At 51.1% G+C, this 119,776-nt stretch overlaps 2 protein-coding genes across 2 annotated transcripts; both read right to left on the bottom strand.

Annotated features, from left to right (window-relative positions):
* Positions 1-21,915: 21,915 nt before the first annotated feature.
* LOC149436407 (phospholipid scramblase 3-like) lies at positions 21,916-49,250 on the bottom strand. The gene is made up of 7 exons (XM_089661643.1): positions 49,005-49,250; positions 44,670-44,723; positions 39,505-39,532; positions 38,999-39,189; positions 36,174-36,332; positions 35,219-35,362; positions 21,916-23,526 (listed from the first exon to the last, which is right to left on the bottom strand). The coding sequence occupies exons 2-7, from the start codon at positions 44,715-44,717 to the stop codon at positions 23,491-23,493; spliced, it is 606 nt and encodes a 201-aa protein (XP_089517769.1). The 5' UTR covers positions 44,718-44,723; positions 49,005-49,250; the 3' UTR covers positions 21,916-23,490.
* A 4,149-nt stretch (positions 49,251-53,399) lies between these two features.
* On the bottom strand, positions 53,400-98,852 carry AARS2 (alanyl-tRNA synthetase 2, mitochondrial). Its single transcript, XM_089661642.1, has 22 exons — positions 98,623-98,852; positions 93,330-93,518; positions 92,597-92,742; positions 91,058-91,249; positions 84,124-84,268; positions 82,976-83,121; positions 79,886-79,994; positions 79,033-79,071; positions 76,111-76,222; positions 74,548-74,675; positions 71,257-71,404; positions 70,181-70,350; positions 69,419-69,532; positions 69,205-69,345; positions 67,369-67,506; positions 59,022-59,131; positions 57,289-57,397; positions 56,957-57,082; positions 56,267-56,377; positions 55,016-55,099; positions 54,654-54,764; positions 53,400-54,559 (listed from the first exon to the last, which is right to left on the bottom strand). The coding sequence occupies exons 1-22, from the start codon at positions 98,833-98,835 to the stop codon at positions 54,356-54,358; spliced, it is 2,985 nt and encodes a 994-aa protein (XP_089517768.1). The 5' UTR covers positions 98,836-98,852; the 3' UTR covers positions 53,400-54,355.
* Between the last annotated feature and the right edge of the window lie 20,924 nt (positions 98,853-119,776).

The raw sequence follows: 119,776 nt of genomic DNA, 5'->3' as shown, positions 1-119,776 counted from the left end.
CTTTGTACAGCCCAGCAAGTTGTCTTCGGTGGTGACTTTAACACCGTCACTAGGACTAAGGACAGGAGAGGGACCGGAGTCAGGCTGGACTGTGACGCCTAGAGAGGCAGGTCTGGTTGATGTGCACATTCATTGCTGCCCAGACGACACGGGATTCACTTTTCAGCGAGGTTCTAGTCAGAGCAGAATAGATAGGTTTTTTTTAAAGGGGAACTCCGCCTTCTCGGCACCAGTGTGTCAGGCGGTGGAGTTTTCCGATCACTGTATTCTGTCTGTGACTCTGAGTGGCCCCGATACACCACCTAAGGGGAGGGGTACCTGGAAGCTGAATTCGGCACTCCTGGACGATGAGAAGGTGAGTCAATCCTTTGAGGATTTTTTTCAGGCACAGGTATCAATCATGGACGTTTGCAGCAGTAAGTCTGAGTGGTGGGAGCTTACAAAACGAAGGATCGTTGGGTTTTTCAAGGCCATAGGAAGGAATAAACAGCTTGATAAGTATGTCACCTACCAGCGTCTGCGGAGGAAGCTCGATCGGCTTGTCTCCAATAATGGAGATCCAGAAGCGATCTCTGAGGTTAAACTCTTGCTCAGGCAGTGTCAATATGACAGGCATGCCTCTTTGGTTCTGGAAAGGGATTATGGGAAATATCACTCGCCCGACCCTTACCAGAACTGCAAACAAGGTAGAGCAGTTAAGTCAGTTGTAGGCCTGGTTGACAGTACGGGTTCCCTGACAAAGTCCAAGTCAGGGATCCTGGAAACCTCCAGGTCATATTATGCTGACCTCCTGGGTAGGAGGGACCTCGATCGGGCGAGCATGTCGGGTTTTCTGGACTCTACTCCAGGACTGGGAAATGGCAGTTCTCTTGTGAGTTTGACAGAGGACATCACGGCAGATGAGGTGGTGAAAGCTATTGATCAGCTTGCCATGAAGAAGTCGCCTGGGCCAGACGGATTGACAGCCGAGTTTTATAAGCACTTTAAGGTGACTCTGGCCCCATATTTGGTGGAGGTGTTTAATGGCTGTCTGAGAGAGGGTTCGCTCTCTCCCTCCATGCGACAATCTGCAGTGATTCTTCTGTCAAAGGGTAAGGATTCCTCGAGAATTGAGAATTGGCGGCCCATTAGCCTTCCCAATGTTGATAGGAAGATATTGGCAAAAATTATTTTCTGGCGTTTATCGTCTGTTGCGGGCAATTTACTTTCTCGCCATCAGCACTGTTCGGTTCAGGGAAGAAGCACTTTTTCAGCAGTGTTAGCTGTCCGGGAGGCCCTGGAGTGGTGCAGAGCTGCAGACTGGGGAAAGTTCCTGCTGGCATTGGATCAGGCCAAAGCTTTTGATCGAGTCAATCATGAGTACCTATGGCTGCTTCTTGGCAAGTATGGCCTGGAGGGGGGCTTTATCGATTGGCTAAAGACCTTATACAGAGGGGCTGAAAGCTTCATGCTTGCAAATGGTTGGATTGGACGGCCCTTTGAGGTTGGCTCAGGTGTGCGTCAGGGGTGTCCTTTGAGTCCTCTGCTATATGCGTTTGTAATCGATCCCTTCATTCGAAGGTTAGAGAGCGGACCGTTGTGTGGAGTTCCTTTGGGCATTCCTGGGGAGCCCCCTCTGAGGGTTGTGGCCTATGCTGATGACGTGTCTGTTTTCATATCCGGGACGCAGGAGGCAGAGGAGGTGGTCTCGGTGATGGAACAGTATGCTGAGGCAGGAGGTGGAGGAGGTGGTCTCGGTGATGGAACAGTACGCTGAGGCAGGAGGCGGAGGAGGTGGTCTCGGTGATGGAACAGTATGCTGAGGCAGGAGGCGGAGGAGGTGGTCTCGGTGATGGAACAGTACGCTGAGGCAGGAGGTGGAGGAGGTGGTCTCGGTGATGGAACAGTATGCTGAGGCAGGAGGCGCAGGAGGTGGTCTCGGTGATGGAACAGTATGCTGAGGCAGGAGGCGGAGGAGGTGGTCTCGGTGATGGAACAGTACGCTGAGGCAGGAGGCAGAGGAGGTGGTCTCGGTGATGGAACAGTACGCTGAGGCATCTGGCTCAAAGATCAATCAGGATAAGAGTGAGGTTTTCTGGATGGGAGAGGAAGGCGAAGGCTTTACCCTTCCGGACGCCTTCCCAGAGCCCCAGCAGGAAATTAAAGTATTAGGCATCAGATTTGGTCCCGGTGATTACGGCCTTGCAAATTGGGTAAGCAGGCTACAAGATGCCGATGCCAAGGTGGCCAGCTGGAAGGATTGGAAACTCTCTTACAGGGAAAGGATTGACCTGATTAAAACTTACCTGATCCCGGTATTTCTGTATGTCAGCTTTGTCTGTGTTTTGCCAGTGTCTCTCTATGCGAGGATCTACAGTTGTTTCTTCCAGCTGTTATGGGGGCACAAACTGAACCTCATTAAGAGGTCTGTAACATACCTTCCCAGGCGGATGGGTGGCCTAGGTATGGTCAACCCGGTGGTTTTCTTTTCTCTGATGTTTTTGAAACATAATTTTGGTAGCATGCTGGCAGAGGAACCGCCTGGGTGGGTTGGTATTTTTCAGTCCTGGTTTAGGCCTTTTCTACGGAGCTGGGAGAATGGTGGGCCAGTGAAAAGCCTGAGGGTCCAACATGGTAAGCTCCCGGCTTATGTTGCCCCGTGTCTGAAAATGCTTCGGCAATGGCGAGTGACGGCGGAGGAAATTAAATCTCTTCCTAGGAAGGCCCTGGAGAGGAGGGTTGTTGAATCTGCCTTTAGCGAGCCATTGGCCTTGAGGGATTGCCCAGGCCCGGTTATGAGGGAGGGTCTGCGTTTGATGAATCTGGAGAGAATCCCTTTAAAGTTTCGGGATTTGGCCTGGCTCTCGTTCCATGGCAGACTCTATGTGAAGGGCAACCTGAAGCATCGCTCTGCGGAGAACCGTGGTTGTCCAAGAGTGGAGTGCGGTGGAGTGGAGGAGACGATGGACCATTTCTTGCTTCAGTGCCCCTTCAATATAGAAGTCTACAAGCGGGTGGGTGGGGCTCTGGGGATCCCTTTCCTTTCCCGCTTGAGTTACGCGGAGTGGTCTTACGGAGCCTTTCAGACTCACCGGGACTTTGATTTTGAGACACTTTTTCTAGTTAGCTTAGTAGTCCGTTACCACACGTGGAATGCACGGTGTCAGGTTTCCATTCGCAAAAAAGTCCTTCCTGTCGAGGTGGTGGTGAACAACATTCTGGGTGAGGTTGGGAAGATTTGGGGTCTTGAGAAGGACAGGTGGCGGCCGGGAGCCTGGACAAAGGCGTGGAGGAATGTCAGGTCCCTGTAGCTGCTGTCTGTCAGTCTCTGGGGGCGTGGCTTCTCTTTCTGTCCTTTCACGTCCCCTAGATTTTGTAACATCAGATTTTTGAAGAAAGGCTGCATGCATGGGATCAATGTATGGGATGAATGTGTGGGATGAATGTGTGGGATGAATGTGTGGGATGAATGTGTGGGATCGATGTATGGGATGAATGTGTGGGATGAATGTGTGGGATCAATGTGTGGGATGAATGTGTGGGATCAATGTATGGGATGAATGTGTGGGATCAGTGTGTGGGATGAATGTGTGGGATGAATGTGTGGGATCAGTGTGTGGGATGAATGTGTGGGATGAATGTGTGGGATGAATGTGTGGGATGAATGTGTGGGATGAATGTGTGGGATGAATGTGTGGGATGAATGTGTGGGATGAATGTGTGGGATGAATGTGTGGGACGAATGTGTGGGATCGATGTATGGGATGAATGTGTGGGATGAATGTGTGGGATCAATGTGTGGGATGAATGTGTGGGATCAATGTATGGGATGAATGTGTGGGATCAGTGTGTGGGATGAATGTGTGGGATGAATGTGTGGGATGAATGTGTGGGATGAATGTGTGGGATGAATGTATGGGATGAATGTGTGGGATCGATGTGTGGGATGAATGTGTGGGATGAATGTGTGGGATGAATGTGTGGGATGAATGTGTGGGATCAATGTATGGGATGAATGTGTGGGATCGATGTGTGGGATGAATGTGTGGGATGAATGTGTGGGATGAATGTGTGGGATGAATGTGTGGGATGAATGTGTGGGATGAATGTGTGGGATGAATGTGTGGGATGAATGTGTGGGATGAATGTGTGGGATGAATGTGTGGGATGAATGTGTGGGATGAATGTGTGGGATGAATGTGTGGGATCAATGTGTGGGATCAATGTGTGGGATCAATGTGTGGGATCAATGTGTGGGATGAATGTGTGGGATCAGTGTGTGGGATGAATGTGTGGGATCGATGTGTGGGATGGATGTGTGGGATGGATGTGTGGGATGAATGTGTGGGATGAATGTGTGGGATGAATGTGTGGGATGAATGTGTGGGATGAATGTGTGGGATGAATGTGTGGGATGAATGTTTAATCGTTTCTTAGCCTGAGGGGGTGTTTAGGTGACGGTCAGGATTTGTTATTTTGCTGAAGTAGCTGGTTTTGTTTAATTATACATATTTTATTCTGTATATATGTAAATATGATTTTTATGATGTTTTTTGTTTGCAAGATTTTAATAAACAAAAAATTTACACTCTAATGTCCCCTCCCCCGCAGTCACATCAGTCTCTGTACCAGAGGAGCTTACACTCTAATGTCCCCTCCCCCGCAGTCCCATCAGTCTCTGTACCAGAGGAGCTTACACTCTAATGTCCCCTCCCCCACAGTCCCATCAGTCTCTGTAGCAGAGGAGCTTACACTCTAATGTCCCCTCCCCCACAGTCCCACACTATTATTGTACACGGCTCCACCAATGAGAGGAAAACTCTGAGAACCCATCAGACCTCAATGGGGAGGAATCTCCTGCTGGCTCTCTATACTGACATGGACGGGGGATGGGTGAGGAACGTAAGGATTCCCCATCGTTTGATGGAAATGATGGACCTACAGAGGACTGAATTCACAGACATCCTGAAAATCAAAGTGAAGAAATGATGCAGCAGGGGAGTCCATGTTGATGAAATGTCATTGCAGCAACTCAGAATGGCCCTCAGTAGTCTGTGTGGCCCCCACGTGCTTGTATGCATGCCTGACAATGTCGGGGGAGGGTCCTAATGAGACCACAGATGGTGTCCTGGGGGATTTCCTCCCAGATCTGGACCAGGGCATCACTGAGCTCCTGGACAGTCTGAGGTGCAACCTGGTGGCGTCAGTTGGACCGAAACATGACATCCCAGAGAGGTTCTATTGGGTTTAGGTCAGGTGAGCGTGGGGGCCATTCAATGGTATTAATTCCTTCATCCTCCAGGAACTGCCTGCATACTCTCCCCACATGAGGCCAGGCATTGTCTGCACCAGGAGCAACCCAGGACCCACTGCACCAGGAGGAACCCAGCACCCACTGCACCAGGAGGAACCCAGCACCCACTGCACCAGGAGTAACCCAGGACCCACTGCACCAGGAGGAACCCAGGACCCACCGCACCAGAAGGAACCCAGGACCCACTGCACCAGCGTAGGATCTTACAATGGGTCCAAGGATTTCATCCCCATACCTAATGGCAGTCAGGGTGTCATTGTCTAGCCTTTAGAGGTCTGTGTCCCTCCATGAATATGCCTCCCCAGACCATCAATGACCCACCACCAAAACGGTCATGCTGAAGGATGTTGCAGGCAGCAGAACGTTCTCCACAGCTTCTCCAGACCCTTTCACGTCTGTCACATGTGCTCAGGGGGAACCTGCTCTCATCTGTGAGAAGCACAGGGCGCCAGTGGTGGACCCGCCAATTCTGGTGCTCAGTGGCAAATGCCAATCCAGCTCTATGGTGCCGGGCAGTGAGCACAGGGCCCACTAGAGGACGTCGGGACCTCAGGCCACCTTCATGAAGTCTGTTTCTGAATGTTTGGTCAGAGACATTCCCACCAGTGGTCTGCTGGAGGTCATTTTGTAGGGCTCTGGCAGGGCTCATCCTGTTCCTCCTCGCACAAAGGAGCAGATACCGGTCCTGCTGATGGGTTAAGAACCTTCTACGGCCCTGTCCAGCCCTCCTAGAGGAACTGCCTGTCTCCCGGAATCTCCTCCGTGCTCTTGTCTCCTGGAATCTCCTCCGTGCTCTTGTCTCCTGGAATCTCCTCCGTGCTCTCGTCTCCTGGAATCTCCTCCGTGCTCTCGTCTCCTGGAACCTCCTCCGTGCTCTCGTCTCCTGGAACCTCCTCCGTGCTCTCGTCTCCTGGAACCTCCTCTGTGCTCTCGTCTCCAGGAATCTCCTCCGTGCTCTCGTCTCCCGGAACCTCCTCCGTGCTCTCGTCTCCCGGAACCTCCTCCGTGCTCTCGTCTCCCGGAACCTCCTCCGTGCTCTCGTCTCCCGGAACCTCCTCCGTGCTCTCGTCTCCCGGAATATCCTCCGTGCTCTCGTCTCCCGGAATATCCTCCGTGCTCTCGTCTCCTGGAATCTCCTCCTTGCCCTCGTCTCCTGGAACCTCCTCCATGCTCTTGAGACTGTGCTGGTGAACCCAGCAAACCTTCTGGCAATGGCAGGTATTGATGGGCCATCTGTCATGGAAATTTTGTATTGTTGGTCGAACTTTAAATGTGTCATGTATTCGTGTTATTCATATGTCTCTCGTGTGGCTTAATTAAAGCTCTGAAGGCTGCAATTGGGCCATGCGCATGTACAATGTATGTATTACAGTACTCGGCTTGGTAATGGATGAGATGGCAGATCTGCGCTTATAGACCGGCGTGTATACCACCACGGCATTCCATGCGAATGCTGCTGTCAGTAGACCGTGGGCCTGTATCCACATATCAGCAGCATGGTACCACGTGGGCTTCATAACGCAATGCGCAAGCGGTGTGAACTCCACGTGTAGGCTTATGCATATCTTACAACCCATTACCAACTTGAAACTGTATCTTGGATGGATGTGTTTTAATAAAGATCGTATCGGGCCCATCCAGGTACAGACTGATATTTTTAGGGAGTGCTTGTGCAGAGAATTTTACATACCAATAGAAGCTAGTAGGACAGGAAATATGACCTCAGATGGCTCATAGGGGGGAAGGGGAGGAAGTCTGCTGACCTCAGAAGGTTCATGGGGGAGGACCAGTGATAGATAATAGCAAAGGCTATGCTCCAATTGGAATGTATATCCTCTGTATAGGCAATCCCCATTGTATTGTTCGGTGGGAGGGTTTGACTTTATTCATGTGGGGGGCATGTGTGTATTTTTAATAAAAACAGAGAGCTGAGCCTAAAGCCAGCCCTTATGTGGATTGCAACCAGCCTTAGAGTGTCGTGTGATCATTCTAGGGTAACGGAGCTCCAATCACCCACAAATTCAACAGAACCAAAGTATTTGGATGGGCAGGAATCGTGTAGTTTGGCTGCAGTCGTGGTAAGCGAGATTCGCACAGCTTTATGGGGGATTTCTGCGCATCCAACTGCGAGTACTCACGGTAAGGAGAAATTCGTTAAAGCGAATTTCCAAGACACATCCTGGTGGAGTTGGACTGCCTGTGCAACCTCTGTAGGGTCCAGGTATGGCCTCATGCTACCAGCAGTGACACTGACCCCGGCCAAATGCAGAATGAGGGAAAAACTGTCAGAAAAGATAAGTAGGTAAAAAAAATGTCAGTGGCTCCACCTGTAAAACCATTCCTGTTTTGGGGGTCATCTCATTGTTGCCCATCTAGTGCACCTGTTGTTAATTTCATGAACACCAAAGCAGCTGAAACTGATGAACAACCCCCTCTGCTACTTACCTGACCAGATCCTCTGCGACTTACCTGACCAGATCCTCTGCGACTTACCTGACCAGATCCTCTGCGACTTACCTGACCAGATCCATATCCCAGGAGTGCCATCGACTTGATGCGACTCGGATTACAAAGTGTAACTTTCATTTTTTTGAGAAGTGTACTTGTATAGCTCTGACATATACCACAGTGCTGTACAGAGGACACAGTTACCTCAGTCTATGACAGTTGGGGTGTCCGCACCAACCTGGGTCCTAGATGCCCCCTATGTAGGATGTATTGGGGGTCTCTGGGGCTCATCTTCTGCTGTTGGTGGTCTGGATGGAACATGCTGCTTATGTGACCCCAGGAAGTACAGACAGGACACGGTGAGACATTGTAGGGTCACCCCTGAAGTCTACACACCCCCGTCTCCCAGTGAGCAGGAAATGAGAGCGCTGAGATCTGTGGCACACACTGCGAATATCATTAGTAATAATAGACACGGGGAAAAGTGACCATTCCAGGGCAGGAAGATTGGGGAGCAGATCTCTAGAGTGGAGTGTGCAGGTGGAGGGGACAGAGGGATGTGCTTTGAGTGGAGAGGTGGGTGGGGGGAGGGATATGCTGTGAGTGGGGGGGTGGTGAGGTTGGTGGGGGAGGGATGTGCTGTGAGTGGGGGGGTGAGGTGAGTGGGGGAGGGATGTGCCATGAGTAGGGGGGTGAGATGAGCGGGGGAGGGATGGGCTGTGTGCGGGGGGGGGGGGGAGGTGAGTGGGGGAGGGATGTGCTGTGAGTGGGGGGGTGAGGTGAGCGGCGGGGGAGGAATTTGCTGTAAGTGGAGAGGGTGTGAGGTGAGCGGGGGAGGGATGTGCTGTGTGAGGTGAGCGGGGGACGGATGTGCTGTGAGTGGGGGGGGTAAGGTGAGCGGGGGAGGGATGTGCTGTGAGTGGAGGGGTAAGGTGAGCGGGGGAGGGATGTGCTGTGAGTGGGGGGGGGGTAAGGTGAACAGGGGAGGGATGTGCTGTGAGTGGAGGGGGGTAAGGTGAGCGGGGGAGGGATGTGCTGTGTGCGGGGGGGGTAAGGTGAGCGGGGGAGGGATGTGCTGTGTGCGGGGGGTGAGGTGAGCGGGGGAGGGATGTGCTGTGAGTGGGGGGGGGGAAGGTGAGCTGGGGAGGGATGTGCTGTGTGCGGGGGGTGAGGTGAGCGGGGGAAGGGATGTGCTGTGAGTGGGGGGGTGAGGTGAGCGGGGGAAGGGATGTGCTGTGAGTGGGGGGGTGAGGTGAGCGGGGGAGGGATGTGCTGTGAGTGGGGGGGGTAAGGTGAGCGGGGGAGGGATGTGCTGTGAGTGGGGGGGGTAAAGTGAGCGGGGGAGGGATGTGCTGTGAGTGGGGGAGGGATGTGTTGTGAGCGGGGGGGTTAAGGTGAGCGGGGGAGGGATGTGCTGTGAGTGGGGGGGTGAGGTGAGCGGGGGAGGGATGTGCTGTGAGTGGAGGGGGGTGAGGTGAGCGGGGGAGGGATGTGCTGTGAGTGGAGGGGGGTGAGGTGAGCGGGGGAGGGATGTGCTGTGAGTGGAGGGGGTGAGGTGAGCGGGGGAGGGATGTGCTGTGAGTGGAGGGGGGTGAGGTGAGCGGGGGAGGGATGTGCTGTGAGTGGGGGGGTGAGGTGAGCGGGGGAGGGATGTGCTGTGAGTGGAGAGTGTGTGAGGTGAGCGGGGGAGGGATGTGTTGTGAGTGGGGGGTGAGGTGAGCGGGGGAGGGATGTGTTGTGAGTGGGGGGGTAAGGTGAGCGGGGGAGGGATGTGCTGTGAGTGGAGGGGGGTGAGGTGAGCGGGGGAGGGATGTGCTGTGAGTGGAGGGGGGTGAGGTGAGCGGGGGAGGGATGTGCTGTGAGTGGAGGGGGGTGAGGTGAGCGGGGGAGGGATGTGCTGTGAGTGGGGGGGTGAGGTGAGCGGGGGAGGGATGTGCTGTGAGTGGAGAGTGTGTGAGGTGAGCGGGGGAGGGATGTGTTGTGAGTGGGGGGTGAGGTGAGCGGGGGAGGGATGTGCTGTGAGTGGGGGGGTGAGGTGAGCGGGGGAGGGATGTGCTGTGAGTGGAGAGTGTGTGAGGTGAGCGGGGGAGGGATGTGTTGTGAGTGGGGGATGAGGTGAGCGGGGGAGGGATGTGCTGTGAGTGGAGGGGGGTGAGGTGAGCGGGGGAGGGATGTGCTGTGAGTGGAGGGGGATGAGGTGAGCGGGGGAGGAATGTGCTGTGAGTAGAGGGGGATGAGGTGAGCGGGGGAGGAATGTGCTGTGAGTGGAGAGGGTGTGAGGTGAGCGGGGGAGGGATGTGCTGTGAGTGGGGGGGGGTGAGGTGAGCGGGGGAGGAATGTGCTGTGAGTGGAGGGGGATGAAGTGAGCGGGGGAGGGATGTGCTGTGAGTGGAGGGGGTGAGGTGAGCGGGGGAGGGATGTGCTGTGAGTGGAGGGGGGTGAGGTGAGCGGGGGAGGGATGTGCTGTTAGTGGAGGGGGGTGAGGTGAGCGGGGGAGGGATGTGCTGTGAGTGGAGGGGGGTGAGGTGAGCGGGGGAGGGATGTGCTGTGAGTGGAGGGGGGTGAGGTGAGCGGGGGAGGGATGTGCTGAGTGGAGGGGGGTGAGGTGAGCGGGGGAGAGATGTGCTGTGAGTGGAGGGGGGTAAGGTGAGCGGGGGAGGGATGTGCTGTGAGTGGAGGGGGGTGAGGTGAGCGGGGGAGGGATGTGCTGAGTGGAGGGGGGTGAGGTGAGCGGGGGAGAGATGTGCTGTGAGTGGAGGGGGGTGAGGTGAGCGGGGGAGGGATGTGCTGTGAGTGGAGGGGGGTGAGGTGAGCGGGGGAGGGATGTGCTGTGAGTGGAGGGGGGTGAGGTGAGCGGGGGAGGGATGTGCTGAGTGGAGGGGGGTGAGGTGAGCGGGGGAGGGATGTGCTGAGTGGAGGGGGGTGAGGTGAGCGGGGGAGGGATGTGCTGTGAGTGGAGGGGGGTGAGGTGAGCGGGGGAGGGATGTGCTGAGTGGAGGGGGGTGAGGTGAGCGGGGGAGGGATGTGCTGTGAGTGGAGGGGGGTGAGGTGAGCGGGGGAGGGATGTGCTGTGAGTGGAGGGGGGTGAGGTGAGCGGGGGAGGGATGTGCTGTGAGTGGCAGTGGAGGCGATATGTGATCTCTGCCCCTTAGTTGTCTCAAACAGGAAACTCCTGGGGACCCCATAGAAGAAATAGAAGGCGGAGTCAGCAATGTGTGAGGACCATATTGGTTCAGTGGTGTAGCGGTGCCAGGTGGGGGCGGTGCCAGGTGGGGACGGTGTCAGTCGGGGGGCGGTGCAGGGCGGGGGCGGTACCAGGCTGGAGATGAGGAAGGTTCCCTGACTATTCATACCATGTGTTCTCCCCAGACCGATCATCGCTGACACAGGGACAGAGATCACATGACCGGGACATTCAGACAAGAGCAGGAAACTGATGAAGGGGAATTCTTAGCCCCCGAAACGCGTTGTCACCTTTCGCCTTCCCCTGTTGTCATTTGTGGATTTAATAAAACACTTTTGGACTTCAACAACTTTAACTGCCAGAATAACGTACCACAGACAGCACTCAGCTGTTTTCCCAAGTCATCTTCTTCTGTAAGTGCCACTTACATTCACCTGCTGACTCGGCCCCATCCACAGGCAGCTTAACTCTTCAACAAGACACAGGCGCTGAATCCGACACAATTTTATTCGGATGATGGCAGTACAGAGATGTGTAAAGTGTAAGAAGACAAAGACTTTCCTGAGCCCTGACTCTGCAGAGAACGAACACTGACTCAGGGGACACGGAAGAGACAAGGAGGGTCTAGCTAAGGCTGAATTAACTAGCACTAAACAGGTGGGGAAGACAGAAGGAGATACAAAATCATGTAAAACCCATTGCAGTGGCCCTAACCCACCACTAGATGTCAGCATACATTAGAATGGCAACAACCTGATATCCTTCAAAACGGCAACAGAAAAAAACAATCCATCTCTTGGAGTATATCCCGGGACACAGAGCAGGCTCAGTAACCATGACCACAGGGTTATGTGCCACCTTCAGGTGAATGTCAATCAAAGACAGGAAGTACTCCTCTGTATAGCCCCGCCCCTGCCTCAGTAGTAAGAGACACCCCTAATTTAGGCCTGAAGATGGATCGCCCGAGGAAGTCCCTACACTCCTGGTGGAGCGAGCCGTCACACCAAATGGTGGATTCTTACCCATCAAGCCATAGACCTGAGCCCCCAGCTGCCGAATGTGATATAGTCGACTTAGTAGCCGGCTGACCCTTCCTAGAACCTTCCGGAAGGACAAACGAAGAGTCTGACTACCTCACCGCAGCAGAAGACCTCACACGCCCTTACGGCTCGTACCACGTCCAACGTGTGAGGAGCTCCGTCCTCCTGGAGACCATCTCACATAGACGGCTATACAATGTCCTGATGGAGAGGAAGAGACGAGACCACCCTTGGAGGAAACCACCGTGTCCTCATGGAGTACTAGAAATGGCGCTCTACTGGAACGAGCAGCGGGTTCCGGCACCCTCCATGCCGAGGTAACAGCGACCAGGAAGACCACTTTCCTGCTCAAAGTCACCAAAGGTGTGTCCTGAATTGGTTCAGAAGGAGCCCTCTACAGGGCTGAACTTAGATCCCATGGAGGCAACTGGGGTCCAAATGGAGGAACCATCCGGCTGACCCCTCGAAGGAATGTTCGTACCAATGAAGGTGAAGAAATCGGTTTCTGAAAATTCACAGCTAAAGCCGAGATTTGTCCTTTAACCCCTCACCTACCGGGCACTCCCCCCCCCCCCCCTTCCTGCCCAGGCCAATTTCCAGCTTTCAGTGCTGTTGCACTTTGAATGACAATTACGCGGTCATGCAACATTGTACCCATATGAATTTTTAATTATTTTTTTCACACACATAAAGTTTTTTTTTGGTGGTATTTAGTCGCCACTGGGGGGGCAGGAGAAGGGGGGGGGGGTTATTCTTTGCGCTATAAACAAAAAAAGAGCAAAACTTGAAAAAAAAAGTTTTTCTTTATGAGAAGCACTGATGAGGTGCACGGATAGACAGGACTGATGGGCACTGATGAGGTGCACGGATAGACAGGACTGATGGGCACTGATGAGGTGGCATGGATAGGCAGCACTGATGGGCACTGATGAGGTGCACGATAGACAGGACTGATGGGCACTGATGAGGTGCACGGATAGACAGGACTGATGGGCACTGATGAGGTGGCATGGATAGGCAGGACTGATGGGCACTGATGAGGTGGCATGGATAGGCAGCACTGATGGGCACTGATGAGGTGCACGATAGACAGGACTGATGGGCACTGATGAGGTGGCATGGATAGGCAGCACTGATGGGCACTGATGAGGTGCACGGATAGACAGGACTGATTGGCACTGATGAGGTGCACGGATAGACAGGACTGATGGGCACTGATGAGGTGGCATGGATAGGCAGCACTGATGAGGCGGCATGGATAGGCAGCACTGATGGGCACTGATGAGGTGCACGGATAGACAGGACTGATGGGCACTGATGAGGTGGCATGGATAGGCAGCACTGATGGGCACTGATGAGGTGCACGGATAGACAGGACTGATTGGCACTGATGAGGTGCACGGATAGACAGGACTGATGGGCACTGATGAGGTGGCATGGATAGGCAGCACTGATGAGGTGGCATGGATAGGCAGCACTGATGGGCACTGATGAGGTGCATGGATAGACAAGACTGATGGGCACTGATGAGGCGGTATGGATAGGCAGCACTGATGAGGCGGCACGGATAGACAGGACTGATGGGCACTGATGAGGCAGCACGGATAGGCAGCACTGATGGGCACTGATGAGGCGGCATGGATAGACAGGACTGATGGGCACTGATGAGGCGGCATGGATAGACAGGACTGATGGGCACTGATGAGGCGGCATGGATAGGCAGCACTGATGGGCACTGATGAGGTGGCACGGATAGGCAGCACTGATGGGCACTGATAGGCAGTGCTGATGGGCACTGATAGGCAGCGCTGATGGGCACTGATAGGCAGTACTGGTGGGCACTGATAGGCACTGATGAGGTGGCACGGATAGGCAGCACTGATTGGCACTGATAGGCAGCACTTATGGGCACCGATAGGCTGCACAGATGAGGTGGCACTGGTGGGCACTGATGATGATGCACTGATATGCAGCAATGATGGGCACTGATAGGCAGCACTCATGGGTGGTGCTGACTGGCAAAACTGACTGATGGCACTGCTGGGGAGCACTGCTGGGCACTGATGATCAGTGCAGATGTCCTCTGTGACAGTGCGAGGAAAGTGCAGCCGATAACTGTATTTACTCGGTGATCTGCTCTGTGATTGGACACGGCTGATCACGTGGTAAAGGTAAAGCTGTGTCCGTAGCACACGGAGATCGCCGGGTGCGTGGCGCTGGGGTCCCGCGGGAGGGCGTGTTCTAGGAGGACGTCATATGACACCCACCCAGGACTGGACAACTGAATGACGGCTGCAGTGCGGTTGGCAGGAGGCTAACTGTACTCAGGGCCGGATTCTGCACCTCCAGGCGGCCATATTGGATTGGAACAGGAAAGGGCGTGTTTAATGACGTTCATACATCTCTTGTGCCGTGATTGCAGATTATTATTATTATTGTTTTATTTGCCATTTCTTTTTTTCACAAAGGTGGAGTTACCCTTTAACTAGCAAGGCTTCAGGGACCAATCTAACAATTCCCACCGCAGGGTCCTGATTTCCTGGGCCCAATCTTCAGCCATCGTAGCCGCCCAAGTCTAGTCAGATCTTCAGGGACTCGATCCCCCCTTCCTGGGGGTCCACCACCCTGGACCTGTACGGCACCCTGCTGGGGTCAGTAATACCGCACAGGGTTCTGTATCTGCAGGGTCCAACACATTCCTGCAAGAATCGTCCATCTGCTGCCTCGGGGCCCCGAGTACCAATCATCTCAGCACAACAGCCGCCCGACTGGATCCGGAACACCAATTCCTTGGCCCCAACAGGGACCTTACTCGAGAGTCCGGTGATTTGTGCCGAGAACTTCGCATCAGTGACGATCACCTTCCACACTGCTGAAAAAAATGGAGGCCTTCCAGGGGGTGGGGCTATATAAAGGAGGACTTCCTGACTTTGAGCTTCTTGGGCGATCCGTGGTCAGATCTCAGTGGAAGAAGATAATTTAGGGGTATTCATTGCTACTGAGGGGTCCCGAGGGGGGTGGGGTTATATAGAGGAGGACTTCCTGTCTCTTCTTGGGCGATACGTGGTCAGTCCTCAGTGGAAGAAGCTAATCTAGGGGTATTGCTTGCTACTGAGGGGTCCCGAGGGGGGTGGGGTTATATAGAGGAGGACTTCCTGTCTCTTCTTGGGTGATCCGTGGTCAGTCCTCAGTGGAACAAGCTAATCTAGGGGTATTGCTTGCTACAGAGGGGTCCCAAGGGGGGCGGGGCTATATAGAGGAGGACTTCCTGACTTTGAGTTTCTTGGGCGATCCGTGGTCAGTCCTCAGTGGAACAGGCCAATCTAGGGGTATTGCTTGCTACTGAGGGGTCCCGAGGGGGGTGGGGTTATATAGAGGAGGACTTCCTGTCTCTTCTTGGGCGATACGTGGTCAGTCCTCAGTGGAAGAAGCTAATCTAGGGGTATTGCTTGCTACTGAGGGGTCCCGAGGGGGGTGGGGTTATATAGAGGAGGACTTCCTGTCTCTTCTTGGGCGATACGTGGTCAGGCCTCAGTGGAAGAAGCTAATTTAGGGGTATTGCTTGCTACAGAGGGGTCCCAAGGGGGGCGGGGCTATATAGAGGAGGACTTCCTGACTTTGAGTTTCTTGGGCGATTCGTGGTCAGTCCTCAGTGGAACAGGCCAATCTAGGGGTATTGCTTGCTACTGAGGGGTTCAGAGGGGGCGGGGTTATATAGAGGAGGACTTCCTGTCTCTTCTTGGGTGATCCGTGGTCAGGCCTCAATGGAAGAAGCTAATCTAGGGGTATTGCTTGTTACTGAGGGGTCCCGAGGGGGTGGGGTTATATAGAGGAGGACTTCCTGTCTCTTCTTGGGCGATACGTGGTCAGGCCTCAATGGAAGAAGCTAATCTGGGGGTATTGCTTGCTACTGAGGGGTTCAGAGGGGGCGGGGTTATATAGAGGAGGACTTCCTGTCTTTGTCAATGTTCACTCCCCTGAGGGTGGAGCATAGCCCGGTGGTCATGGTTAGTAGGCCGGCTCTGTGTCCCGGTATGTTGGATAGGTTTATGAATGCCAGCAATTAGTTAGAGGGGGGAGGGGCGTTAAAGGTGAATGTTGGGGGGTGGTTCCCAGAGATGGGCCTTCAGATCACCTGACTGTTCCTGTCTTGGCTTGATGTACCGGCTCTCCGATTCTTCCAGCCTTTGTTATTGGGTTGTCACCCATCCTCTGTGTGGCCCTAAGAGTGTCCATCATCCTCCCGGCCCCTGAGGAGGTCTCTGCTGCACATGACACCATTACCACCAATGCCAGGAACAGAGATCCCGGACATGCCCCAATGTACAGCAACCCGATCACTTCCACCTTTCATCATATAGCCATCCCTGAACTCCTGTCAGTGACTCTGCCTAGGCTGAGATGATGTCATCAGTCTGCTGCAGGCAGGAGGTAGCATATCCTCAGTCTCCCCTCTCCAGTGATCAGACTGTATATTGTAACTTAGCCTAGGCTAAGGAATTGTCATCAGTCTGTTGCAGGCATCAGGAATAGAGATGAGCGAATCGAAGTAGCCGAAGTGGAATTCGAGTCGAATATCGGAAAAATTTCGATTCGCGCCGAATCCGAAAAATAGCCTAATTCGGACGCGCGAATCGAAATTTTTCCGAAAATGGCGGCTGACATGTGCGGCGACGGAGCGGGGATGTCTGGGAAGGCGCGCAGACAAGGCGCGCTGACCCATAATGCATTCCTCAACGACATGTGATCGCATCAGCCAATCAGCAGCCAGCCAGCCAGCACTGTGTAATGGTCGAGCTATAAATAGCGGCCATTTTGGAATTCTTCATTTGCCTGCAGTCATTGAAGAGAGGCAGACCGCTCTGTATTAGGGACAGAGTTAGGGCCACAGAAACGGTACTTGGGGACAGAGAAACGATACTTAGGGACAGAGAACCATTACTCAGGGACACAGAATTGTTAATTAGGGCCACAGAATCGTTACTTAGGGACAAAGAAACGCTAGTTAGGGCCACAGAATTCATACTCAGGGACAGACAGAATTGTTACTGAGTGCCAGAGAATTGTTACTTAGGGCCACAGAAACGTTATTAGGGCCACAGAATTGTTACTCAGGGACAGACAGAATTGTTACTGAGTGCCAGAGAATTGTTACTTAGGGCCACATAAACTTTAGTTAGGGCCACAGAATTGTTACTAAGGGACAGACACAGAATTGTTACTCGCACAGACACAGAACTGTTACTGAGGGCCACAGAACTGTTACTTAGGGCCACAGAATTGTTACTCGCACAGACACAGAATTGTTACTCGCACAGACACAGAATTGTTACTGAGGGCCACAGAACTGTTACTTGGGGCCACAGAAACGTTAATCAGGGACACAGAATTGTTACTGAGGGCCACAGAACTGTTACTTAGGGCCACAGAATTGTTACTCGCACAGACACAGAATTGTTACTCAGGGACACATAATCGTTTAATTAAAGAGTATGTCAGACAACATGCAGAGGAGTGGCAGAGGAGGCAATGTTTTAGGAGCGAGCAGACGTGGCAGCAGAGGAAGGGGTCGAGGCAGCACTATTCGCAGCCAGAGGCCAGTGCTCCCGGTGTCATCCAGCGGTCGTGTCTCCACCGACAACCCTGCCGTCATCGATTGGTTGGCTCGGTCGTCTTCCTCTTCCCAGGTCACCTCTGACACCTACAGCCAACGGTCGGTGGGTACGTCAGACACAACCGTTAGTTGGCATGGCCCGGGACCAAGCCCACTGAAATCACATGTCCTCTACCTGCCCCTGTCCTTTGGTGTTCCGTCACCAAGCGAAGTATCGCATGCTGTGGGCTCAGCCCCACTGTACAGTGAGGAAGAGCTAACAGAGGGCGGTCAGGAACGGGGGGAGACATCCGCCTTTTCAGCAGCCAGGCGAAGAAGTACTGGCGAGGAGAGTGGCCCGGTAGCCGGTCTAGAGACAGGTCTGTCTCCTGACCCAGACGCAGCCGAGGGGGCTAGTAGTGAGGCGGAGACCCTACTTGATGATGAGGAGGTTGATCGCACTTGGCAGCCTCGTCGTCATCAGGCTATTGCTTCCGCATCATCAGGAGAAGAGGGTGGCAGCTTGGCAGTGAGCGAAACAGTCGGTGGGTTGCCCAGGAGGCAGCAGCAGGGTCGCAGCAGTGTCAGTGGAGCCAAACGGCCACGGAGTAGAGCACCAGCTCCACTGCAGCCTACCACCACGGCCAGTAGTGGTGCCGGTGTGCACGGAGGAAGTAGCAGTCAGCCAGTGAGGAGTATCGGGGGCAAAGTTTCCTACTCGGCGGTGTGGCAATTTTTCGTCAAGCCGCCCGAGGAAGTAAACGTAGCCGTATGTCGACTATGTGGCCAGAAAGTCAAGCGTGGCCAGGGGGCCCATGTTGGGACTACAGCGTTGCGGCAGCATATGCAGCGTCGCCATTTGGTGGCCTGGGAAAACCGTGATAAATATACGGCGGTTCTGCCTGACCCAGCCCCCGCTCCATCACCCGCTCCGTTACTTGCTCCGTCACCTGACGTCAATCGCCCTCCATCAGCCAGTCAAGGCTCCAACACCTCTGCTGAGGGGAGTTGTCGCTCGTTGGCATCTTCCGCTCGTTCAGATGCTCCTTCTCCTGCTACTCCTCTTCACGGATTCCGTCAGCAGTCTTTCTTGGAATCCGTTTCCAAGAGACAACAGTTTGCGAGCACGCACCCGACGGTGCAGAAGCTGAACGTCCTCCTGTCCAAGTTGCTGGTGCTGCAGTCCCTCCCTTTCCAACTGGTGGACTCAGCACCTTTCCGAGAAATGATGGCTTGTGCCGCGCCGCGGTGGAGAGTGCCAAGCCGGCATTTCTTCGCCAAAAAGGCAGTGCCAGCCCTGCATTCACATGTAGAAGACATGGTGGGCCAGTCTTTGAGCATGTCGGTCTCTGCCAAAGTGCACGGCAGCGCCGACGTGTGGAGCTGTAACTACGGTCAGGGACAGTACATGTCATTTACGGCCCACTGGGTGAACGTGGTGCCGGCACAGCCGCACCAGCAACTTGGACAGGTCACGCCGCTTTTGCCTCCACGTTTGCACGTCCTTGGTCCGGCAAAGATGTCCGCCTCTACCACCTCTTCTTCCTTCGTGTCCTCAGCCGCCACCCCCGTGCCAAGTCACATTACCCGACCGGCATATCACATGTGCAGGGCGCAACGGTGTCACGCTGTTCTGCACCTGGTATGCCTTGGCGAACGTAGTCACACAGGGGAGGAACTTCTGAGTGTAATGAACAGAGAAATTGACAGATGGCTGTCTCCGCGCAAACTGAAAATCGGAACCATGTTGACCGACAACGGAAAGAACATGGTGTCTGCTCTGCGTCAAGGAAGGTTGTGCCATGCGCCATGCATGGCTCACGTGTTCAATCTGGTTGTCAAGCGGTTCCTAAAATCCACCATCCCACTGCAAGACATCCTTAAAATGTCACGTAAACTTTGCATGCATTTCAGCCATTCCTACACCGCAAAGCACACCCTCCTTGAGCTGCAGCGGCAGAACGGAATTCCACAGCATCGCCTGATCTGCGACGTTGCAACAAGGTGGAATTCAACCCTACACATGTTAGACCGCCTTTACGAACAGCGAAAGGCCATCACCGATTTCCTGATGTTACAAGCGGATAAAGGTACTCCCCTGTGTAACTTCGATGTCAGCCATTGGCAGCTCATGCGTGACACCTGCCGCTTGCTCAGGCCCTTTGAGGAGGCCACGCTATTCGTGAGTCGGCAGGACTATGGGATGAACGACGTCATTCCTCTGTTGCACGTCCTTGAACAAATGCTGTTAACAATGGCTGGTCAGGGTGCGGTAGACGTGGCGCACAGATCTCAACGCCACATGACCCCTGTGGGGGCAGGACAGGAAGAAGAGGAGGAGGTAGAGGAGGACATTTGTGCTCAGGAATTATTGAGTGAAATGGGTGGTTTTTCCACTCAGCGGACAGGAGTGGAGGAGCAGGAGCATCTGGTAGAGGAGGAGGAGGAGACAGAGGACCCAGACGCACCGTGGCAGTATGCTGTGGAGATGGAGGCAGGGAGTCCCTCGCATTCCTTGGCACAAATGGCCCATAGCATGCTCGGTTGCTTGCGTAGCGACAGCCGAATAATAACCATCAGACAGAGGGATGACTTTTGGCTGTCCACCTTGTTGGACCCTCGCTACCGTTCAAAAATGGTGGCCTTTTTCACACCTGCTGAGAGGGAGGCCAAAATAACGTACTATAAAAACCACCTATGTAGTCAGTTGGTCTCTGCCTTTGTGCGCCAACGTCCATCCTCAGACACTGTGGGCCCTGTGCGCTCGCGTTCCGCTGCCATGGCAGCAGGGGAGGGGTGGGGTGGTAGGAGCAGTGGCAGCTCCACCAGCAGCGGCTGTCTCAGTCTGCAGTCGATGATGAGTAGCTTTCTTCACCAGCGCAGTGAGGAAACTACTAACCAGCCGCAGCAGCAGCAGCAGCATCAGGTGGACCTGGAGCAGGACCTCAAATAACAGGCTTAGGCCTACTTGGACAGCACCCTGCCAACCGAGGTAGACAATCCCCTTGACTACTGGGCAACGAAACTTGACCTTTGGCCCCAACTAGCTGAATTTGCCCTTGAAAGGCTGTCATGCCCGGCCAGTAGCGTGGCATCGGAGCGCGTGTTTAGTGCGGCAGGAGGTATTGTAACTCCGCGGAGGACACGACTGTCCACCCAAAGTGTGGAGAGACTCACGTTTGTGAAAATGAATCAGGCGTGGATTAGTCTGGATTTCAAACCACCAGTTCCTGACACAACTGACTAAATCCGCCATGAATCATGCCCCAAACATGTGCCACTTTCAGGTCTCCTCACACACTGCTGGTGTGTTGAATTTTTTGACATAGGGTGCTGGCAGATTACGGGCCTCCTATAGCTGCTGCCAGGCCCCTAATCTGCCATGGGCCCCTATATACCGCCTCCTCATGCTGCTGCCAAGTCCAGAGTCTCTCATGGGTCCCTGTACGGCCTCCCATTGCTGCTGTCTCCATCGCCACACTCTGCCATGTGCCACTTTCAGGTCTCCTCACACTGCTGGTGTGTAGAATTTTTTGACATAGGGTGCTGTCAGATTACGGGCCTCCCATAGCTGCTGCCAGGCCCCTAATCTGCCATAGGCCCCTATATACCGCCTCCTCATGCTGCTGCAAAGTCCAGAGTGTGTCATGGGTCCCTGTACGGCCTCCCATTGCTGCTGTCTCCATCGCCACACTCTGCCATGTGCCACTTTCAGGTCTCCTCACACTGCTGGTGTGTTGAATTTTTTGACATAGGGTGCTGGCAGATTACGGGCCTCCCATTGCTGCTGCCAGGCCCCTAATCTGCCATGGGCCCCTATACCGCCTCCTCATGCTGCTGCCAAGTCCAGAGTGTGTCATGGGTCCCTGTACGGCCTCCCATTGCTGCTGTCTCCATCGCCACACTCTGCCATGTGCCACTTTCAGGTCTCCTCACACACTGCTGGTGTGTTGAATTTTTTGACATAGGGTGCTGGCAGATTACGGGCCTCCCATTGCTGCTGCCAGGCACGTAATCTGCCATGGGCCCCTATATACCGACTCCTCATGCTGTGACGTTGCAACAAGGTGGAATTCAACCCTACACATGTTAGACCGCCTTTACGAACAGCGAAAGGCCATCACCGATTTCCTGATGTTACAAGCGGATAAAGGTACTCCCCTGTGTAACTTCGATGTCAGCCATTGGCAGCTCATGCGTGACACCTGCCGCTTGCTCAGGCCCTTTGAGGAGGCCACGCTATTCGTGAGTCGGCAGGACTATGGGATGAACGACGTCATTCCTCTGTTGCACGTCCTTGAACAAATGCTGTTAACAATGGCTGGTCAGGGTGCGGTAGACGTGGCGCACAGATCTCAACGCCACATGACCCCTGTGGGGGCAGGACAGGAAGAAGAGGAGGAGGTAGAGGAGGACATTGGTGCTCAGGAATTATTGAGTGAAATGGGTGGTTTTTCCACTCAGCGGACAGGAGTGGAGGAGCAGGAGCATCTGGTAGAGGAGGAGGAAGAGGAGACAGAGGACCCAGACGCACCGTGGCAGTATGCTGTGGAGATGGAGGCAGGGAGTTCCTCGCATTCCTTGGCACAAATGGCCCATAGCATGCTCGCTTGCAACTGACTAAATCCGCCATGAATCATGCCTCAAACATGTGCCACTTTCAGGTCTCCTCACACTGCTGGTGTGTTACATTTTTTGTCATAGGGTGCTGGCAGATTACAGGCCTCCCATAGGTGCTGCCAGGCCCCAAATCTGCCATGGGCCCCCGTACCGCCTGGTCACGCTGCTGCTGGGCCCACAGTGTGACCTGGGTCCCTGTACCGCCTCCCATTGCTCCCACTCTGCCTTGTGCCACTTTCAGGTCTCCTCACACTGCTGGTGGGTTCCATTTTGTCATAGGTTGCTGTATGGCCTCCCATTGCTGCTGCCTCCACCGCCACACTGTGGCTCCACACTCTGGTTTTGGCCCCGTGACTGCCCAAATGAGTGAAGTGTGCGGTGATTCTAAGATCGACGGCACTCATCTGCATGTCATACTGACTGACAGTATTATTTCTCTTCCCCAGCAGACTCCAAGGGCATATAAATTAAAGGTACAGTGTTCTGCACTAATATAAAGGCTCTCTGAAGCCTAGAAACACCCTTTTTTAAGTTAAATTCACAGCAAATTTATTCGACTCGAATCGAATATTGTCCACGAATTCGCCGAATCAGTCGAATCGAATTTTTCATTTCTTCGCTCATCTCTAATCAGGAAGCATATGCTCAGTCTCCCCTCTTCAGTGATTTTGACTAGGCTGAGATGACATCATTAATCCGCTGTAGGCAGTGGGAAGCATTTCCTCAGTCTGCCCTCCCACAGTGATTTTGACTAGGCTGAGATGATGTCATCAGTCTGCTGCAGACAGGAGGAAGCATTTCCTCAGTCTCCTCCCTCTTCAGTGATCAGACTGTATATTGTAACTTTGCCCAGGCTAAGGTGATATCATCAGTCTGTGACAGGCAGAAGAAAGCATTTCCTCAGTCTCCCCTCTCCCAGTTACTTTGCCTGGGCTCAGACTGCCCATTGTTACTTTGCCTAGGGTCAGAAGCTGTCATCAGTGTGCTGCAAGCAGGAGGAAGCATTTCCTCAGTCTCCCCTCCCCCAGTGATCGGATTGTACATTTTGTAGTAGAGGTTGCAGCAGGGGCTGATCTGTGTCAGACATTTGTGAACACTGCCAAGAACTGCACAGGCACCAGGATTTACGTGACTGGGTCATCTCTGAGCCGGCATCTCAGTCCAGGAAGTAGATGGTGACTCCGGATGATGTCTGAACAAAGATGGCGCCGCCCTTCTGGAGGGAAAAGCAGATGAAGGCACTGTATATTAGGAAGAGGTCTGGGCTGGATTTGGGCCTCTACATGTTCCAGGGAGATGGTCATCCTCCCCGTCAGCTCTCCCGCCTCTTCTCCTCCCTCAGAAGATCCTGGAAAAGAAGAAGAGCTCCGGTCAGCACACAGCAATGGCCGCTCCTCTGCAGTCTCAGGTGTGTTCACAACATTTACTCTTTGTGGTCATGTTTTTAGGATCACATTTCATATCCCGAAGGATCAGGCCCCTCCCTCTTAGATTGTAAGCTCCCAGGATCAGCCCCTCCCTCTTAGATTGTAAGCTCCCAGGATCAGCCCCTCCCTCCTAGATTGTAAGCTCCAAGGATCAGCCCCTCCCTCCTAGATTGTAAACTCCCAGGATAAGCCCCTCCCTCCTAGATTGTAAGCTCCAAAAATCAGCCCCCCCTCCTAGATTGTAAGCTCCCAGGATAAGCCCCTCCCTCCTAGATTGTAAACTCCCAGGATCAGCCCCTCCCTCCTAGATTGTAAGCTCCAAGGATCAGCCCTCCCTCCTAGATTGTAAACTCCCAGGATCAGGCCCTCCCTCCTAGATTGTAAGCTCCCAGGATCAGCTCCTCCCTCCTAGATTGTAAGCTCCCAGGATCAGCCCCTCCCTCCTAGATTGTAAGCTCCCAGGATCAGCCCCTCCCTCCTAGATTGTAAGCTCCAAGGATCAGTTCCTCCCTCCTAGATTGGAAACTCCAAGGATCAGGCCCTCCCTCTTAGATTGTAAGCTCCAAGGATCAGCCCCTCCCTCCTAGATTGTAAACTCCCAGGATAAGCCCCTCCCTCCTAGATTGTAAGCTCCAAGGATCAGCCCCTCCCTCCTAGATTGTAAACTCCCAGGATCAGCCCCTCCCTCCTAGATTGTAAGCTCCAAGGATCAGCCCCTCCCTCCTAGATTGTAAACTCCCGGGATCAGCCCCTCCCTCCTAGATTGTAAGCTCCCGGGATCAGCCCCTCCCTCCTAGATTGTAAGCTCCCGGGATCAGCCCCTCCCTCCTAGATTGTAAACTCCCAGGATCAGCCCCTCCCTCCTAGATTGTAAACTCCCAGGATCAGTGCCCCCCCTCCTAGATTGTAAACTCCCAGGATCAGCCCCTCCCTCTTAGATTGTAAACTCCCAGGATCAGCCCCTCTCTCCTTGATTGTAAACTCCCAGGATCAGGGCCCCCCCTCCTAGATTGTAAACTCCCAGGATCAGCCCCTCCCTCCTAGATTGTAAACTCCCAGGATCAGGGCCCCCCCTCCTAGATTGTAAACTCCCAGGATCAGCCCCTCCTTCCTAGATTGTAAGCTCCAAGGATCAGCCCTCCCTCCTAGATTGTAAACTCCCAGGATCAGCCCCTCCCTCCTAGATTGTAAACTCCCAGAATCAGGCCCCTCCCTCCTAGATTGTAAACTCCCAGGATCAGCCCCTCCCTCCTAGATTGTAAACTCCCAGGATCAGCCCCTCCCTCCTAGATTGTAAGCTCCAAGGATCAGCCCCTCCCTCTTAGATTGTAAGCTCCCAGGATCAGCCCCTCCCTCTTAGATTGTAAGTTCCAAGGATCAGCCCCCCCTCCTAGATTGTAAGCTCCAAGGATCAGCCCCTCCCTCCTAGATTGTAAGCTCCAAGGATCAGCCCCCCTCCTAGATTGTAAGCTCCCAGGATCAGCTCCTCCCTCCTAGATTGTAAGCTCCAAGGATCAGGGCCCCCCCTCCTAGATTGTAAGCTCCCAGGATCAGCCCCTCCCTCCTAGATTGTAAACTCCCAGGATCAGCCCCTCCCTCCTAGATTGTAAACTCCCAGGATCAGGCCCTCCCTCTTAGATTGTAAACTCCCAGGATCAGCCCTTCCTCCTAGATTGTAAACTCCCAGGATCAGCCCCCCCTCCTAGATTGTAAACTCCCAGGATCAGCTCCTCCCTCCTAGATTGTAAGCTCCCAAGATCAGCCCCTCCCTCCTAGATTGTAAGCTCCAAGGATCAGCCCCTCCCTCCTAGATTGTAAGCTCCCAGGATCAGCCCCTCCCTCCTAGATTGTAAACTCCAAGGATCAGCCCCTCCCTCCTAGATTGTAAGCTCCAAGGATCAGCCCTCCCTCCTAGATTGTAAACTCCCAGGATCAGCCCTCCCTCCTAGATTGTAAGCTCCCAGGATCAGCTCCTCCCTCCTAGATTGTAAGCTCCCAGGATCAGCCCCTCCCTCCTAGATTGTAAGCTCCCAGGATCAGCCCCTCCCTCCTAGATTGTAAACTCCAAGGATCAGGCCCTCCCTCTTAGATTGTAAGCTCCAAGGATCAGCCCCTCCCTCCTAGATTGTAAACTCCCAGGATAAGCCCCTCCCTCCTAGATTGTAAGCTCCAAGGATCAGCCCCTCCCTCCTAGATTGTAAACTCCCAGGATCAGCCCCTCCCTCCTAGATTGTAAGCTCCAAGGATCAGCCCCTCCCTCCTAGATTGTAAACTCCCGGGATCAGCCCCTCCCTCCTAGATTGTAAGCTCCCGGGATCAGCCCCTCCCTCCTAGATTGTAAGCTCCCGGGATCAGCCCCTCCCTCCTAGATTGTAAACTCCCAGGATCAGCCCCTCCCTCCTAGATTGTAAACTCCCAGGATCAGTGCCCCCCCTCCTAGATTGTAAACTCCCAGGATCAGCCCCTCCCTCTTAGATTGTAAACTCCCAGGATCAGCCCCTCTCTCCTTGATTGTAAACTCCCAGGATCAGGGCCCCCCCTCCTAGATTGTAAACTCCCAGGATCAGCCCCTCCCTCCTAGATTGTAAACTCCCAGGATCAGGGCCCCCCCTCCTAGATTGTAAACTCCCAGGATCAGCCCCTCCCTCCTAGATTGTAAGCTCCAAGGATCAGCCCTCCCTCCTAGATTGTAAACTCCCAGGATCAGCCCCTCCCTCCTAGATTGTAAACTCCCAGGATCAGCCCCTCCCTCCTAGATTGTAAGCTCCAAGGATCAGCCCCTCCCTCTTAGATTGTAAGCTCCCAGGATCAGCCCCTCCCTCTTAGATTGTAAGTTCCAAGGATCAGCCCCCCCTCCTAGATTGTAAGCTCCAAGGATCAGCCCCTCCCTCCTAGATTGTAAGCTCCAAGGATCAGCCCCCCTCCTAGATTGTAAGCTCCCAGGATCAGCTCCTCCCTCCTAGATTGTAAGCTCCAAGGATCAGGGCCCCCCCTCCTAGATTGTAAGCTCCCAGGATCAGCCCCTCCCTCCTAGATTGTAAACTCCCAGGATCAGCCCCTCCCTCCTAGATTGTAAACTCCCAGGATCAGGCCCCTCCCTCCTAGATTGTAAACTCCCAGGATCAGCCCCTCCCTCCTAGATTGTAAACTCCCAGGATCAGCCCTCCCTCCTAGATTGTAAACTCCCAGGATCAGCCCCCCCTCCTAGATTGTAAACTCCCAGGATCAGCTCCTCCCTCCTAGATTGTAAGCTCCCAAGATCAGCCCCTCCCTCCTAGATTGTAAGCTCCAAGGATCAGCCCCTCCCTCCTAGATTGTAAGCTCCCAGGATCAGCCCCTCCCTCCTAGATTGTAAACTCCAAGGATCAGCCCCTCCCTCCTAGATTGTAAGCTCCAAGGATCAGCCCCTCCCTCCTAGATTGTAAACTCCAAGGATCAGCCCCTCCCTCCTAGATTGTAAACTCCAAGGATCAGCCCCTCCCTCCTAGATTGTAAACTCAAGGATCAGCCCCTCCCTCCTAGATTGTAAGCTCCAAGGATCAGGCCCTCCCTCCTAGATTGTAAGCTCCCAGGATCAGCCCCTCCCTCCTAGATTGTAAGCTCCCAGGATCAGCCCCTCCCTCCTAGATTGTAAGCTCCCAGGATCAGCCCCTCCCTCCTAGATTGTAAGCTCCAAGGATCAGTTCCTCCCTCCTAGATTGTAAGCTCCCAGGATCAGGGCCCCCCCTCCTAGATTGTAAACTCCCAGGATCAGGGCCCTCCCTCCTAGATTGTAAGCTCCCAGGATCAGCTCCTCCCTCCTAGATTGTAAACTCCCAGGATCAGCTCCTCCCTCCTAGATTGTAAACTCCAAGGATCAGGGCCCTCCCTACTAGATTGTAAACTCCCAGGATCAGCCCCTCCCTCCTAGATTGTAAGCTCCAAGGATCAGCCCCTCCCTCCTAGATTGTAAACTCCAAGGATCAGCCCCTCCCTCCTAGATTGTAAACTCCAAGGATCAGCCCCTCCCTCCTAGATTGTAAACTCAAGGATCAGCCCCTCCCTCCTAGATTGTAAGCTCCAAGGATCAGGCCCTCCCTCCTAGATTGTAAGCTCCCAGGATCAGGCCCTCCCTCCTAGATTGTAAGCTCCCAGGATCAGCCCCTCCCTCCTAGATTGTAAGCTCCCAGGATCAGCCCCTCCCTCCTAGATTGTAAGCTCCCAGGATCAGCCCCTCCCTCCTAGATTGTAAGCTCCAAGGATCAGTTCCTCCCTCCTAGATTGTAAGCTCCAAGGATCAGGCCCTCCCTCCTAGATTGTAAGCTCCCAGGATCAGCCCCTCCCTCCTAGATTGTAAACTCCCAGGATCAGCCCCTCCCTCCTAGATTGTAAGCTCCCAGGATCAGCCCCTCCCTCCTAGATTGTAAGCTCCCAGGATCAGGGCCCCCCCTCCTAGATTGTAAGCTCCCAGGATCAGCTCCTCCCTCCTAGATTGTAAACTCCAAGGATCAGGGCCCTCCCTACTAGATTGTAAACTCCCAGGATCAGCCCCTCCCTCCTAGATTGTAAGCTCCCAGGATCAGCCCCTCCCTCTTAGATTGTAAGCTCCCAGGATCAGGCCCTCCCTCTTAGATTGTAAGCTCCCAGGATCAGCCCCTCCCTCTTAGATTGTAAGCTCCCAGGATCAGCCCCTTCCTCTTAGATTGTAAACTCCAAGGATCAGCCCCTCCCTCCTAGATTGTAAACTCCCAGGATCAGCCCCTCCCTCTTAGATTGTAAGCTCCCAGGATCAGGGCCCTCCCTCTTAGATTGTAAGCTCCCAGGATCAGGGCCTCCCTCCTAGATTGTAAGCTCCCAGGATCAGGGCCCTCCCTCTTAGATTGTAAACTCCCAGGATCAGCCCCTCCCTCCTAGATTGTAAGCTCCCAGGATCAGGGCCCTCCCTCTTAGATTGTAAACTCCCAGGATCAGCCCCTCCCTCCTAGATTGTAAGCTCCCAGGATCAGGGCCCTCCCTCTTAGATTGTAAACTCCCAGGATCAGCCCCTCCCTCCTAGATTGTAAACTCCCAGGATCAGCTCCTCCCTCCTAGATTGTAAGCTCCCAAGATCAGCCCCTCCCTCCTAGATTGTAAGCTCCAAGGATCAGCCCCTCCCTCCTAGATTGTAAGCTCCAAGGATCAGCCCCTCCCTCCTAGATTGTAAACTCCAAGGATCAGCCCCTCCCTCCTAGATTGTAAGCTCCAAGGATCAGCCCCTCCCTCCTAGATTGTAAACTCCAAGGATCAGCCCCTCCCTCCTAGATTGTAAACTCCAAGGATCAGCCCCTGCCTCCTAGATTGTAAACTCAAGGATCAGCCCCTCCCTCCTAGATTGTAAGCTACAAGGATCAGGCCCTCCCTCCTAGATTGTAAGCTCCCAGGATCAGCCCCTCCCTCCTAGATTGTAAGCTCCCAGGATCAGCCCCTCCCTCCTAGATTGTAAGCTCCCAGGATCAGCCCCTCCCTCCTAGATTGTAAGCTCCAAGGATCAGTTCCTCCCTCCTAGATTGTAAGCTCCAAGGATCAGGCCCTCCCTCCTAGATTGTAAGCTCCCAGGATCAGCCCCTCCCTCCTAGATTGTAAGCTCCCAGGATCAGCCCCTCCCTCCTAGATTGTAAGCTCCCAAGATCAGCCCCTCCCTCCTAGATTGTAAGCTCCCAGGATCAGGGCCCCCCCTCCTAGATTGTAAACTCCCAGGATCAGGGCCCTCCCTCCTAGATTGTAAGCTCCCAGGATCAGCTCCTCCCTCCTAGATTGTAAACTCCCAGGATCAGCTCCTCCCTCCTAGATTGTAAACTCCAAGGATCAGGGCCCTCCCTACTAGATTGTAAACTCCCAGGATCAGCCCCTCCCTCCTAGATTGTAAGCTCCAAGGATCAGCCCCTCCCTCCTAGATTGTAAACTCCAAGGATCAGCCCCTCCCTCCTAGATTGTAAACTCCAAGGATCAGCCCCTCCCTCCTAGATTGTAAACTCAAGGATCAGCCCCTCCCTCCTAGATTGTAAGCTCCAAGGATCAGGCCCTCCCTCCTAGATTGTAAGCTCCCAGGATCAGCCCCTCCCTCCTAGATTGTAAGATCCCAGGATCAGCCCCTCCCTCCTAGATTGTAAGCTCCCAGGATCAGCCCCTCCCTCCTAGATTGTAAGCTCCAAGGATCAGTTCCTCCCTCCTAGATTGTAAGCTCCAAGGATCAGGCCCTCCCTCCTAGATTGTAAGCTCCCAGGATCAGCCCCTCCCTCCTAGATTGTAAACTCCCAGGATCAGCCCCTCCCTCCTAGATTGTAAGCTCCCAGGATCAGCCCCTCCCTCCTAGATTGTAAGCTCCCAGGATCAGCTCCTCCCTCCTAGATTGTAAACTCCCAGGATCAGCTCCTCCCTCCTAGATTGTAAACTCCAAGGATCAGGGCCCTCCCTACTAGATTGTAAACTCCCAGGATCAGCCCCTCCCTCCTAGATTGTAAGCTCCCAGGATCAGCCCCTCCCTCTTAGATTGTAAGCTCCCAGGATCAGGCCCTCCCTCTTAGATTGTAAGCTCCCAGGATCAGCCCCTCCCTCTTAGATTGTAAGCTCCCAGGATCAGCCCCTTCCTCTTAGATTGTAAACTCCAAGGATCAGCCCCTCCCTCCTAGATTGTAAACTCCCAGGATCAGCCCCTCCCTCTTAGATTGTAAGCTCCCAGGATCAGGGCCCTCCCTCTTAGATTGTAAGCTCCCAGGATCAGGGCCTCCCTCCTAGATTGTAAGCTCCCAGGATCAGGGCCCTCCCTCTTAGATTGTAAACTCCCAGGATCAGCCCCTCCCTCCTAGATTGTAAGCTCCCAGGATCAGGGCCCTCCCTCTTAGATTGTAAACTCCCAGGATCAGCCCCTCCCTCCTAGATTGTAAGCTCCCAGGATCAGGGCCCTCCCTCTTAGATTGTAAACTCCCAGGATCAGCCCCTCCCTCCTAGATTGTAAGCTCCCAGGATCAGGGCCCCCCCTCCTAGATTGTAAACTCCCAGGATCAGGGCCCTCCCTCCTAGTTTGTAAGCTCCCAGGATCAGCTCCTCCCTCCTAGATTGTAAACTCCCAGGATCAGCTCCTCCCTCCTAGATTGTAAGCTCCAAGGATCAGGCCCTCCCTCCTAGATTGTAAGCTCCCAGGATCAGCCCCTCCCTCCTAGATTGTAAGATCCCAGGATCAGCCCCTCCCTCCTAGATTGTAAGCTCCCAGGATCAGCCCCTCCCTCCTAGATTGTAAGCTCCAAGGATCAGTTCCTCCCTCCTAGATTGTAAGCTCCAAGGATCAGGCCCTCCCTCCTAGATTGTAAGCTCCCAGGATCAGCCCCTCCCTCCTAGATTGTAAACTCCCAGGATCAGCCCCTCCCTCCTAGATTGTAAGCTCCCAGGATCAGCCCCTCCCTCCTAGATTGTAAGCTCCCAGGATCAGGGCCCCCCCTCCTAGATTGTAAGCTCCCAGGATCAGCTCCTCCCTCCTAGATTGTAAACTCCCAGGATCAGCTCCTCCCTCCTAGATTGTAAACTCCAAGGATCAGGGCCCTCCCTACTAGATTGTAAACTCCCAGGATCAGCCCCTCCCTCCTAGATTGTAAGCTCCCAGGATCAGCCCCTCCCTCTTAGATTGTAAGCTCCCAGGATCAGGCCCTCCCTCTTAGATTGTAAGCTCCCAGGATCAGCCCCTCCCTCTTAGATTGTAAGCTCCCAGGATCAGCCCCTTCCTCTTAGATTGTAAACTCCAAGGATCAGCCCCTCCCTCCTAGATTGTAAACTCCCAGGATCAGCCCCTCCCTCTTAGATTGTAAGCTCCCAGGATCAGGGCCCTCCCTCTTAGATTGTAAGCTCCCAGGATCAGGGCCTCCCTCCTAGATTGTAAACTCCCAGGATCAGGGCCCTCCCTCTTAGATTGTAAACTCCCAGGATCAGCCCCTCCCTCCTAGATTGTAAGCTCCCAGGATCAGGGCCCTCGCACCCCTCGTGTATTGTATTGTTCCTGTATTGTCACATGTTCTGTCCCCCCTATAATGTACAGCGCTGAGCACACCTTCTGCCGCTATATAAATCCTGTATAATAATAATATCCCGCCTCTGACCCCTAGGGGGCGCAGCAACAGGACAATCCCCCCCCCCCCCCCCCCCCCGGGATCCCACATGTCGGGGGTTAGTCTCCGGTCCGCCCGGCTCTTCACTATACAGAGATTGGATTGTACAGACGGCAAAGGTCTGGACCAATGACTGAGCCAGGATTGGTCACATGACCATGACATGTCTGTAATAATCTCCCATCAGGTCTGCTGGTCAGTGGGCGGAGTCTGTACTCCCAGTATGACTTCATGTCCATGGGAATGATATAGAATGAGGGATTGCGGGTCTGTATTAGTGTAATCCAAGATTCAGAAAGGGTCAGACTGACACCACATTACCCCCCCACACCAATCCCGACACTACCCCCCAACACTAATCCCGACACCAATCCCGATACTACTACCCCTGACACTAATCCCGGCACTAATCCCAACCCTACCCCCCGACACTAATCCCGACACTAATCCCAACCCTACCCCCCGACACTAATCCCGACACCAATCCCGACACTACCCCCCGACACTAATCCCGACACTACCCCCCAACACTAATCCCGACACAAATCCCGACACTACCCCCCAACACTAATCCCGACACCAATCCCGATACTACTACCCCTGACACTAATCCCGGCACTAATCCCAACCCTACCCCCCGACACTAATCCCGACACTAATCCCAACCTTACCCCCCGACACTAATCCCGACACTAATCCCAACCCTACCCCCCGACACTAATCCCGACACCAATCCCGACACTACCCCCCAACACTAATCCCGACACCAATCCCGATACTACTACCCCTGACACTAATCCCGACACTACCCCCCGACACTAATCCCGACACTAATCCCAACCCTACCCCCCGACACTAATCCCGACACCAATCCCGATACTACTACCCCTGACACTAATCCTGACACCAATCCCGACACTAATCCCAACACCAATCCCGACACTAATCCCAACCCTACCCCCTGACACTAATCCCGACACCATACAGGCCATCAGTTTAAGGAGAGTGGAGGCACTGTACAGGACATCAGACCACAGATGGTGGAGGCACCGTACAGGTCATCAGACCACAGATGGTGGAGGCACCGTACAGGTCATCAGACCACAGATGGTGGAGGCACCGTACAGGTCATCAGACCACAGATGGGGAAGGCACCGTACAGGACATCAGACCACAGATGGTGGAGGCACCGTACAGGTCATCAGACCACAGATGGTGGAGGCACCGTACAGGTCATCAGACCACAGATGGTGGAGGCACCGTACAGGTCATCAGACCACAGATGGTGAAGGCACCGTACAGGACATCAGACCACAGATGGTGGAGGCACCGTACAGGTCATCAGACCACAGATGGTGAAGGCACCGTACAGGACATCAGACCACAGATGGTGGAGGCACCGTACAGGTCATCAGACCACAGATGGTGAAGGCACCGTACAGGACATCAGACCACAGATGGTGGAGGCACCGTACAGGTCATCAGACCACAGATGGTGGAGGCACCGTACAGGTCATCAGACCACAGATGGTGAAGGCACCGTACAGGTCATCAGACCACAGATGGTGGAGGCACCGTACAGGACATCAGACCACAGATGGTGGAGGCACCGTACAGGTCATCAGACCACAGATGGTGAAGGCACCGTACAGGACATCAGACCACAGATGGTGGAGGCACCGTACAGGACATCATATCAGAGACTGAAGGCAATCAGACGGAGGATGGTGGAGGCACCATACATACACACATACACACATACATACATACACACATACATACATACATACATACATACATACATACATACATACACACCATACTACTCATTCACAAAATTAAAAGGTCTAATTCAGTAAAAACACAACAAAGTCGTTTATTAAAATAAATAAATAATTAAAACAGCCAACCTGACCTGAAAAAAACACGTTTCCTGCTGAACACAACTATTCCCATCCAGAAACACAGTCGAATGACAGGTAAACATAGAGGCGGGGTTACCTGGGTGACCCTGCCCCCCAGTCTCCTCCTTATTGGTTATCACCACATGACCCCCCCCCAATTTATCTGTTATTCGGGAGTGACACTAGCCCAATAACAGCTAGACATGGGGGCAGGGTCACCCGGCTGTGTCCCTGTGTTTACCTGTCACCCGGCTATGCCCCTGTGTTTACCTGTCACCCGGCTATGCCCCTGTGTTTACCTGTCACCCGGCTATGCCCCTGTGTTTACCTGTCACCCGGCTGTGTCCCTGTGTTTACCTGTCATCCGGCTATGCCCCTGTGTTTACCTGTCACCCGGCTGTGTCCCTGTGTTTACCTGTCACCCGGCTATGCCCCTGTGTTTACCTGTCACCCGGCTGTGTCCCTGGGTGGGAACAGTCATACTCTGCAGGTGGAAGGTTTTGTTTTTTTCATTCGAATCGGCTTTTTTATGTTTTTTTCTTAAAGGACAAAAATTGTTGTGGTTTTACTTACTTTGACCTTTTTTTGGTAAATGAGTAGAGGTATTAGATGTACCCCTACTCATTCACAAGGGGGGGCAGGATCTGGGGGCCTTGTTAAAGGGGGCTTTCAGATTCTAATAAGCCCCCCACCCGCAGACCCCCACAAACACCATCCAAGATGGTGGGGAAGAGGCCCTTGTCTCCATCAACTTGGGGACAAGGTGCTTTAGGAAGGAGCCCCCCCACCCCAAAGCACCCTCCCCCCAATGTTGAGGGGATGTGACTTGGTATGGTTTAGGAGGGGGAGGTGCTCGCACACCCCTCTTTCCTGACCTGCTGGGCTGCTGGCTCGGATAAGGGCTTGGAATGGATTGGAGGGGGGGGGGGGGGACACCACACTGTTTTCTTTCTTCATTATTTTTATTGCTGCCATTATTTTGTTTACATTCAGCTGCCAGTTGGGAAACCCGCTGGCCGCTGTTGGTGTGGCCCTCTCCCGAACAACCATCTATTCGTCAGACAGAATTCGGATCGGTCGATACATTTTCAACAGATTTGAATTTTAATTGTTCTGAAAACTTGGAATTCGTTAGAAAATGAATTAACGAAACGAATTCCAAAACAAATCCATGAAACGAAATGTGTAGCATAACGAATTTATCCGAAACAAAACCAACCAGATAGAGTCGAATAACATCAGGACCTGGAGCTCTCCTAGAAAGAGAACGTTTTGACTCACCACTGAAAGGGAGAGTACGAAACATCTTCTATCACATGGGGCGGGTTCTCTATAAGACAGGTTCTCTTTAAGAGAGTGTAGGAGCCATAGAGAGACATATTAAAGGGGCTCCAGGATCACCCACACACCACACACAAGTGGGGGTCCTCCCAGAATTATCAGTAAGGGCATCCATCCAGGACGGAGATACCACGTAGACAGATGTACAACAGATACAGAAAAATGTTTATCAAAAAAACAAGACCGAAATAAAGACATTAGATGAGTAAGAGATACAGAAGAAGACAAGACGGAATGACCATGTGCAGACTCACAATGAACAGGGTGCAGGACATCAACAAGGCCTTCGTGGTGACATGGAGGTCCTTCGGGAAACTGACGGTGTAGCTGTCCTTTTGGAAGCTTCGATGTTCACGCATGATGCTGCCAAGGTTCGTTTTTTTGTCAGCGGAGAGCACCTGTTGGGGAGAACACAGGGGGCACCTAGGGGGTCACCTAGAGGAGATACACAGCTTATAGACAGAGGTGGGGGTCACATCAATGCAGCTCAATGTTTTTGGGGTGTGGGGGAAAGGGGGGTTCTAGTTGAAATAGATGAATTCATAAACCTCCTACTGATAATGAGTCACAGGGAATTCCTTTGAGAGATGTCCATAACCTGCACATGAAGTTGTGGAACCGTATGATGTTGTCCTTTAAAAGTGACATTAAAAAATGGCGTAGGGTTCCAGATCCAAACCAGGCCACATGCCTTTTAACATTGGGGGGGGGGGTTTGGGGTAGCTTGCAAGGGGAGGGGGCATCAAATACTTCCCCACTTGCAAGGCACCTTGGCCCCATGTTGAGGGACAAAGACCTATTCCCACCTGGTGTCCCCCGAAATGGATGTGAGGGTCTGCAGAAAGGGGGTTATCAAAATCTTGAAGCCCCCCCTTATAATAATGGGGCCCCCAGATAGTACCCCGCACAGGGAAATGAGTAAAAAAAAACAGAAAAAGTCCTTTATTGCAAAAAACAAACAAAAAAAAATACCCCTCAATCTAAATCTAACTTCAATCATGTCACCCAGCTATGAAGATCCATCATTAATCATGAGGACCCGCTGCCGGATAATATTTCCTCAACGTCATGATGACCCATGAAGATGCTTCCCTGACCCACTATTGTTACTAAATGACAGATTCCCCGTCAATGATCCTATGTAAACAACAGTCCCAGGAATCCTCCTGGGTGACATTAATGAAATATGGTCATGACTATTAGACTGACCTGATAATAGGCATCAGACATGGATTCCCCCCATCCTGGTCCTTTCACCTTCAGGCAAATATCCCCCGATGGGTCCAAGATGTCAAAACGTGAAGAGAAACTTTTCCACTCTTTTTCTATGCATCCGAGGAGCTGCCCAGAGGAACTGGAGACCTGCAACTTTAAGAATAGTTTGTCACAAGAGGTCACGCAGCAGTTGGGTCACAATATCCATCAATTTGAGCTCTTGGATTATCCAGCAGGTCAGCAATCTGTTGGTAATGATCTAGGCTTTTTACACATGTCTTCTGACCCCATGGGGTTTATTTACTAAAGCTGGAGAGTCCAAAATCAGACTCCCTTCTGCATAGAAACCAATCAGCTTCTAACCTCAGCTTGTTCAATGAAGCTTTGGCAATGAAACCTGGAAGCTGATTGGTTTCTATGCAGAAGGGAGTCTGATTTTGGACTCTCCAGCTTTAGTAAATAAACCCCCATGTGTCCTAGAGGATTAAGACTTGTATCTCCCCAGTCATAGAGGTCTATGTCCTACATTTCCCCATTCATAGAGGTCTATGTCCTACATCTCCCCAGTCATAGAAGTCTATGTCCTACATCTCCCCAGTCATAGAGGTCTATATCCTACATCTCCCCAGTCATAGAGGTCTATATCCTACATCTCCCCAGTCATAGAGGTCCATGTCCTACATCTCCCCAGTCATAGAGGTCCATGTCCTACATCTCCCCAGTCATAAAGGTCCATGTCCTACATCTCCCCAGTCATAGAGGTCTATATCCTACATCTCCCCAGTCATAGAGGTCTATATCCTACATCTCCCCAGTCATAGAGGTCCATGTCCTACATCTCCCCAGTCATAGAGGTCCATGTCCTACATCTCCCCAGTCATAGAGGTCCATGTCCTACATCTCCCCAGTCATAAAGGTCCATGTCCTACATCTCCCCAGTCATAGAGGTCTATGTCCTACATCTCCCCAGTCAAAGAGGTCTAGGTCCTATATCTCCCCAGTCATAGAGGTCTATGTCCTACATCTCCCCAGTCATAGAGGTCTATATCCTACATCTCCCCAGTCATAGAGGTCTGTGTCCTGCATCTCCCCAGTCATAGAGGTCTGTGTCCTACATCTCCCCAGTCAAAGAGGTCTAGGTCCTACATCTCCCCAGTCATAGAGGTCTATGTCCTACATCTCCCCAGTCATAGAGGTCTGTCTCCTACATCTCCCCAGACATAGAAACCTATGTCCTGCATCTCCCTAGTCATAGAGGTCTATGTCCTGCATCTCCCCAGTCATAGAGGTCTATGTCCTATATCTCCCCAGTCATAGAGGTCTATGTCCTACATCTCCCCAGTCATAAAGGTCGGCATCTTACCTCTCCCCAGTCATAGAGGTTTATGTCCTATGACTCTCCAGCCATAGAGGTCCAGGTCTTACCTCTTCCCAGTCATAGAGTTCCATGTCCTAAAACTCTCCAGTCATAGAGATCCAGGTCTTACATCTCCCCAGTCATAGAGGTCTATGTCCTACATCTCCCCAGTCATAGAGGTCTGTCTCCTACATCTCCCCAGACATAGAAACCTATGTCCTGCATCTCCCTAGTCATAGAGGTCTATGTCCTGCATCTCCCCAGTCATAGAGGTCTATGTCCTATATCTCCCCAGTCATAGAGGTCTATGTCCTACATCTCCCCAGTCATAAAGGTCTGCATCTTACCTCTCCCCAGTCATAGAGGTTTATGTCCTATGACTCTCCAGCCATAGAGGTCCAGGTCTTACCTCTTCCCAGTCATAGAGTTCCATGTCCTAAAACTCTCCAGTCATAGAGATCCAGGTCTTACATCTCCCCAGTTGTACAGGTCAATAACTTGCATCATATGACTTCTACAGTTCCATGTCCTACATGTCCATTTCTTATATGGCATTAGACCTAAAGGTCTATGTCTTGATTTTCCAGTTCTGGAGGTCTGTGGTTTGTATACCACTAGTCTAGAGGTCCATGTCTTGTATCTCACCAGTCCTAGAGGTCCATGTCTTGCATTTCACTAATCCTGAAGGTCCATGTCTTGTATCTAACCAACCCTAGAGGTCCATTTCTTCAACCTAGCCAACACTAGCGGTCCATGTCTTCTATCTTTACAGTTCCAGAAGTCCAGACCTTGTATTTCTCCAGTTCCAAGCTCTGTACATAACCAGTTCCACAGAAACATGACATATATCACTCCAGTCCTAGACGTCTGTTTCTGGTATGACACCAGCCCTAAAAGCCTAAAGGTCCAGGTCTTGATCTCCCAATCCTAGAGGTCTGTGGCTTGCATCTCACCAGTTATAGAAGTCTATCTCTTACCGTATATCTCACCATTCCTAGAGGTTCAAGTCTTCTAGCTAGAAGTCCATATCTTATATCTGACCAGAGCTAGAAGTCTATATCTTGTATCTCACCAGTGCTTGAGGTCCATGTCTTGTATCTCACTAGTCCTAGACATCAATGTTTTGCACCTTTCAAGTCCTAGAGAACCGTGTTTTGTATTTCTCTAAGTCTTAAAGGACCATGTCTTGTAGCCAACCAGTCCTCCAGATACATGTCCTATATCACCCCAGTCTGTAGCGGCCAAGGTTTGTGTCTCCCCTACTTTGATTATGTTGGTCTTCCATTTTACTAGTCATAAAGGACCATATCATGTATCCCACCTGCCATAGAGAACTGTGTTTTTACCTCACTAGTGCGAGATGACCATGTGGTTTGGGTCCTGGTGGATTAATCTTGTGCCCCACCAGGATATCATGCTACTATTCATGTTAGTCATCATCTTATGTCTTCCATCTTCTTACCTTAGTGTCCCAGCTTTTGATCCTGGAGAGTACATGGAGATTCAGCACATTATTCTCCTGTGTGTTCTTAACCTTTAATTCCAGCCGGGGACCACCAAGTTCACGCTGCTCAATGCCTTGGAACATTAGATTGCCTGCAGGTCCGAGCAGGTCGTAGGTACAGCAGCGCTGAAATCCTCTGAGACTCTCTACTGAAATGACAGTGGTAAGAGGTGTTAGAGTGTAACAGTGAGTGAGGGGCACGTGACACGGCTACACGGATCTATAGATAGCCAAATATCACAACACCCATCCCCCCTCATCTCTTTATTCACACCACTTATGCCTCCATAGTATTAAATAATTGTAAACCCCCTCTCTGGTAATCCATACTGCTAGTGGCTGAAGAACAATGAAGCATATTGTGGTTGCTTGGTCAGGGGAGCAAATATTGGACAACATACAGACCTAAAACATCAAATAGTAAAATGTGGTTCGTGTTTCATCCACAGCAAAAAACAACTTACTTGTTGGCTTGACACGGAGTTCGCTGACCTGAAAATAACAGAAAATAAATATTGTTCATTGTTATTTTCATCATACATCTCTAAAACACCCGCATTGCCACCACAATTACTGGACCAAAACTGGGACATATGGAAATGGACGCGTACAAGGAGCAGAATACCCAACAGTGTGTCTTCCTCCATTGCATTGGACTTGCTGACCTAGGCCTTGCTTACCTAGGACTTGCTGAGGTCTGTCAGTGCTGCCTACACTGGTCTGTGGGCTGCCCTTCCAGTATTACAAGGGAATGTAGTGTTACATCACAGCACCAGCCTTAGTCATGACAAGCATTGGTAATAGAAGGTCTTGGGGTTGTCCATCCATGCATGCTGAGTCTCTGCTGCAGATCCTCGGTTGTATGTAGGCAATGTAGGGTGGGAAAGTGGCATCCATATTGTAGGGACACTGGCTTGAGCAGGAATGCCTATTTAAATTGCTGGGCTGTTAGCCTGAGCCGGATTGATAGTGTAGCTTTCTTTGGTGTCTCCAGGGCTCTGGTTATTGTGTATCTCTACCTGCTTCTGGGGGTGTCCCTGGCAATAGAGTAAGAGGATGCACTAACAGAATCATGAATATTTACTACAAGAAGGTTTATTGGCAGTGGTGCGTGATGAGAGAAGCTATAAATAGACAGATGTGGCCTTGAGTAAACTTCCCTTAGACCTCCAACCTAGGGGAGGGATTTTGGTGGCTGTTGGAACCTCTTAGGCTTGCTGCTTGAGGAGGGTGACCACGGGCCTGGAGAGAGATCTAGGTCTGAGGCCTGGTATTCTGATCAAGGTGATTGAAGCACTATGAAGGATCCTCAGCCTTATTGGAGAACCTGAGAAGCTGGGTGAAGCTTGGTCCTTGACTGAAGTGTTATGACCTCTCCCCTGAACCCGCTAATGTCTTGCATTCAGGAGTGGATTTCACAGAATGTGGGCTTGGCTTGAAGTGGGATTGGCTCTGTTTGTGAAGACTTTAAGCATCTTCTGTCCCTCATCTGGCGTCTGCCAAGTCCATGGTGTCCTGTGCCCCAAGCTGTTTTTTCCTCTCTTATACAGTGTTATTTGCCAGCCAGTTTTGAGATTTACGTATAATTCTATAATGGGGTAACTTTTCACATTCAACAGCTGTCCGGTCAGTGAGGAGGTTGTACCCAATCTGTTATGTAACACAACCTATTAAATATCTACAGCAACCTTCTAGAATGGTCCTTGGAGTTCTGGTATCCTGTTGTGGAGCCTATGCTAGCTGTAGGACCTTGAGAGCTTTGTATTCATGGCTATGGTGCTATGGATTTTGCTGCTTCTTAACCCTAACTCAAGCTGTTCATATGGCTTGGTCATGTAGTCCCAAACCTGGTACAGAGAGGAAACAACCCAACACTTCTTTGGGTCTCCTGTCCTCCCCCTTTCCCCACGTGTTTCTGCAATTAATCTGAAGGAAAGACAAATGAGGACTGGACCTCTATTCAAGGTAAAAAAAATGGAAGGGAGAAGGTGCAGGTTTCCAATTTGGATGTCCAACTTGAATTAATAAAGACTATTTGAGTGGTTTGAGGATTGGTTAACTTGTAGAGTTGGAAGAAAAAAGGGATTAGTAAAAAGAAAAAAAGGGTTTTGTTTGTAGGGTTGAAATTGGAAGCCCTAGTAGATCCAGTTTGGAAAGTTCTGTTGTTTTGGTGTTGGTTAGTATGGTTGAGGTTGGGGAGAGTTAAAGCTGTTGGTTTGTAGATTAGAGAGATGGGGTTAAATCTAGAAGTTTATACACTATATTGCTGGAAGTATTGGGCCCGCCCTCCAAATCATTGGATTCAGGTATTGCAATCCCCTCCATGGACACAGATGTATGCAATCAAGCCCCGAGACATGCAGACTGCTTCTACAAACATTGGTGAAAGAATGGGTCGCTCTCAGGAGCTCAGTGACTCCAAGCGTGGTCCCGTGATAGGTGGCCACCTGTGCAAAAAGTCCATCCGTGACATTTCCTGGCTACTAAATATTCCACGCTCAACTGTTAGTGGGATTATAACAAAGTGGAAGCAACTGGGAACAACAGCCTCTCAGCCACTCAGTGGTAGGCCACGTCACATGACAGGGCGGGGTCAGCGCATGCTGAAGCGCACAGTGCACAGAAGTCGCCAATTGTCTGTAGAGTCAGTAGCTAAAGACCTCCAAACTTGGTGTGGCCTTCAGATGAGCCCAACAACAGTGCGTAGAGAGCTTCATGGAATGGGTTTCCATGGCCGAGCAGCTGCATCCAAGCCTTCCATCACCAAGTGCAATGGAAAGCGTTGGATGCAGTGGTGTAAAGCACACCGCCACTGGACTCTAGAGCAGTGGAGACGTTTTCTCTGGAGTGGCCAATCATGCTTTTCTGTCTTGGGATCCAATGGACATGTCTGAGTTTGGCGGATGCCAGGAGAATGGTACCTGCCTGACTGCATTGTGCCAAGGGTAAAGTTTGGTGGAGAGGGGATTATGGTTTGGGGTTATTTTCAGGGGTTAGGCTTGGCCTCCTAGTTCCAGGGAAGGGAACTCTTAAGGCAACATTTTGGACAATTTCATGCTCCCAACTTTGTGGGAAGAGTTTGGGGATGGCCTCTTCCATACCAGTGCACAAATCAAGGTCCATAAAGACATGGATGTGTGAGTTTCAGGTGGAGGAACTTGACTGTCCTGCACAAAGTCCTGACCTCAACCCCATAGAACACCTTTGGGATGAATTAGAGCGGAGACTGCGAGCCAGGCCTCCTCCCCCGACATCAGTGCCTGACCTGACAAATGTGCTTCTAGAAGAATGGTCCAACCTTCCCATAGACACCCTCCTAAACCTTGTGGATGGCCTTCCCAGAAGAGTTGAAGCTGTTATAGCTGCAAAGGGCGGGGCCAACTCAATATTGAACCCTACGGACTAAGACTGGGGGGCCATTAAAGTTCATGTGCATGGAAAGGCAGGTGTCTCAATACTTTTGGCAATATAGTGTATGTTTGCAGCTAGTTGGTGGTGAGGCTGGAGTCTCTTGGTTAGTATGGTTGAGAAGTGTTGAGACTGGTTGTCCTGAATGTTTGAAGTGATAGGGTTGGATCTTCTTGGTTAGTGTTGCCGAGGTTGGGAAGTGTTGAGGCTGGTTGCCATGCAGGTTTGGTCTGACAGGCTTTTGAGTCTCTTGGTGAGAATGGTTAAGGATGAGGAGTGGTGAGACCTGTTACAACGTAGGTTTGTAGTGACAGGGTTGGATCTTCTTGGTTAGTATGGGTATGGTTGAGGAATATTGAGGCTGGTTATAATGTAGGTGTGGAATAACAGGGTTGAAGTCTCTTAGGTAGAGTGAATGAGGTTGGGCAGCATTGAAACTTGTAGTCATGTAGGTTTGGAGTGACAGGATTGAAGCCTCTTGGTTAGTGTGATTGAGGTTGCGCAGCATTGAAACTGGTTGCCATTTATTATTATTATTATTATTATACAGCATTTATATAACACCAACAGTTTGCTCAGCGCTGTACAATATAATGGGAGACAGTACAGGAGACAGCACAGTAACAATACAAAACAATACACCAGGGGTTTGAGGGCCCTGCTCCTTGAAGCTTACAATCTAGGAGGGAGGGGATAGTGGTACAGGAGGAAATAGCTGTGGGGGATGGAGTGGTAGGAAGAGTGGAGGTGATCGGCAATTAGGTGAGGGCGGGGTAGGCTTCCCTGAAGAGATGGGTTTTCAGGGTGTGCCTAAAGGTGAGGAGGGTAGGTGACAGTCTGGTGGATTTGGGTAGTGAGTTCCAGAGGATGGGGGAAGCCCTGGAGAAGTCCTGGAGACGGGCATGGGAGGAGGAGACCAGGGAGCTAGAAAGTAGGAGGTCTTGTGAGGAGAGTACGTTTTGGGTGGTAAATGGATATCAGGTCGGTGATGTAGTTTGGGGCAGTGTTATGAACAGCTTTGTATGTCAATGTTAGTCATTTGAATTTTATGCGTTGGGCAATTGGAAGCCAGTGGAAGGATTGGCAGAGAGGGGTGGCGGATACAGATATTTAGGTATGAGGTACATGGGTGGAGTCTGTAGCTTAGTATGGGTAAGGCTGGGGAGTGTTGAGGTTGGTTGACATGTAGGTTTGGAATGACAGGGTTGGAGTCTGTTGGTTAGTGTGGGTAAGGTTGATGAGTGTTGAGATTGGTTGACTGTAGGTTTGGAGTGACAAGGTTGGAGTCTGTTGGTTAGTGTAGGTAAGGTTGATGAATGTTGAGGTTGGTTGACTGTAGGTTTGGAGTGACAGGGTTGGAGTCTGTTGGTTAGTGTAGGTAAGGTTGAGGAGTGTTGAGGTTGGTTGACATGTAGGTTTGGAGTGACAGGGTTGGAGTCTGTAGGTTAGTGTCGGTAAGGTTGAGGAGTGTTGAGGTTGGTTGACATGTAGGTTTGGAGTGACAGGGTTGGAGTCTGTTGGTTAGTGTAGGTAAGGTTGATGAATGTTGAGGTTGGTTGACTGTAGGTTTGGAGTGACAGGGTTGGAGTCTGTTGGTTAGTGTAGGTAAGGTTGAGGAGTGTTGAGGTTGGTTGACATGTAGGTTTGGAGTGACAGGGTTGGAGTCTGTAGGTTAGTGTGGGTAAGGTTGAGGAGTGTTGAGGTTGGTTGACATGTAGGTTTGGAGTGACAGGGTTGGAGTCTGTAGGTTAGTGTGGGTAAGGTTGAGGAGTGTTGAGGTTGGTTGACATGTAGGTTTGGAGTGACAGGGTTGGAGTCTGTAGGTTAGTGTGGGTAAGGTTGATGAGTGTTGAGGTTGGTTGACATGTAGGTTTGGAGTGACAGGGTTGGAGTCTGTAGGTTAGTGTGGGTAAGGTTGATGAGTGTTGAGGTTGGTTGACATGTAGGTTTGGAGTGACAGGGTTGGAGTCTATAGGTTAGTGTGGGTAAGGTTGATGAGTGTTGAGGTTGGTTGACATGTAGGTTTGGAGTGACAGGGTTGGAGTCTGTAGGTTAGTATGGTTAAGACTGGGTAGTGTTGAGGCTGGCTGGTTGGCTGGCATGTAGGTTTGGAATGACAGTGACATGTTGGCAGCTGGGTAATATTGGAATTTCAAGAAGTCAGTCTTTGGTCATTTTTCAGACTTATTAAATATGTAAAAATCCATTTAAAATAACTCACCTGAAGCAGACATTCCAGTTCTGGGGGAACAGCAGGAGGTTCAGCCATAATGTACTGCAACATGAAACAAAGAGCAGCTCAGTCACTTCTGGTCAAAGGTTTTAGAACACCATTTTTAAAATTTTCTTTAAATTTTGAATCCTGGTGGCGTTTAAAAATGGCACCAGATTTGGCACTTCTTGTGGAACCCCTGCAGGAACTAGTGCTGTAGCCAACGGCTATGACAGGCACGACCCAATGCTAAGCCCAGGACCTGAAATGATCCACTCATAGTGTCCGGGCCAGGAACTGAACCTGGGACCTCAGCTGTGTCTGGCAATAACTCTTCTTGCTGAGCCACCTGAGATGCTGGACATCTCCCTCTCTAATTGTTTTGACTTCCTTGCCTTGTCTCTTGATTTTTGGTAAACCTTGAACTCTTTGGTCCTCCCATGAACTTCCTGATTTAAAACATGGCTTTGCATTTCCTGTCTGCTAGATTATTGTGCTTTCTCCAGCCAATATCTTGCTCTTGTCATGCCTGCTGACATCCGTATCCATCTACCACTCGTACTGACCTTTGGCTTGTTCATTGACTCGCTTCTGCTTGATCCCAACCTGCAACCTCTCATTACTGACCTTTGGCTTGTTCCTCAACTATACTTTAGCTTGACACCTACCTTAACCACTTCCCGACCGGCCGTTGTATATAAACGGCCGGAGGGTGGCACTGCAGGGTCGGGTGGCCGTCTATAAACGGCCTCCCTGCACCCTGCTTGTGCGCGCTCCCTGGGAGCGTGCAGCACTGCGATCCGGTGCCCGCTGTGTCCTCCGGACACAGTGAAACACCGATCGTCGGACGGGACCTCTGTACGAGGTCCCGATCATGTGATTACTGATTGGCCAATCAGTGATCACATGCAAAGTAGTAAGCAAGATGTCACTTCTGACATCATTGCTTACTATGTGTGAAATCTGTGAATGATCACAGAGGTCACATGGTACAAGGCTATTCACAAAAGCCTTGTACCATGTGACAAGCTGTGACCAATCACAGCTCACTCAGTTCTTCTCAATGAGTGCAAGAATGCAGACAGAGAGAAAGAGAAATGATTGCTTTTACATCCTATATGGGTGTAAAAGCAGTGTAAAAAAAAAAAAAAATCTTCATCACCCCTCAAAAGTAGTACAGTGTCACCATGGTGACACTGTACTGCTAGGGTGACAGTATGTAAAAAATAATAATAAAAAAAAAAAATAATAATATAAAAAAATAAAATAAAAATGTAAAAAAAAATGTTTAAAAATTATAATTTTTGCTTATAAACTAATTTGGATTTTTTTTTTTTTACTAAAAAGATAACGGAATAAATTTTGGCTAAGATTTATGATGAAATATTATTTATTTGCAAAATTTTATAAAAAAAACACTTTTTTTCAAAATTTTTGGACATTTCATTTACATAGCAAAAAAAATACATAGCAAAAAAAATACAAAATCCCAGTGGTGAATAAATACCACCAAAATAAAGCTTTATCTATCTCAAAAAAATGGTAAAAAATTCATTTGGATACAGTGTTGCATGACCGCGCAATTGTCATTCAAAGTGTGATAGCGCTAAAAGCTGAAAATTGCCCTGGACAGGAAGGGGGTAAAAGTGTCCGGACTGGAAGGGGTTAAACAACTTGTTAATGACGTTTGGCTTGTTCCTCGACTGTGCTTCTGCTTGATCCCAACCTTCAACCACGTGTTACCAACCTTTGGCTTGTTTACAGACTATGATTCTGCTTGATCCCAACCTGCTATATCTGCTACTGAACCCCGGCTTACTCACCTCCTGGTGACCGTGATCTAGTGCTAACACAAAAACTCATCTCCACCATCAGGAGCTCTGGTGAACACCAGTTAGTACTTTGACCCTGAACCTCAGGTGACCTGCTTGTTGGTGGGAGCCTCTCTAATGCTATAGCTACTGGCCTCCGAGCCCGACTCCTGATCATGACACATGGGCTTCAGATGCTTCCATAGATTGTTCCATTAGAGTACATTATCAATGAGAATGTCGGCACAATGATTCCACACAGTGCTCACTATTAGGAGTGTACTGGAGTCACGACTCATCTGCTGAGCATGAAGGCTCTGTCCAGCCTCTCCCTGCATCAGTAGATCACAGCTATGGTGATTTGTTGCTGGCTGATTGCAGCCAGTAATAGATCACTGTTAGAAGCGATCTGTTGCTGCAGAATTGCACAGGGTTTGGGGGAGGGGGGGTCTGGATCTGGTATCCACTAACAGACCCCATATACCATATATACACTGTTCAAAAAAAATGAAAGGAAGACTTTGAAAACCCATCAGACCCTAATGGGGAGGAATCTCCTGCTGGATCTCTATACTGACATGGACGGGGTGATGAACGTAAGGACGCCCCATCGATTGATGGAAATGATCGACCTACAGAGGACTGAATTCAAAGACACCCCAAAAATCAAAGTGAAGAAATGATGCAGCAGGCGAGTCCATGTTGGTGAAATGTCATTTCAGCAACTCAGAATGGCCCTCAGTAGTCTGTGTGGCCCCCACGTGCTTGTATGCATGCCTGACAATATCGGAGGAGGCTCCTAATGAGTCCACGGATGGTGTCCTGGGGGATTTCCTCCCAGATCTGGACCAGGGCATCACTGAGCTCCTGGACAGTCTGAGGTACAACCTGGCAGCATCGGTTGGACCGAAACATGACATCCCAGAGGGATGTGGGGGCCATTCAATGGTATCCATTCCTTCATCCTCCAGGAACTGCCTGCATACTCTCACCACATGAAGTCTATTTCTGATTGGTCAGAGACATTCACACCAGTGGCCTGCTGGAGGTCATTTTGTAGGGCTCTGGCAGGGCTCATCCTGTTCCTTGCACAAAGGAGCAGATACCGGTCCTGCTGATGGGTTAAGGACCTTCTACCACCCTGTCCAGCTCTCCTATAGTAACTGCCTGTATCCTGGAATCTCCTTCATGTTCTTGAGACTGTGCTGGGAGACTCAGCAAACCTTTTTGTATTGATGTCATCCTGGAGGAGTTGGACTGCCTGTGTCACCTCTGTAGGGTCCAGGTATGGCCTCATGCTACCAGTAGTGACACTGACCCGAGCCAAATGCAAAACTAGTGAGAAACAGTCAGAAAAGATGAGGAGGGAAAAAATGTCAGTGGCCCCCACCTGTAAAACCATTCCTGTTTTGGGGGCCGTCTCATTGTTGCCCATCTAGTGCACCTGTTGTTCATTTCATGAACACCAAAGCAGCTGAAACTGATGAACAACCCCCTCTGCTACTTACCTGACCAGATCCACATCCCAGGAGAGAGAATCGACTTGATGCTAGACTCAGATTACAAAGTCTTCCTTTCTTTTTTTGGAGCAGAGTATATAACTTTTTTCCTCCTGTGTGTCTAATTTGTTTACTTTTTATTCCTATTAAAAACCCGGGAAATACAAATATATATATCCATATAAAAGCCCCAACTGTCCCGATAAATATAACAATATAGAATTTGTCTGTTTAGGCCACTAGTGCTGAACATTGCCGAAATGAAGCACCATCTTCTGGGACTCGAGTGGTTAAACATTTCAAGTTCCGTAAAATATCTGAAATGGTACAAAGGTGAGCGGCAGCTGACCCTCTATGTGTGGGATGGGGGGGGATGCTGACCCTTTATATGTGGGAGGGGTGAGGTTGCTGACCCTTTATATGTAGGAGGGGTGAAAATGCTAACTCTCTATGCGTGGGAGGGGGGAGGTTGCCGACCCTCTATGTGTGGGAGGGGGGAGGTTGCCGACCCTCTATGTGTGGGAGGGGTGAGGTTGCCGACCCTCTATGTGTGGGAGGGGTGAGCCTGCTGACTCTCTGTGTGGGAGGGAGGAGGTTGCCGACCCTCTATGTGTGGGAGGGGGGAGGTTGCCGACCCTCTATGTGTGGGAGGGGTGAGGTTGCCGACCCTCTATGCGTGGGAGGGGGGAGGTTGCCGACCCTCTATGTGTGGGTTGGGGGAGGTTGCTGACCCTCTATGTGTATCGGAAGGGGGAATAGTTGCTGACCCTCTATGTGTATCAGAATGGGGGAGGTTGCTGACCCTCTATGTGTGGGATGGGGGAGGTTGCTGACCCTCTATGTGTATCGGAAGGGGGATACTTACTGATCCTCTGTGTATCAGAAGGGGGGAGGTAGGTGACCCTCTATGTGTATCGGAAGGGGGGAGGTTGCTGACCCTCTATGTGTATCAGAAGGGGGGAGGTTGCTGACCCTCTATGTGTGGGAGGGGGAGGTAGGTGACCCTCTATGTGTATCAGAAGGGGGATACTTACTGACCCTCTATGTGTATCAGTCCGGGAGGTTAAAGGTTTCTGCTGGTTAATATTTAGTCGCAATAAACAGGCCGGTTGATTTCCTGTAGGTGCTGACCAGTCCCTGTTCCTGGATTCCGGATTCTCCTCCCTACAAATCTGGATCAGTTCCAGACAGAAAATAATAAAATGCGTCCTGGCTGTTCCAGGGAAGGGAATGGATCCGACCTTCAATGTTCTGAATACAATCGTCCCTTCAGTCGGCTCTGCTGCTGGTATTTGGATCTACAGATCTTTATCAGGTCACATGATCCAAATTCCTCTGTGGATGGAAAAAGGCCAAATACCCGGAAAATGACTGATGTGACCGAGTCCCTCTGTGATTGTCTATGAGATGGAACAATATGCACCTCATATTCACAGATGGATGGATAGAAGAAACATCTGATGGAATGTATACAATGTAACATCTCAGGGGAATTGTACGATTGTCTCTTGTAGACTCTCGGAGACTTGTCTGTGGATTGTGTGCCGCTGTGGGGTCTTCCTGATCCAGGGGTGGGGGAAGTGCTCACCGACACCTCGCAATTCCCTGGAATAGAGGAAAGTCTTCCACTCATTATGGATATCATGGCCTCTCTTTCCTCTTCCTGCACTCGCTCTCCTCTCCTTGCGCTCTCTCTCTCCTCACTCTCTCTCCTAGCGCACTCTCTCCTCTCCCTGCACTCTCTCTCCTCTCCTTGCGCTCTCTCTCTCCTCACTCTCTCTCCTAGCGCACTCTCTCCTCTCCCTGCACTCTCTCTCCTTGCGCACTCTCTCCTCTCCTTGCGCACTCTCTCCTCTCCCTGCACTCTCTCTCCTCTCCTTGCGCTCGCTCTCCTCTACCTGCACTCTCTCTCCTCTCCCTGCACTCTCTCTTCTTGTACTCTCTCTCCTCTCCCTGCGCGCTCTCCTCTCCCTGCACTCTCTCTTATTGTACTCTCTCTCCTCTCCCTGCACTCTCTCTCCTCTCCCTGCGTTCTCTCCTCTCCCTGCGCTCTCTCCCCTCTCCCTGTATTCTCTCCTCTCCCTGCGCTCTCTCTCCTCTCCCTGCACTCTCTCTCCTCTCCCTGCACTCTCTCTTCTTGTACTCTCCTCTCCCTGCGTTCTCTCCTCTCCCTGTGCTCTCTCTCCTCTCCCTGCACTCTCTCTCCTCTCCCTGCACTCTCTCTTCTTGTACTCTCTCTCCTCTCCCTGCACTCTCTCTCCTCTCCCTGCGCTCTCTCCTCTCCCTGTATTCTCTCCTCTCCCTGCGCTCTCTCTCCTTTCCCTGCACTCTCTCTCCTCTCCCTGCACTCTCTTCTTCTACTCTCCTCTCCCTGCGTTCTCTCCTCTCCCTGCACTCTTTCCTCTCCCTGCACTCTCTCTTCTTGTACTCTCTCCTCTCCCTGCACTCTCTCTCCTCTCCCTGCGCTCTCTCCTCTCCCTGCACTCTCTCCTCTCCCTGCACTCTCTCTTCTTGTACTCTCTCTCCTCTCCCTGCACTCTCTCCATATTTACCACAGAATATGTTCATACTGTATGTAATATGACATATGTTGTGTGCCATGTAATGTATACACGTATACACGTGATATGTTCATGTTTCCTATACATTTGCTGCCATGTTAGATGCACAGAATGCAGGTGGCATATTGAGGACACCTAGTGGTGGGTGGAGAAATTACAGCCCAATTCAATCACCCTGCCTTGGGTAGATGCAGCCAGGAGCAGCAGGACTTTTCTGGGAAATCTGGTAAAGCACCTTCACCTTCTACTGAAATATGAGTCTGTCAGAGCTGCAGCCACAGCTACATCTGCTGTACGTAGGTATAGGGAAGAGATGTCTGTCCTATGGAACGTTGGCATAAGGGATCTCACAACAAGTCTGCCAGATATTACAGTGATGAGGTTATGGTGGTGGGTGAGCTTGGGTCTCCTCAGATGGAAAGGATGGTATTGGGTTAGCTTGGGTGTCCTCGGGTGGAGGGGATGGTGTTGGGTTAGCTTGGGTGTCCTCGGGTGGAGGGGATGGTGTTGGGTTAGCTTGGGTCTCCTCAGGTGGAGGGGATGGTGTTGGGTTAGCTTGGGTCTCCTCGGGTGGTGGGGATGATGTTGGGTGTGCTTTGGTCTGCTCGGATGGAGGAGATGGTATTGGGTGAGGTAGAGTCTCCTCGGATGGAGGAGATGGTATTGGGTGAGGTAGAGTCTCCTCGGGTGGAGGAGATGGTATTGGGTGAGGTGGGGTCTCCTCGGGTGGAGGGGATGGTGTTGGGTGAGGTAGGGTCTCCTCTGGGTGGAGAAGATGGTATTGGGTGAGCTTAGGTTTTCTTAGGTGGAGGGGATGGTAATGGGTGAGGTGGGGGGGACGGTATTGGGCGATATGGGGGTCTCCTCGGGCGGAGGGGATGGTAGTAGGCAGGGTGGGGTCTCCTCAGGAGGAGGGGACAGTATTGGGTGAGGTGGGGTCTCCTCGGGCAGAGGGGACGGTATTTGGCAAAATGAGATCTTCTCGAGTGGAGGGGATGGTAGTAAGCAGGGTGGGGTCTCCTCAGGCGGAGGGAATGGTATTGAGCGAGGTGGACTCTCCTCAGATGGAGGTATTGTATTGGGGGAGATGGGGTCTCTTCACCTCATGATGATGACTGATAAGCAACTGTATATAGCCAAAAGTAACAACCCTCCAAAGGATGGAGTTCTGGTTTCCTAGTAATACTCCATTATGCAGACATTGGAGACAATTGTGCTCTTAGTAACAGTTTGGTGAAGACTCTTTTCTGCTCCCCCATGTACAAAGCCAGCACCATAAAGACATGGATGACCAGTTTGGTGTGGAGGAACTCCAGTGTCCTGTACAGAGCCCTGACCTCAACCACAGTGAACAGCTTTGGGATGACTTGGAACGCTGATAGTGAGTCAGGTCTTCTCATCCAACATCAGTGCTTGACTTCATAAATAGTGGCCAGCTATAGACATGGATGACCAGTTTGGTGTTGCGGAACACCAGTGTCCTGCACAGAGCTCTGACTTCCAACATTATTTTTGGAAGACCTTTGGAATCAGGTCTTCTCATCCAACATCAATACCTGACGTCAACCCTACTGAACACTTTTGGGATCAGGTCTTCTCGTTCCAAAGGTGTTCAGGAAGTTTGTGGTCCTTGAGGAACTTGAGTGTCCTATACAAAGCCCTGACCACAACTCTACTGAGCACCTTTGGGATGAATTGGAACACCAATTGTGAGCCAGGTCTTTTATTTGGTACCCAACGTGAGGTCCGAAGTGTGACCCAGGTCTCTTTATCTAGCATCATTACCTGACCTCACATATGGGCAAAATTCCCACAGGCACCCTCCAAAATCTTGTTGAATGTCTTCCCAGAAGAGTGGAGGATGTTAGAGCCACAAAGGGGGCAACCCCATAAAAATGGCCATGGGGGAAAGGAGGGGGGGGGCCTCCATATAAATGGCCATGGGGGGAGGGGCAACTCTATAATAGCCATGGGGGGAGGGGTAACTCCATATTGATAGCCAGGGGGGGGGGGGGCAACTCCATATTAATAGTCATAGGGGGGAAAGAGCAACTCCATATTAATAGTCATAGGGGGGAAGGAGCAACTCCATATTAATAGCCATGGGGGGAAGTGGTAACTCCATATTAATAGCCATGGGGGGGGGGAAGGGACTACTCCATATTATTAGCCATGGGGGGGGGGGGGGAGACAGGGCAACTCCATATTAATAGAAATGTGGGGAGGGGGTAACTCCATATTAATAGCTATGGGGGGGAAGGGGTTACTCCATATTATTAGCCATGGGGGGGTAACACCATATTAATAGCCATGGGGGGGAGGGGCTGCTCCATATTATTAGCCATGGGGGAATGGGACAACTAAATAATAATGGCCATGGGGGGAGGGGGTAACTCCATATTAAAAAGCCATGGGGGGAGGGGGTAACTCCATATTAAAAAGCCATGGGGGGAGGGGGTAACTCCATATTAATAGCCATGGGAGGAAGGGGCTACTCCATCTTATTAGCCATGAGGGGGTAACACCATATTAATAGCCATGGGGGGGAAAGGGCTACTCCATATTATTAGCCATGGGGGGATGGGACAACTAAATAATAATGGCCATGGGGGGAGGGGGTAACTCCATTTTAATGGAAGGGGACATCCAACAAGCCCATATAGGGGTTGATGGTCCACAGAACTGGCCACTGAGTGTATTCCTTAATGGACAGGTTCTCCTTATTGCTACATTCCTTTCCTGTCATCCTGGGATGGTGATATTTGCAGCATGCCACCAGGCGACACACTTCTACCCCCTGCGACCCGATAGGTCTCCTGGACATAGGGTGACTCTTCACCGGTACAGAATGTCAGAACTCGGCCAGACTTTATCCCAAAATGCCTTTATTGTTATAAAAATAAACAGAGAAATGTGTCCGCCCCCCAGGACACTCCCACAAAACTAAGGCATGCTGGGAGTAGGAGGGGCTACACTGGGCCCACAGGTTTTGTGTTTTCCAGTGTCCATTCCTCCTGTGGGCGGCAGTATAACCCAACAGGCTCTGAACTCCTGGGCCCCTCAAAGTAGAAGAAATACAAATTTATTTTCCCTGACAGATGGTAACACACGGCAACATCATCACACCAGCTGGGGCCCCGGGAGAGATACAGCGTACCAGCTGGGGGCCCATCCAGAGCCAATGATACCACCTGCTGATAATGGGACACTGAAAGAGGACCTGTCACAAAGGGGCAGCTATGGTGTCAGCTGGACCAATATGGGGTTCTTATTGAGTCACTGGGATCTAGTCATTGGTGGACAGGAGAGGGGCCCCCGGTGCAGATCAGGGCCCTCCCCCTACATTCCACTCATAGACAGGTCCTCTTACCTTCACTATTCCTCAGCAGTGCCGCTGGCTGTCCTGGTTATAAATACAGAAAAGATGTATCTTCATAGGGAACACAAGCATGGAAATATGGAACAGCAAAGCACATTACACCCAACAGCAGGAAATTCACCGAGATTCCCCAGAGCTTCCCTGGAGTTGGAGGGCCCGGGGAGGAAGGCCAGCCTCCATCTTTGTCCTCCCACAATGCATTGTGACATGTGATCACACTGTATGGGGCTCCACGTGCACTGATAGGCTGGGTATGAATCCAACATGGCGGCACCGTACACAGGTGAGGTGTTCAGGGACGACTCCTCCCCTTCAATCCCGTGTTCAGCATTCCGATATACATGTATGATCTCCCGTGTGATGTCCATGCATGTCACGTGACCTCAATGTCTACCATCAGCGGCTGGGATTCCATGTAGTTCCACCAATTGGACACCTGGGGGGGTCAGTTCTCTCCCGCCCGCTGTGAGTCGTGTCCGGTGTCCCCGAGTTTTGTCTGTGCGAATTTCAGTGCCGCCTCCAGAACGTCGTCCAGGTTCTCGCAGCTTCCATTTCCATTGGCGGAACCCTCCGAACCGCCGGCTTTACCGCCCATCGCCGAGGAGACCGCCACAGCCCAATCCAGGGCAGACAGGCTGGGGGAGGGGCGCTGAGGGGGAGGAGAGAAGAGGTCAAATGAGCAGAATTCCTGGATACACATGGATCAGAATGCAATAAAAGCCCCTCCCCCATCCCCTTCTCACCTTGGGCACCTGACATGCATACAGCACCTTCCCCGAGCTCTGCCTGCTGAACAGCATCACCGCCGAGCCCGGGCACCGCTCACACAACAGGAAGACCGTCTTCATCAGGACCTGTAGGGGGCACCACACACCACCATTACTAATGGGGACAGACATTGCAGGAGTTCCCCAGCCTCTGATGGTGTCACTCCCACAGCTTTCACTGACACTCTATTGTCCTTCCATGCTCTTCCACATGGCTGTCTATCATCAGGCGGCTCTCCTGAGACTGGAGCAACAATCAGCCTGCTGATAGAGAGCGTGCCTGAGGAGCACAGAGGAGGAGGAGATTCTCTATACTAGAAGAAATGGTGAAATCTCACCGGAAGAGACTCCTCCTCCATACAATCCACGATGATGGGGCGCTGGCCGTACCTCTCCAGCAGACTCGGGACCCTCTCTGCAGCCTGGGGGGTGGGGAGAAAGAAGTATTAGAATCTGATTGGTGTCAGGAGGTCTCCCAGGACTCCAGTCTGCTCCATTCCTGGAGATTGTATAGCCCCGCCCTTCTTTATCGATCTCCCTATCCCCCATGTGTAAGATAGCCCCGCCCTTCTTTACCAGTCTCCCTATCCCCCATGTGTAAGATAGCCGCGCCCTTCTTTACCAGTCTCCCTATCCCCCCATGTGTAAGATAGCCCCCCTTACTTGTCTCCCTATCCCCCCATGTGTAAGATAGCCCCCCTTACTTGTCTCCCTATCCCCCATGTGTAAGATAGCCCCGCCCTTCTTTACCAGTCTCCCTATCCCCCCCATGTGTAAGATAGCCCCGCCCTTCTTTACCAGTCTCCCTATTCCCCCATGTGTAAGATAGCCCCCCTTACTCATCTCCTTATCCCCCATGTGTAAGATAGCCCCACCCATCCTTTACCAGCCTCCCTATCCCCCCCATGTGTAAGATAGCCCCGCCCTTCTTTACCAGTCTCCCTATTCCCCCATGTGTAAGATAGCCCCCCTTACTCATCTCCCTATCCCCCATGTGTAAGATAGCCCCACCCATCCTTTACCAGCCTCCCTATCCCCCATGTGCAAGATAGCCCCACCCCCCCTTACTTGTCTCCCTATCCCCCTTGTGTAAGATAACCCCACCATTCTTTACCTGTCTCTCTATCCCCATGTGTAAGATAGCCCCGCCTCTCCTTTACCTGTCTCCCAATCCCCTATATGTGAGATAGCCCCACCCATATTTTACCTGTCTCCCAATCCCCTATGTGTAAGATAACCCCACCCATCCTTTACCCATCTCCTTATCCCCCATATGTAAAATAGCCCCACCCCTCCTTTAACTGTCCCCCTATGCCCCATGCGTAAGATAGCCCCACCCCTCCTTTACCCATCTGCCTATCCCCCAAGTGTAAGATAGCCCCATCCATCCTTTACCTGTCCCCCTATCCCCCCCATGTGTAAGATAGTCCCCTCCCCTCCTTTACCTGTCTCCCTATCCTACTATGTGTAAGATAGCCCCACCCCTACTTTACCTGTCTCCCAATCCCCTGTGTGTAAGATAACCCCACCCATCCTTTACCTGTCTCCCAATCCCCCCATGTGTAAGATAGTCCCCGCCCCTCCTTTACCTTTCTTCCTATCGCCTTTCGCACAGTTGTGTTGGCTGACCGCTGTAAAGCTTTGAGAGATGCCTGTAGTTCCTTCCTCTGCCACTGAGGCATGGGGGCGATGTCCACACTCTGCAATGTAAAGGAACAATGAGATTGTCTACCTCAATCACAGTCCTCCCCATTAGGGATAGATAGTCTTCCTCAATCACAGTTCACCCCATTAGGGATAGATTGTCTTTCTCAATCACAGTTCTCCCCATTAGGGATAGATTGTCTTCCTCAATCACAGTTCTCCCCATTAGGGATAGATTGTCTTGCTCAATCACAGTCCTCCCCATTAGGGATGGATTGTCTTCCTCAATCAGTCCTCCCCATTAGGGATGGATTGTCTTCCTCAATCACAGTCCTCCCCATTAGGGATAGATTGTCTTCCTCAATCACAGTTCTCCCCAGTAGGGATAGGTTGTCTTCCTCAATCACAGTCCTCCCCATTAGGAATAGATTGTCTTCCTCAATCACAGTCCTCCCCATTGCTGTGAAATTCCTTATTTTTGTTTTGATGTTCATCTTTTTTCCATTGGTAGCCCTTCTATCTGGCCTAAGTCATGTGACCACATTTCTCCCCTCCCTCCCTCTGTAGGATCACATCACCTGTTTCCTAACATCCCCCCTCCCCCGTATGAATCCTGACCCTCGAACTCCACTCACATCTGACACATGTCCAATCTCCTTGGACAACCTCTGAGCATCATTCAGGGAAGGTGTCGTCGTTCTCTTCATCCGTTCCACGGTGGATTCCACTTCCCGGTGCAGAGCCTGTCCTGTCTCCCGGGCCTGGAGAGAAGATGAGGGAGATACCAGGGGATGAAGGTGACGGGACCCCGGGAGGTCTCTGATTTTACTGACAGTAAATGTTCACTGAATGGGATTATTCATTTATAATCATCAATAATTAAACAATTTATAATGAAATGTATTGATAACAGAGAAATGCAGACGATTGGATGGATGTGTTCTGGGTGTGGCCTCAGATATCTGACCTCTCGGGCTTCTTCTCCAGTAACGGCGATAAGGCGGACAATCCCTTTCAGCAGCGGTTTCTCTGAGGTGATCACCAAGTCCTCGATGGCTCCCGTCTTCTGTAGGTGTCTGTACATAAACAGAGAAGTTCAGGAGGAATCGGGGAGATCCAGGAGAATCCATTAGGAACTAAGAGTGGGGGGGCCAGGAATTCTCAGGAGGAATCGAGAGGTTTGGGGTTTAAAAAAAAAAATCAGGAGGAATTAGAGGGAATCCAGGAAATATCAGGAGGAATTGTGGGGTGGTTCATGAGAGATGGTGAAATGGAGGAGATGAAACCTCAGGAGGAATCACGGGGCCGATTGTGGGGTAGGGGATCCGGGAGAATCTGAGGAGGAATAAAGAAGGTGATCCAGAAGAATCTCAAGAGAAAATAGGGAGGGGGCATAAAAAAATCTGAGGACGAATCTGTTGGGGAGAAAGGAGGGATCCAGGAGAATCTCAGGAGGAATCGGGGAGGGGGAGGGCCCAGGAAACCTGAGGAGGAATCTGTTGGGGGAAAGGAGGGATCCAGGAGAATCTCAGGAGGAATCGGGGAGGGGGGCATACACAATCTGAGGAGGAATCTGTCTGGGAGAAAGGAGGAATACAGGAGAATTTCAGGAGCAATTGGTGGGCTGGCTGTGGGATAGTGAAGAATCTCAGGAGGAATCAGGAAGGAGGGAGGGGGGGATCCTGGAAAACATAGGAGGAATCTGTCTGGGGGGAAAGGAGGGATCCAGAAGAATCTAAAGAGGAATCAATTGGGGGGGGGGGGGGGGGCAGGAAACCTGAAGCAGAATCTGTTGGGGGGAAAAGGGGGGATCCAGGAGAATCTCAGGATGAAGCAAGAAGGCAATCCAGGAGAATCTCAGGAGAAAACTAGGGAGGGGGGCATAGAAAATCTGAGGAGGAAACTGGGAGAAAGGAGGAATACGGGAGATTTTCAGGAGCAATTGGTGGGCTGGATGAAATAAGGAAAGGGAGAGGGGGGGGGACCCTGGGAAATGTAAGAGAAATCTGTCCGGGGGAAAGAAGGGGATCCAGAAGAATCTCAGGAGGATCAAGAAGGCGATCAGGAGAAAACTAGGGAGGGCAGCATAGAAAATCTGAGAAGGAACCTGTATGGGAGAAAGGAGAAATACAGGAGAATTTCAGGAGGAATCGTTGGGCTGTCTGTGGGATAGTGGATAAAGAAGAAATTTAGGAGGAGGGGGGAGGGGACCCTGGGAAATGTAGGAGGATCTGTCTGGGGAAAAGCAGGAATCCAGGAGAATCTAAGGAGGAATCAGGGAGGAGGGAGGGAGGGACCAAGGAAACCTGAGGAGGAATTTGTTGGGAAGAAAGGATTGGGAAGAAACTTGCCTTCCAAGTTTATATGTGGAAAACCTTGAGGAATCGAGGGAGGAGCCATAAAAACGTCAGGAAGAATCAGGACAGAGGGAGGGAATCCAGAAAATCTTCAGAGGAATCAGTGAGGGGGAATCCAGGAGGCCTCAGGAGGAATGGGGGAATCCAGGAGAATTAAAGGGGATCCATGAGATTCTCAGGGGGATCTGAGGAGTAGAGGATCTAGGAGGTCTCAGGGAGGAGCTGAGAACAGAGAATGCAGGAGAACCTCAGGGAGAATCGGGAAGGGGACAGGTATTCAGGAGAATTTCAGGAAGGAGACACCAAAGACACAAACGGAAACGCATTCAAATTTGTTTCTTACGTGCCGCAGCAAAGTTCCACCGACGTCTGTTGAGCAGCTCTGGAGGCCGGATTTAGCATCTCCTGAATGGGAACGCCCACTGAGACCACACGTACCGGATCCGGGTACTCTGGGGGAGGGAGAAATGAGGAGACCAGGGGAAGATCAATGCCAGGCAAGCAACCTGCCAATGTTATCCTGTACAGTCTGCCCACCCGCTGTGTACGGAACTCCAACCAGAAGGCAAACACTGCCCTCCATGTGACTGAGGGATGCATCTTCCTACAGCAACCGGCTGCCGCCAATAGCAGCTCCCAGTTACGTCGCGCTTCCTTGGGTGGGCGGCTACGGCTAGGAGGCTTGGTCCTGATTGGTGGCTGAGGTATTGATACATCACACCCCTTCCACATAACAAACAGGAAAGGCATTCCCAGACCCACCTGATGGGGCAGACAGAGCACTACACTACTATGCCCCCCCCCCCCCCCAACCCCATTCAAAGATTTTGGTCCTAATAAAATATATGCAAAAAAACCATTTTGAATTCCTCCGAAAAGAAATAAAACATTTAGCAGAGGTTGTACTTATCACGCCGGATTCCCAGAGCACTATGGGCTAGCTAAAGACGGTGCACAGCACAAGCTGCTTACTTTCAGACTCTCTCCCACTGAAAACATCCTACAGAGCCTGAGTAGAGGGGGTTGGTGTGTGTGTGTGGGGGGGGGGGAATCCTGGCTCTGTAATGGGAGGAGCCACTGCTATAAAGAGAGAGAGGAGGAGTCATTGCTCTGTAATGGGAAGAGATACTCTGTAAAGGGAGGAGCCGCTGCTAAAAAGAGAGGGGGAGGAGCCATGGCTCTGTAATGGGAGGAGATGCTCTGTAAAGGGAGGAGACGCTGCTATAAAGAGGGGGAGGAGTCATTGCTCTGTAAAGGGAGGAGATGCTGCTATAAAGAGAGGGGGAGGAGTCATGGTTCTGTAATGGGAGAGATGCTCTGTAAAGGAAGACGCTGCTATAAAGAGAGGGGGAGGAGTCATGGCTCTGTAATGGGAGGAGATGCTCTTTAAAGGGAGGAGACGCTGCTATAAAGAGAGGGGGAGGAGTCATGGCTCTGTAATGGGAGGAGATGCTCTGTAAAGGGAGGAGACGCTGCTATAAAGAGGGGGGGGGGGGGGGGGGAGTCATAGCTCTGTAATGGGAAGAGATACTCTGTAAAGGGAGGAGCCAGTGCTAGAGCGGGAGGAGCCATGGCTCTGTAATGGGAGGAGACACTGCTATAAAGAGAGGGGCAGGAGTCATGGCTCTGTAAAGGGAGGAGTCACTGCTATGAGAGAGGGAGGAGTCTTCTTTTCGGAATCTAGTTCCATAACGAATTGATGCCATGATAGATATGAAGGCCGTGCTGGCCCAGCGGTCACGGCTCCTATCACTGTCTGGCATTAGCAGCCGTATGCTAGGGATGATACCTCGTTGTTTGTGTTGCCGTGACACCACTGATACTTGGTTGGTGACCCGGCTTTGGGGCATCTGCCCTTACATTGTATTTGTACCTCTTTTTACAACAACAAAAAGGTAGGGGAGGAGTCACAGCAGGAGGGGGAGGAGTCATGAACGCTGCTCTGAATCTTTTTTTTTTTTGGTCATCAGGAAAGAAAAGTTTATAGAAACAGGAATTAAATGTACAAACTATAGAGAATGTCAGACAACCAATCCCTGACCAGATCCAAGGCCTGGAACCGCCAACCCGCGCTGCCATACTTCATTACCTGCTCCCCGCCCGCCCTATAGCTGCTACGGGATGGCACAGGTGAGAGGATCAGGTATATATACGGGGGGGGGCGGGCACTGCACTTCACACCATCAGCCATGTTGTTCTTACTACTCTTCCTGTGGACCCGAAGCGCTGTGTCTGGGGGAGTGATGATGTGGGAACGGATCCGTGCACAGGGGGGCGCTGTTACTAGAGTCTGGTCTCAGGACCATAAAGTCATTTGGTTACATTGGAAGAGTATGGCCCCTCCCACTTACAAAGGGTGGGTGGAGCCTATGGTCATTACTCTCGGGTATGAACCAGTTATTTTTCAGCATCAGGGATGCTTCGATAAGAGGATTCCCCTCCCCCTCCAGAGGATTCCCCTCCCTCCCTCGAGAGGATCCCCTTCCTGACCAGGCCATATTTTGCGTTATGGCGCTGCGTTACTTTAACTGACAATTGTACGGTCATGCAACGCTGCACCCCAATGAAATGTGTCTTTTTCCCCCACGAATTGAGCTTTCGGTGGGATTTGATCACCTGTGCGGGTTTTATTTTTTGTGCTGTAAACTAAAAAAAAAAAAAAAGGACATTTTTGAAAAAAAAAAAAAAACAATATTTTGGACTTTTTGCTATTAAACATGTTTAATAAAAAAATTTTACAAAAACAATTTCTTCATAAATTTCAGCCAAAATGTCTCCCACTCCGTGTCTTCGCTGAGAAATCCCGATACGTGTAAATGAATTGGTTTACGTGAAGGTTATAGCGTCTACAAATGGCGATATAGATACTCGGATTTTTTTTTTTCCTAGTAATGGCGGCGATCAGCGACTTATAGTGGGACTGCGGCGGACATTCTGACACTGGGGGGGGGGGGGGCATCCCCAGTGACACCAATACAGTGATCAGTGCTAATAAAAAGCCCGGACACTGTACTAATGGCACCGGGCAGGAAGGGGTTAACATTGGAGGCCATCAAAGGGATAACTGTGTGTGTTTCGCTGTGAACATGCTGCCACAGAGCCATACAAAGCAGTGTGCAGGAGCTGACAGGGAAGAGATCAGTATTGTTTACACACAGGTCTCTCCCCCATCAGAGATACTCGGCGATCACCAGGTGCCGGCAGGGAGTCACTGTCCGGGACCCGGTGATCGACAGCTGAAGCCGCCAACAGCAGCGCAGGTAGGGCGCGCGCGACCCCTACCTGGAAATACAAAATCAAGTATATATACGTGATTTTGCACAGCCCTGTAGCAGTATTTCTGCTATAGCGCAGCGTGAAAGCGGTTAAGTGCCCCCGTCTCCCTTGTGCTCGCGCGTAGTGGCGAACGCATACATAGGCCACGCCCACAAATGTAAACGGTGATCACACCACACATGTGAGGTATCTCCGCGAACGTCAGAGCGAGAGCGATCATTCTAGCACCTCTGTAACCCTAAATTGGTCACCTGTAGAAATGTTTAAACCGTCGCCCACTTTTTTAAGTACCCTAGTTTGGCGCCATTCCACAAGCATGCGCAATAAGCGTGACACGTTGGGTATCTATTTACTCGCCGTAACATCTTCTTTCATATTTTACAAAAATATTGGGGTATATATTGTTTTGGTTTTTTCTTAAATCATTAAAGTGTATCTTTTTCCACAAAAATTGTGTTTGAAAAATACATTAATTTTTAAAAACTGTCCATTCCGGTTTCGGTTTTCGGGCCGAATGCATCCTGAATTGCCGGTTTCGGCACCAGAATTTCCACTTTCGGGGCTCCACTACTCCTAATACCTATGCTGTTCGGGGAGACGCCACAGCACATGGATCGGCGCACCGTGGTCCCTGCTACATTTAGGACAAATCGGATTGGCAAGGAAGCCCATTTTGGACAATCGCACCCTCAAAAGGATATACAGCTGAGACAATCGCTGGGAGCAAGGGTGGACCGCCTCCAGCGCCATCTCCCACCGCTCACCAGGTAGATCCTCCATATCCATTTCCCACGTCTCCACTACTCTACTAGAAGCTGCTGCACGGACATTCCGCAGCAGAAATACTGCCACAGGGCGCCACGGGTGTGCAAAATCACCTATATATAACTGATTTTGCATTTCCGGGTAGGGGCGCGCGCACACCCTACCCGCACCGCCATGCCGCAGCTGCAATTCATAGAAGAGCATGGATTGTGGTAACCCATATTGCGATTGTAGAGTGGAGAATGGTAGTAAAATACTCCCTCAAAATATGTTTCAGATACGACACTTCGGGAGATAGTCATTTCCTTGCATGTGGCAATCTAGCCAGCTCAGGGTATGTAGGGCCGGACTCGACAAATCCCAGGCGCCAGGTCATAATGGCGACTAGAAGTTGTGTCTTGGCAATAGGGTTCACGCACCGCCTCCCAGAGACCTCTACGGGAAGCCGCGCCCCGCAGACCTCTACGGGAAGCCGCGCCCCGTAGACCTCTACGGGAAGCCGCACCCCGTAGACCTCTACGGGAAGCCAAGCCCCGTAGACCTCTACGGGAAGCCGAGCCCCGTAGACCTCTACGGGAAGCCGAGCCCCGTAGACCTCTACGGGAAGTCGAGCCCCGTAGACCTCTACGGAAAGTCGAGCCCCGTAGACCTCTACGGGAAGCCGAGCCCAGTAGACCTCTACGGGAAGCCGAGCCCAGTAGACCTCTACGGAAAGTCGAGCCCCGTAGACCTCTACGGAAAGTCGAGCCCCGTAGACCTCTACGGGAAGTCCCGCCCCGTAGACCTCTACGGGAAGTCCCGCCCCATAGACCTCTACGGGAAGTCCCGCCCCGTAGACCTCTACGGGACGTCCCGCCCTGTAGACCTCTACGGGTAGCCGCGCCCCGTAGACCTCTACGGAAAGTCGAGCCCCGTAGACCTCTACGGGAAGTCCCGCCCCGTAGACCTCTACGGGAAGTCCCGCCCCATAGACCTCTACGGGAAGTCCCGCCCCGTAGACCTCTACGGGACGTCCCGCCCTGTAGACCTCTACGGGTAGCCGCGCCCCGTAGACCTCTACGGGAAGTCGAGCCCCGTAGACCTCTACAGGAAGCCGCGCCCCATAGACCTCTACGGGAAGTCATGCCCCTGATGTAGGATTATGCCAAGTAGGGTTGTAAAACCCTCTACTGCCTGTAACTCTTTAGCCTTTCACCACACTTTGTACAATTTGACGTGGGGAAGGACCGGTTGAGCTTATCAAACCTCTGGGATTCTAAACCTTCAGGGAGAGAAGAGAGAAGTTGACTGAGTGCAATGTAGGACCAGGGCCAGAGAAGAGTCTTCAGCAGGGTTTATCAACCAGGGTTCCTGCAGAGGTGGCCAGGGGTTCCTTGAGCAATTTTTGCCTCTCAGGTAAGTTCCCACTGACACCATTGATCTTTTTAGCAATCTGTAAGGGGGTCGTTCTTCCCAATGACCACAAGTGTAAGGAGCGTTCTTCCCTCTAGCCACCACACTAATGTATCATGAACTGTAGATAAAGTCATTTTTAGCCGGGGTTCCCTGAGACCGGAAAGTTACAGTTCTGTTGAAAATAATATCAGTGTGCTGAAAAAAGTGACTAAAGCTGCAAATCCTTCTAATCCTTTTATTTCCATCCACACAAATGCATTGGGAACACGACACATTCTATTCCAAATCACAACATGAAGAAAATACATCAAATTTGTGTTGTTCCTCTAAAAAAAATGGAAGAAAAGTGAATATTAGACGGTTCAAAAAAATGGCCGTGTTTGTATTCTTCTTTACAAACTCCAACATTCACTATATAAACTGAGAAATGTTTGAAGATTTTGCTTTCCTTTGAATGACTTCATGAATATTTGGTTGTAGTCGCACTGTTTGTGAGAACTGCTGTACATCTGTGTTGCATGGAGTCCCCCAACTTCTGGCCCCTGTGATCAGGTATTCCAGCCCAGGATGATTGGACCACATTCCACAGTTCTTCTCTATTTCTTGGTTTGGCCTCAGAAACTGCATTTTTGATGTCACCCCACAAGTTTTCTATTGGATGAAGATTCGGGGATTGGGCTGGCCACTCCATAACGTCCATCTTGTTGGTCTGGAACCAAGATGTTGCACGTTTACTGGTGTGTTTGGGGTCGTTGTCTTGTTGGTCACCCATTTCAAGGGCATTTCCTCTTCAGCATAAGGCAGCATGACCTCTTCAAGTATTCTGATGGATTCAAACTGATCCATGATCCCTGGTATGCGATAAATAGGCCCAACACCGTAGTATGAGAAACATCCCCATATCATGATGCTTGCACCACCATGCTTCACGGTCTTCACAGTGTACTGTGGCTTGAATTCAGTGTTTGGGGGTCGTCTGACAAACTGTCTCCGCCCACTAGACCCAAAAAGAACAATCTTACTTTCATCAGTCCACAAAATGTTGCCCCATTTCTCTTTAGGCCAGTCAATGTGCTCTTTGGCAGATTGTAACATCTTCAGCACACGTCTTTTTCCCAACAGTGGGACTTTGCGGGGACTTCTTGCAGATAGCTTGGCTTCACATCGGCGTCTTCTAATTGTAACAGTCCTCACAGGGAACGTCACACCTTCTTTCATCTTCCTGGAGCTGATTGTTGGCTGAGTCCTCACAGGGAACGTCACACCTTCTTTCATCTTCCTGGAGCTGATTGTTGGCTGAGTCCTCACAGGGAACGTCACACCTTCTTTCATCTTCCTGGAGCTGATTGTTGGCTGAGTCCGCCCCATGTTGGCTATTCTTCTATCCATTCCAATGGTAGTTTTTCGCTTTCTTCCGCGTCTTTCAGGTTTTGGTTGCCATTTTAAAGCATTTGCCATCATTTTAGCTGAGCAGCCGATCATTTTCTGCACTTCTTTATATGTTTTCCGCTCCAATCAACTTTTTAATCGCGGTACGCTGTTCTTCTGAACAATGTCTGGAACCACCCATTTTCCTCAGAATTTCAGAGAGAAATGCACTGTAACCAGCATGTCCAACATTTGCTGCCTTCCTTCCTTAAATAAGGGCAATCATTGCCACCTGTTTATCAAAGAATGAATGACGTCACTAATAGAACTCCACACGGCTATTATTGTGAACACGCCCCTTTCAATGAGTGATTCAATGACACAGAATCAGCAGCATGCATGTCATGACTGTTGGGTCTGTTGGATTTCTATGACTCTACTACACCTGCTAGGAAATTATCTGCCATGTAGAAATATCATTTCCACCAAAAACAGGGATTGATCCGGTTAGTGATGTCTGACTGCTAGTATTTTCAACACAACTGTACATCAAGGGTTCCTCTACGTTGAAAAGGTTGAGAAAGGCTGGTCTACAGCAACCCTGGTGCCACCATCAGCCCGGGACATAACATACAGTATGCTGCAGTTGAGCCGCCAAATAGTAAAGCCAAGGATGGCGAAATTCAATGCCTCCAGTGCACTGAGGATTGTGAAGTTGTTCCAAACGTACCCAAGAAGGGCCTTGTTTTCAAAGGAGAGAGCGAAAAATGGCATTAAATGTTCCGGACAACTTAAATGGCAGAACAACATGAGAGTGATGAAGGAAATCCAGCCATTGAGGAGTCAATCATTTTGGCCAAAATATCCCGTCCCATCACAGAAACCTAACATTTGTGCCATATCCCAAGTCTGTCCCGGAACCTAGTTGTGACGGGAGTCACTTTGGGTGGGGGGGCCCATGGAACACAGCCCCCTTTGGAGAGGTGGGGAGACCCCTGTCTCAGCCCCCCATATCCCTCTAATGTGTAAGTCCCCCTGTGCCTGTTAGGGGTGCAGGGTGATCTGTCCTAATATTGTGTAGACATGTATAGGTGGGGTGGGGGTTGTTCATTGTTTACTTCCAGGTGGTCCCATTGTTCTATTGTGTGTCCTGCTTGGGAACAAACTATTATGGAATGTATGGTTTGTGTATTGTCTACTGCCACATGGTGTATCCCATTGTTCTATTGTGTGTCTTGCTTGGGAGCAAAGGTTTATGGAATATATATGTTTGTACTGGCTTGGTGGGGGGTGTTTCCGGCAGCCCTTCCCCCTGATGGGACAGCCTGCTGATGTGTTTCCTGTTCCTGGTTGTATTTCCCCGCCCTGTGTATATATCTTGTCTCTGTGTTAAAATAAAGCAGTTCACTTCCTGTTTTAATACAAGTCTAGTGCTGTCTCGTCCTGTATGGTCAGCAGTGGGGTCCGTGGATCTGTGTTCGGACAGGGAAGCGGGAGTCTAACGTAAATACCCGAGCGCAGTCGGGGTTCGGTTCTGTTACATTAGTGAGCAGTGGAGAGATGTTCAGGAGGGAGCAAGCCAGCAACTCAGAGGAGACAACATTGCCTAGATACGTAAAGGAGGCCACACAGGGAACAGGACACAACACATGTAGTCCAGGGTTGGGTTTCCCTTCCAGAGGAAGCAAAGCGGATTTGGACCAGTAAATGGCTAACCCCGAGTATGTACCAAATTCCCGTATATTGGTCATAGTGGCTTTCAAAGCAGCATCCGTGTCTCTCAGTTGTAGCTCTGCTCTGAATCTTAGTGGAGGAAATAGTAAGTTCCCTCTCTGGACTCTGGATGGTTTGCACCCGTTCAGGGTGTTGTAATGTAGGTTACTTACCTCGTCCACACTGCGAAGACCCGGGATATTCTTGGCGTCTGTGAGTGGGATCTCCGCGGTATAAACTTCCTGATTCTGCCCAATCACGTCTTGGAGCAACTTCTCAACTTCCTGCAGCTGCAGACCGCTGACCGGCCCCTAAAATATACAGACTGCATGAGGAAATATAGAAGGGACAAATAATCTGTCAGCACCAAACTACACAAAAAGATGATGTCCTCCGAAACCTCCTGGGAGGGTCTACCTAAGAATACTAACAGAGAGGCGTTATTCCCAGAGACCTCCTGGGAGGGTCTAAGAATACTAACAGAGAGGCGTTATTCCCAGAGACCTCCTGGGAGGGTCTATCTAAGAATACTAACAGAGAGGCGTTATTCCCAGAGACCTCCTGGGAGGGTCTAAGAATACTAACAGAGAGGCGTTATTCCCAGAGACCTCCTGGGAGGGTCTAAGAATACTAACAGAGAGGCGTTATTCCCAGAGACTTCCTGGGAGGGGCTTTACAGAAGATTTTCTGAAGATAGTCTGCTGGGTTTCTTGGGGAGCTCCATGCAGACATTTACAGCAAGTCAAGACCAATGTGGAACAAGACCAATCCTACCACTAATCAGGGGTTAGAAAGTCCACCAATCCAACAACTAACTAAGGAGGAGATGGAGTCTACCTTCCTACTACCAACCAGGGAGGAGATAGAGTCCACCAATCCTACCACTAATCAGGGAGGAGATAGAGTCCACCATCCTACCACTAATCAGGGAGGAGATAGAGCCCACCATCCTACCACTAATGAGGGAGGAGATAGAGCCCACCATCCTACCACTAATGAGGGAGGAGATAGAGCCCACCATCCTACCACTAATCAGGGAGGAGATAGAGTCCACCAATCCTACCACTAATCAGGGAGGAGATAGAGTCCACCAATCCTACCACTAATCAGGGAGGAGATAGAGTCCACCATCCTACCACTAATCAGGGAGGAGATAGAGCCCACCATCCTACCACTAATGAGGGAGGAGATAGAGCCCACCATCCTACCACTAATGAGGGAGGAGATAGAGCCCACCATCCTACCACTAATCAGGGAGGAGATAGAGTCCACCATCCTACCACTAATCAGGGAGGAGATATAATCCACCATCCTACCACTAATCAGGGAGGAGATAGAGTCCACCATCCTACCACTAATCAGGGAGGAGATAGAGCCCACCATCCTACCACTAATCAGGGAGGAGATAGAGCCCACCATCCTACCACTAATCAGGGAGGAGAGAGAGTCCACCATCCTACCACTAATCAGGGAGGAGATAGAGTCCATCATCCTACCACTAATCAGGGAGGAGATAGAGTCCACCATCCTACCACTAATCAGGGAGGATATAGAGTCCACCATCCTACCACTAATCAGGGAGGAGATAGAATCCACCATCCTACCAGTAATCAGGGAGGAGATAACAGTCCACCAATCAGGGAAGAGATGGAGTCCACCATCCTACCACTAATCAGGGAGGATATAGAGGATCTGCAGTGTCCGACCCCGTGAGGCAATGAGAACTGAGTCTTCCTCTTGCTGCTCGGGGGTGTGACCTTGAAGGAGGAGCAACTCTTGCTTAGTGTCCATCCCACTAGGGGCAGGACGTATACCCGCAAGATCTTCTGTGGTTTTCTGCCCCCGCCCCACAGCCAGGCAAATCAGAATGGTGGGGGTGGGGCACAGGCACACTGACAACCAATGATCTTACAGCAGGGCGGAGACACTGACAACGTATTGGTCTAGATCAGCCCCGCCATTAGAGAACGACCTTTGCTTCCACCAGCAGATGTGACCCCGCCTCTCACCGTGACACTGACGTCAAACCGCAGCCTCTCGGCGGTGACATGTGACCCGCGCTGTGCCGCGCTCTCCCCCAGGACCTGGCGCAGGGCGAAGTTCAGCAGGTGGGTGGCTGTGTGCTTCTTCATACACGCGGTGCGCTGGGCCTGCGAGGAAACGGAAGGAGAGTGACATCACAGCCCAGCATCTGAGGACACGCCCACGACTTCCAGCACATACCTCGTCCAGGAACAGCAGCAATCGATCTCCAACCCTCAGGGGTTCCGTCGCCGTGACCTCGTGTAGGACATACCCTCCAGCCAGGTGTAGGGACTCCACCGGGAACAGGACATCCTGCAGGGAGCAAAGGTCACTACAAGGAGCTCTCAAGGACTGTACAGGTGAGGTGATCCGTACAGGGAGGGCTTCTTTACTGTAAGAGCTGTGTAGGGAGGAGAGGTGATCAGTACAGGGAGGGCTTCTTTACTGTAAGAGCTGTGTATGGAGGAGAGGTGATCAGTACAGGGAGGGCTTCTTCACTGTAAGAGCTGTGTATGGAGGAGAGGTGATCAGTACAGGGAGGGCTTCTTCACTGTAAGAGCTGTGTATGGAGGAGAGGTGATCAGTACAGGGAGGGCTTCTTCACTGTAAGAGCTGTGTAGGGAGGAGAGGTGATCAGTACAGGGAGGGCTTCTTTACTGTAAGAGCTGTGTATGGAGGAGAGGTGATCAGTACAGGGAGGGCTTCTTCACTGTAAGAGCTGTGTAGGGAGGAGAGGTGATCAGTACAGGGAGGGCTTCTTCACTGTAAGAGCTGTGCATGGAGGGCAGGTGATCAGTACAGGGAGGGATTCTTTACTGTATGCTTTAGCTACCCAGGGGAGGGGTTATTTGCCCTTGTGGGAGGGACAGTTGCTGGGGACAGATGTTGTGGCCCTCCACCACTTCTCCATGTAATATAGACAGGACCGGTCCATGTTACCTGCAGTAGGGTCGCTCTTACCTGCTCGCCTTCCCGCACCAAGTACCCCCGATCCGAGCTCTGCCCCCCCTGCTCTGCGTAGTAACAGGTCCGGTCCAAGATGACCCCACAGCGCTGCCCTCTGCTGACCGTACTGTGTAATGACTGGTCCTTGTACAGCATGAGGATGGTGGCCGGGCAGGGACTGAACACTGCAGACAGAGAACACGCTCACTACAGGGATCAATTCACAGGACAGAGCAATACCCTGCTATCAGTACCCTGGTGTCAATTCACAGGACAGAGCAATAACCCAGTAATAGTACCTTGGTATCGATAACCCAGTATTAGTACCCTGGTATCAGTACTTCAGTATCAATAACCCAGTATCAGTACCCTGGTATCAATAGCCCAGTAGCAGTACCTCGGTATCAATAACCCAGTAGCAGTATCAATAACCCAGTATCAGTACCCTGGTATCAATAGCCCAGTAGCAGTACCCTGGTATCAATAACCCAGTAGCAGTATCAGTACCCCAGTATCAGTACCCTGGTATCAATAGCCCAGTATCAGTACCCTGGTATCAATAGCCCAGTATCAGTACCCTGGTATCAATAGCCCAGTATCAGTACCCTGGTATCAATAGCCCAGTATCAGTACCCTGGTATCAATAACCCAGTATCAGTACCCTGGTATCAATAGCCCAGTAGCAGTACCCTGGTATCAATAACCCAGTAGCAGTATCAGTACCCCAGTATCAGTACCCTGGTATCAATAGCCCAGTATCAGTACCCTGGTATCAATAGCCCAGTATCAGTACCCTGGTATCAATAACCCAGTATCAGTACCCTGGTATCAATAGCCCAGTATCAGTACCCTGGTATCAATAACCCAGTATCAGTACCCTGGTATCAATAGCCCAGTAGCAGTACCCTGGTATCAATAACCCAGTAGCAGTATCAGTACCCCAGTATCAGTACCCTGGTATCAATAGCCCAGTATCAGTACCCTGGTATCAATAGCCCAGTAGCAGTACCTCGGTATCAGTACCCCAGTATCAGTACCCTGGTATCAATACCTCGGTACCTCAGTATGTCACAGTACTCCGGTACACTCACCATATTTCCCATCATCCCCCAGGGTATAGGAGTATTTCGGGGAGTCATCGGTGGGCGGGACCCGCCTTCTCTGTAGTTCTGCCAGTGAGTGGACATCGAGCCGCAGACCAGATACAGCGCCCTCTGCCTGCAGATTCCTCAACTTCACCTGAGAACACAGAACTCAGTCAGGATTCATTATACAGGGTGACTCCTCCCACCAGTCAGGACACGCCTTCTTCTACAAGTCTGTGTTATCATAGGGTGACCAAGTACCTCCCGGTCACACCATGAATGTACTGGTGGGACGTACCAAGTACCTCCCGGTCACACCATGAATGTACTGGTGGGACGTACCAAGTACCTCCCGGTCACACCATGAATGTACTGGTGGGACATACCAAGTACCTCCCGGTCACACCATGAATGTACTGGTGGGATGTACCAAGTACCTCCCGGTCACACCATGAATGTACTGGTGGGACACACCAAGTCACTTCTGGTCACACCATGAATGTACTGGTAGGACACACCAAGTACCTCCCGGTCACACCATGAATGTACTGGTAGGACATACCAAGTCACTTCTGGTCACACCATGAATGTACTGGTAGGACATACCAAGTACCTCCCGGTCACACCATGAATGTACTGGTGGGACACACCAAGTACCTCCTGGTCACACCATGAACGTACTGGTGGGACATACCAAGTCACTTCTGGTCACACCATGAATGTACTGGTAGGACACACCAAGTACCTCCTGGTCACACCATGAACGTACTGGTGGGACATACCAAGTCACTTCTGGTCACACCATGAACGTACTGGTAGGACACACCAAGTACCTCCCGGTCACACCGTGAACGTACTGGTGGGACACACCAAGTACCTCCCGGTCACACCATGAATGTACTGGTAGTACACACCAAGTCACTTCTGGTCACACCATGAATGTACTGGTAGGACACACCAAGTAACTTCTGGTCACACTATGAATGTACTGGTAGGACAAACCAAGTAACTTCTGGTCACACCATGAATGTACTGGTAGGACACACCAAGTACCTCCCGGTCACACCATGAATGTACTGGTAGGACACACCAAGTAACTTCTGGTCACACCAAGTATGTGCTAGTAGAACATACCCATACCGAGTAACCCCATGAATGTAGTGGTAGGACATACCAAGTACCCTCTGGTCACACCAAATACGTCCTAGTAGAACATACCAAGTACCCACTGGCCACACCAAGAGCATACTGATAGGACATACCCAGTATCTTCTGGTCAATCCAAGTGTGTGTAGAACATAGCAAGTACATCTTGGTCACATGAAGAACATACTGGTAGGACATACCAAGTAATTTCTGGTCAAACCCAGTGTGTCCTGGTAGGACATATGAAGTACATCCTGGTCACATCAAGAGCGTACTGGTAGGACATAACAAGTACATCCTATTCACATACATATGCACTAAGACATACCAAATATCTCCTTGCAAGACATACCAAGTACTTCCTGATCACACCACATGTATCCTGATAGGATATACCGAGTATATCCTGCTCACAACATTGTGGCCTGGTCACACCAAGTACATCCTGGTCACACCTAGTACATCCTGGTCACACCTAGTACATCCTGGTCACACCAAGTACATCCTGGTCACACCAAGTACATCCTGGTCACACCAAGTACATCCTGGTCACACCAAGTACATCCTGGTCACAAGAAGTACATCCTGGTCACAACAAGTACATTCTGGTCACACCTACTACATCCAGGTCACACCTACTACATCCAGGTCACACATATCAAGTACGTCCTGGGTCACATCAAGTACGTCCTGGTCACACCATGTACGTCCTGGTAGGACATATCACTTAAGTCCTGGTCACACCAAGTACATCCTGGTCACACCAAGTACATCCTGGTCACACCAAGTACATCCTGGTCACACCAAGTACATCCTGGTCACAAGAAGTACATCCTGGTCACAACAAGTACATTCTGGTCACACCTACTACATCCAGGTCACACCTACTACATCCAGGTCACACATATCAAGTACGTCCTGGGTCACATCAAGTACGTCCTGGTCACACCATGTACGTCCTGGTAGGACATATCACTTAAGTCCTGGTCACACCAAGTACATCCTGGTCACACCTAGTACATCCTGGTCACACCTAGTACATCCTGGTAGAACATATCAAGTATGTCCTGGTCATATCAAGTATGTCCTGGTAGAACATATCAAGTATGTCCTGGTCACACCTAGTACATCCTGGTCACACCAAGTATGTCCTGGTCACATCAAGTACGTCCTGGTCACATCAAGTACATCCTGGTCACATCAAGTACATCCTGGTCACATCAAGTACATCCTGGTCACATCAAGTATGTCCTGGTCACATCAAGTATGTCCTGGTCACACCTAGTACATCCTGGTATCCACTGTATCCAGTGTCCTGGTCACACCTAGTACATCCTGGTAGGACATATCAAGTACATCCTGGGAATACATTCCAGGTACATCTTGGTCACAACAAGCATATCCCAGTAGGACATACCAAGTACATCCTGGTCACATCAAGTACGTCCTGGTCACATCAAGTACGTCCTGGTAGGACACATCAAGTACATCCTGGGAGAACATTCCAGGTACATCTTGGTCACAACAAGCACATCCCAGTAGGACATACCAAGTACATCCTGGTCACACATGTATTATAACATAAGAAGACCTCTAGGGATAATCTCTGGTCAGTCAGGAACCCGCGTGATATTACAGTCCCCGGTATCTCCTGCACGAATGGCGTACATTCCTAAAGAAGGACTCCAGGGATTCCACAGGACCGAGAGAAGCCTGGATGGAGCTGAGGTGACCAATGCTATGTATCCGGAGTTTGGCCATCCTGCCTCACTTCCCCTCCTGTGATCTGATACCTATGATAACAATCTGAACACTACGATGGATATGCTGAAGGGAAGGACGGGGGGGGGATCCTTCAGCATTCATTGTGCAGTTGCTTACACAGCAGGCCAGATTACAGGCTATTCACAACACAGCAGTAAAATGACTAAACAAAGGTGGTGGTAAGCTGACTGCACTGCATCTCATGCTGACTGTATGCAGTAAATGTCATATTTCCCTGATAGACACAAAGTAACATTTATACCGGATCATAGTATAGAGAGAGTCCTTTTCCAAGCCGCCTGTAGAACTTCATCACTCATCTTCCATAATACAGGAAGTATTAAACATCATACACATCACAATGATGGACCCTACATGACCTCTGACCTTTTCCTCCTCTTCAGCGAACTCCTCCAGGGCGGCCTTGTCCAGAGAAGAGCCTCGCTCCTCCAGTATCAAGCCAATGAGGTCCACAGGAAATCCCAGATTACGGAACAGAGACCACGCCACGTCCACTGCAGACAGAGAGATTAGTGAATCACAGAGCGCCCTGTGCTGGATGTGGGTGAAGTTACAGAAATGTAACACCACGCCCTAGGTGTTTGCTCTGGTGTGCAGCCGCCAGGACCTCCAGCTTCCATCACTAGGCCCAAACTGAGCCTTTCCACTGCCTCCAGGATCTGTCTGTCTCAGTGCCTCCTGTCTCCCTAATGCCTCAAGTATCCATCTGTTCCAATGACTACTGTGCCCATCCTTCCTCCAAGGTTTGCCTATCCCAATGTCCCCTGTACCTATCCCAATGCTTCCCATGTCCCTGCCTGTCCCAGTGCCTCACGTGTCACCCGTGCCTGTCTCAGTGTCTCCTGTATCCAGTGTATCCCATGGCTCCAGGATCTGACTGTCCCAGTGCCTCCTATGTCCCCTGTACCTGTCTAAGTGCCTCCCATGTTCCCCATGGCTCCAGGTTCTTCCTGTCCCAGTGCCTCCCGAGTCCCTCCTTCCTTCAAGGTCTGCCTGTCCCAGTGCCTCCCATGTTGCCCATGGCTTCAGGATCTGACTGTACCAGTGCCTCCTATGTCCCCTGTACCTGTTCCAGTGCATCCTATGTTCCCCATGACTCCAGGTTCTACCTTTCCCTGTGCCTCCCGAGTCCCTCCTTCCTTCAAGGTCTGCCTGTCCCAGTGCCTCCTGTGCCCCCTGTCCCAGTGCCTCCCATGTTCCCCATGGTTCTACCTGTCCCAGTGCCTCCCGAGTCCCTCCTTCCTTCAAGGTCTGCCTGTCCCAGTGCCTCCTGTGCCCCTGTACCTGTCCCAGTGCATCCTATGTTCCCCATGGCTCCAGGATCTACCTGTCCCAGTGCCTCCTGTGCCCCTGTACCTGTCCCAGTGCATCCTATGTTCCCCATGACTCCAGGTTCTACCTGTCCCAGTGCCTGGCATGTTTCCCATGGCTCCAGGATCTGCCTGTCCCAGTGCCTCCTATGTCCCCCATGACTCCAGGGTCTTCCTATCCTCAGGCCTCCTGTGTCCCCTGTACCTGTCTTGGTGCTTCCCTTATCCCTCATGGCTTCAAGATCTGCCTGTCTCCGTGCCTCTCAAGACCATGGTGTGCTGGCAAATATGAACTGTGTCTCCAGGTTCTCCGTCTTTGTGACCCCTATGTCCCCCTTGCCAAGCACCACCACCCTTGTGTCTCAGTGTCTTCGTGCCTCCTGCACCCCATCTCTTGCAGTGCACCTGTGTCTCCAAATGCCCCCCTCCATGCCTCCAGGTAGCCTCTGGTATGCTCTGCTTCACTCCACCATCGGGACCCTCTGCTGCCTCCCTACCCTCACGTACGCTCCTGCAACCACCTGGACTATCCTTCTTCTCCATCGATATAGACTTCCTACAATATATATCTCATGTCCACCTTGTATCATGACATCACAGGACCACTGCTGACACTTACCAGGGAATATTTTACTGGCACCTTCCTGCTGCAGAGTGCGGTCTATGATGCGGCGCCCCCGCTGGAGGGAAGCTAAAAAAGCCTCCTCGTTTTCATCCAGGATTCTCATAATCTGAAATGAAACAAATCCCCCATTACTTGGCTGCTAGCTCAGGTACTCTAGAACACTGGTGTCACTGCAGGGAGAGGAGCAGGTCTATGGCCCATCCACGAGGATCAGCTAGCTCAGGAACTCCAGCGCACAGCCTCTGGGTGTCACTGCAGGGAGAGGAGCAGCTCTGTGGCCCGCCCACGAGGATCAGCTAGCTCAGGTACTCCAGCACACAGCCCCTGGTGTCACTGAGCAGAAAGGAGGAGCTCTGTGGCCCATCCATGAGGATCAGCTAGCTCAGGTACTCCAGCACACAGTCTCTGGTGTCACTGCAGAAAGGAGCAGCTCTGTGGCCCACCCACGAGGATCAGCTAGCTCAGGTACTCCAGCACACAGCCTCTGGTGTCACTGAGCAGAAAGGAGCAGCTCTGTGGCCCACCCACGAGGATCAGCTAGCTCAGGTACTCCAGCACACAGCCTCTGGTGTCACTGAGCAGAAAGGAGGAGCTCTGTGGCCCATCCATGAGGATCAGCTAGCTCAGGTACTCCAGCACACAGTCTCTGGTGTCACTGCAGAAAGGAGCAGCTCTGTGGCCCACCCACGAGGATCAGATAGCTCAGGTACTCCAGCACACAGCCCCTGGGTGTCACTGAGCAGAAAGGAGGAGCTCTGTGGCCCATCCATGAGGATCAGCTAGCTCAGGTACTCCAGCACACAGCCTCTGGTGTCACTGAGCAGAAAGGAGGAGCTCTATGGCCCACCCACAAGGATCAGATAGCTCAGGTACTCCAGCACACAGCCTCTGGTGTCACTGAGCAGAAAGGAGGAGCTCTATGGCCCACCCACAAGGATCAGATAGCTCAGGTACTCCAGCACACAGCCTCTGGTGTCACTGAGCAGAAAGGAGGAGCTCTATGGCCCACCCACAAGGATCAGATAGCTCAGGTACTTAAACACAAAGCCCCTCATCAATCCTCTCTCCTCCTGATGCATACTGTTGTTGGTTCACCTTACAGCTATTGGAGTTCTCTGCCACCACTCAGTGCTGTTTCATGTGCCCTTCAGGACTGACGTCAGGCATTGTTCTGAACATTGTGTGTAGAAAACAAAGAGGGCGCACAGGCCATTGCGTGTAGTAAACAAAGAGGGCGCACAGGCCATTGCGTGTAGAAAACAAAGAGGGCGCACAGGCCATTGTGTGTAGAAAACAAAGAGGGCGCACAGGCCATTGCGTGTAGTAAACAAAGAGGGCGCACAGGCCATTGCGTGTAGAAAACAAAGAGGGCGCACAGGCCATTGCGTGTAGAAAACAAAGAGGGCGCACAGGCCGAGTGCATTACCTCACAAATAGGATTTATTGATAAAAAGTAAAAGACTCACAAGATAAAGTGATGTAAAATCAGATATACATGGGAAGCATGTCACAAGGGATGCAGAGTGGTACAGGAACCCCTGTGGGTGGTCTGGTGGGGGACTGTGAGCACCGAGGGGCTGGGCACTGGACATTAAGATGCTGGTTACTGGAGGGCTGGGTACTAGGGGGCTGGGTACTGGGGGGCTGGGTACTGGGGGGCTGGGTACTGGAGGGCTGGGTACTGGAGGGCTGGGTACTGAGGAGCTGGGTACTGAGGGGCTGGGTACTGGGCATTAAGAGGCTGGTTACTGCAGGGCTGGGTACTGGAGGGCTGGGTACTGGGGGGCTGGGTACTGGGGGGCTGGGTACTGGAGGGCTGGGTACTGGAGGGCTGGGTACTGAGGGGCTGGGTACTGGGCATTAAGAGGCTGGTTACTGCAGGGCTGGGTACTGAGGAGCTGGGTACTGAGGAGCTGGGTACTGGGCATTAAGAGGCTGGTTACTGGAGGGCTGGGTACTGGGGGGCTGGGTACTGGGGGGCTGGGTACTGGGGGGCTGGGTACTGAGGGGCTGGGTACTGAGGAGCTGGGTACTGAGGAGCTGGGTACTGAGGGGCTGGGTACTGGGGGGCTGGGTACTGGGGGGCCGGGTACTGAGGGGCTGGATACTGAGGAGCTGGGTACTGAGGGGCTGGGTACTGAGGGGCTGGGTACTGGAGGGCTGGGTACTGAGGGGCTGGGTACTGAGGGGCTGGGTACTGGGCATTAAGAGGCTGGGTACTGGGGGGCTGGGTACTGGGCATTAAGAGGCTGGGTACTGGGGGGCTGGGTACTGGGGGGCTGGGTACTGGGCATTAAGAGGCTGGGTACTGGAGGGCTGGGTACTGAGGGGCTGGGTACTGAGGGGCTGGGTACTGAGGGGCTGGGTACTGAGGGGCTGGGTACTGGGCATTAAGAGGCTGGTTACTGGGGGGCTGGGTACTGGAGGGCTGGGTACTGAGGGGCTGGGTACTGAGGGGCTGGGTACTGGGCATTAAGAGGCTGGTTACTGGGGGGCTGGGTACTGGAGGGCTGGGTACTGAGGGGCTGGGTACTGGGCATTAAGAGGCTGGTTACTGGGGGGCTGGTTACTGGGGGGCTGGGTACTGGGGGGCTGGGTACTGGGGGGCTGGGTACTGAGTACAGGGCATTAAGAGGCTGGTTACTGGAGGGCTGGGTACTGAGGAGCTGGGTACTGAGGGGCTGGGGACTGGAGGGCTGGGTACTGAGGGGCTGGGTACTGGAGGGCTGGGTACTGGAGGGCTGGGTACTGGGCTGCTGGGTAGAACCCCACTAAACTATACTGGAGGTCGTTTGTTTTCTGGGGGAGGGGGGAATTGACAGGCTGAAAGGAACCATTTATAATACGAAGCCGAGGTGTGCAGAGCATGCTGGGAAGATGGCCGCTCCCTCATAAGTGATATCTTCAGTGACTGACCTGTGACTTCTCTCTGTTCAGCTCAGGATAAGCATCGCCCTGCAAAACACACAACACCCCAAATTACCAGAACAGACCCACATTGTAATATATGAGACCTATATATATATACCCCCCATGTTACAATAGAGGAGACCCATGTCACCATATCACAGACCCACAATACAATATCAGAGACCCCCCTTACCATATCAGAGACCCCCCTTACCGTATATTAGACCCCCCTTACCATATATTAGACCCCCCTCACCATATATTAGACCCCCCTCACCATATATTAGACCCCCCTTACCATATCAGAGACCCCCCTTACCGTATATAAGACCCACCTTACCATATCATAGACCCCCCTCACCATATATTAGACCCCCCTTACCATATATAAGACCCACCTTACCATATCAGAGACCCCCCTCACCATATCAGAGACCCCCCTCACCATATCAGAGACCCCCCTCACCATATCAGAGACCCCCCTCACCATATCAGAGACCCACCTTACCATACATTAGACCCCCCTTACCATATATTAGACCCCCCTTACCATACATTAGACCCACCTTACCGTATATTAGACCCACCTTACCGTATATTAGACCCACCTTACCATACATTAGACCCCCCTTACCGTACATTAGACCCCCCTTACTGTATATTAGACCCACCTTACCGTACATTAGACCCCCCTTACCGTATATTAGACCCACCTTACCGTACATTAGACCCATGTCACATATAAGTTACTATACACAAGAGCCGCGTTACAATAGAAGAGATCCAAGTCACCATATAAGATAACCCAGTAACTTGGTGAGGAATCCAACCTATGAGGACTCAATGGCACCGCACTCACCAGGATCTCCAGCACGCTGGGCACCAGGGTGGACAGGAAGCCGGGAGGGGCTCGGAGGATCTCAGAGGAGAAGCGGACGGCTCTGCGCAGGATGTGACGCAGTACGAGCCTAGACGGGGAGATGGAGTGTCATTCTACTTCTCATCACAGGAACGTTACATCCCAGGCATTACGTGTCATCATAGGATCTCATATAGTACTTGTATTACAAGATGTATCCATTGTTATATCCCATCCAATCCCAGAGATACAATGTAATCGATGTAATAAATGTATCCGTTATTACAGTGCAGGAAATGTGTATTTGCTCCCCTCTGATGCTGAATGTTCGCCCCTCACACAGAAATGATAGGTCTAACAATGGAATGTTCGCCCCTCACACAGAAATGATCGGTCTAACAATGGAATGTTCCCCCTCACACAGAAATGATCGGTCTAACAATGGAATGTTCGCCCCTCACACAGAAATGATCGGTCTAACAATGGAATGTTCGCCCCTCACACAGAAATGATCGGTCTAACAATGGAATGTTCGCCCCTCACACAGAAATGATCGGTCTAACAATGGAATGTTCGCCCCTCACACAGAAATGATCGGTCTAACAATGGAATGTTCGCCCCTCACACAGAAATGATCGGTCTAACAATGGAATGTTCGCCCCTCACACAGAAATGATCGGTCTAACAATGGAATGTTCGCCCCTCACACAGAAATGAGCGGTCTAACAATGGAATGTTCACCCCTCACACAGAAATGATCGGTCTAACAATGGAATGTTCACCCCTCACACAGAAATGATCGGTCTAACAATGGAATGTTCGCCCCTCACACAGAAATGATCGGTCTAACAATGGAATGTTCGCCCCTCACACAGAAATGATCGGTCTAACAATGGAATGTTCGGTGTAACACTGAGAGACAGAATACAACAATAAATTCAGCAGAAATGCGTCTAACAAATGATGACTGATCTGCATGTTCATGAGGGAAAGAAGGATTTGATCCCCTTCACAAAACATGACTTAGTACTTGGTGGCCAATCCCTTGTTGGCAATCACAGGTCAGACGTTTCCTGGAGTTGGCCCCCAGGTTCGCACACATCTCAGGAGGGATTTTGGCCCACTCCTCTTGGCAGATCCTCTCCAAGTCATTAAGGTTTGGTGGCTGACGTTTGGCAACTCGAACTTTCAGCTCCCTCCACAGATTACCAATCGGATGAAGGTGTGGAGACTGGCTAGGCCACTCCAGGACCTTAATGTGCTTCTTCTTGAGCCGCTCCTTTGTTGCCTTGGCCGTGTGTTTTGGGTCATTGTCATGCTGGAACACCCATCCACCACCCATTTTCAATGCCCTGGCTGAGGGAAGAAGGTTCTCACCCAAGATTTGAGGGTACATTGCCCCGTCCATCGTCCCTTTGATGCGGTGCAGTTGTCCGGTCCCCTTAGCAGAAAAACACCCCCAAAGCAGAATGTTTCCACCACCATGTTTCACAGTTGGGATGGTGTTCTTGGGGTCATAGGCAGCATTCCTCCTCCTCCAAACACGGCGAGTTGAGTTGATGCCAAAGAGCTGGATTTTGGTCTCCTCTGACCACAACACTTCCCACCAGTCCTGCTCTGCATCATTCAGATGTTCAGTGGCAGACTTCAGACGGGCCTGGACATGGGCTTTCTTGAGCAGAGGGACCTTGTGGGCACTGCAGGATTTCAGTCCTTGTCGGCGTAGTGTGTTACCAATTGTTTTCTTGGTGACTGTGGTCCCAGCTGCCTGGAGATCATTGACAAGATCCTCACGTGTAGTTCTGGGATGATTCCTCCCTGTTCTCATGATCATTGACACTCCACGAGGTGAGATCTTGCATGGTGCACCAGACCTAGGGAGACTGACACTTGTTTTGTGTTTCTTCCATTTGTGAATGATTGCACCAACTGTTGTCACCTTCTCACCAAGCTGCTTGGCCATAGTTTGGTAGCCCAGTCCAGCCTTGTGTAGGTCTACCATCTTGTCCCTGACATCCTTGGACAGCTCTTTGGTCTTTGCCATGGTGGAGAGTTTGGAATCTGATGGTTTGATGGCTCCTGTGGACAGGTGTCTTTTATACAGGTAACACAATGAGATTAGCAGCACTCCCTTTAAGAGACTGCTTCTAATCTCAGCTTGTTACCTGTATGAGAGACACCTGGGAGCCAGAAATCCTGCTGAATGATAGGGGATCAAATCCTTCTTTCCCTCATGAACATGCAGATCCGTCATCATTTGTTAGACACATTTCTGCTGAATTTGTTGTTGTATTCTGTCTCTCAGTGTTACACCGAACATTCCATTGTTAGACCGATCGTTTCTGTGTGAGGGGCGAACATTCCATTGTTAGACCGATCATTTCTGTGTGAGGGGCGAACATTCCATTGTTAGACCGATCGTTTCTGTGTGAGGGGCGAACATTCCATTGTTAGACCGATCGTTTCTGTGTGAGGGGCGAACATTCCATTGTTAGACCGATCGTTTCTGTGTGAGGGGCGAACATTCAACATCAGCAGGGGAGCAAATACGCATTTCCTTCACTGTATATACCATCCAATCACAGAGATACAAAGTAATCGATGTAATAAATGTATCCATTGTATCCATGGCGAACATTCCATTGTTAGACCGATCGTTTCTGTGTGAGGGGCGAACATTCCATTGTTAGACCGATCGTTTCTGTGTGAGGGGCGAACATTCCATTGTTAGACCGATCGTTTCTGTGTGAGGGGCGAACATTCAACATCAGCAGGGGAGCAAATACGCATTTCCTTCACTGTATATACCATCCAATCACAGAGATACAAAGTAATCGATGTAATAAATGTATCCATTGTATCCATGGCGAACATTCCATTGTTAGACCGATCGTTTCTGTGTGAGGGGCGAACATTCCATTGTTAGACCGATCGTTTCTGTGTGAGGGGCGAACATTCCATTGTTAGACCGATCGTTTCTGTGTGAGGGGCGAACATTCAACATCAGCAGGGGAGCAAATACGCATTTCCTTCACTGTATATACCATCCAATCACAGAGATACAAAGTAACAATAATTGGGGGTACTCACTCTGCTCTGGCCATGCCCGGGTACACCCCATCAGCGATACAGACAGACAGGGTCCTGATGTGATCCGCCACCACCCGGTAAGCCATGTCCACGTGATTGGTGTCCTCTCTGCCCAGCCGCCCCCCATAAGGAGGAGCCTGCGAGCCCTGCCCAGAAATCACATGACTTTCAGAACACAATGAGCGACAACCTATTCTACAAAAGACTTCTAATGATTGAAGGAAGTGCCTGATAAAGAATGGAATGTTGGAAACGTAGAATGATTGTTTCTGAGGCCATTGTTGGACGCGGCTCGATTCACTGACCGTGCACCGCATCGGACACAGACCGCCAAACAGCCGTCCTTTCATAGTAACTAATGCAAGTGTCACCTCCAGGATTCCCACCCACTAAGGGAGACAGTCCAGGAGATACAGGCCCATACCCGAGCCTGCATGGGGACACCGGGGTCACAGAATGGCACAGTATACACTAGGGTCACTGAAGGTCGCAGGGTGCTATGAGGTCATGGGGTGACACAGGATGCTCTGGGGTACTGGAGAGGCTGGGGTCACTGGACCTACAGGAGCATAAGGGTCACTAAAGACACTGAGGTCACATGATTCATTGGAGTCTGAAGGGATGGGAGTACCACTGCATTGCACAGAGAAGGCACAAGTAATGGGGGGGACACTGGAACTTGGGGTGCACACAGGTGTCCCAAACATAGGGCGCAGATAACCCTGAGGGAGTACGTACTGGAAGGGCTGGGCGCTGGGGCACTGGGTACTTGAGAATGGTTGTTGGGGTGCTGGGTACCAAAAGACCGGGTACTGGGAGACTAGGTACTGAGGGGCTGGGTACTGGGAGACTAGGTACTGAGGGGCTGGGCACTGGGGGACTAGGTACTGAGGGACTAGGTAATGGGGGACTAGGTAATGGGGGGCTGGGGACTGGGAGACTAGGTACTGAGGGGCTGGGGACTGGGGGACAAGGTACTGAGGGGCTGGGTACTGGGGGACAAGGTACTGAGGGGCTGGGTACTGGGGGACAAGGTACTGAGGGGCTGGGTATTGGGGGACTAGGTACTGAGGGGCTGGGTACTGAGGGGCTAGGTACTGAGGGGCTATGTACAGTCACCCGGGACACCCCCCACACACAATGCTCACCCTCTCGATCTCCTCCAGGATGGGGGTGAACAGGTCGGTGTCGTAGTTGGAGCGTTTCCCTTGAAGGATGGTCACTAACCTCTCCAGACCCATCCCCGTGTCCACGTGGTGCTGGGGCAGCCGTCTCAGAGTGCGGTCCGCCTCCCTGACCAAGGCAAAGAAAGAGACACAGTGACCACCCCGACATCAGACATGTACAGGACCGGAACCACCCCCGACATCAGACATATACAGGACCGGGACCACCCCCGACATCAGACATATACAGGACCGGGATGATGTCCTCCTTCTACATGAGGAACATTCTCTAGGAGCTCCACATCCTCCATATTTTATACATGATGTCCCCATCTTCTCCATGATGAGGGCTGGAAGGTGTGTAGGCGGAGCAATCTGGACGGTTCCCGCCATTCCAGAAATTTTTCACACAATTTTTATTGATAGAGTCACCCACCACTAAAGAGATACTCCATATGGCTACAAACGTTGTGATGGTCTCCAACCATCACACCGATATGAACTGGTTGGATGTCCCATTCCAGAGCCATGGCCATTGATATGGAGTTGCCCCTCCCCTCATAGTGACAAAGTCGGTCTGCTTGAAAAAAGCCCCAAGTCCATCTAGTTCAGCCAAAAATAGCTATCAATATGGGGTTGCCCCCCTTTGTGACAAAACATCCTCCACTCCCCTGGGAAGGCTCTGTACACAATTCTGGAGGGTGTCTGTGGGAATGTTCACCCATTTCTGAGATCAGGTACTGATGGGGAAGGAGAAGACCCGGCTCACACATCAAGCCTCCCATTCATCCATTTCTGAGGTCAGGTACTGATGGTGGAGGAGAAGACCCGGCTCACACATCAAGCCTCCCATTCACCCATTTCTGAGGTCAGGTACTGATGGTGAAGGAGAAGACCCGGCTCACACATCAAACCTCCCATTCACCCATTTATGGGGTCAGGTACTGATGGTGGAGGAGAAGACCCGACTCACACATCAAGCCTCCCATTCATCCATTTATGAGGTCAGGTACTGATGGTGGAGGAGAAGACCCGGCTCACACATCAAGCCTCCCATTCATCCATTTATAAGGTCAGGTACTGATGGTGGAGGAGAAGACCCGGCTCACACATCAAGCCTCCCATTCATCCATTTGTGAGGTCAGGTACTGATGGTGGAGAAGACCCGGCTCACACCTCAAGCCTCCCATTCATCCATTTATGGGGTCAGATACTGATGGTGGAGGAGAAGACCCGACTCACACATCAAGCCTCCCATTCATCCATTTATGGGGTCAGGTACTGATGGTGGAGGAGAAGACCCGGCTCACACATCAAGCCTCCCATTCACCCATTTATGGGGTCAGGTACTGATGGTGGAGGAGAAGACCCGGCTCACACATCAAGCCTCCCATTCATCCATTTATGAGGTCAGGTACTGATGGTGAAGGAGAAGACCCGGCTCACACAGCAAGCCTCCCATTCATCCATTTATGAGGTCAGGTACTGATGGTGGAGGAGAAGACCCGACTCACACAGCAAGCCTCCTATTCATCCATTTATGAGGTCAGGTACTGATGGTGGAGAAGACCCGGCTCACACATCAAGCCTCCCATTCACCCATTTATGGGGTCAGGTACTGATGGTGGAGGAGAAGACCCGGCTCACACATCAAGCCTCCCATTCACTCATTTATGAGGTCAGGTACTGATGGTGGAGGAGAAGACCCGACTCACACATCAAGCCTCCCATTCATCCATTTATGGGGTCAGGTATTGATGGTGGAGGAGAAGACCCGACTCACACATCAAGCCTCCCATTCATCCATTTATGAGGTCAGGTACTGATGGTGGAGGAGAAGACCCGGCTCACACATCAAGCCTCCCATTCATCCATTTGTGAGGTCAGGTACTGATGGTGGAGGAGAAGACCCGACTCACACATCAAGCCTCCCATTCATCCATTTATGGGGTCAGGTATTGATGGTGGAGGAGAAGACCCGACTCACACATCAAGCCTCCCATTCATCCATTTCTGAGGTCAGGTACTGATGGTGAAGGAGAAGACCCGGCTCACACATCAAGCCTCCCATTCATCCATTTATGAGGTCAGGTACTGATGGTGGAGGAGAAGACCCGGCTCACACATCAAACCTCCCATTCACCCATTTATGGGGTCAGGTACTGATGGTGGAGGAGAAGACCCGACTCACACATCAAGCCTCCCATTCATCCATTTATGGGGTCAGGTACTGATGGTGGAGAAGACCCGGCTCACACATCAAGCCTCCCATTCATCCATTTATGAGGTCAGGTACTGATGGTGGAGGAGAAGACCCGGCTCACACATCAAGCCTCCCATTCATCCATTTGTGAGGTCAGGTACTGATGGTGAAGGAGAAGACCCGACTCACACATCAAGCCTCCCATTCATCCATTTATGGGGTCAGGTATTGATGGTGGAGGAGAAGACCCGACTCACACATCAAGCCTCCCATTCATCCATTTATGGGGTCAGGTATTGATGGTGGAGGAGAAGACCCGACTCACACATCAAGCCTCCTATTCATCCATTTATGAGGTCAGGTACTGATGGTGGAGGAGAAGACCCGGCTCACACATCAAGCCTCCCATTCATCCATTTGTGAGGTCAGGTACTGATGGTGGAGGAGAAGACCCGACTCACACATCAAGCCTCCCATTCATCCATTTATGGGGTCAGGTATTGATGGTGGAGGAGAAGACCCGACTCACACATCAAGCCTCCCATTCATCCATTTCTGAGGTCAGGTACTGATGGTGGAGGAGAAGACCCGGCTCACACATCAAACCTCCCATTCACCCATTTCTGAGGTCAGGTACTGATGGTGAAGGAGAAGACCCGGCTCACACATCAAACCTCCCATTCACCCATTTATGGGGTCAGGTACTGATGGTGGAGGAGAAGACCCGACTCACACATCAAGCCTCCCATTCATCCATTTATGGGGTCAGGTACTGATGGTGGAGAAGAAGACCCGGCTCACACATCAAGCCTCCCATTCATCCATTTGTGAGGTCAGGTACTGATGGTGGAGGAGAAGACCCGACTCACACATCAAGCCTCCCATTCATCCATTTATGGGGTCAGGTATTGATGGTGGAGGAGAAGACCCGACTCACACATCAAGCCTCCCATTCATCCATTTATGGGGTCAGGTATTGATGGTGGAGAAGACCCGACTCACACATCAAGCCTCCCATTCATCCATTTATGAGGTCAGGTACTGATGGTGGAGGAGAAGATCCGGCTCACACATCAAGCCTCCCATTCATCCATTTATAAGGTCAGGTACTGATGGTGGAGGAGAAGACCCGGCTCACACATCAAGCCTCCCATTCATCCATTTCTGAGGTCAGGTACTGATGGTGGAGAAGACCCGGCTCACACATCAAGCCTCCCATTCATCCATTTATGGGGTCAGATACTGATGGTGGAGGAGAAGACCCGGCTCACACATCAAGCCTCCCATTCATCCATTTATGGGGTCAGGTACTGATGGTGGAGGAGAAGACCCGGCTCACACATCAAGCCTCCCATTCACCCATTTATGGGGTCAGGTACTGATGGTGGAGGAGAAGACCCGGCTCACACATCAAGCCTCCCATTCATCCATTTATGAGGTCAGGTACTGATGGTGAAGGAGAAGACCCGGCTCACACAGCAAGCCTCCCATTCATCCATTTATGAGGTCAGGTACTGATGGTGGAGGAGAAGACCCGACTCACACAGCAAGCCTCCTATTCATCCATTTAAGAGGTCAGGTACTGATGGTGGAGAAGACCCGGCTCACACATCAAGCCTCCCATTCACCCATTTATGGGGTCAGGTACTGATGGTGGAGGAGAAGACCCGGCTCACACATCAAGCCTCCCATTCATCCATTTATGAGGTCAGGTACTGATGGTGGAGGAGAAGACCCGGCTCACACATCAAGCCTCCCATTCATCCATTTGTGAGGTCAGGTACTGATGGTGGAGGAGAAGACCCGAATCACACATCAAGCCTCCCATTCATCCATTTATGGGGTCAGGTATTGATGGTGGAGGAGAAGACCCGACTCACACATCAAGCCTCCCATTCATCCATTTATGAGGTCAGGTACTGATGGTGGAGGAGAAGACCCGGCTCACACATCAAGCCTCCCATTCATCCATTTATAAGGTCAGGTACTGATGGTGGAGGAGAAGACCCGGCTCACACATCAAGCCTCCCATTCATCCATTTGTGAGGTCAGGTACTGATGGTGGAGAAGACCCGGCTCACACATCAAGCCTCCCATTCATCCATTTATGGGGTCAGGTACTGATGGTGGAGGAGAAGACCCGGCTCACACATCAAGCCTCCCATTCATCCATTTATAAGGTCAGGTACTGATGGTGGAGGAGAAGACCCGGCTCACACATCAAGCCTCCCATTCATCCATTTGTGAGGTCAGGTACTGATGGTGGAGAAGACCCGGCTCACACATCAAGCCTCCCATTCACCCATTTATGGGGTCAGGTACTGATGGTGGTGGAGAAGACCCGACTGACACATCAAGCCTCCCATTCACCCATTTATGGGGTCAGGTACTGATGGTGGAGGAGAAGACCCGGCTCACACAGCAAGCCTCCCATTCATCCATTTATGAGGTCAGGTACTGATGGTGGAGGAGAAGACCCGACTCACACATCAAGCCTCCCATTCACCCATTTATGGGGTCAGGTACTGATGGTGGAGGAGAAGACCCGACTCACACATCAAGCCTCCCATTCATCCATTTATAAGGTCAGGTACTGATGGTGGAGGAGAAGACCCGACTCACACATCAAGCCTCCCATTCATCCATTTATGGGGTCAGGTACTGATGGTGGAGGAGAAGACCCGGCTCACACATCAAGCCTCCTATTCATCCATTTATGAGGTCAGGTACTGATGGTGGAGGAGAAGACCCGGCTCACACAGCAAGCCTCCCATTCATCCATTTATGGGGTCAGGTACTGATGGTGGAGGAGAAGACCCGGCTCACACATCAAGCCTCCCATTCATCCATTTATGGGGTCAGGTACTGATGGTGGAGAAGAAGACCCGGCTCACACATCAAGCCTCCCATTCATCCATTTATGGGGTCAGGTACTGATGGTGGAGGAGAAGACCCGGCTCACACATCAAGCCTCCCATTCACCCATTTATGGGGTCAGGTACTGATGGTGGTGGAGAAGTCCCGACTCACACATCAAGCCTCCCATTCATCCATTTATGAGGTCAGGTACTGATGGTGAAGGAGAAGACCCGGCTCACACATCAAGCCTCCCATTCATCCATTTATGAGGTCAGGTACTGATGGTGAAGGAGAAGACCCGGCTCACACAGCAAGCCTCCCATTCATCCATTTATGGGGTCAGGTACTGATGGTGGAGGAGAAGACCCGGCTCACACATCAAGCCTCTCATTCATCCATTTATGAGGTCAGGTACTGATGGTGGAGGAGAAGACCTGACTCACACATCAAGCCTCCCATTCATCCATTTATGGGGTCAGGTACTGATGGTGGAGGAGAAGACCCGGCTCACACATAAAGCCTCCCATTCATCCATTTATGAGGTCAGGTACTGATGGTGGAGGAGAAGACCCGGCTCACACATCAAGCCTCCCATTCATCCATTTATGGGGTCAGGTACTGATGGTGGAGGAGAAGACCCGGCTCACACATCAAGCCTCCCATTCATCCATTTATGAGGTCAGGTACTGATGGTGGAGGAGAAGACCTGACTCACACATCAAGCCTCCCATTCATCCATTTATGGGGTCAGGTACTGATGGTGGAGGAGAAGACCCGGCTCACACATCAAGCCTCCCATTCATCCATTTATGGGGTCAGGTACTGATGGTGGAGGAGAAGACCCGGCTCACACATCAAGCCTCCCATTCATCCATTTATGAGGTCAGGTACTGATGGTGGAGGAGAAGACCTGACTCACACATCAAGCCTCCCATTCATCCATTTATGGGGTCAGGTACTGATGGTGGAGGAGAAGACCCGGCTCACACATCAAGCCTCCCATTCATCCATTTATGGGGTCAGGTACTGATGGTGGAGGAGAAGACCCGGCTCACACATCAAGCCTCCCATTCATCCATTTATGAGGTCAGGTACTGATGGTGGAGGAGAAGACCCGGCTCACACATCAAGCCTCACTGTGGGCACCAAAAATAAAGAAAAGTCCTGGTTTACATGCAACGTTCCAATTCATCCCAAAGGAGTTCAGTCGGGTTGAGGTCAGGACTCTGTACAGGACTCTGTAGTTCCCCCACACCAAACTGGTCATCTATGTCCTTATGGAGCTGTATTTGTACACAGGTGACAGTCATGGGGGGACAGAAAAGGGTCTTCACCAAACTTACCACAAGGATGAAAGGACACAATATAGTGGGAAGGATGGTCAGATGACCACATACATTTTGGCTGTATAGCCAGTTTGATGTTCAGGTGACCACATAATTTGGGCCATTAAATGGGTAAGATGGTCAACTGACCATGACATACTTTGGGCCCTATAACATGTAAGATGGTCAGGTGACCACATACTTTGAGCCATATAATGGGTAAGATGGTCGGGTGACCACATAATTTGGGCCATTAAATGGGTATGATGGTCAACTGACCATGACATACTTTGGGCCCTATAACATGTAAGATGGTCAGGTGACCCCATACTTTGGGACTATATAATGGGTATCATTGTCAACTGAGCATGACATACTTAGCCCATATAATGGGTGTGATGGTCAGGTGACCACATCCTTCGGGGTATCTAGTTATCGGTGACATCACCAGTGCCGGCCCCCAGTAAGATCCGCCTCTAGTCCCCCCAGTGCTAACCTCCTGCACATACATCAGGCTGTCACTACTGACCTGTTATACTGCATGAAGACCAGATTCCAGATCTCCACAACGTCCGGACTGTCCTGGTTGACCAGAGCCGAGGCGTTCCGGCCACCCACGTGATCGTAGTGAATCTCCGTACAGGGGCCACAGGGGCCCGTCTCCCCCATTTCCCAGAAGTTATCCTTCAGACCAAACGGCAGTAGGCGTGATGGAGGAACACTGAGGGCGGCAGGAGAAGAACAGATATCAGGTTGTGAGGACAGAGGAGGATCTACAGATGAAACTGGCTTATTCTCTTATCCTGTCTGGGTTCCACCCACAGAGCCAGCATTGCGGCCAATCAGTATCCTCGCAGTGACACCAGACAACTCCTGAGCATCCTGTGTCACCATACAATCCCACTGACCCAGAACACCCTGCATCATCTAGTGACACCATGACTCCAGAGAACCCCAAGCATCCTGTGTCACCCTACAATCCCACTGACCCAGAACACCCTGCATCATCTAGTGACACCATGACTCCAGAACACCCCGAGCATCCTGTGTCACCCTACAACCCCACAGCACCCTGCATCATCTAGTGACACCATGACTCCAGAACACCCCGAGCATCCTGTGTCACCCTAAAACCCCACTGACCCAGAACACCCTGCATCATCTAGTGACACCATGACTCTAGAGAACCCCAAGCATCCTGTGTCACCCTACAATCCCACTGACCCAGAACACCCTGCATCATCTAGTGACACCATGACTCCAGAGAACCCCGAGCATCCTGTGTCACCCTACAATCCCACTGACCCCAGAACACCCTGCATCATCTAATGACACCATGACTCCAGAACACCCCGAGCATCCTGTGTCACCCTACAACCCCACAGCACCCTGCATCATCTAGTGACACCATGACTCCAGAACACCCAAAACATCTTGTATCACACTACAACCCCACTGACCCCAGAGTACCCAGCATCTTCTAGTGACACCATGACTCCAGAACACCCTGAGCATCCTGTATCACCATATTATCCCACTGACCTCAGAACACCCTGCATTATTTAGTGACACCATGACTCCAGAACACCCTGAGCATCCTGTATCACCATATTATCCCACTGACCTCAGAACACCCTGCATTATTTAGTGACACCATGACTCCAGAGCACCTTAAGCATCCTGTGTCACCTTAGTACTCCACTGATCCCAGAGCACCCTGCATCATCTAATGACACCATGACTCCAGAGCACACCGAAAATCCTGTATCACCCTATTACCCTAATCTCACAGCCCCAGCCCATGTCCCTGACTGCACAGCTAGAGTGATGCCGGGGATGCCCAACCTCACCGCTCACCACCCCAGCCCATGTCCCTGACTGCACAGCTAGAGGGATGCTGGGGATGCCCAATTTCACTGCTTATCGCCCCAGCCCATGTCCCTGACTGCAAAGCTAGAGGAATGCCAGGGATGCCTAACCTCAGCTCTTCGTCTTTCTCTGCTGCAGGAAGACCTTGTGTAGGCAGTGTCCCTGCACGTGGGCTGCACCCTGAATGTTCTGTACATACCCCAGGCTAAGCCAGATCTCTCTGGTCTCCTCATCAGCAGAGAGGCCCAACCCCGGATCTCCACCAAAATACGTCACGTAGAGGCGATCGGCCGGGATCTGGTATGCCTGAGTCAGCAGTTCCCACGCCATGAGGCACGCTTCTTCCTGAGGAGGGAGAGATGGTTATGGAGAATCCAGACACACAACGGGCCCTATATTAGGGGTCACCTGCATGACAGCCAACCATCAGGTCACATGACTCCATCCTCAGACATGGCAATGAGGGTCATCTGTTGTCTCTAGTCTCAGGATATGACACACCCAGTAGTGGCAGATCTGAGGGTGGAACCACCTTGTTAGCGGCAGAGGTCAGAGGGGACGGGCCACACGTGTCCAGGCAGGGACCCCATCATGGCTCTTTACAGCACTGCTCTGCACAAAGCTTTCCCAGACCACCTAATATGGGGAACCTTGAAGGACTACAGCAGTAGATCTCACCATGGGGTCCCTCCACAAAATGAGGCCAGAGGGGGCCCACCCAATCACAGAAATAGAGGACTGGCTGCTCAGGGGCCACTTTGGTGAGGGCCAGATACTTACTGCTCTACAGCAACGTCTGGTGAGAAACTGAATCTCTATGGGTGGGTTTCCTTCCTGAGTCTGGGGTGGTCAGGTGCTGCTGGAAAGTTGGGAAGCCCCGATAGCATGGAGGACATCGCTCCACAATGTCACCAAAACTTTAATCCACATACCTTGAAGTAATCCCCAAACGACCAGTTCCCCAGCATCTCGAAGAAGGTGTGATGGTAGATGTCACGGCCCACATCCTCCAGGTCGTTGTGCTTTCCCCCAGCCCGTACACACTTCTGGCTGTTCACCACCCTTCGGTACTGCACCATCTCGCTGCGAGGGTCCACCGTGCCCAGGAAGACCGGTTTAAACTGAAAGGACAGAACACATTACCACGGATGTGACCGACACCCCAAGTCAAGTAAGCAGACCTGAGAATATTCAGCATGTATACAACACATGTCAACTTTCTGAAGTCTCAAATCCCATTGGGCGCAGCTGAAAATAACTCACTTTTTTTAGAATAAGTATCTTTATCCTGGTGCGGTAGCTGTGTAAATTCAACCTGTACTGTAGATTGTTCTCTGATGTTATAGGACAACCTTGTGGCTGCGGAAGTTCTCCTGTGTCCAGGCCATGATGTATCTAGTAGTAGTTGGTCAAATTCATCTGGACTTGTTCTGGAACGCTGAAGACCTTCCAAAGCTTCTCCAAGTCACATCTTCAGTCTCAATGGGTGTCAGGCTATTAAGGATCTCATGGATCCAAGTCATGGTGGATCTAGTAATAGTTGGTCACATTCATCTGGACTTGTTCTGGAATGTTGAAGACCTTCCATTGCTTCTCCAAGTTACATTTTCAGTCTTAATGGGTGTCAGGCTAATAAGGATCTCATGGATCCAAGTCATGGTGGATCTAGTAATAGTTGGTCACATTCATCTGGACTTGTTCTGGAATGTTGAAGACCCTCTATAACTTCTCCAGGCCACTGCATCAGTTCAAATGGGTGTCAGGCTATAAAAGATCTCATGGAACCATGTTATGGTAGATCTAGTAATAGTTTGTCACATTCATCTGGACTTGTTCTGGAATGCTGAAGACCTTCCATAGCTTCTCCAAGTTACATTTTCAGTCTTAATGGGTGTCAGGCTATGAAGGATCTCATGGATCCAGATCAGGGTGTATCTAGTAGTAATTGGTCACCTTCACCTGGACTTGTTCTGGAAGGCTGAAGACTTTCCATAGCTTTTCCAAGTCACTTCTTCAGGCCTAATGGGTGTCAGGCTATGAAGGATCTCATGGATCCAGGCCATGGTACATCTGGAAGTAGGTGGCCACCTACATCTGGACTTCTTCTGGCATGTTGAAGACCTTTCATAGCTTCTCCAAGTCACATCTTCAGACTTAAAGGGTGTCAGGCTATGAAGGATCTCACAGATCCTGGCCAAGGTAGATCTAGTAATAGTTGATCACCTTCACCTGGACTTGTTCTGGAATGCTGAAGACCTTCCAAAGCTTCTCCAGGCCACTTCATCAGTTCAAATGAGCATCAGGCTATGAAGGATCTCATGGATCCAGGTCAGGGTGCATCTAGTAGTAGTTGGTCACCTTCACCAGGACTTTTTCTGGAATGCTGACGACTTTCCATAGCTTCTCCAAGTCACATCTTCAGTCTTAATGAGTGTCAAGCTATGAAATATCTCATGGATCCAAGTCATGGTGTATCTAGTAGTAGTTGGTCAACTTCACCTGGACTTTTTCTGGAATGTCGGAGAGGTTTTGTATCTTCTCTAAGTTACTTAAGTTCTATTGGGTGTCAGGCTATGAAGGATCTCATGGATCCAGGCCATGGTACATCTGGAAGTAGTTGGCCACCTACATCTGGACTTGTCCTGGCATGTTGAAGATCTTTCATAGCTTTACCAAGTCACTTCTTCAGGCCTAATGGGTGTCAGCCTATGAAAGATCTCATGGATGCAAGTCATGGTGGATCTAGTAATAGTTGGTCACCTTCATCTAGACTTGTTCTGGAATGTGGAAGACCTTCCATACCTTCTCTATTACCCCATCCATACCTTGGTCGTGAAGAAGAAACAGCACTGCACTATTTTATGTTATACCTTGGTCGTGGTTCCCTCATTATTTATCCCAACCACCAACCATGATCCCATTGTGAAGGAATCACCATGGAAGGTGTAGATGTTGATTGTCCAAGCACAGGATGGGGGGTGTGGGAGTTGTGGAACCCCCCTGTTCTAGTTACACCATCCCATCCTTGGTGTCAGCACATCTGCATATGCGTTAATCCTTCAATTCACTTGGCTGAAAGTGTAAATTGTTGTCCAATCCCTAGAGTAGAGATGGTAATACGGCATTCTATGTGGAAGACAGATGGCGTACAAGACTCTCCACCCCTGTTCCAGGATTGGCGGTTCCCGTTTGATGTAGATGGCCTCTTTCACACCTCTTGCCAACTAGTTGTCCTCTCTGTCCAAAATGTGCTCCTCACAACATCCACAAGATCATGCTAAACATGGATCCATTGAAAAGAGGGGAGACGCAGAAGACACCAAGTAATACAGTCATCCTGAATGTAGCTGGACTGTTGGAAAAGCTCAGAAGGATCTTTTGGAACACTGTTACCCCTCCCCCGTAAGCTCCCAGGATCAGCCCCCCCCTCCTAGATTGTAAGCTCCCAGGATCAGCCCCTCCCTCCTAGATTGTAAGCTCCCAGGATCAGCCCCTCCCTCTTACATTGTAAGCTCTCAGGATCAGCCCCTCCCTCTTAGATTGTAAACTCCCAGGATCAGCCCCTCCCTCCTAGATTGTAAACTCCCAGGATCAGGCCCTCCCTCTTACATTGTAAGCTCTCAGGATCAGCCCCTCCCTCTTAGATTGTAAGTTCCCAGAATCAGCCCCTCCCTCCTAGATTGTAAACTGCCAGGATCAGCCCCTCCCTCCTAGATTGTAAATTCCCAGGATCAGCCCCTCCCTCCTAGATTGTAAACTCCCAGAATCAGCCCCTCCCTCCTAGATTGTAAACTGCCAGGATCAGCCCCTCCCTCCTAGATTGTAAATTCCCAGGATCAGCCCCTCCCTCCTAGACTGTAAACTCCCAGGATCAGCCCCTCCCTCTTAGATTGTAAGCTCCCAGGATTAGGCCCTCCCTCTTAGATTGTAAACTCCCAGGATCAGCCCCTCCCTCCTAGATTGTAAACTCCCAGGATCAGCCCCTCCCTCTTAGATTGTAAGCTCCCAGGATTAGGCCCTCCCTCTTAGATTGTAAACTCCCAGGATCAGCCCCTCCCTCCTAGATTGTAAACTCCCAGGATCAGCCCCTCCCTCCTAGATTGTAAATTCCCAGGATCAGGGCCCTCCCTCCTAGATTGTAAGCTACCAGGATCAGCCCCTCCCTCTTAGATTGTCAGCTCCCAGGATCAGCCCCTCCCTCCTAGATTGTAAACTCCCGGGATAAGCCCCTCCCTCTTAGATTGTAAACTCCCAGGATCAGGCCCTCCCTCTTAGATTGTAAACTCCCAGGATCAGCCCCTCCCTCTTACATTGTAAGCTCTCAGGATCAGCCCCTCCCTCTTAGATTGTAAACTCCCAGGATCAGCCCCTCCCTCTTAGATTGTAAACTCCCAGGATCAGCCCCTCCCTCTTAGATTGTAAACTCCCAGGATCAGCCCCTCCCTCTTAGATTGTAAGCTCCCAGGATCAGCCCCTCCCTCCTAGATTGTAAATTCCCAGGATCAGCCCCTCCCTCCTAGATTGTAAATTCCCAGGATCAGCCCCTCCCTCCTAGATTGTAAATTCCCAGGATCAGCCCCTCCCTCTTAGATTCTAAGCTCCCAGGATTAGGACCTCCCTCTTAGATTGTAAACTCCCAGGATCAGCCCCTCCCTCCTAGATTGTAAGCTCCCAGGATCAGCCCCTCCCTCCTAGATTGTAAACTCCCAGGATCAGCCCCTCCCTCCTAGATTGTAAACTCCCAGGATCAGCCCCTCCCTCTTAGATTGTAAACTCCCAGGATTAGGCCCTCCCTCTTAGATTGTAAACTCCCAGGATCAGCCCCTCCCTCTTAGATTGTAAACTGCCAGGATGAGCCCCTCCCTCTTAGATTGTAAACTGCCAGGATGAGCCCCTCCCTCTTAGATTGTAAGCTCCCAGGATCAGCCCCTCCCTCTTAGATTGTAAACTCCCAGGATTAGGCCCTCCCTCTTAGATTGTAAACTCCCAGGATCAGCCCCTCCCTCTTAGATTGTAAACTGCCAGGATGAGCCCCTCCCTCTTAGATTGTAAACTGCCAGGATGAGCCCCTCCCTCTTAGATTGTAAGCTCCCAGGATCAGCCCCTCCCTCCTAGATTGTAAATTCCCAGGATCAGGGCCCTCCCTCCTAGATTGTAAATTCCCAGGATCAGGGCCCTCCCTCCTAGATTGTAAGCTCCCAGGATCAGGGCCCTCCCTCTTAGATTGTAAGCTCCCAGGATCAGGGCCCTCCCTCTTAGATTGTAAGCTCCCAGGATCAGGGCCCTCCCTCCTAGATTGTAAGCTCCCAGGATCAGGGCCTCCCTCCTAGATTGTAAGCTCCCAGGATCAGCCCCTCCCTCTTAGATCGTAAGCTCCCAGGATCAGGGCCCTCCTATCCCTCTTGTATTGATCTGTATTGTTGCTGTATTGTCTCCCTGTATATTGTAAAGCGCTGAGCACACTGTTGGCGCCATAAATCCTGTATAATAATTATTACAATTCTATAATATTAATACTAACAAGATTATTAAATAATAAAATCATAACAAAAAATATTATTACAATGACATAATAATAATAATTTAGAATTGTTTTATTTCAATAAAAATAAATGATAATAATTCTAATAATATTATAGAAGGGAGAAGGAAAAGAAGGAGAAGAAAAAGATTTAAAAAAAATAATTTTAAATTAAAAAAAATAATAATAAATATATAATATAAAATTCACAATAAAAAGCAAATATTATTATAATAATAATTTGAGAAATAGGTAATATATTTCAATAAAAATTTTAGCAATAACAAGAAAGAAGATTTAGTCGTAATAAAAATAGTAATAAAAACAATAAATAGCAATACTGTTAATAATAAATCTTTTAAAGAATGAACATTGATAATAAAACAATAATAATTGACACTAATAATAGAAGATGAACAGATTGATGTGATAACAGTGATAATTTGGTGGTGACCCCGGAGTACACATTCCTGCGGTGGGGTCACCTCTGGGCACAGTGATGGGATGATCTCACACACAAGGATGACATATTATAATAAATACATTATAACCCCGCCCCCTCCGTAGCCCCGCCTCCCCTATGTGATTAGTCAGTAACCCCCGGCCTCTCATTGGCCTCCTCAGCTGTCCATCTTACACAGCCCCCCGCCCAGCCGCTTCCTTCACCATGCCAACCCTGGACACGCCCCGTGCGGTGACGTCACCTGGTTCATGCCCGCGTTGACGAAGAGCAGAGTGGGGTCACCCCGGGGACGGACAGCGGAGGACGGGACGGGCCGGTGTCCATGCCTCTCCTCGAAGTACCGGAGGAAGGTGCGTCGGACGGCGGCGGAAGTCGGGAAAGTGGCGGAGGCAAGACCCCGGCGGAGGGACAGCCAGGCCGGGGGAACGCGGAGCAGCCGACAGGGAGCCGCCATCTTGGGGTTGGCGAGGACGCCACTGAATGGGCATGCGCAGAGCTCTGGGTGGTGATTGGAGAAGGAGAGCCTTGCAGTTGACAACTTTATTTACAACGTTGTTAGAAGACAATCCTACAGCCCTGTGTGAGCTCTCCCCTTGTATATACTGTGTATAATGAGCTCCTCCCATCCCATAATAATTGGGAGGATTCAGGAAGTCACATGGGGTGTATGCAAAACTGCACGACATTCGACAAATCACACCGCAGCTCTCGTTCTGCCAAACTTCCAAACTCCGCCTTTCTTCGCACTTTTTGTTTCCGCGGAACGATCGGTACATTGTATCTATTTCTAAAAAATTACTTAGAACCCCAAACACTTTATATATATACATTTTGTATTTTTAGATTTTATTTTTCAGCAGAGGCCCTAGAGAATAAAATGGCGCTTTTTTCATATTACGCAGTATTTGCGCTACGGTATTTCGAATGCAGATTTAAAAAAAAAAAACTCGAGCTCCGGAAGGTTACCCCCCTTCATACTCAGCACTGCTTTAACTGGTAATTGCACGGTCATGCAACGCTGCGCCCAGACGGCGTGGATATCATTTCTTTCTTTCAGAGCTTTCTTTTGGTGGTCTTTGATCACATCGGGGGGGGGGGGGTCTTATTATATAAATGACAAAAGGCCAAAATGTTTAAAAAAAAAAAAAAAAATTATACTTTCAGCTAGAAAATCTGATAATTTCCTAACTTTGTTCCAGGATTGTCTTCTGCTCCGTGTCTGGTAATGAAACCCCCAATCCGCGTCTATCGATCGCTCTGTGTGAGAGTTACAGCGAACGATGGCAGTGGCGGCTGTAGTGCGGCGGGCAATCTGACGCTGGGCGAGAACTGACATCCCCCGCGACACTGATTCAGTGATCGGTTCTAATACTGTCACTGTACTAAGGACACCGGCTAGGAAGGGGTTAACCGCATCCTACCGATCGATGTGGCCGCGTTGTCTCCCCGCTTTGCTGGGGGAAGCAGCCGCACCACTGCTCAGAGTATGGAGATCTGTGCTCTTAGTAAACACAGAGCTCTCTGCTATCATTCGCCCAGCCGATCAGCAGGTCCCGCCTATACATCATGGGCGGGGCACAAGCTGAGCGCCTCGTGCTGCACTGAATCACAGCACAGATGGGGTGCACGTGTACCCCCCTGTAGCAAACTTGCTCATCAGAGTTGGATGCGGAGTTCCCCTTTTTTATTAGAAGTATTCCTCAATCCTTTATTCCCTTCCCCCTCCCTTTCTGAGAGGCACAGGGACGTGTGTGTTAGAAGTTGCTGGCAGGCTGGAGCAGCAGGGGGCCCAGCACTACAAAGCCCCCCCATAGAGACAGCAGACTCTCTGTCCCAAGGCCTGTGTAAACTCACCCCTCCTAACCAAGATAAGGTAGTTTTTTCCCCCCAGACTTGAAAGAAGTTGGAACCTCATAAACCCGACCAGCCAGGTGACAGAAATGAACATTCCTCAGGTCAGCTGTCACCTATGTGTCATATCATGGATTATGAAGCTGTCAGTTTTAATGCAGAGCCCATCCAACGATCCCGCCCAAAACAGGGTATTGGCCAATCTCAGAGCCACCCCCCTGCAGGGGGACTTTAAAAAACACAGGCTGTAGGCCTGAAGCTAAGCTAAACACATCTCCCAATTTTAACATCTATATACCACCCAGGAGATCAAAGACCCTTCGCTCTGCAACTGGGATCTGCTACCTCAAGGCTGAACATGGCAAGTAACTTAACCTCCTAACTCCTCCCTGTTATCTCTGGGCTGGGCTGTTTTCTATGTATATATAAATATATATCTTAGTTACATCTCTTTGTAAATATTTTATTGCACCTGTTTGACTCTTTTAGTAATAAATTCTTCTTTCTGAAAGTGTTAAACTGTTTCTAAGCGCTTACTTGCAATTCACGAATTCCTGCCTTTGAAGAGACGCTCCTGTGTTTGTTGTAATCTCTGTATAACCGGCCTGCGGTGACCGTACTATACAGACCATTATTTCATTCATTACCGTGTATATTTGATAAGGAGAGTTTCCTTTTTTCTCTGTACATTTCAAGACGGTGGTGGCAGTAGAGGGTTAGTTGCATAACTAACCCGACCCAGTAACAAGCGCATTCAGGCTGCAGGCACCGATTGTAGCCCATTAGCTGGACAATCGTTGTGCAGGGTGCAGCTGGGTGTGGCCTTGTTACGCTCGTCACACCGCGGTTTTAGATCGGCCGGTCCTTCGGTCACGAGTTTGCTGAGAAGGTCTGGGGTCTGACGCCGTGGTCGTGACATATTGGCGGCAGCGATCGTGAGATTGTCGCAGGTTGGTGGTGGCGGCGATCGTGCGTGCGTGACGTATTAAAAATATGTCACGATCGTGGCGTCAGACCTCACCCAGCTGCACCCTGCACAGCGATTTTCCAGCTAATGGACTACAATCGGTGCCTGCAGCCTGGATGCGCTTGTTACTGGGTCGGGTTAATTACGCAACTAACCCTCTACTGCCACCACCGTCTTTTTTGTACAGAGAAAAAAGGGAAACTCTCCTTATCAAATATACACGGTAATGAAGGAAATAATGGTCTATATAGTACAGTCACCGCAGGCCGGTTACACAGAGATTACAACAAACACAGTAGCGTCTCTTCAAAGGCAGGAATTCGTGAATTCCAAGTAAGCGCTTAGAAACAGTTTAACACTTTCAGAAAGAGACATTTATTACTAAAAGAGTCAAACAGGTGCAATAAAATATTAACAAAGAGATGTAACTAAGATATATATTTATATATACATAGAAAACAGCACAGCACAGAGATAACAGGGAGGAGTTAGGAGGTTAAGTTACTTGCCATGTTCAGCCTTGAGGTAGCAGATCCCAGTTGCAGAGCGAAGGGTCTTTGATCTCCCGGGTGGTATATAGATGTTAAAATTGGGAGATGTGTTTAGCTTAGCTTCAGGCCTACAGCCTGTGTTTTTTAAAGCCCACCTGCAGGGGGGTTGGCTCTGAGATTGGCCAATACCCTGTTTTGGGCGGGATCGTTGGATGGTCTCTGCATTACAACTGACAGCTTCATAATCCATGATATGACACATAGGTGACAGCTGACCTGAGGAATGTTCATTTAACTTCTGTCACCTGACTGGTCGGGTTTATGAGGTTCCAACTTCTTTCAAGTCTGGGGAAAAAACTATATTATCTTGGTTAGGAGGGGTGAGTTTACACAGGCCTTGGGACAGAGAGTCTGCGGTCTCTATGGGGGGGCTTTGTAGCGCTGGGCCCCCTGCTGCTCCAGCCTGCCAGCAACTTTTAACACACACACATCTGTCCCTGTGCCTCTCAGGAAGGAAGGGGGAAGGGAATAAAGGATTGATGAATACTTCTAATAAAAAAGGGGAACTCCGCGTCCATCTCTGATGAGCAAGTTTGCTACACCCCCTACCCAGAAATACCGGGACACACCCATAGGTATGATCCAGTGGCACCACCCACCCGCAGTATATACTGTATACATCTGTTCCCCCAACATCCCCCCCGCTCTGTGCTGACATTACCCCATCCTGGTATCCTCTCCTCTCTCTATTGCTTTCTTGGGGTGAGATCCCGCAAGTCCCTCTGCTGTCCTATGAAAAAGTGACCACACTAGGCAGGAGAGCACAGTGTGGTCAGTTCTCCAGCTGTGCAGGGAGCTCAGCCCACTTTCCTCCAATCATCAGACTTGTTCTGACACCACCCCACCCCCCTGTACACAGCCATTCAGTGGGAAGATTAGTGTACTGCTGTTTCTCCTCCCCCCAGAAGGAATGTGACCACTTGTAAAAAAGAAGGAAAATAGTATTTATAATGTTTTACCTTTCATTTCTATTATACACTGAATGGGGGGAGGGGCCAGAGACCTTCTTCCCTCCCCTCCCCACTGTTCCCTACTCCTCCCTCTCCATCTCCTGTCCTCACTGCTCTCCCCCTGTCCTCACCGCTCTCCCTCTGTCCTCACCGCTCTCCTCCCGTCCTCACCGCTCTCCTCCCGTCCTCACCGCTCTCCCCCTGTCCTCACCGCTCTCCCCCTGTCCTCACCGCTCTCCCCCCGTCCTCACCGCTCTCCCCGTCCTCACCGCTCTCCCCCTGTCCTCACCACCCTCTCCCTGTCCTCGCCGATCTCCCCGTCCTCACCGCTCTCGCCCTGTCCTCACTGCTCTCGCCCTGTCCTCACTGCTCTCCCCCTGCCCTCACCGCTCTCCTGTCCTCACTGCCCTCGCTATGTCCTCACCGCTCTCCCCATCCTCACCGCTCTCCCCCTGTCCTCACCACCCTCTCCCTGTCCTCGCCGATCTCCCCGTCCTCACCGCTCTCGCCCTGTCCTCACTGCTCTCGCCCTGTCCTCACTGCTCTCCCCCTGCCCTCACCGCTCTCCTGTCCTCACTGCCCTCGCTATGTCCTCACCGCTCTCCCCGTCCTCACCGCTCTCCCCCTGTCCTCACCACCCTCCCCCTGTCCTCGCCGATCTCCCCGTCCTCACCGCTCTCGCCCTGTCCTCACTGCTCTCGCCCTGTCCTCACTGCTCTCCCCCTGCCCTCACCGCTCTCCTCCTGTCCTCACTGCCCTCCCTATGTCCTCACCGCTCTCCTCCTGTCCTCACCGCTCTCCTCCTGTCCTCATCACCCTCTTCCTGTCCTCACTGCTCTCCTCCTGTCCTCACCGCTCTCCCCCTGTCCTCACCGCCCTCCCCGTCCTCACCGCTCTCCTCCTGTCCTCATCGCTCTCTTCCTGTCCTCACCGCTCCCACCCTGTTCTCTCCGCCCTCCTCCTGTCCTCACCGCTGTGCTCACCGCTCTCCTCCCTATCTCACCGCCCCCCGGTGGTAGGAGGTATAAAGGTATTGCTGTAGGTGCCGGGTACACACCATCTCAGGAAGTCATGATCTCAGACACCGCCCCCGGTGGTAGGAGGTATAAAGGTATTGCTGTAGGTGCCGGGTACATCTCAGGAAGTCATGATCTCAGACACCGCCCCCCGGTGGTAGGAGGTATAAAGGTATTGCTGTAGGTGCCGGGTACACACCATCTCAGGAAGTTATGATCTCAGACACTGCCCCCCGGTGGTAGGAGGTATAAAGGTATTGCTGTAGGTGCCGGGTACACACAATCTCAGGAAGTCATGATCTCAGACACCGCCCCCCGGTGGTAGGAGGTATAAAGGTATTGCTGTAGGTGCCGGGTACACACCATCTCAGGAAGTTATGATCTCAGACACCGCCCCCCGGTGGTAGGAGGTATAAAGGTATTGCTGTAGGTGCCGGGTACACACCATCTCAGGAAGTTATGATCTCAGACACCGCCCCCCGGTGGTAGGAGGTATAATGGTATTGTTGTAGGTGCCGGGTATTGGGTTCTTAGCAGGATCAGATATGTTTTGCACAGAACATAACTCTTTCAGCGGAATATTTAACAGACTGAAGTGTAAAGAGGAGAAGATCATAGTTGAGCTCACATACATTTGGTGACCATGTGACATCCAGGCTGGGATTGGATGACTTGACGTATATCAGATGCATCTCCTGACCAGAACACAGATGTGAGAACACAGTGTTGGTTGGTGGACTCCATACAGAGATCCCCGTCATTGGAATGACCTCGGTGACATCAGGGCAGGTTATAGCACACGCTCCGCCCAGATATGTGTATGATGGTAGAGGGTCAGCATGACATCTGTAATTTCTTAGTGATTGAAGGATTCCTCTACCTTCAGCATACAACACCACCATGCTGCTTCCTAGCCGAGCGTGTTCTGTAGGGATCAGTACTCTGAATGTACCAGGCGGTGCCCGTGTGTCACTTACCTGGTAGAGGCTGAGTTCACAGAGGAGCTTCTCTTGCACCCCCTGTCCATCTGGTAATGGCAACAGGGAATGTGAGGACAGGGTTGCAGGCAGTACCCAATCTACTGAACCAGATGCAGGGACATCGGGAGCCCACTGGACAGGAGCCAGACACAGGAAGAGAGGGAGACTACCAAACAGGAACACTGGAAAACCAATGGATAGAATCCAGAGGAACACAGAGACCACTGGACAGGAAACAGACGCAGGGACACCAGGAGACCACTGGACAGGAAACTGGAACACTGAGAGAACCATGAACAGCAAACAAGAACACTGGGAGACCACTGGACAAAATCCATACAGAGGAACACTGGGAGACCACTGGACAGTAACAGGAACACAGAGAGCACTGGGCAGGAGCCAAACACAGAAATACTGGGAGACCATTGGGCAGGAACTAGACACGGGAATACTGGGAGAGCACTGGACAGGAACCAGACACCAGAATACTGGGAGAGCACTGGACAGGAACCAGACACTGGAATACTGGGAGAGCACTGGACAGGAACCAGATACAGGAACACTAATAGATCTCTGGCCAGGAACCAAATGTTGGAATAATGGGAGAGCACTGGACATGACCTACACATAGGAAGACTGGGAGACCACAAGACAGGAACCACAAAGAGGAACCAAATACAGAAAAACCTTGAGACCACTAGACAGGATCTGGAAGAAGAAAGACTGGGAGGCCACTGAACAGAAACCAGATACAGGAGCACAGAGCAACCACTGGCCAGCAACCAGCTACGTGAACACTGGGAGACCACTGGACAGGAGGAACCAGACCACAGGAATACTGGGAGTCCACTGGGCAGAAACCAGATGCAAGAAAACCTGGAGGCCACTAGAGATGAACCAGACACAGGAACACTGGTAGATCTCTTGACAGGGACCAAATGTAGGAATAATGGGAGACCACTGGATAGGACCTACACGTAGGAAGACTGGCAGACCACAGGCCAGAGACCAGATGTTCGGAGATCACTGGACAGGAACTAGATGCAGAAAAACTTCGAGAGGACTGGACAGGATCTGGAAGACTGGGAGGCATCTGAACAAGAACCAGATACAGGAACACTAATAGATCTCTGGCCAGGAACCAAATGTTGGAATAATGGGAGAGCACTGGACATGACCTACACATAGGAAGACTGGGAGACCACAAGACAGGAAGCACAAAGAGGAACCAAATACAGAAAAACCTTGAGACCACTAGACAGGATCTGGAAGAAGAAAGACTGGGAGGCCACTGAACAGAAACCAGATACAGGAGCACAGAGCAACCACTGGCCAGCAACCGGCTACATGAACACTGGGAGACCACTGGACAGGAACCAGACCACAGGAATACTGGGAGACCACTGGGCAGAAACCAGATGCAAGAAAACCTGGAGGCCACTGGAGATGAACCAGACACAGGAACACTGGTAGATCTCTTGACAGGGACCAAATGTAGGAGTAATGCGAGACCACTGGATAGGACCTACACGTAGGAAGACTGGCAGACCACAGGCCAGAGACCAGATGTTCGGAGATCACTGGACAGGAACTAGATGCAGAAAAACTTGGAGACGACTGGACAGGATCTGGAAGACTGGGAGGCATCTGAACAAGAACCAGACACAGGGACAGTGTGAAACCATTGGACAGGAATCAGATTCCAGAACACTGGGAGAGCAATGGACAGGAATGAACTTTAGGAACACTAGGAGAGCGATGGACAGGAATGAGAAGTATTGGCAAACCACTGGAAAAGAACTGGACACAGGAATGCTTGGAGAGCACTGGACAGGAGCCAGATGCTGGAAACCAAGACCAGATGCTGGGAGACCAGTGAACAGGAAGGAAGCACAGGAAAACTGGGCGACCATTGGACAGGAACCAGATGCTAGAAGACCACTGGACAGGAACCGGATCCAGGAACTCTCTGAAAGCACTGGACAGGAACCAGATGCAGGAACACTTGGAGACCACCGGATGGGAACTAAGCACAGGAACACTGGAAGAGACTGGACAAAAAACAGTTATGAACAGGGGCGGACTGACCATTCGAGCACTTGGGCACTGCCTGAGGGCCCGGGGTCAGTAGGGGGCCCCATGAAATGCCCCTGGTACCTTTTTATAGGCTTTTTTTTGGTGTGATTTGAGTGTGGGCAAGGACACAGGGTCCTCACGATCCCATATTGCCCGGGGGCTCCATGAGTTGTCAGTCCGCCCCTGGTCACGAGAACATTGGGAGAACACTGGGCAGGACCTGGGTGAGGAACACTTGGAGAGCACTAGATAGGAAGCATATCCAGGAATACTGAGAGACCATTATACAGGAACAAGACCTAGTAAACTTGAGACAGCACTGGCCAGGAACCAGATGCAAGAATACTGGTAGGATCACAAGACAGAAATCAGACACAGTAATACTATGAGATCACTGGACAGGAGCTAAATGCAAGGATACCAGGGGACCATTGGACAAGAACAAGATAAGGGAAGCCTGGAGGACTACTGAATAGAAGCCAGACATCAGGAGACCATTGGAAAGGAACCAGATACAGGAACACTGGGAGAGTATTGGACAGGAACCAAATGCAGAGATACTGGGAGAATACTGTACAGGAACCCGGGGAGACCACTGAACAAGAACCATTCACAGAAAAACTGGGAGACCAGTGGACAGGAACCAGTCCCAGGTATACTGAAAGAGCACTGGACAGGAACCAGACACAGAAGCATTGGAAGACCACTGAGAAATACTGGACAGGGACCAGACACTGAACCACTTGGAGACCGCTGGACAGAAACCAGGCTCAGGAAGACTGGCTGTCCTCTGGACAGGAGCCAGACAAATGCTGGAAACCACCGGACAGGAAGCAGACACAGGAGTACCAGAGCAATTGACAGGAACATAGACAGGATACAAACTGGGATCAGTAATAACCAGGTGGTGGGGTAGTAATTCAAGAGACAGAGTCAAGGATTCAAGCCAAGGAGGTAACAGCCAGACACCGAGGTACCAGTTTGGGGCAGAGGAACAGCATTGAAGATTCAAGCTGAGGCAGGTAACGGTTGAGCAGTGGAGGTACACAGGATAACCGAATAGAATATCAGTAAACCAACGTTTATTGGCCATATTACACCAACACTAGTGATGTGTGGGCATGTACACACACTACAATGAGTAAACTAGTCCTTCCTTATACCTTGGCTGTCTGAGCCTGTAGAAAGATACCCAGCTTTCCAGTATAGGCCCACGCCATTTACTCACCATAGACCGATATCTTTAACAAAGTGGGCTACAGTACCAATGACCACAGCCTGCCCTGTCCCTTACCATAGATATAGAAAACGGCCAATGTGTGTGCTGAGAATGGGATACATGGATGAGACCAATATGTGAACTGGTAGAGGGGTGTGGAGGAGAGACCATTGTGTGTGCTGGGAAAAGGATACAGGGAAAAGACCAATGTGTGTGCTGGGGGTAGGATACAGGCAAGAGACCAATGTGTGTGCTGGTGGAGGAGTATGGAGGAAAGACCAATGTGTGTGTTGGGGATAGGATACAGGGAAGAGAACAATGTGTGTGCTGGTGGAGGGGTATGGAGGAGAGACCAATGTGTGTGCTGATGGAGAGACCAATGTGTGTGCTGGAGGAGGGGTATGGAGGAGAGACCAATGAGTGTGCTGGGCATAGGATACGGTGGAGAGACCAATGTGCATGTTTGGTGTGATATATGGGGTAGAGACGGGTGTTTTTACTGGGGGTCGGATCTCACATCTTGAGCATGCTCTGATAAGCAGAGCCAGTATTCCCCAGCAATGTTACAGAACTTTGCATTATCATCGATCTATGATTTAGGGTAGAATTAGTGCAGCATTCTATTCAGTTGACATGAAGAAGGATATTATGAAGAATGGAGACCAGTATAGGTCTGATTGCTCAGAGGAGTAGAGAACATGGTGATGTGTAGATCGATTAGATCAAGTGTGAGTTGACTCATTGACTATAGAGATCAGTACAGGACGATGGATGGAATTGGAGGGGACATAATGGATGAAGGACTATACCTGTAGAAGTAGGCTGAGGAACATGACTGCATGGAAATGGATGAAGATAAATATCGGACAGGGGGTAAAGGTTCTGCTATGAGTTCATTGGAAAAGAAGACCAGACATCTGAGATAAAGAAACAGAGAATTTGAAGAAGTCATATTAGCTTCTTATGAGGCATTCTGGCTGGAGAGGTTTTTTCGGGTTTTTGCTGAGTGTGCTTACTGTCAGCGAATTCCATGACTGTGGGAATTCTGTGATTTGGGGACCATCTTGGCAGGGAAATACCTGTTTGTCACTATTTTAGCATGGAGAGAAAGGAAATAGGCGTACCCAGTAATGATTGTTTTTCATACAGGATGAATATAATTCCAGCCACATGACCTTAATTGGCAGCTACTGTAGAATAGTTTAAATACACAGTAGTAGCCAATGAGGATTTCACATGGTGACAGAAGAAGAATCAGGTGATGTATGGAGCATCTCATCCTGAGAGAACCTCAACCTGACCCACCAATGATATACAAGATGTAATCTCTCCAACCTTGTGGTCAGCTTCATGGTGTCACCAGGCTGAATGGTCCTCTGCCCAGAGTAGATTCAGTACACCTGTCCTCAATCCACAAAGATCCCCAGGAAAGGGATGAGGAGAAACCATGGCCACTGAAGAGTCCCCTCCCTGGGATGGGTAGAGTACCAGTCTCTACTCCCGCCTGTCCCCACTTCACAACGATTCCAGGGAGAGGGATGAGGGAAACCATGGCTACTGAACGGTCCCCTCCCTGGGATGGGTAGGGTACATGTCTCTTCTCCCACTCATCCTCAACCTACAAAGTTTCCAGAGATAGTGATAAAGACAAACAATAGCCACTGAATGGTTTCCATGGATGGATAAAGTGCATGTCTCTGCTCCCGCCTGTCCCCAATCCAAAAAAGATCTCATGGAGAGGGATGAGGAGAAACCATGGCCAATGAAGAGTCCCTTCCCTGGGATAGATAGAGTACCTGTCTTTGCTCCTGCCTGTCCCTAATCCACGAAGATCCCAGAGAGAGGGATGAGGAAAAACCATGATCCTTGGGTGGATAGAGTACATGTCTCTGCTCCCACCAGTTCCCACTCCACAGAGATCCCAGGCAGAGGGATGAAATGAAACAAAGGGCCAATGAATAGTCCTCTTCCTGGGATGGGTAAGGTACCTGTCTCTACTACCTCCTGTCCACAAGCCACAAAGATCCCAGGGAGAGGGATGAAGGGAAACTATGGCCACTGAAGAGTCCCCTCCCTGGGGTGGATAGAGTACCTACCTGCCTGCTTCCACCAAAGGGAAACCATAGCCACTGAACGGTCCTCTTCCTGGGGTGGGCAGGGTACACATCTCTTCTCCCACCCATCCCCAACCTACAAAGTTTCCAGAGAGAGTGATGAAGATAAACAATGGCCACTGAATGGTCCTCTTCCTGGGGTGAGTCGGGTACATGTCTCTTTTCCCACCCTACCCTAACCTACAAAGTTTCCAGAGAGACGGATAAAGAGAAGCAACGATCACTAAATGGTTTCCATCCTCGGGTGGATAGAGTCCATGTCTCTGCTCCCACCAATTCCCACTCTACTAAGATCCCAGAGAGGGCGATGAAGAAAAACCATGGCCACTGAATGTCCCCTCTCCAGGGTGGATAGAGTACAGTGGGGAAACTAATGATTCTCATACCTGCAGATTTTGTACGTTCGCCCACTTACACAGAAATGAAGGGAGGGTCTATAATTTTATATCATAGGTGTATTATAAATGACTGAGACAGAATATCGACCAAAAATCCAAAAACAACACAATACAAATGTTTTAAATGGAGTTACAGTTCAGGGAGTAAAATAAGTATTTGATCCCCCGACCAAAACCTGACTTAGAAGTTGGTGGAGGAACCCTTGTTGGCAAGCACAGAGGTCAGACGTTTATTGTAGTTGGTGGAGTAACCCTTGTTGGCGAGCACAGAAGTAAGGCATTCCTTGTAGTTGGTGGAGGAACCCTTGTTGGCGAGCACAGAGGTGAGACGTTCCTTGTAGTTGGTGGAGGAACCCTTGTTGGCAAGCACAGAGGTCAGACGTTTATTGTAGTTGGTGGAGTAACCCTTGTTGGCGAGCACAGAAGTAAGGCATTCCTTGTAGTTGGTGGAGGAACCCTTGTTGGCGAGCACAGAGGTGAGACGTTCCTTGTAGTTGGTGGAGGAACCCTTGTTGGCAAGCACAGAGGTCAGACGTTTATTGTAGTTGGTGGAGTAACCCTTGTTGGCGAGCACAGAAGTAAGGCATTCCTTGTAGTTGGTGGAGGAACCCTTGTTGGCGAGCACAGAGGTGAGACGTTCCTTGTAGTTGGTGGAGGAACCCTTGTTGGCGAGCACAGAGGTGAGACGTTCCTTGTAGTTGGTGGAGGAACCCTTGTTGGCGAGCACAGAGGTAAGGCGTTCCTTGTAGTTGGTGGAGGAACCCTTGTTGGCGAGCACAGAGGTGAGACGTTCCTTGTAGTTGGTGAAGGAACCCTTGTTGGCGAGCACAGAGGTGAGACGTTCCTTGTAGTTGGTGGAGGAACCCTTGTTGGCGAGCACAGAGGTGAGACGTTCCTTGTAGTTGGTGGAGGAACCCTTGTTGGCGAGCACAGAGGTGAGACGTTCCTTGTAGTTGGTGGAGGAACACTTGTCGGCGAGCACAGAGGTGAGACGTTCTTTGTAGTTGGTGGAGGAACCCTTGTTGTTGTTTTGTTTGACCCTCACCCCCCTCCGCTACACCCTCAGCCAAAGCTACACCCTCTCTAGCCAACCCCCTGCACTGTAAGAAGTTCTATTTGACCCTCACCCCCCTCCGCCGCACCCTCCGCCAAAGCTACACCCTCTCTAGCCAACCCCCTGCACTGTAAGAAGTTCTATTTGACCCTCACCCCCCTCTGCTACACCCTCCGCCAAAGCTACACCCTCTCTAGCCAACCCCCTGCACTGTAAGAAGTTGTTTGACCCTCACCCCCCTCCGCTACACCCTCCGCCAAAGCTACACCCTCTCTAGCCAACCCCCTGCACTATAAGTTCTATTTGACCCTCACCCCCCTCCGCTACACCCTCCGCCAAAGCTACACCCTCTCTAGCCAACCCCCTGCACTGTAAGAAGTTGTTTGACCCTCACCCCCCTCTGCTACATCCTCCGCCAAAGCTACACCCTCTCTAGCCAACCCCCTGCACTGTAAGAAGTTGTTTGACCCTCACCCCCCTCTGCTACATCCTCCGCCAAAGCTACACCCTCTCTAGCCAACCCCCTGCACTGTAAGAAGTTCTGTTTGACCCTCACCCCCCTCCGCTACACCCTCTCTAGCCAACCCCCTGCACTGTAAGAAGTTCTGTTTGACCTTCACCCTCCACCACTACACCCTCTGCCAAAGCTACACCCTCTCTAGCCAACCCCCTGCACTGTAAGAAGTTCTGTTTGACCCTCACCCCCACCACTACACCCTCTGCCAAAGCTACACCGCTACAACCTTTCTAGCCAACCCCTGTGCACAGAGTGCAGGGGTCAGGAGTATGTAATGTACAGAGTGCAGGGGTCAGGAGTATGTAATGTACAGAGTACAGGGGGTCAGGAGTATGTAATGTACAGAGTATAGGGGTCAGGAGTATGTAATGTACAGAGCACATGAGCCTGGAGTATGTAATATTCATAGTGCAGGGGTCAGGAGTATGCAATGTACAGAGTACAGAAGTCAGCTAGTATGTAATGTGCAGAGCATAGGGGTCAGGAGTCTGTAATGTATAGAGTATAGAGGTCAGCTAGTATGTAATGTACAGAGTACAGGGGTCAGGAGTATGTAATGTACAGAGTACAGGGGTCAAGAGTATGTAATGTACAGAGTATAGGGGTCAGGAGTATGTAATGTACAGAGTACAGGGGTAAGCTAGCATGTAATGTGCAGAGTATAGTGGTCAGGAGTATGTAATGTACAGAGTACAGGGGTCAGGAGTATGTTATGTACAGAGTATAGGGGTCAGGGGTATGTAATGTACAGAGCACAGGAGTCCGGAGTATGTAATATTCATAGTACAGAGGTCAGGAGTATGTAATGTGCAGAGTATTTGGGTCAGGAGTGTGTAATGTGCATAGTGCAAAGGTAAGGATCGTGTAATAAGCAGAGTGCAGGGGTCAGGAGTATGTAATGTACAGAGTACAGGGGTAAGCTAGTATGTAATGTGCAGAGTATAGGGGTCAGGAGTATGTAATGTACAGAGTATAGGGGTCAGGAGTATGTAATGTACAGAGTATAGGGGTCAGCTTGTATGTAATGTGCAGAGTACAGGGGTCAGCTAGTATGTAATGTACAGAGTACAGGGGTCAGGAGTATGTAATGTACAGAGTATAGGGGTCAGGAGTATGTAATGTACAGAGTATAGGGGTCAGGAGTGTGTAATGTACAGAGTACAGGGGTCAGGAGTATGTAATGTACAGAGTACAGGGGTCAGGAGTATGTAATGTACAGAGTACAGAGTACAGGGGTAAGGAGTGTGTAATGTACAGAGTACAGAGGTCAGGAGTATGTAATGTACAGAGTACAGGGGTCAGGAGTGTGTAATGTACAGAGTACAGGGGTCAGGAGTATGTAATGTACAGAGTACAGGGGTCAGGAGTGTGTAATGTACAGAGTACAGGGGTCAGGAGTATGTAATGTACAGAGTACAGGGGTCAGGAGTATGTAATGTGTACAGTTCAAAGGTAAGGAGCATGTAATAAGCAGAGAGCAGGGGTCAGACATGTGTAAAAACATAGCACAGTCATCCCTCTCCTTTATGGCCAGTGGTGTGGTTGCCCAGTAGTCATCCCTCTTCTTTATGGCCAGTGGTGTGGTTGCCCAGTAGTCATCCCTCTCCTTCATGGTCAGTGGTGTGGTCGCCCAGTAGTCATCCCTCTCCTTTATGGCCAGTGGTGTGGTCGCCCAGTAGTCATCCCTCTCCTTTATGGCCAGTGGTGTGGTCGCCCAGTAGTCATCCCTCTCCTTTATGGCCAGTGGTGTGGTCGCCCAGTAGTCATCCCTCTCCTTTATGGCCAGTGGTGTGGTCGCCCAGTAGTCATCCCTCTCCTTTATGACCAGTGGTGTGGTCGCCCAGTAGTCATCCCTCTCCTTTATGGCCAGTGGTGTGGTCGCCCAGTAGTCATCCCTCTCCTTTATGGCCAGTGGTGTGGTCGCCCAGTAGTCATCCCTCTCCTTTATGACCAGTGATGTGGTTGCCCAGTAGTCATCCCTCTCCTTTATGACCAGTGGTGTGGTTGCCCAGTAGTCATCCCTCTCCTTTATGGCCAGTGGTGTGGTCGCCCAGTAGTCATCCCTCTCCTTTATGGTCAGTGGTGTGGTCGCCCAGTAGTCATCCCTCTCCTTTATGGTCAGTGGTGTGGTCGCCCAGTAGTCATCCCTCTCCTTTATGGCCAGTGGTGTGGTCGCCCAGTAGTCATCCCTCTCCTTTATGGCCAGTGGTGTGGTTACCCAGTAGTCATCCCTCTCCTTTATGGTCAGTGGTGTGGTTGCCCAGTAGTCATCCCTCTCCTTTATGGCCAGTGGTGTGGTCGCCCAGTAGTCATCCCTCTCCTTTATGGCCAGTGGTGTGGTCGCCCAGTAGTCATCCCTCTCCTTTATGGCCAGTGGTGTGGTTGCCCAGTAGTCACACTGATATTATATAGTCACATCACCTCCATCACTCAGGAAACATAGAAGGAAGATAGGTAGGTTTCTCACCTGGCAGTGTCCCGGCAGTCTATCTCCGGCTGGATTGGAGCTCTCTGGTTCTGATGGAAGAGTTTTGTTTTTCTATTATAGTTCTCTGTGTCCCCTCCCCCCTTCCTATTTTTCTTTCCAGAAAAGAAAATATCGCACCTAGAACAATATCGCACCTCTGAAAAGTAGAAGCTGCATATGTACTCAGTACTTGGTTGGGGCCCCTTTTGCAGCAATTACTGCCTCAATGCGGCGTGGCATGGAAGCTATCAGCCTGTGGCACTGCTGAGGTGTTATGGAAGACCAGGATGCTTCAATAGCGGCCTTCAGCTCTTCTGCATTGTTCAGTCTCATGTCTCTCATCTTTCTCTTGGCAATGCCCTATAGATTCTCTATGGGGTTCAGGTCAGGCGAGTTTGCTGGCCAATCAAGCACAGTAATCCCACGGTCATTGAACCAGGTTTTGGTGCTTTTGGCAGTGTGGGCGGTGCCAAGTCCTGCTGGAAAATGAAGTCAGCATCCCCATAAAGCTGGTCTGTGGAAGAAAGCATGAAGTGTGGAAACTTCACACTGGACTTCAAGCATCTTGCAGTGTGTGCCTCTCCATTCTTCCTCCATACTCGGGGTCCTTGGGCCTCTCCATTCCTCCTCCATACTCGGGGTCCTTGGGCCTCTCCATTCTTCCTCCATACTCGGGGTCCTTGGGCCTCTCCATTCTTCCTCCATACTCGGGGTCCTTGTGCCTCTCCTTTCTTCCTCCATACTCGGGGTCCTTGGGCCTCTCCATTCTTCCTCCATACTCGGGGTCCTTGGGCCTCTCCATTCTTCCTCCATACTCGGGGTCCTTGGGCCTCTCCATTCCTCCTCCATACTCGGGGTCCTTGGGCCTCTCCATTCTTCCTCCATACTCGGGGTCCTTGGGCCTCTCCATTCTTCCTCCATACTCGGGGTCCTTGGGCCTCTCCTTTCTTCCTCCATACTCGGGGTCCTTGTGCCTCTCCATTCTTCCTCCATACTCGGGGTCCTTGGGCCTCTCCATTCTTCCTCCATACTCGGGGTCCTTGGGCCTCTCCATTCTTCCTCCATACTCGGTTCCTTGGTTTCCAAATGAGATGCAAATGTTGCTCTCATCAGAAAAGAGGACTTTGGACCACTGAGCAACAGACCAGGTCTGTTTTTCTTTAGCCCAGGTAAGACGCTTCTGACGTTGTTTGTTGTTCAGGAGCAGCTTGACAAGAGGAATACGACATTTGAAGCCCATGTCCAGGATCCGTCTGTGTGTGGTGGCTCTTGATGCGCTGACTCCAGCCTCAGTCCACTCCTTGTGAAAGTCCCCAACAATTTGAATGGCCTTTTCCTGACAATCCTCTCCAGGCTGCGGTCATCCCTGCTGCTTGTGCACCTTTTTCTTCCACACTTTTCCCTTCCACATAACTTTCTATTAATGTGCTTTGATACAGCACTTTGGGAACCTCCAACTTCTTCTGCAATTCCCTTTTGAGGCTTTCCCTCCTTATGGAGGGTGTCAGTGATGGTGTCAGGTCAGCAGTCTTTCCCATGATTGTGTATTAGTTTCAGCTTTTCAGTTGCTGCACTGAAATAAATGAACTTTTGCACCATATTCTAATTTTTCCAGTTTCTCCTGTATGTCTCTGCTCTCTCCTGTCTCAGATCCATAAAGCTTCTGGAAGAGGGATGACAAGAAAATAATGGCCATTTAAGGTCCCCTCCATGGGGTGATAGGATAGAAATAAGTGCCAAGCTGGGTCCCCTGGCATCCAATATGAAGATGTGATGTGAAGAAGCTAAAGCACCCCCTCCACACTACGAGCTGAGATAGACCAGTTCAGGATGAGCAGTAGTCCATGTCCTGAGCCTTTGGAGAGGAAGGTCAAGGGACAAGGGGTGGTGATATCGTCACAGGGGTTAGCTAGGGAAGGTGTATCTTTGGAGTGAGTGAAGGTCTGGGTTTTACAGTGGCACAGGTCCTGGGCTCCTCGGAGAGGAAGTTGGGTCCAGAAACCAGGGAAGGTGACAACGGCACAGGGGTTGGCTAGAAAGGTTGTAGCGGTGTAGCTTTGGCAGAGGGTGTAGTGGTGGGGGTGAGGGTCAAACAGAACTTCTTACAGTGCAGGGGGTTGGCTAGAGAGGGTGTAGCTTTGGCAGAGGGTGTAGTGGTGGAGGGTGAAGGTCAAACAGAACTTCTTACAGTGCAGGGGGTTGGCTAGAGAGGGTGTAGCGGAGGGGGGTGAGGGTCAAACAGAACTTCTTACAGTGCAGGGGGTTGGCTAGAGAGGGTGTAGCTTTGGCGGAGGATGTAGCAGAGGGGGGTGAGGGTCAAACAACTTCTTACAGTGCAGGGGGTTGGCTAGAGAGGGTGTAGCTTTGGCGGAGGGTGTAGCGGAGGGGGGTGAGGGTCAAATAGAACTTATAGTGCAGGGGGTTGGCTAGAGAGGGTGTAGCTTTGGCGGAGGGTGTAGCGGAGGGGGGTGAGGGTCAAACAACTTCTTACAGTGCAGGGGGTTGGCTAGAGAGGGTGTAGCTTTGGCGGAGGGTGTAGCAGAGGGGGGTGAGGGTCAAATAGAACTTCTTACAGTGCAGGGGGTTGGCTAGAGAGGGTGTAGCTTTGGCGGAGGGTGCGGCGGAGGGGGGTGAGGGTCAAATAGAACTTCTTACAGTGCAGGGGGTTGGCTAGAGAGGGTGTAGCTTTGGCTGAGGGTGTAGCGGAGGGGGGTGAGGGTCAAACAACTTCTTACAGTGCAGGGGGTTGGCTAGAGAGGGTGTAGCTTTGGCGGAGGGTGTAGCGGAGGGGGGTGAGGGTCAAATAGAACTTCTTACAGTGCAGGGGGTTGGCTAGAGAGGGTGTAGCTTTGGCGGAGGGTGTAGCGGAGGGGGGTGAGGGTCAAATAGAACTTCTTACAGTGCAGGGGGTTGGCTAGAGAGGGTGTAGCTTTGGCTGAGGGTGTAGCGGAGGGGGGTGAGGGTCAAACAACTTCTTACAGTGCAGGGGGTTGGCTAGAGAGGGTGTAGCTTTGGCGGAGGGTGTAGCGGAGGGGGGTGAGGGTCAAATAGAACTTCTTACAGTGCAGGGGGTTGGCTAGAGAGGGTGTAGCTTTGGCGGAGGGTGTAGCGGAGGGGGGTGAGGGTTAAATAGAACTTCTTACAGTGCAGGGGGTTGGCTAGAGAGGGTGTAGCTTTGGCGGAGGGTGTAGCGGAGGGGGGTGAGGGTCAAATAGAACTTCTTACAGTGCAGGGGGTTGGCTAGAGAGGGTGTAGCTTTGGCGGAGGGTGTAGCGGAGGGGGGTGAGGGTCAAATAGAACTTCTTACAGTGCAGGGGGTTGGCTAGAGAGGGTGTAGCTTTGGCTGAGGGTGTAGCGGAGGGGGGTGAGGGTCAAACAACTTCTTACAGTGCAGGGGGTTGGCTAGAGAAGGTGTAGCTTTGGCGGAGGGTGTAGCGGAGGAGGGTGAGGGTCAAATAGAACTTCTTACAGTGCAGGGGGTTGGCTAGAGAGGGTGTAGCTTTGGCGGAGGGTGTAGCGGAGGGGGGTGAGGGTCAAATAGAACGTCTTACAGTGCAGGGGGTTGGCTAGAGAGGGTGTAGCTTTGGCGGAGGGTGTAGCGGAGGGGGGAGAGGGTCAAATAGAACTTCTTATAGTGCAGGGGGTTGGCTAGAGAGGGTGTAGCTTTGGCGGAGGGTGTAGCGGAGGGGGGTGAGGGTCAAATAGAACTTCTTATAGTGCAGGGGGTTGGCTAGAGAGGGTGTAGCTTTGGCGGAGGGTGTAGCAGAGGGGGGTGAGGGTCAAATAGAACTTCTTACAGTGCAGGGGGTTGGCTAGAGAGGGTGTAGCTTTGGCGGAGGGTGTAGCAGAGGGGGGTGAGGGTCAAATAGAACTTCTTACAGTGCAGGGGGTTGGCTAGAGAGGGTGTAGCTTTGGCGGAGGGTGTAGCGGAGGGGGGTGAGGGTCAAACAACTTCTTACAGTGCAGGGGGTTGGCTAGAGAGGGTGTAGCTTTGGCGGAGGGTGTAGCGGAGGAGGGTGAGGGTCAAATAGAACTTCTTACAGTGCAGGGGGTTGGCTAGAGAGGGTGTAGCTTTGGCGGAGGGTGTAGCGGAGGGGGGTGAGGGTCAAATAGAACGTCTTACAGTGCAGGGGGTTGGCTAGAGAGGGTGTAGCTTTGGCGGAGGGTGTAGCGGAGGGGGGAGAGGGTCAAATAGAACTTCTTATAGTGCAGGGGGTTGGCTAGAGAGGGTGTAGCTTTGGCGGAGGGTGTAGCGGAGGGGGGTGAGGGTCAAATAGAACTTCTTATAGTGCAGGGGGTTGGATAGAGAGGGTGTAGCTTTGGCGGAGGGTGTAGCAGAGGGGGGTGAGGGTCAAATAGAACTTCTTACAGTGCAGGGGGTTGGCTAGAGAGGGTGTAGCTTTGGCGGAGGGTGTAGCGGAGGGGGGTGAGGGTCAAATAGAACTTCTTACAGTGCAGGGGGTTGGCTAGAGAGGGTGTAGCTTTGGCTGAGGGTGTAGCAGAGGGGGGTGAGGGTCAAACAACTTCTTACAGTGCAGGGGGTTGGCTAGAGAGGGTGTAGCTTTGGCTGAGGGTGTAGCGGAGGGGGGTGAGGGTCAAATAGAACTTCTTACAGTGCAGGGGGTTGGCTAGAGAGGGTGTAGCTTTGGTGGAGGGTGTAGCGGAGGGGGGTGAGGGTCAAACAACTTCTTACAGTGCAGGGGGTTGGCTAGAGAGGGTGTAGCTTTGGCGGAGGGTGTAGCGGAGGGGGGAGAGGGTCAAATAGAACTTCTTACAGTGCAGGGGGTTGGCTAGAGAGGGTGTAGCTTTGGCGGAGGGTGTAGCGGAGGGGGGAGAGGGTCAAATAGAACGTCTTACAGTGCAGGGGGTTGGCTAGAGAGGGTGTAGCTTTGGCGGAGGGTGTAGCGGAGGGGGGTGAGGGTTAAATAGAACTTCTTACAGTGCAGGGGGTTGGCTAGAGAGGGTGTAGCTTTGGCGGAGGGTGTAGCGGAGGGGGGTGAGGGTCAAATAGAACTTCTTACAGTGCAGGGGGTTGGCTAGAGAGGGTGTAGCTTTGGCGGAGGGTGTAGCGGAGGGGGGTGAGGGTCAAATAGAACTTCTTACAGTGCAGGGGGTTGGCTAGAGAGGGTGTAGCTTTGGCTGAGGGTGTAGCGGAGGGGGGTGAGGGTCAAACAACTTCTTACAGTGCAGGGGGTTGGCTAGAGAGGGTGTAGCTTTGGCGGAGGGTGTAGCGGA

The sequence above is a fragment of the Staurois parvus genome, unplaced genomic scaffold (genome assembly GCF_062004578.1).
Source record: "Staurois parvus isolate SC_StPar_1 unplaced genomic scaffold, SC_StPar_1.0 ptg001358l, whole genome shotgun sequence".
NCBI classification, from domain to species: Eukaryota; Metazoa; Chordata; class Amphibia; order Anura; family Ranidae; genus Staurois; species Staurois parvus.
The sequence above is the reverse complement of the archived record's forward strand: the minus strand, read 5'-3'. Positions and strand labels throughout refer to the sequence as shown.

Bases quoted from the DNA above. Each gene is read 5' to 3' on its own strand.
- LOC149436407 (XM_089661643.1), bottom strand. From the start codon at position 44,717: ATGGCTGAACCTCCTGCTGTTCCCCCAGAACTGGAATGTCTGCTTCAG. The intron at 36,333-38,998 runs GTAAGAAGATGG...CTATTCTTAAAG, and splicing joins TCAAAAGCTGGGACACTAAG to TTGCAGGTCTCCAGTTCCTC. The intron at 23,527-35,218 runs GTGAGTCTGCAC...CTTCTTTTCCAG, and splicing joins TGTCCTGCACCCTGTTCATT to GATCTTCTGAGGGAGGAGAA.
- AARS2 (XM_089661642.1), bottom strand. From the start codon at position 98,835: ATGGCGGCTCCCTGTCGGCTGCTCCGCGTTCCCCCGGCCTGGCTGTCC. The intron at 69,533-70,180 runs GTAAGAGCGACC...TGCTCCCTGCAG, and splicing joins TGGTGCGGGAAGGCGAGCAG to GATGTCCTGTTCCCGGTGGA. The intron at 55,100-56,266 runs GTAAAGGAGGGG...CCCACCCCCCAG, and splicing joins GAAAGGCGATAGGAAGAAAG to GCTGCAGAGAGGGTCCCGAG.